Source organism: Lycium barbarum, chromosome 7 (assembly GCF_019175385.1).
Source record: "Lycium barbarum isolate Lr01 chromosome 7, ASM1917538v2, whole genome shotgun sequence".
Taxonomy (NCBI): Eukaryota; Viridiplantae; Streptophyta; class Magnoliopsida; order Solanales; family Solanaceae; genus Lycium; species Lycium barbarum.
The window spans coordinates 134,405,141-134,508,835 of record NC_083343.1 but is presented as its reverse complement, the minus strand read 5'-3'; the positions used below and the strand labels follow the sequence as shown (position 1 = coordinate 134,508,835).

At 36.5% G+C, this 103,695-nt stretch overlaps 7 protein-coding genes, 1 non-coding gene and 1 pseudogene across 10 annotated transcripts; 4 read left to right on the top strand and 5 right to left on the bottom strand.

The window, feature by feature from the left end:
* Positions 1-26,822: 26,822 nt before the first annotated feature.
* On the bottom strand, positions 26,823-28,325 carry LOC132604628 (serine/threonine-protein phosphatase PP2A catalytic subunit-like). Its single transcript, XM_060318221.1, has 4 exons — positions 27,778-28,325; positions 27,595-27,679; positions 27,402-27,509; positions 26,823-27,295 (listed from the first exon to the last, which is right to left on the bottom strand). Exons 2-4 carry the CDS (start codon positions 27,664-27,666, stop codon positions 27,230-27,232), a joined length of 246 nt encoding a protein of 81 aa, XP_060174204.1. The 5' UTR covers positions 27,667-27,679; positions 27,778-28,325; the 3' UTR covers positions 26,823-27,229.
* A 1,896-nt stretch (positions 28,326-30,221) lies between these two features.
* Positions 30,222-31,856, top strand: LOC132604627 (feruloyl CoA ortho-hydroxylase F6H1-3-like). Its single transcript, XM_060318220.1, has 2 exons — positions 30,222-30,816; positions 31,135-31,856. The coding sequence occupies exons 1-2, from the start codon at positions 30,314-30,316 to the stop codon at positions 31,712-31,714; spliced, it is 1,083 nt and encodes a 360-aa protein (XP_060174203.1). The 5' UTR covers positions 30,222-30,313; the 3' UTR covers positions 31,715-31,856.
* Positions 31,857-33,060: 1,204 nt separating this feature from the next.
* On the bottom strand, positions 33,061-33,132 carry TRNAG-UCC (transfer RNA glycine (anticodon UCC)). Its single transcript has one exon. It is a non-coding gene; the product is annotated as a tRNA-Gly (tRNA).
* Positions 33,133-34,679: 1,547 nt separating this feature from the next.
* LOC132602007 (serine/threonine-protein phosphatase PP2A catalytic subunit-like) lies at positions 34,680-40,891 on the bottom strand (annotated as a pseudogene).
* Positions 40,892-42,556: 1,665 nt separating this feature from the next.
* LOC132604626 (NADH dehydrogenase [ubiquinone] 1 alpha subcomplex subunit 6) lies at positions 42,557-47,499 on the top strand. The gene is made up of 2 exons (XM_060318219.1): positions 42,557-42,872; positions 47,045-47,499. Exons 1-2 carry the CDS (start codon positions 42,660-42,662, stop codon positions 47,228-47,230), a joined length of 399 nt encoding a protein of 132 aa, XP_060174202.1. The 5' UTR covers positions 42,557-42,659; the 3' UTR covers positions 47,231-47,499.
* Positions 47,500-52,624: 5,125 nt separating this feature from the next.
* On the top strand, positions 52,625-60,355 carry LOC132604625 (DEAD-box ATP-dependent RNA helicase 37-like). Of its 2 annotated transcripts, none has more exons than XM_060318218.1 (7): positions 52,625-52,702; positions 53,539-54,437; positions 54,549-54,632; positions 55,404-55,646; positions 56,280-56,447; positions 57,078-57,191; positions 59,370-60,355. In XM_060318218.1, the coding sequence occupies exons 2-7, from the start codon at positions 53,715-53,717 to the stop codon at positions 59,859-59,861; spliced, it is 1,824 nt and encodes a 607-aa protein (XP_060174201.1). In that variant the 5' UTR covers positions 52,625-52,702; positions 53,539-53,714; the 3' UTR covers positions 59,862-60,355. The 2 variants fall into 2 exon arrangements, with proteins under 2 accessions (XP_060174201.1, XP_060174200.1); XM_060318217.1 differs by having other exon boundaries at positions 52,661-52,819.
* A 777-nt stretch (positions 60,356-61,132) lies between these two features.
* LOC132604624 (uncharacterized) lies at positions 61,133-64,178 on the top strand. Of its 2 annotated transcripts, none has more exons than XM_060318216.1 (2): positions 61,133-61,684; positions 62,075-62,354. In XM_060318216.1, exon 1 carries the CDS (start codon positions 61,198-61,200, stop codon positions 61,678-61,680), a length of 483 nt encoding a protein of 160 aa, XP_060174199.1. In that variant the 5' UTR covers positions 61,133-61,197; the 3' UTR covers positions 61,681-61,684; positions 62,075-62,354. The 2 variants fall into 2 exon arrangements, with proteins under 2 accessions (XP_060174199.1, XP_060174198.1); XM_060318215.1 differs by lacking the exon at positions 62,075-62,354 and adding an exon at positions 63,896-64,178 and having other exon boundaries at positions 61,134-61,684.
* Positions 64,179-64,597: 419 nt separating this feature from the next.
* LOC132604623 (receptor-like protein 9DC3) lies at positions 64,598-68,822 on the bottom strand. The gene is made up of 2 exons (XM_060318213.1): positions 65,080-68,822; positions 64,598-64,832 (listed from the first exon to the last, which is right to left on the bottom strand). Exon 1 carries the CDS (start codon positions 68,776-68,778, stop codon positions 65,104-65,106), a length of 3,675 nt encoding a protein of 1,224 aa, XP_060174196.1. The 5' UTR covers positions 68,779-68,822; the 3' UTR covers positions 64,598-64,832; positions 65,080-65,103.
* Positions 68,823-82,862: 14,040 nt separating this feature from the next.
* LOC132604622 (DNA (cytosine-5)-methyltransferase CMT3-like) lies at positions 82,863-91,635 on the bottom strand. Its single transcript, XM_060318212.1, has 22 exons — positions 91,102-91,635; positions 90,285-90,466; positions 89,527-89,564; positions 89,324-89,423; positions 87,264-87,371; positions 87,060-87,179; positions 86,884-86,983; positions 86,612-86,781; positions 86,413-86,478; positions 86,077-86,337; positions 85,845-85,903; positions 85,697-85,763; positions 85,240-85,569; positions 85,071-85,139; positions 84,905-84,991; positions 84,710-84,797; positions 84,401-84,489; positions 84,208-84,312; positions 84,089-84,132; positions 83,925-83,994; positions 83,728-83,831; positions 82,863-83,304 (listed from the first exon to the last, which is right to left on the bottom strand). The coding sequence occupies exons 1-22, from the start codon at positions 91,526-91,528 to the stop codon at positions 83,142-83,144; spliced, it is 2,847 nt and encodes a 948-aa protein (XP_060174195.1). The 5' UTR covers positions 91,529-91,635; the 3' UTR covers positions 82,863-83,141.
* Between the last annotated feature and the right edge of the window lie 12,060 nt (positions 91,636-103,695).

Below are 103,695 nucleotides of genomic sequence, written 5' to 3'. Positions count from 1 at the left end.
GTGGTGTAATAAAACTCGCAAAGCGTAGCCGGAATCCAATTTTTTCAAAAATGGATTAAGATAGAGACTGGGGCTGGTTGGAGCGATATGTCCGGGTGCAGACCTCAGACATCATTCCGGACAACTACATGCCTTTTCCGAAAAGGTGAAACAACAAGCGTAAGTCTAAACTCTTTTAAGAATCGCTTTTGTATGCTTTGCCACACTTCGGTTCCACTTTCTCATTGGTCTTCTTATTTCCCTTAGCCGTGGGTTGGATTCCTCCGATCGTCCGGAATCTCAACGAATGGGTTACCGCTCTCCTCAGCCAACATGCTCACGACGATCGGACGTGGAGTCATATGTCCCGTGGCCGATGGATCGCCCAGAACCACGGTAATACTTTGCTTCTATCCGTATCCATTACATCTTATACCCTTCTGTAACATCTTTGATTTTCAGGTTTGCCTAAGGGATCGGTGAATCCAAGGCCAGACTCAGCCGCTGAACCTGCGACGTCGGCACCCGAGTTCGATTCAGCGGGTGCATCTCGTATCCTTGCTGCCGCTGCCAAAAGAAAAAGGCCCTCCGACAAAGGGCAGAAGTCGAAGAAGAGGGCGAGGAGCGTCACTCGGACCTTACGGGACGAAACAGAGCCCGATATTATTGTTCGGAGAGCCGGCGCCGTCGCTTCTGTGGCTTTGATCCCGGAGGAGGCTGTCACCATTCCACCGCTTCCATCGACCGGGAAAGTGCCTTCAGCTTCGGCGTTATACACAGGTTTGGAAGAAATTCATTGTCCGCTTCCTATAAGGCCGTTTGAATTCATCGATTTTTCAGGTGATGCCTCGCTCGAAGAAACCCCTTTGCAAAGAACAAGGAGATCCGAGAGGGCTCCTGCCGAGGCCGGTCAAAGGACTGAGCCGGTCCCTGAGACGGAAGTCCCCAGGGATGTTGGTCCGCCGCCGGACCATGAGACTGCCGCAACTTCGGAGATCCCTGCTTTTGCCGAAACTGCTGAGGTCCCTCCGAGTTCCCCAATTCAGCCCTCAAGATCGGATGAATTCGAAGACATGTTCTCGGACACTCCTCCCGCAACCGGCGAAGCTGTAGGTTTCGGACATCTCCCGATCCCTCGAGCCACCAGGGCGGCTAATCGGACCACCGAGTCCGGTGCTAGGGATAGCTTGGTCCACACCTTCCCGGCCCCAAGTGTGGAGCCGAGGAGGACAAGGTCGGCTGTGATCACCGTTCCCGAGGATTGCAGCTTTCTTTCTCACCCGGTTGGTGTGGCGAGCTACCTGAGGCCCCTCGTCTCGGACACGGACAAACGAAAGGTGAACGGAGTCCCTTGGCAGTGCCTCATCAATGAGGGTATGCACGCGGGCAATCGGGTAAGTTTACCAACCATCTTTGCATAATTTCATTAAGAATTTAATCTCATTTATTCAAGTTTTTGACTTTCTTTTGCAGAGTGTGGTGCTTGTCAACGAAGCCTTTGTTCGTGCTCAGCAAGAGGTGGATGATCTCAAGGGCCAATTGGATGCTCAAAGCCGTGAAACGGAGAAATATCTGCACCTCCTGCGGGTGAAGGAGGATGAGTTGAACCAAGCATTTGCTCTTTCCAACCTCCAGCCCGAGCTCGATGCAACAAAGGCCGAAAATCGTCAATTAAAAGGTAAACTGTCCGAGATGGTCGAATATAACTGGCGTCTGAAAGCGGACAAGATCGGCCTTAGCCGAGACAACGCTCAATTTTCCTCGAGGCTTGGTGAGCTCGAAACCACCCTCTCTCAACTCCGGGGGGAGCTGGATTCGGTGAAGTCTGATGCTACGAGCTTGGCCGAGAGGAATCGGCTGCTCGAATCTGAGAGTACCCGGTACAAAGAGCATATGAGGGTTTTCGAGGAGAAGGCGGAGAAGAGGGCCCAGATATGTGATGATCTGAAAACCGAGCTTAAGGAGACGGACGATGCTAATGACGCTCTCAAGGCCGATCTCGAGTCGACCATCCACATGCAAAATGTCCTCGGAGAGGCTCGGGATGTTTTGGCGGCAAATTTAGCCCAGGCCGAGGCCGATTTGGAGGAAGCTCTGAAGAGCGTGGAGGCCGCCGAGGCTCATGCCACTATTGCTGCTGAGTACGAAAAATGGAAGTCCCGGAGGATCACCCTTGAGCAAGCCGAGCATGGCTTTACGGATCTTCCGGCCCTTATTCTCGAGGCTAAAAGAATCTAGGAAGAGGCTAAGGGTGCCCTCGGGGCTATCTCCGACGACTCTGAGCGGACAGTGTCCGAACACTCCTGCTCCAGCCATTCCGGATAGATTAGGGCCTGTACTTAGCCTCTTTTTTTCCTTGATTCTTTTCTTCGAATGAATGTTCGTTATGACTTCCGCCCGAATTGTCGGTTCGTTTTAAGGAGTCACTATTTCCGACTGTGCCTATATATCGACTTTTCTCTTCATCCGGTACATGTCGTCCGGGAATTTTATAGAGTTTTTGCCCATGAGACCTATCTTATGCTTTGTGAATTCGGACGTCTCCGATCACGACGGGCGTTTTAGGGCCGGAATTTTTCAGCTATTTTTTAGGGCCAGTATATTTCGGACACCTGAGTCTCAGCCTTGGCTAAATTTTGATGTAAAAGTCCCCGTTTGTGGGGTTAACGATTTTGGCTCTGTTCGCTATGACCTTGTTTCCTTTGTCGAGTTTCGACCGTAGTGCTCGGTATAGGGTGTATAAATGAAGTAGTGCCGAAATACGACGGTTATCATTGGGGTAAAGTGTTTTAACAGGAAGACATCCGAGATATCGTTATTCAAACTTTCGATATTTTTGCATTGCAAGTATTTGTATACATAAGAATGAATTTTTTCCTTCTGCCTTTGCCGTAGCAAATACTAAATGGACACGATTCATTCTGATCGTTTGGTCCTTACATCGGAACCTAATGTAGAAGGTCCGGTTCTTGTTTTTTCCGTAGCAAATATTGCGTGGACACGATTCATTCTAATCATTTGGTCCTTTCATCGAAACCTAATATTAAAGGTCCGGTTTTGTTTTGTTGAGGGCGGCCTCCGGTTTCATTTAACCGGGGTAAACTTCGAAGTGGGTATGATAGTCCCCTAGCTCTTATCCGAGCTGCAAGATCGGGTGAGTGCTATTAAGTCCCCATTCGTAGGGTGTGACCCCGAGTTTCCGGGCGTTTGTCTTCGTCTTTATCGAGTAACACGTTGTACTTGTTGCCTCATTAAAAACCTTGTCGGAAAACCCATTTTGGGACAAAACCGTACTAAGGAAAAGAGTGCAACACGTTTTTTCAGGCCTAAACTCTAACTTTATCCGGTTCTCGATTTCCTGCAAAAGAGAAAGGTTAAATAGAAAAACACGGGGAGTCCATACCTTAGCAGTAGTATCTTTTCAGATGAGCCATATTCCAGTTATTATGCAATCGTTGCCCGTCCATGGACTCTAACTAGTACGATCCTTTGCCCGTTATCTCGGTTATCTTATACGGACCTTGCCAGTTCGGACCCAGTTTTCCTTCGTTGGGATTCTTGGTGTTCAAGGTAACTTTTCGAAGCACCAAGTCCCCATCTTGGAAATGCCAAAAATTGGCTCTTCGATTGTAGTACCTTTCCATTCTCTATTTCTGGGCTGCAATACGGACTAACGCGTTTTCGCGAAGTTCATCCGTGAGGTCGAGTTTTACGGCCATGGCCTCCTCGTTTGACTCCTCGGTGGTATAGCTGAACCGGAGAGTGGGTTCACCAACTTCCACGGGAATAAGGGCTTGAGCCCCGTAGACCAACGAGAAAGGAGTCTCCCGTACTTGATTTCGATGTGGTTCTGTAAGCCCACAACACTTCCGGTAATATTTCCCTCCAGTGATGCTTTGACGCTTCGAGTCTTTTTCTCAGATTTTGGATTATTGTCTTGTTCGTGGATTCCGCCTGTCCGTTTGCACACGGGTGATATGGAGTTGATACAATTTTCTTGATCTTCAACCCCTCGAGGAAATCGTTGACTTTTCCACCCACGAACTGGGATCCGTTATCACAAGTTATCTCAGCAGGGATGCCGAAGCGACAGATGATGTGGTCCCATATAAAGTCAATGACTTCCTTCTCTCTGATTTTTTCAAAGGCCTGCGCTTCAACCCACTTAGAGAAATAATCAATCATAAACAGAAAAAAAAACGGGCTTTACCTGGTGCCCATTGTAATGGACCGACAATGTCTATTCCCCACTTCATGAAAGGCCAAGGTGAAACCACTGAATGCAGCAACTCCCCGGGCTGGTGAATCATCGGAGCATGTTTCTGTCACCCGTCACATTTTTGGACAATTTTTTTTGAATCTTCGTCCATTCGGTTCCAGTAATAGTCGGCCCTAATGATCTTTCGCACCAGATCTTCAGCACCGGAGTGGTTGCAGCAGGTTCCTTCGTGCACATCTCTCATCACATACTCCATCTCTCCGGGGCCCAAACACTTAGCCAGGGGTCCGAAGAAAGACCGTCGATACAATTGGCCGTCCACCAAGCAGAAACGCGTAGCTTTGGTCCTTAATGACCGCGATTCTTTTGGGTCATTCGGGAGCTTTCCATCACGCAAGTAGTCGACGTACTTGTTGCGCCAATCCCAAGTTAAACCCATTGTGTTTATTTCGGCATGTCCGTTTTCTATCACCGTGTTCAACAAGTGCACAATAGTCCCGGGGTTGATTTCTTCCCCTTCGACCGAAGATCCCAAATTTGCCAATGCATCGGCTTCGCTGTTCTGCTCCCTCGGTATATGCTGCATGGTCCATTCTTTAAAACGGTGTAGTATCACCTTGATTTTTTCCAGACACTTCTGCATCCGTTCGTCCTTGACCTCGAAGACGCCGTTCACTTGGTTTACGACCAAGATCGAATCGCATTTTTCCTCGATTATTTCGGCCCCCATACTCCGGGCCAATTCCAAACCTGCAATCATAGCCTCACACTCGGTTTCATTGTTAGTCAATTTAACAGTTCTAATAGATTGTCGAATGGCATCCCCGACCGGGGTTCTAAGGACGATTCCTAGCCCGGAACCTTTGAGGTTCGAGGCTCCGTCCGTATGTAGCTGTTGACACCCAATTTTGTCCCGCCTTTCCTCCGAAATACCTATTTACGCTTCTAATATTTTTTGACAAATTAAAAAAAATATATTTATATTTTTTACTATAATTATTAGCCCCTTATCAACACCGGCGTTTCATTATTCTATTACAGTTACTAGCTATTATTATTATTATTATTATTTGTTATTATTATTATTATTATTATTATTCACAATTTTTTATCATTTCGGCATTTTTACCAGCTCACGCACACGCATCACATTTATCTTCGCGTAATTAAATAATAGCATTTACTTACTGTTGAATTTCAAATATATTATCGCCCGGCTATTACGGCGTCATTTTATTTTCATCTAAATATTAATAAACACATACTTCATATTAGAGGGGTATTTTAGCACACTCAGTATATGATTAATTTAAAATGAGTCTCTTATTTAAATTTAGAAGCCAAACTATTTCTTCCATACAACCTAATATTTTAAAACAACCAGCCCATACTTTAATACCCAACCCACAATTTAGCCAATTCAGCCCACTCCATTACCCGACCCGATCCGGCCCAATTCCCATTTAACAAGGGAAACCTAACCCTCATTATCCCCACCATCCGCCACCTCCCTCCATTTCTCTCCCTTCTCTCTCTCTCTCTACCCCACTCTCCCCGCTCCCTTCTCTTCTTCATCATCATCTCCCTCGTCCCCACCACGCTTCTCCCCTCCTCGCGCCTCTTCATCATCATTACCACCCCACCACCGCACTTCCCCCTGCTTCTCTCTCCTTTTTTCTTCAACTCAAAAGAGCCAAAACCCTATAAATGGTGGCGGTTTGAAATCGTTTAGGAGAGGTTTTGGAAAACCCCCCAAAAATTGCCTTGCAAAAATGAGAGCTTGAACCCAAAAATAATCCCTGAAAATTAGAGGCCTGGAAATCGAAGAATCCCCCTACAAATACGAGTTTCTTGAACTCTAAAAATCCACTCAAAAGAGAGTTTTTCAGCCCCATAAAACCCTCCCTGAAAAATAGTTCTTCAGCTTGGAATACCTCTGAAAAATACCAGTCTCCAATCGCACGAGTTTCCCTTTAAAATATTAGTTTTGATTTTCTAAATATCGTCTCAAGCACTGAATTCTTTTCTGTTTTGCCCTTGATATTTGTTTGAATCCGAGCGCGCGCAAGTTCGGATTTAGAGGTGTTCGAGGGTAAATCGAGACTCCGCACCTCAGTTAGCTGCACCCGAAAAAGGTAAAATTTCCTCCTTTTAGTTTAGTTTTAATAATTTTAATGATGTTCGTATGTTTGTATATGTGGGATTAGTTTGCTAGATTAATCACGAATTTAGCCTATCATTAGCCTTATAATAGAAGTTTGCTTCGATTTAGTCTACTATAGTGTCATTTAACTTCTTATGTGTTGACCAAAATATGCTGAGCGATTAGTTTAATTAGCATATATGGAGAACATATTTTACATCAACTGACTTCAACATACTTGTTAGGTGCAGTAACAATGTAATCGGACAAATACATATGTAAAAAGATTAACCTAGGTCAATTTGTTTAAAGCATGTTCTGTTCATGAATTGGTTAGTTCATATAAATTCAGATAGTAGAAAATGGCTAGGTTCAGTCCGTAGTTGGTTCTGAGTTTTACTTTAAATGTATGTTAGCTCAGCTTTGTCCGTTTGTGCGTAAATGTCCGAGTGCTATTTATCAGCTTAAGCATGTCAAAAATGTAATGTTTTACTCTTGAGTGGATAATTTGATCCCCATTGTGTCGTTTGAGTAAATACTAGCACATTACTAGCAGTTTTAAGGCTGTGTGTGGCCATTACTTTCTATGTTTCAAGCTGGTTTGTATTCTTAATGTGTTTGTAGTTTATTCACATGTGTGCAATGTACTCTATTAATTGTTGAAAGCATGTTTAGCAAGATCAAATATCAGTTTTAAGTTGGATAAAGGCAGATGTTAATGTGCATTTTGATTGAACATCTAATATTGGGATTAGACGAAGTATGTTTCCTTGTCTTGTATTTGCCTGCTGATTTTTAAAAAAATGAAGTTGCCCATGTGTGTGTTTGCCTAAGATATGATTGGGTAAATATGGCTGTGAGAACGCAGTTATAAATTAGGTGTTTAAGCTCAAAATATTCACTGTTTAAGTATAGCTGCGCAAGTAGTCATTTTTCAGTTTTCCTTGTTCTACACATAAGGGATTAATTTAAGGATTAATAATGGCTTACCTTAACTTAAAGTATTGTTGAGTTAGCTGTTTAATCTTGTTGTGATTGAATTCGAATTAACATTTATATAGAGAGTTTATGTGTTGGTTAGTACAATTCTTGGGTCATTGTTTGTTAGGATACATGAGGGATATATATAATTTCTACTTTTTTTTTATTAATATGAAAAATGTTAAAAAAAAGAAATATATAACTGTTTCAAGTACTAAAATCTGTTCTGGGAAAAGCAAGGGGAATGGCTATAAACCCAGTTTACTTTTCTTTAAAGAAGAAATAAGGGAAATGATTTTTAATTGTGGACTTAGTATGATCACAACCTTTCAACTTCGCGATTCTGTATAAGCTAAGCTTATCTTCTTCTCCCCTATTTGGTTTACTTAATGTCATAAAGGAAATATTCTATAGTTGTCATAGTAATTACAGTTCAAAAGTCTGCCACCATTTCATACGCTAAAAAATGTGAAAAGAAAAGTGTTACTCCTACTTTCTTGTTCCCCTCTCTGCCATCAGCTTATCCCTGTGTTGAATTACCAGGTTTGGTATGAAGTCTTTATTTGTCTAGCATATTATGTCAATGCTTGAACGAATTCCCTGTTGACCCTCGAGTTTAGAAATTTTTGCCTAATGAGAAATTTGAATGAATAATGTTTTATTAAGCGCCTGAAGTTTGAAATAAGAAAGGAGGATCTGAAAATGTAGTTGAATTTAAAATTTGTTTGTGTGTGCGAAATCTGCGAGGCCTTTATTTGAATCAATGGCGTGAAGATCATTCTTTAGAAACCTGTGTTATATATTTTGAATGCCTCTGTTTAGTGCTTTTAAAGCTGAAAATTGTTTCCATATCCTAACATATTATAAATAACTAAATACAGCATGTTGCTTGTTCTGTTTTGAGTGGGTTTTGCTAAGCCTTTGTTCCAACAGTGGATGTGACACTTTTACACTTGGTCTAAACATCTGCTTATTTGTTGCTTTTACAACCTGATTTCTGAATCTCTGAGTGTGGCATATTATATCTCCGGTTATTTCATAGAATTTGACCAAATGAATACAGTTTACATTTTATGTTTAAATCTTATTCATTTATCAGTTACTAATCCTTTTCTTTTTCATTTTATGCATGACCATACGAGTCCGAGGGACTCATCTTCCGCATCCGATGTTGGGCCAAGGCCCTACGGAACATCATTTTCCCCTTTTCTATCCAGTTGTGTCCGCAGCAAAGGAAACAAAATATTGGGTTGTTGGCCCAGGCAAACAGCAACAGATTGCAACAGCCCCCCCCCCCCCCCCCCCCCCTTAAAATGGGCTGAACTATCCCAGCAGTATTATGGCTATCAGTCCGAAAATGGGCTGAGCCCATTTAAATTATTTCTTCTTCTATTTATTTTGTGCATATTAATTTGTACTATTCAACTAATTCTTTGTTTGTTTTGTTTTATTAGTTTAGATAAATCCTAATTAATTGGTAGGTTTAGTTTTAGTAATGGGTAGTTAGTTTAAGGAAGACTAACAATTAATTTCATAAGCTTTATTCTCTTCTTTTCATGTTTTATTTGTAATAGTTGATTTGCAAAATAGCATGACTAGATATTTTGAGTTAATGGAATCATATTTAATTCTTACTATCTTAAAATTTCAAAACGCTACTAATACACAAATGTAAATTCAAGAACTTCTATAAATAATTTCTTCAAGATTTATCAAATTATACATATTTTAGCCGAATACAACCAAATAAAGTTAGAGGAAGAAAACTCGTTACCTTTTGCATTTTATTAAAAAGATAAGTCTAGATTTCTCTTAAAAAGCTTCTATCTATATACAAATCATCATATTTTGCAAGTCTTATTTTTTAAATAAAATTATCATTTAAAGCTTAACAACATTTATAAGTTTTATTTTTGAGTGGACTACCATGTATTTCTTCAAGTTAGTCTAAATAGCATTACTATGTTTTCCTTTAAAACCTCAATAACATTTGCAACCCATTTTCTTAAAATTTAAGTGTTATATTTAGCTTCAATTAATTAACCTAAGTTTTGTCGGATAACCGTAGTTAGCGGATTCTAAAGGATGCCTAACCCCTTCCCTTTAGGATAATATAGAGCCCTTACCTAGAATCACATTGGTTAAGCAGACTATTAACAGAGGTTTAGTTTTAACTTTACCTTAGTGAACATCTAGGTGTCCTAATTCACCGTTAAATTAATTAGGTGGCGACTCCTTAAAATAAAATAAATAGGAATCACCAATATGTTGTACTCCTATCTTAACCCGGTTAAAAGGGGGTACGACAGCTTGGCGACTCTGCTGGGGATCTTTAGGTTCTTAACCATAACAACTTAGGTTAATAATTAATTAATTGGACGTTTTGGTTTATTTATTTTATTTTTTATTTTGCCTTCATTGTTGCTTTTATTTCTTATGTATTTTTTAAGTGGTTGTTTTATTATGTGAAATTTTCTATGCAACAATATGTTACTGCTTTCCTTAAAATGGCATTCCGTTCATATTTCCTCCACTCCTGGAAAATTCACACAAATTCACACTTAAAGCGGTTTCGCGGTTCGCGGCCGTGCACTACTAAATTACCCCTTTAGTTGGATCGATCTTGTGGATTTAGTCGATCGGCGGTGCAGTCGACGGCAACGGACTTTCCACTCTCAAGTTTTCCGCTTGGGGGAGCCTTGTGTCATAGGAAAACCACTCTTAGTCTACCTAGGTAGAGCGAAAACCAAAACCTTGTAAGGACATGCATCATTTTAAACCTAGGAGGCTTAATACCCTTGGTGTATTAAGTTCATTAGTCAACCTTACCAAATGTCCAAATGAGTCTATGACTCTAAGTGACACTATTCACTATTTATGTGCATTATTTGAAGGACAAATATGTGGAATATGTGGACCTAGGACTCTATAGATAAATATTTCAGGAAAAACTGACATTTTGTTGCAGGTTGTCGTGGAGCATCCAATTAATGTTGGAGGTTTGAACACAACCAAAGGAAATTAGTGGAGATGAAGTGTTAGATATCTTAGAATTGTATTATTAACTGGCATGTAATAAATGTTTATTATTCTTGTAATTAGTTTTAGGAAGAGTTGTGGAATGATACATAAAAGACATGTTTGTCCTTCAAATGTTCGTTAGGCCTACCTCTGGCATAAAGAGGTCCCTTGCATTATAGAACGCGATGTATTATGTGCAATAATGTGTTTATGTGCAATAACATGTCCTTACCGTATACTGACTCGTTTTTCTTTTTCTTTCTTGTTTTATCTTTTTTTCTTTCAAACTTATTTTCAAAACAAAAACGGTTGACTTGTGCTAAAAGGGAACTGGCGGAGCATTCATATTTCACACGGTCTAGAGCCAACAAATCATACTCTGACTCACCACTAATCACCTGGTTAACTAAAAAGACTCGTTCTAAAATGGAGCAAAGTTTGATCAATGCAACCACTTCATCTGAACCATCTCTTAGTTTACCAATCACGAGTGATCCCACATCCTCTAATGAACCAGAAACACATTTGGAGATCATTGCTCGTCTGGAGTGAGGAGTTGCTGAATTAAGTCACATGGTACTTCAAAATCGGTCATTTTCTCAAACTCCGCCACATATGACTCCATCTCACGGGGTTCGTCAGACTTTGCCTATGCCACCTCCATTCCCAAATTTGGATGAACTTAACCAAGCAAACTATTTTACCACTTCTCAACCAACTCATTCCGAACCCCTTGCCCACCTAGTTACTCAAAATGCTCATCTTTTGTTTACAGCCGCTTCTTCAAAGGCTCAGTTTATACCGCCGACACATAATGTTACCAATGCGCATCAAGTTCCGCCGGTATATACTTATACCACAACTCCACCCATGACACAAACCCAAGGACAATGTCGCACAGATGTTGATCATTATGTCGAAGTCGAAAATGAGGCAAGGGCAGTTAATGATGAAATGATAAATAGAAAGCTCAAAAGTTTGAAAGATGCTATGAGGAGTTTTCGTGGACTCGGTAGTAACCAAAGCATGAGATATGAAGAGTTATGTGCATTTCCTGAGGTAGAATTGCCACCAGGTTACAAGATTCCAAAATTTGAGAAGTTTGATGGGTCGGGAAACCCTTTCTTCCATCTGAAGGTTTATTGTGAAAAGTTGATTGGCGTGGGGAAGAACAAAGGGATAAGAGTCAAACTATTTAATCAGAGTTTGAGTGGAAAAACTTTGGAATGGTATTCCAAGCAAGATACAACCAAATGGCGTACTTGGGATGACTTGGCAAATGCTTTTGTGGATCATTACAGGTTTCATGTTGAGATCGCTCCTGACAGAATCTCAATTACAAAATTAAAGAAGAAGTCAACCGAATCATTCCGAGAATATGCTATACGGTGGAGGGAGGAAGCATCTAGGGTACACCCGCCCATGGAGAAAACAGAAATGGTTACTTTCTTCATTCAGGCACTAGAACCGGAGTACTATGAACGTTTGGTGACAATGGGCGGAAAAACTTTTGCAGAAGTGATCAAAGCTGGGGACATGATCGAAGATGACATTAAGACAAGGGAGAATAACAAGTCTAGCAGCATTGCAGTCTACTAGTAAGTCCATACAAACTGGTGCTCTCGGAAATGGAAAGAGAAAAGAAAAGGAAACGGCAGCGGTAATGGCTCTGGGAAGCACCTCGTACCGCCATCAACCACCTCCGTGGTACCAGTCTAATGCTCTCCACTCACAATATTTTCAACATTCGTCATATCCATACAACCGAGCTTTGTCATCTTACCAACCTCAATCACCACAAATTTCCTACCCCGTCTACAACACACAACCAACATACCGAGCTCCACGACCACCAACACACCAAGCTCCACCATCACAATCTCATCATCTAAACAATGCATCCGCACCTCGCCCAAATAGACCTTTTCGCAATTTTACACCATTGGGAGAGCCATTGAGCGTTGTTTTTGAAAGACTGCAAGCTTCAGGCTTAATATATCCTGTGGAAGGAAGAATTCCAGATCCATTACCTAGAAGTTTTGATCCCACTAAAACGTGTGCATATCATTCGGGGGTAAAAGGTCATTCCACTGATCGTTGTTACGCATTGAAACACAAGGTTGAAGATCTTATTGAAGCAAAACAGATCATGGTTAAACAACCGGCACCAAACGTGGTTAACAATCCACTCCCGACCCATGATGGGGCCACGATAAATATGATTGGAATAGATGAAAATGATGACGATCCAGCCAAATTCATAGTGCCTGTGAATAGTGTGGAAGATCATGGTCTTATAGCCGTTGCTTCTCCGGCTATAGTGATAAGAGGTTTTGTGTCTGTCGAGATATTAGGAGCTTCATCAACACCTGTGGAGGTAGTTCAAGCGCCAAATCAGTTACCAGTACTCGATACCAAAGCGGTACCATGGAATTATCAACAAGCCGTGATGGAATATCGAGGAAAGGAAACGATCACTGACAAGACTAAGACGTCAGGAATGACCAGGTCCGGAAGGTGCTATACCCCGGAAGAGCTAGCTAGATTGAGACAAACTAAATAAAGAAATGTGCCTCCCAAAAGGGTTGTGACAGAAGCCGAGGCAGAAGACTTTTTAAGAAAAATTAAGGCCAGCGAATACTCAGTTGTGGATCAGTTGAAAAAAACCAATGCCCAGATTCCTATCCTCTCTTTGCTTTTGAGTTCGGATGTACACAGAAATGCACTCTTGAAAATTTTGAGTGAAGCATATGTTCCAAGCAAAACAACTAGTGAGACGCTAGCTGGGATAGTTGGGCGCGTGCTTGACAGTCATCGAATCAGCTTCGATAATGAAGAACTGCCACCAGAGGGATGTAGTTACAACAAAGCACTCCATATAACTGTCAAGTGTTGTAACATGTTTGTGTCTAAAGTGTTGATTGATGGGGGCTCTAGACTTAACATTTGTCCACTAACAAGTCTGAAGAAGATCGGATATAATATTAGCGAGCTCAAGATAAGTGATATGAATATTCGAGCATTTGATGGGCTCAAAGGCATCCTATTGGAGAAATAGAGTTGAACGTGCTGATTGGACATGTTGAGTTCATTATGGATTTTCAATTACTTGATATCTCCACGACATACAACATGTTGTTAGGAAGGTCGTGGATCCATATGGCTGGAGCTGTGCCATCTACGTTGCACCAGACTGTCGAATTTGAGTGGGATCAACAACAAATATGCATACACGGGGAATGTGACACGTCTATCTATCGAGAGAATTCTATCCCATTCATTGAGGCAACAAGAGGGTTTGATGGAACAACTTACCATGCTTGGGAGGAAGTGAATGTTACTAGAGTGGGTGAAGTGTGTCAAACTCAAGAATAAAAAAGGCCATGCGCCGCAATCATGGTTGCAAAGGAAATGCTAAAAAATGGGTACCAACCTGGACTTGGGTTAGGGAAGACATTAAATGGGCGGGTTGAGCCTGTAGTTCTCCCTGCACAACAGTTCACATTTGGTTTGCGATATGAACCAACTGAGGAAGAAGCAAATAAAGCACGAAAGAATAAAGGAAAGGATATTTTCTTGCCAAAACCCATTCCTACCATTGATCAAACTTTCTCAAAACCTGCTATCTCCAAAACTTCAGATCTGACTGTTGAAGTTGCCTATGATGATATTGTAGAAGGGATCAAGAACTTGTTCGTGGAAGATGAAGATGATCATGTTGTGGTAATCGAAGACATTATTGAAACACCGACCTTATGGGCTGCTGATCCGGGACCTGAGTTGAAGAATTGGATTTGCATCTCAGCCCCGGTTCGCCGGGAGTTTCAGTAATTTAAGTTTAAATTTCCTTTTGTAATAGTCCGGAGGCATAAGCTAGAACCTTTATTTTTTGTCATGTCGCCTCTATGTTTTGTTACGGCCTTTCTAAATTAAGACTTTGTCAGTTGTTGTAATGAAATACGTTTGGCCTGACTTCCTTTTGGATACGTAGGCAGCCCACATCGGGTTCGGCCACTCTTTTCAAAATATTTCGGTGTCTTTGTTTTGTGGGTAATGAACTACGTTTGGCCTGACTTCCTTTTGGATACGTAGGCAGCCCACATCGGGTTCGGCCACTCTTTTCAAAATATTTCGGTGTCTTTGTTTTGTGGGTAATGAACTACGTTCGGCCTGAATTCCTTTTGGATACGTAGGCAGCCCATATCGGGTTCGGCCGCTCTTTTCAAAATATTTCTATGTCTTTGTTTTGTGGGTTGGAACTACGTGTGGCCTGATTTTCTTTTGGATACGTAGGCAACCCACATCGGGTTCGGCCCTCCTTTAAATTAAAAAAAAAAACCTCAAAAGTTCTTATTTTTACTCACGAACTACGTCTGGCCTGATTCCTTTGGGATACGTAGGCAACCCAAGGCGGGTTCGGCCCTTCGATTTTAAAATTTTCAATATCTTCGGTTTGTCCAACCATTTTGGTCCCTATGAGATACATAAGGATTTTTATAAGATTTTGGTCTTCCCATTATTTAAATTCATATGTCCTAGTATCTTGGAACTGGGACAAATTTTGAATTCGGTCAAATCGCTTCCAAAAACTTTCATTATAAGTTCTCACTTTTCAATCGTTTAGAACCAAGAGCCTCCAGGACTGGAAACTGGGACAATTTTTTTAGAAGTAGCACAAAAGTGGTCTTAAACGAAGTTCGTTCATGTCTTTCTAAAATGTTGATAAGTTTGAATTCGAGTCTTCATAATCATTTTATCTATTAGAGCCACTAAGTATCCTCTTTCGAAGTCATCCAAATCTCATTACTCTTAATTTCAAAAGACGTTCTTTATTACTTATTACTGAAACTCTTTGGCAAGGCAAAATATCTGGTAGGGCCTCGAAGAACGTGGACGCAACTGAGACAAGAATCAATTTAAGGACCAAGTTCCCCAACAAGCACAAGTCAACCAATTTTCTTTTAAACTCATAATTTTTCTTTGATGAGACAGGTTTCAATTAACATGGATGTGGCGCATATTGGACTCTTCTACAGATTTTAATTACGGACGTGATTAAAGAGTTAGCTTTCTTCGAAAGGCAAACATTGTTCAATGTGGATATAAATTTAGCTTGCGCTAAACGGTGGACGTTGTTCCACTCTTCATGAAATTTTGGTTGCAACAGTGGACATGAATTTATCTTCTCAACCAAGGGTTGTAAGAGTAAATTCTTTCAAATCCAGCTATTTACATATTCTTACCACTAACAGTTGTTTTAGCTCGTGGCATTTCTCGATGGATCAAGGACACATAATCGTGGCTTTAACCTTCTTAGAAGTGGATACGAACATGGTCACCTGATTATCGGTTTAAATTCCTCAACTTTATCGTCACTTCATACATAATTATTTATTTCAAGTCGCTAACAAGTTCTTTTTTAGAATGTGGTATTTAATGAGATGACAGGATCGAAATCTTGCATCACATGTTAAATCGTTGGGACAATTGTAGATTTAACTTACGTCACAACAGGATGTGAATTTGGATGTGGAATTATATCTCTTCACGAATAGTTTTGTGGATGTGGACAGAAATGTGGGTATACATTTCTACATTACAAATTGTGAGAGCGGACATGGATTTATATCTCAATTATAAACATTGTGGATATTGTGGATGTGGAAGTGGATTTATCTTTTTACATTATAAACATTGTGGACGTGGACGTGGACGTGGATTTATCTTTCTTGCATTACAAAATTTGTGGAAGTGGATGTGGATTTATATTTTTGTACCGTGGAAGTGGATGTGGATTTATATTTTTGTATAGTGGAAGTGGATGTGGATTTATATTTTTTGTACCACGAAAGTGGACGTGGATTTATATTTTTGTACCACGAAAGTGGACGTGGATTTACATTTTGTACCGTGGAAGTGGACGTGGATTTATATTTTTGTACAGTGGAAGTGGATGTGGATTTATATTTTTGTACAGTGGAAGTGGATGTGGATTTATATTTTTGTACAGTGGAAGTGGATGTGGATTTATATTTTTTGTACCACGAAAGTGGACGTGAATTTATATTTTTGTACAGTGGAAGTGGATGTGGATTTATATTTTTTGTACCACGAAAGTGGACGTGGATTTATATTTTGTACAGTGGAAGTGGATGTGGATTTATGTTTTTGTACAGTGGAAGTGGATGTGGATTTATATTTTGTACAGTGGAAGTGGACGAGGATTTATATTTTTGTACCGTGGAAGTGGATGTGGATTTATATTTTTGTACAGTGGAAGTGGACGTGGATTTATATTTTTGTACAGTGGAAGTGGACGTGGATTTATATTTTTATACCGCGGAAGTGGATGTGGATTTATATTTTTTGTACAGTGGAAGTGGATGTGGATTTATATTTTAGATTTCCTTAAAATAAACGTGGATATGGATTTAGATTTCGTTAAAGTGGATATCAATGTCGACTTAATTCTTTTTCAAGCGGAAGCCATAAATTTAATCTCCAAAGTATGTTGCGGATTCAACTTTCAAACAGGGTTACAAGTGTAAACTTCTCCAACCCTGTCTTATTTACACATATATTTCTTTATTGCTAACAATTGTTTTTAGCTTGTGGCTTTTGACAATATTAAAGTTGGCGTCACACATCAACTCGTGGAACTATTTCTTCGGCAGCGAACTGGGGCAATTTGTGGGGAATGATAATCAGACTTCTCGACAAGGGTCAAGGATCTACCTCGAACACTCATCTCCAACCCCAAATATTCCTCTTGCATTCCAGCAATTCAGTTTTCAGAATTCCCAAGTTCCATCATAATACCCAGTGTCATCATAATTCGACACTGGGACAATTTTGCAAAGATTCGCGCCAATCGGGATTCGTTAGGTGTCGTAGTTATCCCAGAACTACAGTCGGCCTGATTCTCGTGCAGCCCGAGATATGTAGGCAACTCGGAGAACGGAGTTCGGCCATAATCCTCTCAAATTTCCTTTAGCCGGGACAAAATAGGCTACTAAGTCAACGTCTTTGCCCGGAAATTCTTTTCATCATTACCGGGCAAAGAGGGACAAGTTGTTGACACCCAATTTTGTCCCGCCTTTCCTCCGAAATACCTATTTATGCTTCTAATATTTTTTGACAAATTAAAAAAAAATTATATTTTTTACTATAATTATTAGCCCCTTATCAACACCGGCGTTTCATTATTCTATTACAGTTACTAGCTATTATTATTATTTGTTATTATTATTATTATTATTATAATTCACAATTTTTTATCATTTCGGCATTTTTACCAGCTCACGCACACGCATCACATTTATCTTCGCGTAATTTAATAATAACATTTACTTACTGTTGAATTTCAAATATATTATCGCCCGGCTATTACGACATCATTTTATTTTCATCTAAAAATTAATAAACACATACTTCATATTAGAGGGGTATTTTAGCACACTCAGTATATGATTAATTTAAAATGGGTCTCTTATTTAAATTTAGAAGCCAAACTATTTCTTCCATACAACCCAATATTTTAAAACAACCAGCCCATACTTTAATACCCAACCCACATTTTAGCCAATTCAGCCCACTCCATTACCCGACCCGATCCGGCCCAATTCCCATTTAACAAGGGAAACCTAACCCTCATTATCCCCACCATCCGCCGCCTCCCTCCATTTCTCTCCCTTCTCTCTCTCTCTCTCTCTACCCCACTCTCCCCGCTCCCTTCTCTTCTTCATCATCATCTCTCTCGTCCCCACCACGCCGCTCCCCTCCCCGCGCCTCTTCATCATCATTACCACCCCCACCACCGCACTTCCCCCTGCTCCTCTCTCCTTTTTTCTTCAATTCAAAAGAGCCAAAACCCTATAAATGGTGGCGGTTTGAAATCGTTTAGGAGAGGTTTTGGAAAACCCCCCAAATATTGCCTTGCAAAAATGAGAGCTTGAACCCAAAAAAAATCCCTGAAAATTAGAGGCCTGGAAATCGAAGAATCCCCCTACAAATACGAGTTTCTTGAACTCTAAAAATCCACTCAAAAGAGAGTTTTTCAGCCCCATAAAACCCTCCCTGAAAAATAGTTCTTCAGCTTGGAATACCTCTGAAAAATACCAGTCTCCAATCGCACGAGTTTCCCTTTAAAATATTAGTTTTGATTTTCTAAATATCGTCTCAAGCACTGAATTATTTTCTGTTTTGCCCTTGATATTTGTTTGAATCCGAGCGCGCGCAAGTTCGGATTTAGAGGTGTTCGAGGGTAAATCGAGACTTCGCACCTCAGTTCGCTGCACCCGAAGAAGGTAAAATTTCCTCCTTTTAGTTTAGTTTTAATAATTTTAATGATGTTCGTATGTTTGTATATGTGGGATTAGTTTGCTAGATTAATCACGAATTTAGCCTATCATTAGCCTTATAATAGAAGCCTGCTTCGATTTAGTCTACTATAGTGTCATTTAACTTCTTATGTGTTGACCAAAATATGCTGAGCGATTAGTTTAATTAGCATATATGGAGAACATATTTTACATCAACTGACTTCAACATACTTGTTAGGTGCAGTAACAATGTAATCGGACAAATACATATGTAAAAAGATTAACCTAGGTCGATTTGTTTAAAGCATGTTCTGTTCATGAATTGGTTAGTTCATATAAATTCAGATAGTAGAAAATGGTTGGGTTCAGTCCGTAGTTGGTTCTGAGTTTTACTTTAAATGTATGTTAGCTCAGCTTTGTTCATTTGTGCGTAAATGTACGAGTGCTATTTATCAGCTTAAGCATGTCAAAAATGTAATGTTTTACTCTTGAGTGGATAATTTGATCCCCATTGTGTCGTTTGAGTAAGTACTAGCACATTACTAGCAGTTTTAAGGCTGTGTGTGGCCATTACTTTCTATGTTTCAAGCTGGTTTGTATTCTTAATGTGTTTGTAGTTTATTCACATGTGTGCAATGTACTCTATTAATTGTTGAAAGCATGTTTAGCAAGATCAAATATCAGTTTTAAGTTGGATAAAGGCAGATGTTAATGTGCATTTTGATTGAACATCTAATATTGGGATTAGACGAAGTATGTTTCCTTGTCTTGTATTTGCCTGCTGATTTTTAAAAAAAATGAAGTTGCCCATGTGTGTGTTTGCCTAAGATATGATTGGGTAAATATGGCTGTGAGAACGCAGTTATAAATTAGGTGTTTAAGCTCAAAATATTCGCTGTTTAAGTATAGCTCCGCAAGTAGTCATTTTTCAGTTTTCCTTGTTCTACACATAAGGGATTAATTTAAGGATTAATAATGGCTTACCTTAACTTAAAGTATTGTTGAGTTAGCTGTTTAATCTTGTTGTGATTGAATTCGAATTAACATTTATATAGAGAGTTTATGTGTTGGTTAGTACAATTCTTGGGGTCATTGTTTGTTAGGATACATGAGGGATATATATAATTTCTACTATTTTTTTATTAATATGAAAAATGTTAAAAAAAAGAAATATATAACTGTTTCAAGTACTAAAATCTGTTCTGGGAAAAGCAAGGGGAATGGCTATAAACCCAGTTTACTTTTCTTTAAAGAAGAAATAAGGGAAATGATTTTTAATTGTGGACTTAGTATGATCACAACCTTTCAACTTCGCGATTCTGTATAAGCTATGCTTATCTTCTTCTCCCCTATTTGGTTTACTTAATGTCATAAAGGAAAGATTCTATAGTTGTCGTAGTAATTACAGTTCAAAAGTCTGCCACCATTTCATACGCTAAAAAATGTGAAAAGAAAAGTGTTACTCCTACTTTCTTGTTCCCCTCTCTGCCATCAGCTTATCCCTGTGTTGAATTACCAGGTTTGGTATGAAGTCTTTATTTGTCTAGCATATTATGTCAATGCTTGAACGAATTCCCTGTTGACCCTCGAGTTTAGAAATTTTTGCCTAATGAGAAATTTGAATAAATAATGTTTTATTAAGCGCCTGAAGTTTGAAATAAGAAAGGAGGATCTGAAAATGTAGTTGAATTTAAAATTTGTTTGTGTGTGCGAAATCTGCGAGGCCTTTATTTGAATCAATAGCGTGAAGATCATTCTTTAGAAACCTGTGTTAGATATTTTGAATGCCTCTGTTTAGTGCTTTTAAAGCTGAAAATTGTTTCCATATCCTAACATATTATAAACAACTAAATACAGCATGTTGCTTGTTCTGTTTTGAGTGGGTTTTGCTAAGCCTTTGTTCCAACAGTGGATGTGACACTTTTACACTTGGTCTAAACATCTGCTTATTTGTTGCTTTTACAACCTGATTTCTGAATCTCTGAGTGTGGCATATTATATCTCCGGTTATTTCATAGAATTTGACCAAATGAATACAATTTACATTTTATGTTTAAATCTTATTCATTTATCAGTTACTAATCCTTTTCCTTTTCATTTTATGCATGACCATACGAGTCCGAGGGACTCATCTTCCGCATCCGATGTTGGGCCAAGGCCCTACGGAACATCATTTCCCCCTTTTCTATCCAGTTGTGTCCGCAGCAAAGGAAACAAAATATTGGGCTGTTGGCCCATGCAAACAGCAACAGATTGCAACAGCCCCCCCCCCCCCCCCCCCTTAAAACGGGCTGAACTATCCCAGCAGTATTATGGCTATCAGTCCGAAAATGGGCTGAGCCCATTTAAATTATTTCCTCCTCTATTTATTTTGTGCATATTAATTTGTACTATTCAACTAATTCTTTGTTTGTTTTGTTTTATTAGTTTAGATAAATCCTAATTAATTGGTAGGTTTAGTTTTAGTAATGGGTAGTTAGTTTAAGGAAGACTAACAATTAATTCCATAAGCTTTATTCTCTTCTTTTCATGTTTTATTTGTAATAGTTGATTTGCAAAATAGCATGACTAGATATTTTGAGTTAATGGAATCATATTTAATTCTTACTATCTTAAAATTTCAAAACGCTACTAATACACAAATGTAAATTCAAGAACTTCTATAAATAATTTCTTCAAGATTTATCAAATTATACATATTTTAGTCGAATACAACCAAATAAAGTTAGAGGAAGAAAACTCGTTACCTTTTGCATTTTATTAAAAAGATAAGTCTAGATTTCTCTTAAAAAGCTTCTATCTATATACAAATCATCATATTTTGCAAGTCTTATTTTTTAAATAAAATTATCATTTAAAGCTTAACAACATTTATAAGTTTTATTTTTGAGTGGACTACCATGTATTTCTTCAAGTTAGTCTAAATAACATTACTATGTTTTCCTTTAAAACCTCAATAACATTTGCAACCCATTTTCTTAAAATTTAAGTGTTATATTTAGCTTCAATTAATTAACCTAAGTTTTGTCGGATAACCGTAGTTAGCGGATTCTAAAGGATGCCTAACCCCTTCCCTTTAGGATAATATAGAGCCCTTACCTAGAATCACATTGGTTAAGCAGACTATTAACAGAGGTTTAGTTTTAACTTTACCTTAGTGAACATCTAGGTGTCCTAATTCACCGTTAAATTAATTAGGTGGCGACTCCTTAAAATAAAATAAATAGGAATCACAATATGTTGTACTCCTATCTTAACCCGGTTAAAAGGGGGTACGACAGTAGCGACCAAATGCCCAAGGCTTTCCCCGAGGTTAGCATAAGTTCATTCTCAACCTCGGAGACCATAGCCGGGGCGAAATCTGCCACAAAATCGGCCAAGATCTGGGACTTGATGGCCGTTCGAGGTTTGTATTCGATATCATATCCGCTAATTTCTACAGCCCATTTGGTTAGCCTACCCGATAATTTCAGTTTATGCATGATGTCTTTGAGGGGGTAAGTAGTCACTACACATATCGGATGACATTAAAAGTAGGGCTTGAGTTTTCTAGAAGCACTTACCAATGCCAATGCCAATTTTTCCAAGTGGGGAAAACGAGTCTCCGCATCCCCAAAGTTCTACTTACATAGTAAATAGGGAATTGTGTACCAGATTCTTCCCGGACCAAAACGCCACTTACCGCTATCTCGGAGACAGCAAGGTAGAGAAAAAGCCGCTCTTCCGCTTTTGGTGTGTGCAGCAGTGGTGGGCTGGACAAGTATCTTTTTAATTCTTGTAAAGCTCTTTGACACTCCGGTGTCCAAACGAAGTCGTTCTTCTTCCTCAATAAGGAGAAGAAGCGGTGACTCTTGTCCGAGGACCTCGATATGAAACGACTTAGCGCCGTTATCCTTCCGGTGAGCCTCTGCACTCCTTTGACGTTATTCACTACCTCGATATCCTCGATGGCCTTGATCTTGTCCGGGTTGATTTCAATACCCCGGTTTGACACCATAAAACCTAAAAATTTACCGGACCGGACGCCGAAGGCGTATTTTTCCGGGTTGAACTTCATGTTAATTATACTTGCGGAGTACATCGAAGGTTTCCTGCAAATGCTTTAAATGGTCTTCTGTTTCCAGGGACTTAACAACCATGTCGTCAATATAAACTTCTATTGTTTTCCCTATTTGTTCTTCGAACATTCCATTAACTAGGCGTTGGTAAGTTGCACCGGCATTTTTTAGTCCAAAAGGCATGACATTATAACAGTAAGTCCCATATCGGGTAATAAAGGATGTTTTCTCTTGATCCTCCAGGTGCATCCGAATTTGGTTATACCCGGAGTAGGCATCGAGAAAACTTAACATCTCATGCCCGGCCGTCGTATCGATCATTCTATCGATGTGTGGCAACAGAAATGAATCCTTCGGGCATGCTTTGTTTAGATCCTTGTAATCAACACACATTCAAAACTTATTACCTTTCTTCGGCACCACTACCACGTTAGCTAGCCAGTCCGGGTACTTTACCTCCCGGATAGATCCTATGTTCAAAAGCTTTGTTACCTCGTCTTTTACGAAGGCGTGTTTCGCTTCTGCAATGGGCCTTCTCTTCTGCTTTACTGGGGGAAACCTCCCGTCCAAACTGAGCTTGTGAGTTGTTACTTCCGGTGGTATACCTGTCATATCTATGTGGGACCATGCAAAGCAATCGGCATTAGCTCGAAGAAATTCAATTAACTTGTTCCTGAGCTCTGGGGTTAGCCCGGTGCCCAGGTATACCTTTCTGTCCGGTAAATATTCGAACAAGATGATCTGCTCCAGCTCCTCTATTGTTGACTTGGTTGCATCCGAGTCATCTGGCATGACGAATGATCTGGGTACACCAAAATCATCCTCTCCATACCCCGGATCTAACCCCGACTGCTTTGATTGCTATTTAGTGTCCTTTTCCCCGGTTGAATCCTCTTCCTTTTGATCCAATTTTTTAGGCTGAGGTCTCGCTTCCTTGACCACGAACATCTCCCTTGCAGCGGGTTGTTAACCTCGGATGGTTTTTATCCCCTCCGGTGTCGGGAATTTCAGTAACTGATGCAACGTTGATGGCACGGCCCTCATGCTATGTATCCAGGGTCTACCCAGCAATGAGTTATACTCCATGTCCCCTTCGATTACATAGAACATCGTTTGCTGGATAGTGCCATCGATGTTCACTGGCAATGATATCTCCCCCTTTGTGGTTTCGCTCGCCATGTTGAACCCGCTGAGGACCCGGGCTACCGGTACGACTTGATCGAGTAGCCTTAACTGTTCGACCACTCTCCACCGGATGATGTTGGTTGAGCTACCTGGGTCAATCAAAATACGTTTAATTTGGGTTTTAAAGATAATAATAGAGATTACCAATGCATCATTGTGCGGTTGAATGATGCCTTTTGCGTCCTCGTTGCTGAAAGAGATGGAACCCTCGGATATGTAATCCCGGCCGCGCTTTTCACGCACAGCAGAGACCTTGGTTCGTTTCATCACCGGCCCTCGTGGGGTATCGATCCCCCCAATTATCATGTTGATTATATGCTGGGGTTCTACTGGCTCGGTCCTTTTATGGGTCTCCCTTTCCTTGTAGTGACTTTTGGCTCGTTCACTCAGCAATTCTTGGAGATGGCCATTCTTCGGTAACCGTGCTACCTCATCTCTTAGCTGGCGGCAATCCTCAGTTCTGTGTCCATGGGTTCCATGATATTCACACATCATGCTCGGGTCCCGTTGGCCCGGATCCGACCTCAGAGGCCTCGGCCATCTTACATCCGGGATACGGCCAATAGCCGAGACGAGGTCCGAGGTGTTGACGTTGAAGTTATACTCCGATATCTTCAGCGAGTCTTTGTTGCTGGCAGAGCTTCCGGCTTCGCTCCTGAATGAGAGACCTAGACTGTTCGGTGGGCGCTCGGCCCGTTTATCACCCCGACCGGAGAAATGGCTCGGGCCAACCCTGGACTTCTCCGACCTGAAGCTTGGTTTCTCCGAATTGGAATATGGCCGATACCTTTCCCTCGACGACCTGGCCTCCGGTTTGTAATTTTTCCTTGGTCTCCCAAAACTTTTGTTCATATTTATTGGCCCCGGGGGAAGCTCGATTTGGTCATCCTCCACCCGAATCTTCCACTCGTACCGGTTATGGACATCTGCCCATGTCACAGCCTCGTATTCTAGCAAGTTTTCCTTTAATTTGAACGAAGTCGCCGAGCTCCGAGGGTTGATCCTCTTTGTGAAAGCTTGTGCGGCCCATTTCTCGGGAACCAGAGGGAGCTCTATCCGGTCCCTTTGGAACCGGTTGATAAATTAACGCAGCAACTCATCATATCTTTGGGCTATACGGAAAATATCTGCCTTACGGGCCTGCACCTTTTTGGCACCGGCGTGAGCCTTTATAAAGGCATCGGTGAGCATTTCGAAAAAAGTGATTGAATACTCGGGTAGATGGTCGTACCACGTCAATGCTCCTTTCGACAGAGTTTCCCCAAACATTTTCAGCAACACCGATTCAATTTCATCTTCTTCCATATCATTGCCTTTTATAGCGCAGGTGTACGAGGTCACTTGTTCGTGTGGATCCGTTGTGCCGTCATATTTCTGGATATCCGGCATTTTGAACCTCTTCGGGATTAACTTCGAAGCTGCACTCGGGGGAAAAGGCCTTTGGATGTACCTCTTCGAATCCGGTCATTTCAGTAAAGGCGGAGCCCCCGGAATTTGGTCCACCCGAGAGTTGTATGTTTCCACCCTTTTTTCGGTTGAATCTACCCGCTTTGCCAAAGTTTCGAGTATTTTCAAAACCTCGGTGGAGGAACCAGCTCCGGACCCATTGCTCTCAACCATTCGTGCTTCGTCCCTTCTGGTTTCAGCAACACCCTTCGTCTTCTCCGAGGTCGTTTTATCCCTTCCACTTTGCAACTGGGTAATTGCAATTCCTTGTTCGGCAATCGCTGCCCTCTGTTCCTGCAACATTTCAAAAATTAAACGTAAGTCGATGTTATCATTCGGGGTATCCGGCTCTTTCCGGCCCTGTGTTTGGGACAAAGTAATTGAATTGTGAGTATTTAGAGGATCAGTGGCCGGTTGGGCGGCATTCTCCTGGTACACGGTGTTTTGCCGGTTGAGGCCCTCCCTCGAATTAGCGGGGTTCGGCTCAGCGGGGTATCCTCGTGGCCCGCTGCCTTCATTTTCGGCCATAATCTCGTTGTTGTTGACGTGACCAGATTGTCCACTGTTAGCCATTTGGACCGTTTTTTCAGAGACGAACAGAAGATATTTTTTATTTTGACGGGTAAAATAGAGATCAAGATCAAAGACCACTATTATCCTAGCCCCACGGTGGGCGCCAAACTGTTTACTCCGAATTTGGATAATCAATTAAAATTTTGAGTGAGGTATAGTATATGTAGTTGTGCCTTGGTCTATTTGATAGAGGAAAGAAATATATGAGTATGCTATGAAGAAGCAAACTAATAATCAGTGGTTTACTATAGATTTTGTATCTAGTAATGCATGAAGATTGTTTGATTGAACAGGATTTGAGTAATGAGCGCAATAATCCGGACCAAAATCTGGTACGGAGATAGAGAGAATTTGTATATATTTTGCTATTACCAGTGCTATGAAGTTCAAGAAGCCAACCCTTTAAAAGTAGGGCAATGACCCCTATTTATAGTATTGCTCCATGGGCTTCATACAACAAGTGTTTCCCCAAAAATAAAGATAAAACTCTGACGTGGAGTAGGTTGGATTAGGTTGATCGTACGGTCTGACACCGGTACGATTGGTAGTTGAATATGGCAGCACGTTACCGACGCGTGGCGATCGTGTAACGGATCATACGGACCACCGGCCACGACCAAAACGGACCAACGGCCACGATGGAACGGACCAATCGGCCAAGATTGAATCGGCCATGGGAAAACCGGACCAAACGATGTTCCTCCCTTTCCCCGGTTCGAGCACTCCTCCGATCCAGAAAGCAAGTCTTCGTGCATGTGCTCGTTTCCTTCTTCCCTCGGTCACCGGTCTCACCGGCTCAACAGATACCCGATTTTTACCGTATACAATTTTGATAAATTAACAGTGCCAAATCGAGGAAGGTCAAATAAAAAGACAATATGTCAAGCAAGCACCCATCAAAAGGTGGAAAAAGAAAAACTATAATCTTGCCTCTACAGAGCTTTTACGAGCATGAACTCCCGTCTACAGGGGACAAAAAATATCGAAGAAAGAAATGATTGTTCTTTCTACTACTGGACTAGCAACAAAAAATATGAGAAAACAGAACAGACGGGGCTGAATATTCGTTGCTGGAAATTATATGTGCAGCGCACCAATCCCCGGTTTCAGTCTCTTCACTGCATCTCCATAAAGGTCCTGGAGAACTGAGAGAAAGAAAGCATCACCCGGCTGATTTACAAGCTTCACGCATTGGAGTTGCACCACTATAGCACAAGTTACTACAAACTCCTACGAAGCCCACAGCATATGAATCAGATAGCGGGAACACCTGCACAAAAATCACAACGTTTGTGCAGCTGCATCATAGGAAATAATCTGGGGTTCTTCGTGTTACATCTGGCTCCCCTCTCCTTGGAGCTGGTTCAAACTGCAAAAGGTGAATTGTCAGACCATGAACGGTTGCAATGTATACAGAATGCCCATAACCAAGGCGGTACCTAGCTATTACGGAAATTTGATAGAGAGAGAGAGACCTGAATGAATGTATGCCCATTGCAATCATCAACTTCCAAAATGGATGCCATATTTCCACAGCGGTAACAATAGTTAGGTGCACTAAATATGGTAACCACCTTTTGATCCTGCAACAAGAACATGGTTAATGAATTTTCCCTCCTGGACTGAACTTGTTGATAGAAATTTAAAGGTTATAGTAACTCTAATTACATGGTTGAATCCCTCCATAACCAGCTGATGTGCTCTAGCAATTAGCTTCAAATTGTTTGTGTGGTTAAACATGCTCAGATATATCCTGTTGCAGTTCAAATAACCAAATGATAAAGCTTCAACTACTGGTCGAAATAAAAAGAACTACTAAACAATCAGTAAACTGAAGCGGTAAGCAGTTACTTGGCCTAGTAGGTTGCATCATTACAGGGGTAACACTCGTATCCAACCTCTTCGATACCCCACTCTGTCTCGAAGAGGTCAATGCACCTTTATCCCCCGTTGAAGTCGGAATCGAAGAAGGGATAAGTTGTTTCCCCTTATCCGAAGCATCAATTTGAACTCGAGCCCCAACTGAGCTCCCAAACGCAACAATGGGAATTTTCCGAGGTCGACCACGTCCCCGTCCCCCCTCTAGCCATGGCAACCACCAGCGGCGTACGTTATACTAACATGCGCCGAGAGCCAACGACAGAGAGAACTTTTTTACTTAACACTTCTTCAACCTTACCATGAGGACCACTTAACAAATTTTTTCTCTTAATTTGTTTTCATTATTAAATTAGATTATATGATTACAAAATATCATCGGTTTTATTCAACAGACTTCCTTTCATATCTTTTAAATCCCAAATTAAATGGGATAATAATATCGTTCTCTGTGTAACTGATTTTTTTTTTACATGAAAAATTTTCTTGGAAATGAGAAAGATCATAGCTGGCAGGCAAGAAAAACAAAATAAGGTTAGGTTGGATTGGAAATATATCAACCTTTGCGCTTTTATGTCCATCCGTGCAGGGCAGCCACAGCTGACTGGAATAGAGTTTCAAAGGACCAACTTTTTTCCACACGTTTTAATTATTCCTCGTACGTATGTATGTACCACTTGCTTGTTAATTCAAGCAGTAAATATATTCTCTTTCTTCTTTGTTTTAATTTCTTTTAGGAGAAGAGATGTTCTTTTTTTATTACTTCTGCTTTGGTCTCTTTGGGTCAACCAAATATTCATTCACTTCAGAGATACTATTAATTATGGGAAAAAGGTCAAAAATACCCCTCTATTTTGGAAAAAGGGCTAAAAATATCCTTCGAATTTATTTTTGATCAAAAATATCTTTTCATTCTTAAAGTTTTCAAATATACCCCTGTCTTGACGGAAAGTATCCCCCAAAATAACCCAAAAACATTTTTTAAACCCACTCCATCATTTAAACCCGAGTCAACTAAATAATAACTCATAAGATCCCCTTATTCCCCCAATACGTAGGTTTGAAGTTTGAGGGAATTGGGAGAATAAGGAGATCTTATTGGTTATTATTTAGTTGGGTCGGGTTTAAATGATGGAGCGAAGTTCAAAAAATGATTTCGGGTTATTTTGAGGGATAATTTCCTTTAAGACAGGGGTATATTTAAAAAATTTAAGGATGAGAGGGGTATCTTTGACCCAAAATAAGTTCGAAGGATATTTTTAACTCTTTTTCCAAAGTAGAGGGGTATTTTTGACCCTTTTCCCATTAATTATTTTGAACTAATTATTTATATTGAAATTGGATCCACAATTGCGTAGACAAATAAGGCTATATATATATATATATATATATATAAACATATGTTAATATCTGAGTTAGAAAAAATAAGGAAGAACTCTGGATATGATTCTTTATATTTGGATCATTGGAAGCAAAATGATTAATTGTGCTTCATTTTCTTTAAAGAGGATAGGATGTTTTATTTTATTTTATTTAATTAGTGAGGTGAGGTTGATACTTGTTTTACTACCGTTTTGGGCAATTGATTGAACACGCATGTTTTGGCAGCTCGTGGTAGAGATTAGAGTACTCTCTGATGAATTCGCTCTACTATTGCCTCCTATTCTTGATCGAGATTAGACCATTCCTCGTCTTGCGGCCATATTAAAAAGGAAAAATAAACCACATATAGATGCACAGTGAAAATTATTGCTTGTAATTTCTTCTCACAATTAATGACAAAATAGTTACTACAGTACTACTACATTATAGGCTTGATAGCTGTAAAAATATAGACACAAGACTTTTTGTACAATAATTTTCTTTTAGTCGTTCTAAACTAATACTCCATTCGTTTCAATTTATGTGAACTCATTTGACTGGACACGATATTTAAGAAAGAGTGAAGACTTTTGAAATTTATAGTTCAAAATAAGTCTTGAATATTTGTGTGGCTGTAAATTACTTCATAAAGTGAATTTGTTTCCAAATTAGGAAAGGAGTCATTCATTTTGGCATTGACTAAAAAGAAAATAGGTTTACATAAATTGAAACAGAGGGAAGTATTATATAATCTGAATTTGACCTTTAAAATTAAACTTAATTAAATAATTAAGTATTACATTTATTTAGGTTATTAGTCTCCGCATTTGCAAATGCAAAGGTTGAAATTTCAAAGATATTAAAAAAAAAAAAAAAAAAAAAGTGTCCCTCGTTTACTCAAAGGACAATTTTAACCCTACACACATTAACAAGAAAATATCCATGCATGCACCAATCATTTTCACTTATTTTCCACAGCTGACTAAAACATTAGAGCAGTAAATTGAGACTTTCATGCTTCCAGTTGCCTATAAATACTGCACTAACTCAGAAACAATAGATCATCAAACTTTAATTTTCTCATTCAATTCATTTTCCTTTTAATCCTATACTTTCTTTCCTTCTTACTTTTTTTAATTACTCAAAAATGCCTACTAGAGCCTCAGTTGATCTTTCTAATATCACTGATTATGTAGTAAACGAAGGCCATGGAGTAAAGGGTCTTTCAGAAATGGGCCTTAAAAAACTACCTAAACAATACATTCAGCCAATAGAAGAACGAATTACAAAAAGCACTGTAATTCTTGATGATCAAATTCCAGTAATTGACATGTCCAATTGGGACATTGACAACAAATTAGTAGGTGAAAAAATATGTAATGCAGCTGAAAAATGGGGCTTTTTTCAGATTATCAACCACGATATTTCTCTTGAAGTTCTTGAATCTGTTAAGGAGGCGACATATAGGTTTTTTAAACAACCAGCGGAGGAGAAAAATAAGCATTCGAAGGAAAATTCATCGACGAATAACGTGAGATATGGAACGAGTTTTACTCCTAAAGCAGAAAAGGCTTTGGAGTGGAAAGATTATTTAAGCCTTTTTTATGTTTCTGATGAAGATGCTGCTGCTCTCTGGCCATCTGCTCTCAGGTTTGCAATCGTCACCATTTCCTTTTTACTAAATTTAGGCAAATACTTAAGAAGAAAAAGAAGATTTGAATTACATGCACGCAGTTAAGCATTTATTTTCCTATTTAAGTTGTATATATATACACCGTTAGTGTAAAGAAAAATCGCACTGTCTTGCGGTATAGAAAGTATATGTTAGTTACCATTTTTTTTCCAGTTACTACTAATTAGCGTTTATCATAAAGATATAGTACTTGTTATAATTACCTTTAAACTAAAATACATGTATTCATGTTCTTTTTATCTATTTCTGAACCTAACCTCTCTCTCTTTTTATAGGGAGGAAGCGTTGGACTTCTTGAGAAATTCTGAAGTTGTCATCAAGAAACTATTGGAAGCACTTATGAAAGGACTAAACGTAAAAGAAATAGACCAAATTAAAGAATCACTTCTAATGGGTTCAAAGAGGATTAACGTTAACTACTACCCAAAATGCCCTAATCCTGAGTTAACCGTCGGAGTAGGTCGCCACTCTGATGTTTCAACACTAACGATTCTTCTTCAGGACAATATCGGAGGGCTTTACGTGAAAAAACTCGACAGTGACACTTGGGTTCATGTCCCACCAATCCAAGGAGCTTTAGTGATTAACATTGGCGATGCACTTCAAATAATGAGTAATGGACGATACAAGAGCATCGAACATCGTGTTATGGCTAACGGTAACAATAATAGGATTTCTGTGCCTATTTTTGTGAACCCTAAACCTAGTGATGTAATCGGGCCTTTGGCAGAAGTGTTGGAGAGTGGGGAGGAGCCAATTTACAAACAAGTTCTTTACTCGGATTATGTCAAGCATTTCTTTAGGAAAGCTCATGATGGGAAAGACACTGTTGATTTTGCTAAAATCGATAATTAATAGTAGGGTTTGTTCGAACAAAAAATAGTGCTAGCATATATTAAGCTGTATGGTATTTTTTCTATTTCATGTATCTTGCTCATGTACAACTTTTTTTCTTTGTAATGAAATAAAAAGTTTAATATGATCTCCTTGGGATTAATTTGTCATGGAAATTAAGGGCCTAATTATCTTTATTTTTGTTTAATTATTTCAGAGTCCATTAATTTCATAAATTTATAAGGAAGTATGACATATATCTTACCCACCTTTCTCTTCCTTCATATAGTAGTAGACTAGTAGGTGAATAATTACAATTAAAAGCTAAAACAGTCTCTCTTTTAAATTAAGAGAGATCCGTACTCTTATATTTTTCATCGTGGGCCAGTTTTTGTCTAGTGATATGAACTGATCAATAAATGTATGCATGTATACACTATACATACATAAACGAATTTTATTTCCAAAGCATGGAGAAAAAAAGAGAAGGACTTAAAGAAGATGTAGCTGGTAATGGTAAAAATGGAAATTGCCAAGACAATTCTTAAGTAGGTCCCTTTTACAGTAGTAACATGTTTCACTTTCCTTCCATTAATTCCATCATGAAGTCACGACGTTGATTATGACATCGTCCGACTAATTTACAGCGTACATAGTGGGGGTCAAAAAGAGAAGAAAACAAATAGGAGTACTACAAAAAAATAAAAAGAAGTGATAGGACTTAGGAGTATATCACTTTCAGCTTGCTTTAACGGAGAAATAAAGCTAATTAGAGCAAAATATAATCGCTCCGTTCATTTTTACTTGTTCAGTATTTTAAAAATACATTAACGTTTACTAGTTACTTTTAGAATATCAAGAAAAAATAATTTTTTTCCTATTTTACCCATAATATTAATTACACATTTTAAATCATTTTTCAAGTTAAAATGCCTCTGTAGCTGAAAAAAAAAAATAGCTAAATTTCTAGTTTCCAACATGAATAAATAAATAAATTGTATAAAGATTTTCTTTTTAAAAAAAAAAAAAAAAGTGATAGGACTTAGGAGTATATCACTTTCAGCTTGCTTTAACGGAGAAATAAAGCTAATTAGAGCAAAATATAATCGCTCCGTTCATTTTTACTTGTTCAGTATTTTAAAAATACATTAACGTTTACTTGTTACTTTTAGAATATCAAGAAAAAATAATTTTTTTCCTATTTTACCCATAATATTAATTACACATTTTAAATCATTTTTCAAGTTAAAATGCCTCTGTAGCTGAAAAAAAAATAGCTAAATTTTCTAGTTTCCAACATGAATAAATAAATAAATTGTATAAAGATTTTCTTTTTTTAAAAAAAAAAAAAAAAAAAAGGGGGTGTATGCGTCTGCCGGGAGTCGAACCCGGGTCTATTGCTTGGAAGGCAATTATCCTAACCGTTGGACTACAAACGCTTTGTTGTTATTGCTAGGAAATTTAGATTATTGTTAAACTCCTTCACGGGGCCTATCTTAGACTTGTTTAACTCTTGTTGCGATGAATTAAACTACAGTTCCATGACCTGCTATTTGTCCATCATATTGGAAAGCCATTGGGTCGGTGGACGGGTGGGATGTAGCATATTGTCGCCGGGTTCATTTGAACGTAGTACTATTGCTACAACAAGGATAGATTATATGTAAAAAGTCACAAAAATTGCAATAAATAGTAAATATGAATCCATAACTTTAAAGTAATAATGAGTTTAATGCTAAGATTCTTAAATATTGAACTCATAAAACTTAAATTATGGATTCGCCTCTGTCAGTGGAAACCTCTTTCGTGGCAAAGAATTAAACCATAAGCCCCAAGCCCCCAACGAATTGTACTACGTACCACTTATAGGAGTCTTCTTTGCTAGTAAAATGTCTCCACGGGAAGAAATAATAGTGAGATGCTCACGCTGTTGTTGGATGTGATTAATTGACGAAGCATGTAAAGAGGTAAGTCACTGAAGTCTGGCTTTATGTGCTCAGGGTATCCAAAGCAAGTGGGAGAGAGTAAGTATTTGAGATGGATACATATAAAGAGAAGTAATAAGAAATGCGTACACTCATGTCTGATGTCGTGAATATATAATTTGTTTTACGTAGCTTGCATGCATGGCATTATTATCTTATTAAACTCTTCTTAAACCCTACAAAATTATTCATCTTCATGAAAAGTGCAAGTACAGCTAGACCTTGGGCATGCAATATAGGCAACTTACTGATCATATTCTCATTATCTACCTCCCAAGATAGAGGTAAGGTCTGCGTACTCTCTACCCTCCCATCTACCTCCCAGGTAAGATCTGCGTACTCTCTGTCCTCTCCAAACCAGGGGCAGAGCCAAGCTCTACTTAGGGGGTTCAAACCCCTTCGGCGGAAAATTACACTATTTATACATGGTTAAAATTATTTTTTATGCATATATATAATGAATATCAAACCCCCTTAGGCTTCTTCGTGCATTTACTTTTTCATATTTTGAACCCTTACTGAAAATCCTAACTCTGCCACTGCCCCAAACCCCACTTTGTGGGATTGAACCGGGTATGTTGTTGTAGTTTGTACTGATCATATTCTCAGATGCGTGGAAGAAAGTAAGTACTACTCCACTAATTATTTTCTACATGCACGTGTATATATATACGAGTATCTTTTTACCAACTAGCTAGCTTCCCATTCCACCCATCCCCGAATGAAACACAACTATACAAGTATATATTCTCATGAAAGACTGAAAGTAATGCACTAGCGATCTTGGTTAGCGTGTTGTTGTATGCATACATGAACGTTGTGATTGCTGGTTTGGTCATCCTTATATTGATTTGTACATGAATATATTAATTGCATGCAGAAATGGAACTTGATAATGAAAACATGAGAGCTTTATGTATGCCGGGGTAGTCGACAAGTTGGTGTCATAAAATATGAACAACCAGCATTCAGAATTGAAAATACAAACCAACCACCCGACTAACCATTTCTCGATTTGGCTGATATTGACATTTGCAAACGTAACAAAGCATATTTTAGAGAGTTAATACAACCAGTAGCATCAGTTCAGAAAAACATCATGGAACTTGAACAAGAGACGATTTTGATAAATTAACAGTGCCAAATCGAGGAAGGTCAAAAAAAAGACAATATGCTAAGCAAGCACCCATCAAAAGGTGGAAAAAGAAAAACTATAATCTTGCCTCTACAGAGCTTTTACGAGCATGATCTCCCGTCTACAGGGGACAAAAAATATCGAAGAAAGAAATGATTGTTCTTTCTACTACTGTACTAGCAACAAAAAATATGAGAAAACAGAACAGACGGGGCTGAATATTCGTTGCTGGAAATTATATGTGCAGAGCACCAATCCCCGGTTTCAGTCTCTTCACTGCATCTCTATAAAGGTCCTGGAGAACTGAGAGAAAGAAAGCATCAGCCGGCATCACCCGGCTGATTTACAAGCTTCACGCATTGGAGTTGCACCACTATAGCACAAATTACTACAAACTCCTACGAAGCCCACAGCATATGAATCAGATAGCAGGAACACCTGCACAAAAATCACAACGTTTGTGCAGCTGCATCATAGGAAATAATCTGGGGTTCTTCGTGTTACATCTGGCTCCCCTCTCCTTGGAGCTGGTTCAAACTGCAAAAGGTGAATTGTCAGACCATGAACAGTTGCAATGTATACAGAATGCCCATAACCAAGGCGGTACCTAACTATTACGGAAATTTGAGAGAGAGAGAGGGGAGGGGGGGGGGGGGGGGGGGGGAGAGAGAGACCTGAATGAATGTATGCCTATTGCAATCATCAACTTCCAAAATGGATGCCATATTTCCACAGCGGTAACAATAGTTAGGTGCACTAAATATGGTAACCACCTTTTGATCCTGCAACAAGAACATGGTTAATGAATTTTCCCTCCTGGACTGAACTTGTTGATAGAAATTTAAAGGTTATAGTAAGTCTAATTACATGGGCCCAATTGAATCCCTCCATAACCAGCTGATGTGCTCTAGCAATTAGCTTCAAATTGTTTGTGTGGTTAAACATGCTCAGATATATCCTGTTGCAGTTCAAATAACCAAATGATAAAGCTTCAACTACTGGTCGAAATAAAAAGAACTACTAAACAATCAGTAAACTGAAGCGGTAAGCAGTTACTTGGCCAAAGGTATATCCAGCACCCCTGGGTGATATACCCCAACCTCAACGATCATCAGGATCAGACCATAAAAGATCACACATGGCTCCCTCGTGTGGAACTTCTTGTACACGGTCAAAACTACGTACATTATCAAGGGTTTCAATAGATGGTGACAAACCACCATGGAGGCAAAATATTTCTGACTCAACCTACACAAAATTTGAAAAAAAAAAGAGACATTAACACTAGAAGTTGCATACCAGGAAAAAAAAAGTACAGATGAAGCATGTCTCTCATTTTCAGAAATTATACACCAGATAACCTCAACTCCAAGTTGACTAACCAAAAAAAAAAAAGCAAACATTCTAATGGAAGCAACAGTACTGATGATTTGACATATTGGTGCCAGTGCTAGATAAAACAGTTTTACAATCTAAAGTCAAAAGTGTGAGCTCGAAATAAGCTACACTCTTTCCTTGCAACAGAGAGAAAAATAAAAAATAAAAATCGAGATTCCATTAAATGTGAAGTTATGAGTTACTCCAAATATATTACCGGCATACTCTTTTTAGTATCTAACTTGTACTGTTGAAAATTGTTAATTTCATAAACATATATTCAAAATACTAAAATTGTGGACAAAAGCTACCGTTAGCCACCTTCTGTCAGCACATAAAAAATCATGTGCAAGTAATTTAGGTTACAAATTACTTTTAAATCCTGTTTGAGTTCCAATCTTACAAACATGTGCCTAGATCGAGCTAAAATACAATCTAGATGTGTGTGCACAAAGACACAACACACCATAGCATAAGGAGCTCTCTATATAAACAGAACCCATTCTGTTCTGATTACATTTTCAAACATTAGGACATCAACAGATTTGGGGGGGAGGGGAAGAAAAGCAATATCACTTCATACCACAACAATTAAGGAATCATCAACAAATATACAAACCATATCAATGCAGTCAACCTAGCTTGTTTCTAAAACAAAATTTCCTCATCTGTCCAGCTTGATCGTTTGTTGTTTCCAGGGGGTAACATGCAAAGAAGCAGAAACACGGTTCATCATTATAGTGTAATTAGTAATACCGGTAAGGCCCCTGACCCAATCAAGATATTCACCAACCAAATATATATTATGCAACTTAAAACACAATGAACAAATGTTTAACTTCAATGCCATTCATTGTAACATAATGATCTGAAAGCTGTTTAAATATCTGCAGCCAGGGGGTTAAAGCACTAACACCAGCTAAATACTTACGAGTATTTTAAATATATACATATATATAGAAAAACACAAATCCATAATATACGCTAAAACGAAAAACGCATACTAACCAAAGCTGTGAGAGGAAAGTAATCGAACAGATCTGTGAAAATCTTCCACACGTTGGCATTACCCTATCTGTAAATCCGATAAACAGAGATTAACAGCAATAAACTTCAAACTCAAATGAATCTTGTATAATAAAAAACTTTCATTTCTCAATGTTTGTGCTTGACAAACTAGGATACCTTTTTTTATAAGGGAAAATATGCACATGTTTAGGAACAAACTATGATACCTTAACAGGGATAGAGAGAATACTGTTGAGTAAAAAGGATTAAATTCAGCAGTATCATACAGCATTCTGAGAGAAAGCCTTCTATTCTGTAAGCACATTATAGATTTCGTGCTTTTACTTGGTGATTACTGACTACCAAAGTGCGTCATCTGCATCAAATTAATTGGATACTCGTGACGTATACCTGGCGACTCTCGTGATTCGCCCTCAAGATTGTAATTCGTTGGGAATAGCGCACTTTGAGAGCCACCAAAAGCTGAAAAAGTGAACCACAGTCAAAATGAGACATCACCAGCCTGACTATTACCCATGAAAGCGACCATCACATAAAAAATTTAAAAAACCTAAAAAGAGAGAAAACCCAAAACCGATAACCATGATTATTTCCACCTTAAGTGCACTATTAAAGCAATGAAAATCTCTTCCTAAGTGTAACAAAGAAAAAAAGTTAGGGAGGCAACTTAGAGTCCTAGACTACGTGATTAAGCAAGTGTGACACGACTTTGTCACAAACAACTGAGACATCATTTAATTAGTGCACAACAAAATCTTTCTAATAGCAAAAAGAGTCTAGGCCAAATAACTCACCGTTACTGTTTCAACAGAATAGTATCCACGATCCACATAATCTCCCATGAAAAGATAATTAGTATCAGGGCACTGCCAATAACGGAACAAGGTAAGTAAGAAAAACAAATCTAATTCAATTACTTTCATTAAAAGCATAAGTATTTCAAATTGCATATAACCCAGAAAAAGAAAAGGCAACACTGAGTTGACAAGTGAATCCTCATGCTAATAATCAATAATACCAGAGTTTTGTTTCATTGGATGCTAGCATTTTGTGGCTTACTAGCCATAACAGTTAAAAATCCCTCGGAGCTCATTAATGAACTGACCAACCATCGCATGCATCATTCCAAGATCTCAATTTTCCTCACTTTCCCTTGCATATGGTTTTGGTTATCCGGGGGCAACTTCTCCTAGTGAGTTAAATTCTGAATGGATTACATCCAGAATGTTCTGTATGCAGCTTCAAAGTATTAAAAGTCCTCAAGATCGAGAACAATTTTTCCCTTCTTACCTGAGGAGAAAGGAGCCTCTCTAATAGAATTTACGTTTATAGAAAATGTTCATTATTACCAAGAAGACAGTGATAAATTAAAAGCTACCTTCTACTTTCCCAAATAAGAGGCCATCCTGACTTTCAAAAACACATTCCAGGAGACACATGACAGAAGAAGGAGAAAGAAATGGATAAAAAAAGGTGCATGTACCTTCCCACCAATCCGGAAGAGCTCAGCAAGATCATGGAACTGCCCATGAATATCACCACATATAGTCACAGGGCTTATCACAGGCTGCAACAAGGAAAAGGAATATGAAAAACCATCTCAAATACCCTACACTCAGCTATTCACAAACTTGGAAAGCCGTCAGCCAAGCAGTTCCGTGTCCCACGTTTTTTTTTTTGGGATGAAGTAATTTCTGCGTCCCACATGTAAAAAATGAAAAATCCAGGAAAGCTCTAAAAGATACGTTACATGCACTCAGGGATGGTACTTTGTTGGTACAGGTCTACAGAAGTATTTGGTATGGTATATGCAGGTTTTTGCTAATTCTTATTGTTTAAAGAATCTATACGAACTGCCCCATACTCATTTAGTACTTAATCGACATAGGATGCTGAGGCAATTGGCAAATGATCCATATAAAGTAGCTCCAAAGTCAATATGATGATATTTCAATTATTAATCAAGTTATAGTGCTGCAAGATAATAAGAATAGACAAGGGAGAGTCAAAATCCAGACTCTCAGACACTGGCACTGTATAAATCTTGTGTATCAGCTAGTTTCACATAAATCAGTTTGGCTATGAGCTTAAAAAAAACATAAATAAGTTTGGCTATGGCATAAGTACTTTAAAAATTAACTAAAAAAGAAAAAGGTAACATCATAAGATTTCAAGACTACGAGGCAACGTCGATATTAAAAAATAATTTAAAATCTAATTTGTCAGGTTTCAACATGCTGATGTGAAACACATTTTAGGAAAGGGGACAAAATTATCCCTCTTCGCTGGCAGCAATGAGAAGAAGAAAGAATGAAGACTCGCTATTAGACTTTGAAGCTCAATCAAAAAGTAATCAACACAGAAAAGGAGAAAACAAAGTTTTTGAGACCTCACTCTCCCCGTGAAAAAGAAAAAGGATATCAGTAGCTAAGCAGAAAAGGAAAAAAGAGAGAAAGAATGCAAAATTCAAAAGGTTATACCTGCACATTGCTCTCTTGCATTAGTATCTCCTTCGCTTTCTCACATAATCCTCTTACCTAGTTAAGTTGAAAAAAGGATATAGCTTGTCAATGCAGGTAACTCCTTTATCTATAAAAAAAGAAGGGGAAGAAAACACGGAACATCATAAAGGGTCACATACAACAAGCATTTGATAAGAGCGTTAATGGTAAATAAGCTTAAAAGCTAGAAGCTAAAAATGGAAAAGAAAAAAAGAACAAGTTGAATTCTCAAATATGTTCATCACACTGTCGAATATAACTTGGAGAAACAACTTTATTGGAAGAGCCAAAGTCTTGCTACAGATCATTACTTGGTGTACTTTCTTCTGACATGCATGCACAAGTTTTTTTTTTAATCATGTACTTTGTGCCAGAAAGTGAGTCAGAAAACGAAATGAACATAATCTAACAATTAGCTTACTGTCTCGCAATACGGTCAGCAATGAAATTGACAAGAAAAAAAAAAAAAAACATAAAACAAACCCCTCCGTTTTCCCTTCAATCAAAACCAAAGCAAATTGAGTAATATTTTAAATCTTGAAAATAGAGTAACACGTATATGTTTCCCTTTTGCTGCCCATAGCAATTCTTAACGACAAAAGGATCTAAATTACATACTTGTACATTTGGCCAAGTTGAAGAATTAGCCCAGATAATCTGATCAGTAATACATCAATCAAAAGAAAATCAACAAAGGAAGAAACGGGGAGAAAATCAACGAGAACGGCTACATATCAGTCAACTATGCCTTAATCCCAATTCCCAAATCAAGACGGGTTCAACTGTATTACATCTATTCCACATTTTAAATTAATATAGGAAAGATTTTTTCATTTGACTAGTCTATGAAAATCGTCATCATTTATCTGCAAACAAGAACACCCAAATATCAATCCACAACACCTCAATCTCAAACTAGTTGCACTCAGCTCTATAAATCCTCTATATCTATTCTGCCCATTCGTTCTTTAATAACACAAGGACTCATTGTAAGGTGGCTATGTTTAGTCAGCCTGTCCACGTACAGAAAGATTTCTTATACATCCTCTATATCCACTCCACTCCATTCAGGCTTTTATAAATACAAGGATTCATTAAAATTTGGCTTTTTTGACTCAGCCCGTCCACGTACAGAAAGCTTTCTTATTAATCCTCTATACCAACTCTGATCTCTTCAGGCTTTTAATAAATAACAAGAATTCATTATAATTTGGCTTTTTTTAACTCAGCCCGATCACGTACAACAAGCCTTTCTTATGAATACTCAATACCCATTCCACTTCTATTCCGGCATCATTAACTCCACGTGGCATTATTTTTTCTCAGAAAGTCGGTATAACTTCAAAAGAATCATTCTTTATGAATCAAGCACCATTCAAACAAAAAGTGCGCAAAAAAATCATCAAATTTTGACTATTTCACCTCTGCCCAAACCCTCGAACCGCCACATATCAATTAACATCCCCTCATTCTTTATTAATTATTAATCATTTTTAGTAACTAAGGATTCAACTATTTATCTATTCAATTTTGCAAATCATTAAAAGGTAAAAAGGTACGCACTTAAGAAACATTTAAATTAAATGAAATGCTTTACATATTTAATTCTACTTGTAATTTCAATCAATATATTTACTAGTACTAACTCATGTTGAATTCTCGATGAGTCATGTATATTTTCTTTCAAGATATTCGTTATATCAATCAAAACACACATATTATGTGATTTCATTTTAGAAAACAATTTGAAGATAAGATTGCATATTTATTAATCAAATGATAATTATGATGTAAAATATATTTCAATTGTTTTTCATGTTTGCTTAATGAAAGACCAAATTCATTGAGTTGGGCAAAACTTATTGTGAAGATGATTCTAGTTTTTTGTTTATAAGTCAAAAGTCAAAAATGAAAAAAAAAATCAAATGTTGAAAGCTAGAATCTAACTTATGATTTTCGGTTTATAAGTCACAAGTCATAAGCTCATCCAAACAGGATCTTAATGTTGTAATCTTTTTCATCACAATGTTAATAATGGAAGTGAAATTTAAACTAATCAACCAATTAAATATTTGTTCATTTCTGATAATATTTAGTTTAGTCTTGCTAATCAAAGTAAATTGTTCTATTTATTTTTTTTAACGCTAAAAGGAGGAGGAATTAAATTGGCATTTCATCCATATTCTCTTAATTGCAAACCATTTTAAAATGTAAAAATGTGACATATATCCACACAAAAACATTTAAATTAAATGGAATACTTTATATATTTAATTCACCTTGTATTTTCGATTAATTATATTCATTCTTTTTAACTCACTTTAACGTTTTCATTATATCAAAACACATATAGTAATTACTTTGTGACTTTATTTTTAAAAGTTGTTTGAAGAAAGATGACGAGTTTATTGATGTAAATGATACTTGTGACGTAAAATATTTTCCATTATTTTTCACTTTTGCTTATAACGAAAAATTAAACTAATAAAGTTGGATAAGACCTATTATTAAAAGAAACATTAAAAAAATATTCATAATGCTCACAAAATTACAAAAAGTTGGCATACTTTAGATATATATATTTGTTTTAGTAAATTTGATTACCATAACATTGATTACATCCAACAACAAAAATAACCTCGAGCGTTAAATGCTGTAATTCACTTTTATTATTTATTTTCATGATGATGCTAGCATGGAAGTGAAACTTTTAAATTAATGAAGATTAAAGATCTGCTTAAATCCAATTATATTTCTTTTATATTTGCTAATCGGTCCTTCAATAAAGAAAAAACACATTTACATTATGTACCCTCCTCATTTCTTGGAATTGACATTACATACCCTTACTCTCGAACCTTCTTCTTCCTTCCTGTTTGTTCTCATCTCTCAGCAATTCTCATTCAATTTCCCAATTCACTCAATTGCAGAAAGAAAAAATGGCGCAAATGGTGAGAAACATGAGGGTCCCACCAAATTCAGTTAGTTTATCAGAGGCTAAGAAGAGGACATTAGAATTCTTTAGGTTGTGTTGCAGATCCATCCCTGAAATTATGGATATTTACAACTTATACGATGTCGTTTCACCTTCTCAACTTCGTTCCGCTGTAGCTGCTGAAGTTCGTAAATATTCCAATGTTACTAATCCTAAGGTACTCTCTTTCATTAACTTAACACTTTGTTTGGATGGTTGTTTTGTATTGTTTCATAATGTATTGTATTGTGTTGTACTCTACTGTTTATGTTTGGATAGATTGTACTGTCGTTACATAATGTTAGACATTAACAATTTTGACGGATAAACTTACAAGAAAAGTAGGGTACCGTGTAGAGCTATCATTAAAAGGCATGATAAATGATAAAATATGATACTTAGATAATAAGTAAAGACAAAATAAATAAGGTAACGACGGGATAACACCATATCGGTCGTTACATAATTTGAGACTTTTCGTCGTTAGGTAACGAGGGACTTAACTATACGATACAATAAACAATACACAATACGTAACAACCATCCAAACCAGCTGTTAATTAATCAATTAAGTATGTTTCAATTCTGAATTAATTTGGTCTGGTTATATGAATCACGTGTATCCTCATTTATTCTGTTGAAATTGGAGAAATGTTTTCATTTCATGGTAATTGGGAGTGTAAAAATGGTGACTTTACTTCCTTATAAAAGAATATATACTGTGATAAACAATGGTGAATTTACTTGATTGATTTCAAAACAGTTGTAGGTACTCTTTCTTTTATTCATTAACTTAATTAGTCAATTAAGTATATCTTATTTCTGAATTAGTTGTGGTCCGCCCTATATGAATCCTATGTATCCTCGTTTATTCGGGTTATAGGCAGAATTAGGAAATACCAGGTTCAAATTAGAGAAAAATTCATTTCTTGGTAAGTAGCAGTGTAAAAATGCTGACTTTACTTCCTTATAAAAGAATATATACTGTGATAAACAATGGTGAATTTACTTGATTGATTTCAAAACAGTTGTAGGTACTCTTTCTTTTATTCATTAACTTAATTAGTCAATTAAGTATATCTTATTTCTGAATTAGTTGTGGTCCGCCCTATATGAATCCTATGTATCCTCGTTTATTCGGGTTATAGGCAGAATTAGGAAATACCAGGTTCAAATTAGAGAAAAATTCATTTCTTGGTAAGTAGCAGTGTAAAAATGCTGACTTTACTTCCTTATAAAAGAATATATACTGTGATAAACAATGGTGAATTTACTTGATTGATTTCAAAACAGTTGTAGGTACTCTTTCTTTTATTCATTAACTTAATTAGTCAATTAAGTATATCTTATTTCTGAATTAGTTGTGGTCCGCCCTATATGAATCCTATGTATCCTCGTTTATTCGGGTTATAGGCAGAATTAGGAAATACCAGGTTCAAATTAGAGAAAAATTCATTTCTTGGTAAGTAGCAGTGTAAAAATGCTGACTTTACTTCCTTATAAAAGAATATACTGTAATAAACAATGTGAATTTGCTTGATTGATTTCATAAGAGTAGTGGCTAATTACCTTGATAAAAAGATGTTGATGGCTGATAATGAGATAGAGATTGAATGTTCTTATTTTTGGATTATGCAACGGGCTAAAGGATTTATCAAAGTTGGTTGGCTAGAAAGATGTTGCAAGTGATCCTAAGGTACCTTTTCTTTTATTCATTAACTTAATTAATCAAGTAAGTGTGTTTCAATTATGAATTAGTTGTTGGTACGGTTATATGAATCATCTGTATCCTCATTTGTTTGGGTTATAGGCAGACTTAGGCAATACTTGGATCAAACTAGAGAAAAAAAATGCATTTCTTGGTTAGAGGCGGTGTAAAAATGCTGATTTTACTTCCTTATAAAATAAAACAAAAATAATAAACTATGGTGACTTTACTTGATTGATTTCATTAAAGTAGTTGCCAATTACTCTCTCTTTCATTCATTCACTGAATTACTTGATTTAGTATGTCTCAATTCTGAATTAGTTCTGGTGCGGTTATATGAATCATCTGTACCCTCATTTATGCGGGCTATAAATTAGGCAATACCCCGTTCAAATTAGAGAATTTTTATCAATTCTTGGTAAGTGCAGTGTAAAAATTGTAACTTTAATTGATTGATTTCATAAAAGTAGTTGCTAAATGACCTTGATAAGAAAATGTTGTTGATGATGACTGATAATGAGATAGAAATTGATATTTTTTTATTTCTTGTGGATTATGTATGGTTAAGAGATTTATCTAAATTTTTTGGTAGAAAAGATTATGCAAGTAAATGGGTTGTGGATGCTGTCAATGTATGAATTAACATCAATGGCAAGGGAAAGATATGAAGTCTGATGATAAAGTTCCTTAATTTATTTTTAGTTTGATTTAGAGTCTCTTGATCTTTACCATAGTTTAGAAAGCTTTGACCTTTTTTGAAAAATAAAGTGCCTCTTTTGAAGAATATTATTAACCTTCGTGTGCGTCCCTTTTTTCAAGGGTTGACGGTGGGTTTGAGGGATGATATAGTAGTATGTGCTGGAATCAAGTATTGGATTTTCACTCATTTCACATACAAGATAGAATTAGTTGCTAATTTGAACTGACAGTCAGGTGAATGAAGTGGATTCTAATAACTAGCTAACAAGTTTGAACTGGCGGGTCATTCATTTGGATCCAAATAGTGTTTGAGCCTTTTGGCTCTCCATAAGTTTCTTAGTTTGGGTTGCCAAATCAGCGAAACAAATCATTGTAGATTTCTTTTTCTGGGTTTGATGAGATCGATTAATTTAGGCTGCTGATGAATTCTAAAATTGGCTTCTTTTTCAAGGTAATTGCTTGTAGGATTCAGAGAGACTAATTACTGCTGTTCAGTGTCATGAGATTTCAAGATACTTAGAAAGGAACAGATGCAAATATGGGCTTGATTGATGTTGGTTCTTAAAATCATCAGTCAAATACTCTTGTTATGTTTGGAAACTGTAAAAGTAGCGGCCTTGACCACAATGACTGTGCATTTTTATCCAGAAAAAGAACATGTAGAGCAGAAAGAAGAATAGGTTTAGTGAAAGAAATTGTCGGCGGATAAAATGAGCTTCTGATTGCTATGTTGTTAGACTAAGGTTCCCTAATCTCTAACTTGGAGAATTTGAAGGTGCATCATCAAGATGCCAGTCTGACTTAGCGTTACTGTCTAATACACAACTGTTTGGTATTTTTCTACCTTTCGAAGCAAAGTTCATTTGCTTGGCCTTTTCTTTATGATTGTGAATTTGTGATGCATCTTTTGATTTTGCTATTATTTCTTCGGAGATTTAGCTGGCAAGGTATGCAGGTAGAGCTTCTTAACGATCATTGAAGACCGAGGATAAAAAATCTATTAGATTTGTTGAGCTTAAAGGGAAGAGATGGCTATATTTGCATAATATATTCTCCATGCAGAACAAGAACAGTCAAGTATTTATTTCCAACATTTGCAACTTCACAGCTTGTGATTTCCGTGTTTATCATATCTTTCTCATTGATAACTCTTTATATCTTCTTTATTAAAGAATTGTTTCACATTTTGTGATTTCTGTATTTTTTACATTTTTCCCTCGTAGACTCAAATGTTTTAGGCAAAAGTATAGCCTTAGCGAGAAATGGAAATGCTGAATAGGGTAAGAAAGCGCCTGGCTGCATGATCATAGGTCTGATGCAAGTAGTCTGACACATAAAATTGGCAATCTTCCAAAATTACTGGGGCTCGTGTAGGCAATGAAAATACTGCTACTACTCCGTCCTTTCTCTTACCAGATCGCTCTTCCTTTTCGATTTTTTCGGTGTAAATAACTCTATATCCCCAAAGTTCCTATTCTGAATTTCCTTTATACGGTTAAGGTCCTTGAAAATTATTATCTTGTGTACCAGCAAAAAAAATTATAAGATCAGTAGCAAAATTTATGTTCTTTTGTTTTTCTTTTGGCTGGAAAGGAGATACTTCTAGATGGGTCACCCTGGAAAAAGATAGACTTCCGTGGTAACAACTTTTATCCCTTCAAGGCACATCCTCCACCCTCTACCCAAAAACATAATAAATTGAGGAAGGAGAAAAAAAAAAAAAAAGAATGGGGAGAATAAGTTCCAGGAATGGCTTTACACTCGAGTTCATACATTGTTATCCTTTAGAAATTGAACTTGCCCCATGAGAATTCTCATCAAGATGCATATTGCTATTTATTATGGTTTGATAACACGCCCACTATCATCCTATGACATGTTTCAGTAAAATGTGGGTGTTCAATTATGCAGCATTGTACTTATGACTCATCTGTATCTTACAGGTAATTGACATGCTGCTGTTTAAGGGCATGGAAGAGCTGAAGAACTGTGTGGACCACTCAAAGCAGAGGCACCATCTTGTTGGCAAATACGTCGTAGGTAACCAAGGTCTTGTTCAGGACCTTGGACACAAAGATCAGGGTGCCTCTAATTTCCTGAAAAACTTTTACAGCAGCAACTACTTCTAGAGTTCTTTGTAGAACTTTGTTTTCTGGTGGGTGAAGTTCCCAAGTAATGATGTCATTTGCTTGCATCCTACTCTTGGATAAATATATCTGCTCTTTATTGGTAATGAGTACTCTTCTAGAACTGGTTGTTATGTTGTCTGCTTTGAGATGGAGACATGCTCTTTGTTGTTTATCATGTAAGAGTTACTCTATTACTGTCACATCTGAAGGAAAAAGTGTGAGCCTCTTAATTACTTGAATCTTAAATGATGGTTTGCCTTTGCTGTCAAGGCATCTATGAGCCTGTTTGGATGGGCTTAAAAAACGCAACTTATAAGTCAAAAAAAAAAATGGGGTAGGCCAACTTATTTTTTTAGGCTTATTTTAAGCACAAAACGGCTTATAAGTTGGTCAGTCAAACACTCAAAAATGCTGAAAACAGCTTATAAGCTGTTTTCAACGACTTATAAGCTAAGCCAAACGGGCTTATATATAGCGAACTACTCGTATAATCCGAACCTTTCAGCGTTAAGCCTGTAGATTTATTTTCAGCAGATATGTTGTCAAGCTTGGTGAAATGTTTGGTGACTGTTCCAAGACCATAAAAGCTGGCTCAAGAAGGTTTTGTGGTTACGATAGTGATGTTTTTCCTGTCTAGTAAAGGTCGCGCTAAACTTCTCATGCATTTTCTTTGCAACAACCATAGAAGGGTATTCATTATGCACACTGATAAATATATTCCAGTCTCAAGCTATCAGCTGTATGAATTCTTACTATGCATTACTCTTATGTATATGTGATTTAATCTAATTATATTACCTCCTCAATTGAATGAAACCAACACCATCAACCAAATAAAAATAGAAACCAAAGCTATGTGATATCCTCATGAAAGTTGGATCCACAAGCAAGCTTCTTTGAGGTTTCAATTGCAACGTTGTTTTGCTCATTTAATCGCATAAAGAGAGCTTATATAAAATATCCAAATTGCACCGACACCCCCTATTGTGATGAGACTGTAGTTTTTTTCAATGAATGCCTTCTAAAATTGCGTTCACGTATTTTGATTATTCAATCGAGAGTTTTTGCTGTTGCCTACCTTTAGTGTATTATATTTCTGAAAGCCATTTATGCTATGATTGCGGCCTTTGACTTCTGCAATTACAATCGCAACTATCCTTAGTGGATGCCTCCGGATTCTAGTTCAATTACGATTCTATATATTATAAATTAAGCGGTCACACTTCTTCATGCTTAGATATGCCCTTGTACATTAATCACAAAAACGATAACATTACCTTGATTCCTACAATTACAACCCTTCAAGTATGCGATTGCACCTCTTCTTTAGGTTGTTATGCTTCATCCTTGCTTTTCTCCAAATGTCGCATATGGCCTTGATAATGCTTTTTCTTGGGTATCTGTTATGTCGTTAGGGTTTGTGAAATGTGGGAATTGAATCGATTTGGGGATTTAGATGAATTAGGGATTTCGTTTGGAAGGGACACGTGCAGAATAAGGGAAAGGGCCAACTCATTTAATGAAGCAAGGATCCTACGGTGGAGATTAGAAGTAGCAAATAAAGGGTGGACGGTGGAGATGAGCTCAATACAGTTGGAAGCTGAGTCGGTGCCAGCTGGTGCCAACTGGCAAACCTAAATAAATATCCCAACTGAAAATAGGAAGAGCATTTAAATCATTTTCTGGAAAAAAAAACCTTCTCCCAGAGTCTTATCCTTCTCTCTCTTCGATTCTCTCCTTCCTCTCTCTAGATTCTTCTTATTCTCTCATCTCGGGTAACTCAATTACTGTGGAATCATTTGATGTGGAGATTATAGTTTAGATTCATTGACAATCTTGTGGTAACTGAAATTGTAGTTCATTTGACTATCAATTGGTGATTGTAATTGAGCAGTTTGGTGGAGTGAGTAATAAAATTACCAGATTTGGCCCTAATTTCTCTTGATTACTTCCGCAACGCCTTAGAATATTACAATTGGTATCAGAGCGCAGTCCTGGCCCAAAACATCATGACTATTACAGAAACTAGATAAAAAACTATGGAGGAAAGTGTAAAAAAAACTCGAAAATCAGTTGTAGAACCACATTGTTGAAGCAGGTCGTAAATCTGAAGTGACAGATGCAAAAATAGACGACTTGGGGAAGAAGTTTGATATGTTGATGGGGAGGTTTGCACCAATTCGTGATGGAATATTGGGCAGTCCTCCTACAATCAACGTGTAAGAGGCGGAAGAGCAGACGAGTGGATCTGGTAATCGAACCAAAGAAAATCAAATGGGAGCACCTGCAATAAGGAATCAGATTAATCATTTTAGTCACAAGGTTAAATTTCCTTATTTTGAAGATGGAGATCCACAATCGTGGTTGAGAAAATGTAACAGATATTTCCAATATCGCAATGTGAGGGATCCTAAAGAGAAACTAGAGATGGCAGTCCTTCATTTGAGTGGAAGGGCAGAGTCCTGGTATTTCTCATATCACTTGAGTAAGGGTTCAGTAGGATGGACTGAATTCACTGAGGAGTTGTGCAAAAGATTTGCTGAAGGCACCAACAGTGTACTCAAACTCTTGGGAGAATTCAAGAGGGTGGAGCAGAGGAGTATAGTTAATGAATACTTGGAAAGGTTCGAGGATCTAAAGGCATGGGTATTAATCAGAAATCCAACCATTCCGGATGACTTTTTCTAGGGTTCTTTGTGGAAGGGCTGAAAGAGGATATCAGACACACAGTAAAATTATTAGACCCTTTCTCATTAAGCCAGGCTGTAGAGAAAGTTAGGCATCAGGAGAAGGTGTTGGAGGTAGATAGTAGAAAGAACAAATTAACATGGAGCAAAGGTCCAGAACCCGCCAACAACACTTACAATACTAGTAATAGAACTTTCCCAACAGGTTCTACAGGAAACAAGTTGATGGAAACAAAAAGGAATTCAGAACTTTACTATAAATGTAGTGACAAGTATTTCTATGGTCACCAGTGCAAGAATAAGCAACTTAATGCCATAACTACTGCTGAAGATCAACCCAGTGTAGAAACTGAAGGGGGAACAGTGCCAGAAGAAGAGGATCCTGCACTTTTCAATGAACCAGAGATTGTGGAGGAAGCTATAAGTATGCATGCATTGTCATGAACTGAGGTTCCTAACACTATCAGTCTCATTGGAGAAGTCAAAAAAAGGATGGTAAGTGTACTTCTAGATTCAGGAAGTACTCATAGCTTCGTGGACATGAATACTGCTAAGGAAATGAGGAGTGTCATTAGACAGGTGAACCCAATGAAGGTGACAGTAGCAGATGGCAATCAAGTGATGAGGATGGCAATCAAGTGATGAGTTATCACATTTGCCCTAGGTTTAAATGGAGGATACATGATATTGAATTTGAGGATTGTGCCAGGCTGATTAACCTAGGGGCATCTGATATGATATTGGGGGGAGACTGGATGAAAAAGCACAACCCTGTGCTTTTGGATTTTGAAGCATATGAGGCACAAGTTACTCATAAGGGGAAAAGAGTTTGGCTTAGGGGTATGCATCATCAAGCTACCCTTAAAAGCATGACATCCACCAGTGTTAAGCAATTGTTGAAAAAGAGTAAACTGTTTGGGGCCATCTATTTACCATAACAATAGAAGAGGTTCAGGAGGTGGAAGAATTACCTGCGGGTATAACTGCAGCATTGGAACTGTTTGTTGATGTATTCAGTGAGCCAAAGACCCTTCCTCCCAAGAGAAACCATGACCATTTTATCCCCTTGAAGCCTGAGGTAGCACCAGTTAGTATAAGACCGTACATGTATAATTGTTTTTCAAAAAAATGAGATAGAAAAGCAAGTGAAGGATATGCTAAGTAATGGAGTAATACAACCTAGTCACTCTCCATTCTCTTCACCCGTGCTATTGGTAAAAAAAAAAAAAAGGATAGTACTTGGAGATTTTATGTAGATTACAGAAAATTGAACAAGATGACCATTAAGGATAAATTTCCAATTCCCTTGGTTGATGATCTGTTAGATGAACTGAATGAGGCCGCTATCTTTTCTAAGATAGACCTTAGGGCTGGGTATCATCAAATTAGGATGAATGTGGATGATATATACAAGACAGCTTTCAGGACACACTTGGGTCAATGAATTTAAGGTCATGCCCTTTGGCCTAACTAATGCACCAACCACTTTTCAGAGTTTGATGAATCATGTGTTCCAAGATCACATTAGACAGTTTGTACTTGTGTTCTTTGATGATATATTAGTCTATAGTTCTACACTACAGGAACATGAAGGGCATTTGAAGAAGGTGCTGCATTTCTGGAAAAAAACCTTCTTCCAGGTTCTTATCCTTCTCTCTCTTCAATTCTCTCCTTCCTCTCTCGAGATTCTTCTTATTCTCTCATCTCGGGTAACTCAATTACCGTGGAATCATTTGATGTGGAGATTATAGTTTAGATTCATTGACAATCTTGTGGTAACTGAAATTATAGTTTATTTGACTATCAATTGGTGATTGTAATTGAGCAATTTGGTGGAGTGAGTAATAAAATTACCAGATTTGGCCCTAATTTCCCTTGATTACTTCCGCAACCCATTAGAATATTACAGTATCATAGTAGAGTTGTCATGCTGTTGAACATTATTAAATAGGCAATACACAAAAATAACAATGGTAGATAATATTCACAAGTAGAAGACACTGACATAAAAATACTTTAAGATAAATTAGAGTATCTTGAAATGTAGATTTCTAACTCTGTTCTGATCAATTAGTTATTTTTTAATAATTAATGAATTTGCAATCTACAACTAACATATTAGCTTGCAAATTACAAATAATAATAAAAAAAAATTACAACCACCCCACAATATTATTTGGCATATTTTTGCAACTTCACTTTACATCATTGATCCTATATTCCGTAATCAACGTTGGAGAAATAGAGAAGAAAAGAGAGAATAAACCGAGTGGAGTGTTGAAGACAAAAGTAGAAGGCTAGAATTTAGGCCAGCCGTAATAGAGAGACTAAACACAACGTGTGGAGTAGTCTCACAAATGTCCCGTATAAAGTAAATAAGTGACACTTTAAAAAATAAAAGCATAAATTAATTAATTTTTATCAATTCTATCTTTAGATAATAAAATAATATTTAAATAATGATTAAAAAATCATATAGCAATTTGGTACTATTGGATTTTTAAAATTAAAAGATTTATTTCTTGTATATATTTTAATAAAAAAAGTAAAAGTAATTTATTTTTATTAAATTTATTATATAGAAATAATTTAATAAAATTTATTTTGTATTATAAATTTTTTAATATGCATATTTTTAATTGAGATGACACTTATTATTATTAGACAAATGTATTATTTCTTAGGGTGTCGTGTCTCCTCTGTGTTTATTTGTTTGTTTGTTACTTTAATTTCTTTGAAATCCTTTTTCCACTTTACGTTGAATCAGCGGAGACACAAAAAACAAGTGAGAGAAAGAGAAGAGAGCATATATAGAGACACCATTTCTCTGCTAATTTTTTTTTTAGCATTTTCTCAAACTTAGGGTTTCTTCTCCTTTGCTTCTTTCATTTTATCTATGTTTGTATGTTCCTTTCTCTTTATCTTTCTCATGCTTCTGATGGGTATTTCTTGTTAATCTGAATTCTATGTGTTTTGATGTGCATATTTTGTAAAGATTCTTGATTTATACTCTTGGAGTTTGTTTAAGAGCAGAAACTTGCTCATTTTCTTTGTCTTTTGATGTGTGTTCATTTTTTAATTATTTAAATCTAAGTTCTATGCTGTTTCATGTGCTTATTCTGCAATTATTTTGTTTTTGCTGATTTGTTTTTTTTTTTGGAAGTTAGAATCTTTGTTGCATTTTTCTTTGTTGTTGGGTTGGATTTCTTTTTTTCCTTTTTCCCGTTTTTAATCTGAAAATGTGCTTAATTTGCTATGATTTTTGTTTTTGCTATTTTGGGTCTCTTAAAAGTAGAATCTTGGTTATGTTTTTGTTGCTTTGTTCTTTGAAGGATGAGTTTTTTTTCATTTTATTTGAATTCCATGTGTTTTGATGTGTATATCAGGCAGTCATGTACTATTATTTTTGCTGCTTTGATTTTTTTCGAAAAGTTGAGTATTTGTAGCATTTTCTTTGTTTCTGTTGGGCTGGGTTTCATTTTCTGGATATATATAGTTGTGCATGTTTTACATGGTTGATCATTTGTAAGATTACCTTTTTTTGTGTTTGAATGTTGTTGTCCTGCATGTGTAATTTGAATATGTTTGCTGATTGTTTTATTCGTTTTGTAATTTTCTCAGGCTTGAGAGTTGATTTGATATTGACGAATATTGTTGGCTTTTCTGTGGAATCCTGGTGCTAAGAAGGAGAAGTAGCTTGAATTTGAGGGTTTAACCTATCCCTGTTGAAAAAAAGGTTTAGCTAAATTTTGGGTTAGCAGAAGGTAATCGGGTTTTGATTTCTGGGTGTTCTCACTATGCCAACATCGTGGGCTGATTCGGTTTCTGCAGCCGAGAATCTGGCTGCTGCTCGCCCCAAGTCATCGTATGTTCCACCACATCTTAGAAACAGGCCTGCGCCTGCTTCAGCTGATCCGCCTGCACAGGCTTCCTATGCTGGGGCTACTGCATCCGGTCCAAGTCAGGACCAAAGTGGTTATGGTGGCCCAAATGTAGGTGGAAATCGTTGGAGTGGTCCAAGGAATGATTTCCGATCTGGTTATGGTGGAGGTGGAGGAGGCCATGGCGGTGGCTGGAATAACAGAACAGGTGGTTGGGATCGTGGGAGGGAACGGGAAGCTAACCCCTTTGCAGAAGATGATGCTGAGCCCTTTGTTGAACCAGAGAATTCTGGGATCAACTTTGATGCGTATGAGGATATTCCTGTGGAGACAAGTGGGGATAATGTGCCCCCTCCTGTGAACACTTTTGTTGAGATTGATTTAGGTGAAGCTGTCAACCAAAATATCAGGAGATGCAAGTATGTTAAACCAACCCCTGTGCAACGGCATGCTATACCAATTGTACTCGGTGGTAGAGATTTGATGGCTTGTGCTCAGACTGGTTCTGGAAAAACGGCTGCTTTCTGCTTTCCCATCATAAGTGGAATCATTAGGGGCCAATTTCCAAGACCTCCACGTCCGCGTGTGGCATATCCACTGGCTCTTATTCTTTCTCCGACAAGGGAGCTCTCATGCCAAGTAAGTTAATGGGGTAGAAAAGATCAATTTGGTTTTTTGGAGTATGCTGTATGGTTTGCTTTTCAAAAAGGCTTATAAGCTAAGAGTTGAATGCTGTGTATTGGCTTGCAGATTCATGATGAAGCTAAGAAATTTGCATATCAGACTGGTGTCAGGGTGGTTGTTGCTTATGGTGGTGCTCCCATAAACCAACAGGTTCTATTTCTTCTCTTGTTTGCTTGGTACTTTTTTTTTTTGCCTATGCTATACAGCTGAGATTGCACTGTGGCTTGCATTAATCTTTTACTGCCCCTTGTTGCTCAGTTACCAACAGTTTTCTTCTTTATTCGGTATCAAAAGAAGATCACGAGGATATGTTGTGTGCTGCAACAAAGTTTACTTTTTCCTGGAAATACCACTTTTACAATGATTAAGCTGCTTGAACTTCTCATGCTGTCAGAGAGATATCTTTTTTTTTTTTTGCAAAAGAGGAACTTGCTAGCTTTAGTTGTAGCTCGATCTTGCCTGCATTTTTCATGTTTTAAACCTGCTTTATCTTTCCCGAAAATTTATGGCGTCACAGAAATTCTACATGTGTGAAATTGACCTTCAGTTCAGTGAATTCTCTTTCAGCAAGAGGTTTGGTCTAATTACATTGTTTATGCAATGAACCTATGTTGCTCGGATCCTTTAAACATGCGGACGTACTCGTGTGTGATCCTCCAAAAATGCATAGCTTTTGGAGGATACGGCACACCCCACAGGATTTTGGAGGATCGGAGCAACATAGTAATGGACGATGGTGATAATTATTGAATTACAAGATTAGTGAATATGCAGATTGCTTGTTGTATGGTTTTATGCATGCACTATGAGAGAGAGACTTCATATGCGCCAAATAAGGAGATTGAAATGTGTATTATCATAAAAGCAGTTCAGAATTGCTTATAGATGTTTTTGAGCCGTGATGGTGTTGTATCTTAACAGCTTCGAGAACTAGAGAGAGGAGTGCATATTCTTGTGGCAACTCCTGGACGGTTGGTTGATTTACTTGAGAGAGCTAGAGTCTCGTTACAGATGATAAGGTATTTGTCTCTAGATGAGGCAGATCGAATGCTTGATATGGGTTTTGAACCTCAAATAAGGAAAATTGTGCAACAAATGGACATGCCTCCACCAGGTGTAAGACAGACAATGCTATTCAGTGCCACTTTTCCCAAAGAGATTCAGGTCAGTTCTCTGTTTGGACGGATTCTCTGTTCTTTGACCTGCTTTTTCTCTTTCTATTCTATTTTACTTCATTCTCTATCATCCCGTTGGCTTAAACTTTTGAACTTAAAGCTGGAACACCCCCCCCCCCCCCCCCCCCCAAAAAAAAAAAAAAAACTCCATGTCATTTATCTAGCTGCTTCCATAGTTATTATTCCTTTGTTCAAAAATGAGTGACACTATTTCCTTATTGGTCCATTCCTAAATAAATGTCGCTTTTCTAAATTTGGAAAGATTGAACTTCCCATTGTACCCTTAATAACAAGCTTTTGTAGACATGCAAATGTTATAGTATGTTTAAGACCACAAATTTCAAGAGTCTTATAGCCACAAGTGTTATGGCATATTTAAGACTACAAGTTTCAAAAGTCTTCATTTCTTTCTTAAACTCCGTGCCTAGACAAACTACGCTTCATAAATTGAAAAGGGAAGGAGGGGGGAATGCTACAATGTTCTCAAGCTGACCTAAGTTTTCTTGTTCTTCGTCAGTTGTTTTTTTGCCTATGTTTTTGCTCAATTAAAGCATAGGGAGTGAATTGGAATGATCACTGTGAATATTCATTTTTGTGAGAAGTTTCAGCTTTGATCTTGCAGAGACTGGCGTTGGATTTTCTTTCAAACTATATCTTTTTGGCTGTGGGAAGGGTCGGCTCTAGTACTGATCTGATTGTCCAAAGAGTTGAATATGTTCAGGAGACTGACAAGAGAAGCCACTTGATGGATCTCCTTCATGCGCAAAGGGCAAATGGTGCTCATGGCAAGGTATTATCCATCTGTTATTCGATTTGACTTAATTATTGATGTCTATTATGTAGGCTGAGCAAAGAAATTGCTGTTCAGACCTGTAACTATACTTTCTGAGCCTTCTTTTTGATTGTTAGTTGGTGGAGAAGTATTCAAAGTGCCCATTAGGTACTTGCCTATATTCTTCTAGAGTGATGGCCTGTTCTTTATAGGGCTTCTCACGATAGGAGACTGTACCTTGTTGGATTGGCATATGTATCACATTAACTCCTATATCTGTATCTTTAATAGAGAACCTGAGAATTCAAAACTAAATGTGTTGTCTAGTGTGGTAATTTTGGGAGTTAATCATTTATTGACGGTGATGCTAACAACAGCGACTAAAGGTTGAGATATTGGAGGTAGAATAGTCTAAAGATTAACAAAGAAGTCAATCAGAAAGTTGTTGCTTAAAATTATCAATTTGCACAAGTTGCTGCATTCCTGGTTTTGCATGTTATGTTAAGGTTCAACCATATCAAAGAGAGTCTATCTTGACTATCAGTCTTATGAGAAACAATTGCATTTTTCCTTTTCCTAGTTATACTTCAGTTAATTACTGGAAATTATTTTTTTGAAATTCTAATGGCGTTTGTCTTTAATTATCAGCAAGCCCTTACCCTTGTTTTTGTCGAGACGAAAAAAGGAGCTGATTCTTTGGAGCATTGGCTTTGTATGAATGGTTTCCCTGCTACTGCTATTCATGGCGATAGAACTCAGCAGGTATTGATGATTTCTCTAGTGTGATTCTGGTTGGTTAATCGCATGAGACATTTAGCTCTGATATGGCTGTTTAATTCTCCATTGTAAATGATGTGCTTCTGACCTTTTTCTTGAGTCTCTTATGGTTTCTGTATTTTTTCATCGAGTTCAAGCTAAATTTCATGGTTTGTGTTTTACTCCAAATGTCTCCGGCTGCGGTGTTCTCTTTGTAATCTGAACCATGAAATACCGTGTAAAATGGAGGGTGTTTTTATGTCGATCCTCTGGGTTTAGCAGTGTAAGGCTAAGTTGCTTGGATTCTTCACTTTCGGTGCCACCCCCGTGTCGACACGACATGGGTGTGGGTGTGGGTGTGGGATCCGTACCCGATCTGGTCAACCGATTTTGGATACTTTGACCAAAATCGATGGAGAAATTCCGGACAGATCCAATGATTTCTATAATCAAAACAAAACCTAAGGTGGAATTGAAGAAAATGGAATACCTTGTTTATTGAAATTTCTATGTCACTCCTTTTTCTTTTATATCCTTCTGGAATTCTCCTCTTGATCAATATTTTCTCCTCAAGTTTTCCACATAATATCTCATAATTTAGGTTTATAATTCTATTTTTAGATATTTGAATTATTTTTAGCCGAATCCCCGCACCCGTATCCATACCTGGATTTGTATCCTCGAATCTTAAAATTTAGATCATGGAGGATCCGACCTCTAGATCCGCACCCGTATCGGACACCCGCACCCGAGTCCGAGTAAATTAGGTGTAAGGCATTCTAGAAATTGGGGATGTGGAACTTCTGTTCTACTTGCTTTTCCCTTATCTTTTCTCGTCTCTATAAAAAAGTTGATAGGAGCTGATTTCTTAAAAGAGTGAAGTATATGTTGAAAGTTGGGACTTGAGATGCTCAATTTCTAACACTGGAAAAACTTGGAAATAATTTCCTACTGTTCTTCATATTATTTGATCTCTAGCAGCTCTGCGGACAGAATACTTTTATTTGTTGGGTAGAGTAGTTGTTTCCTTTGAGAGTGCCTCTCTCTCTCTCTCTCTCACACACACACACACACATAAAAACACACACACTCTTACACTTTCTTCTTTTTTGGGGGGGAGTCAAAAACCTTGAAGTTCTCTTTGAAATGATTGTAGACAAATTCCTACAATAATTTCAGATTTTCTATCAACTGCAGTATGCATTTCAGTTGTAATACCTTTATACTTTTGTAAAATAGGTTAAAATGTGGCATTTCAGTTTTCATTGTTGCTACCAGCTCACCACATATCGTTTTGACTACAAACGATGTGAATTGATTATTGCTTTTATGACAATTAGTAGAGAGTTGTGTATTGGCAATGCTATTAATAGCCATCACTTAGTCTCTTGAAATGAAAGCGATGCAAAGCGAGAGGTCATCACGTAATTTTACACAGTATGCACATCAGATAAGTGTGCACTTTTAACATGACACACAAAGTGATCCCAACGAGAAATGGTCGATTCTTTGAATCTCAACTTTGAGGAGTTGGATCAATATCGTCATTATTGTATATTGGATGTTGAAATTAGTAATTTTAATTGATATTTATTATTTAAGTACTAAATTCATATATGTATGATATTTTTTAATTTTTCATAAATTGTGCACTTCACTTTAAAGAAGCGCGTACTTCACTTCTAGCCTTACGCTTCAAGCCCCATGACCTTGTCGTTTTTTGCGCCTTTCACATTTAAATATCACTGGTGTATTCTATTGGAGTGATCTTTTTTGAAGAAAAGATCTGATACTGCTATCTGATGACATTATTAGTAGCTTTTTTGTTGATATGCTGCATGAGGTGGGTGGTGGTGGCAATCTGTATACCATTCTGATATTTTGGGGCCTTGTGTTGTCCAACATCATCTCTGCTATAGCAGATTCCTTGTCTGGTTGGTAATAAATCTCAGATTCTTAAAGTTGAGCGGTTAAATTAGCTTCCCTTTTTAGCTAATAGTATATATCTCATCAATTGAATCAGGTTCGCAATTCCATCTTTGGTATATCTACCTTGGTATCTTAGCAATCATTAGTTTTAAGATATGTGACATCTTTTCTAGCTTTTTCCTTCAAATGGCTTGTTTTGGATGGGATTTCATTTCATTTCCCCCTTGATCAGTTATTGTTGCGCATTGTTGGCAGGAAAGGGAATACGCCCTGAGGTCCTTCAAAAGTGGTAATACACCAATCTTGGTTGCAACGGATGTGGCAGCGCGTGGTCTTGATATACCTCATGTTGCTCATGTTGTCAACTTTGACATCCCAAATGACATTGATGATTATGTCCACCGCATTGGAAGAACAGGGCGAGCTGGAAAATCAGGTTTAGCAACAGCCTTCTTTAACGAGAACAATTCTTCAGTGGCAAGGTCACTGGCTGAGCTGATGCAAGAAGCAAACCAAGAAGTACCTGCTTGGCTCTCTCGCTTTGCTGCTCGTTCTTCACATGGAGGTGGCAAGAATCGTCGTGGTGGAAATCGTTTTGGTGGGCGTGATTTCCGAAAAGATTCCTCTTTCAATCGAGGGGTGACAGACTACTATGGCGGGGCCAATATGAGCAGCAGTGGCTATGGTGCACCTGGCGGGTATGCTGCACCATATGGTGGTGCTGGTGTGACTAGTGCCTGGGACTAACCAGCCACATTTTGCCCCAGTTTGCAAATTCAGATATAGTTTCAATTTTGCACTAGCAGTTCTACTCACATTAGTGTCTACTCTTTATTTTGCCCATTTTTGTAAGTTTTGACGTTTCGTACTGAAGTCTTCACTGCAATGGTGGTTTGGGTTGTTGTGACGTAGTTAGGGGCTCGATGGGGATGTGTAAATCTTGGCAGGTGGTGGTGAATAATTACTACTAACAGATTAGGATTTACTTTGCCTTGCTTACTTCTCCCTTTGCTTTAACATTTGGTAGGTGGATGGATTTGTTAAAGAATAGGTCTCATGTATAGGGGGGAGTTTATGTTTCTGCCAGCAATTGATTTATATGTCTCTTAGGTGTATTCTTTTATCAACCAAATGTATTGGTTGTAGATTTCTAGTACAGAGCCCTTCAAGTGTTGTGTTCAACTCTAATCACTATTGTAAAAATATTACAAAGTCAGTGCTAAGTTTTGTACTTTTGTATTCGCCCCAGAGCAAGTTCTTATAATGTTTTGTTATTGTTTTTTGTTTTCATTCTCAAGGTGGTGATGGTTAGTCTATCTTATGCTTTATCGTTAAAAAGATTAATTTGTTTTAGTACAGTTATGTGGTTGCTTATCTGTGCTGCTATTGCTTTTCTATTTATTTAACAGACTTTTAAGAATATATAATGTCATATTTATATCGCTTTGCGAAATAGATAAAATTGATTTTATCAATTACCACTTAAATCAGTTTATAATAATTCAATTTTTCTAATTAATGTTTAGTTGTTTTCAATTTATTTAAAGTAGAATAAAGTGATTAATTCTAATTTGATGCGTCTGCTGGTATATTATATAATTACGTAACAAAATACACCAACTTAGTACGTCATGAAAACATATAAAAACATTAAAAAAAAATCAACTTCTACCTACCTAATAAATGCTATGGGGTCGTTTCGTACACGAGATAAGATGGGATATCTAAGATTAAATTTGGGATTGTTTGGTTGACCATAATAAATTTATATCGTCAACCTTGAGATTATTTTATCCCCCCACAAATGGGATAAATTAGTCCAAGAATTATAATCTCAGGATTATAATCTCGGGATAATAGAGTCCGCTAACCAAACGACCCCTAAGTTGTTAACATAATTTCGGTTTTTTTTTTTATTCAGTGTATTATTATCAACTTAAATTCATAGTTAAGTCAAGAAATATTATTATACTCTTTTTATAATGTTATAAGAAAATGACACTCAAACCTCTTATTTGGCCTAGTATATTTCTCTTCATCTGCCTCATCAATCATTCATTCATTCTCTCTCTCAGCCTTATCAATGGCCTGCTCTCCAAAGTCAAAGCTCTTGTTCTTCTCTCTTTGCATATTCTTCTCCCTTTGTCTATCCTTTAATCCTAGCCATCCAAATAAAGTTGATGTCCATGATCTCCTTCCTCTTTACAACCTTCCAAAAGGTCTTCTCCCAAACAATGTAAAATCCTACACTATTTCCCCTAAAGACAACTCTTTTACTGTCCAACTAACACGCCCTTGTTACGTACAGTTCAAAGATCAACTTGTTTACTATGAAAAGGATATCAAAGGGAAAATGAGTTATGGGAAAGTCTCTGATGTGTCTGGAATACAAGCTAAGAAGGTGTTTGTATGGGTATCTGTAACAGGGATTAGTGTTGATGAAGAGTCTCATATGATTGAGTTCCATGTTGGGTTTTTGTCTGAGAAGTTGCCAGCTAATGAATTTGAGGATATTCCCACTTGTAAGAATAAAGGGTGCCAAGATTCTACCCTTGCTTCAATATGATGAGGTCAAGTTCTAATCTTTATAAGTGGTAGTACTATTTATAATAATGTCCTCAATCCAATAATACTTGTAGTTTGGGTTCATTGATGTTGTTATAATATTGGTATGTATTTAGTTTCCTATGCAGTAGTTTTGAGTCAATGGTTTGTATATATTGCAAAATTCTTCATATATTGTTTATATGTTCTGAGCTGAAACAAGTGTGTGCTGCTGAAAAAGGAATTGTCTTTCTCCCAAAGATAAATCCTTTATCCTTGAAATCACATGTACACTCATGTTATTATATGCCGTTCAAAGATTATCTTGCTTACTGTGAAAGTGAAATCAGAAAGATACTGTGTTGTCTAGAGGTTCATGATGCCTTGGATTACAAGTATATAAGCTTTTCTTGTAGGTATCTATCTGTAAGAGATATTAATGTTGATGATGAGTCAGTATGACAGAGTTCCACGTTCGGTTATTGTCTGAGATGATGCCTAAGGAATTTGAGGCTATTCAAATGGTGCTAGAAATACCTCCTTGCTTCAGTATAAGCTGAAGTTCCAATCTTTATAAGCCTGTATAATGTTGTCAATTTGATACACCTCTTTTTATATATGTATAATGTTGTGTTGTATATCTAATACTCCTAGTAATTTGGGTCCATTGATGTTTTCAGATTGGTTATTTCTCTATTTCGTGGGTGCAATCTAGTATTTTAAGTTATGCATTGTGTGTGTAAATTCTTCAATTATATATAAATATATATTGTTCAGGTAGAAGAGCATAAGACAGCAGGTGCTACTGAAAAGGAGTTGTCTTTCCCAAAGACAACTCCTTTTCCATTGAACTCACACAGCCATGTTATATATAGTTCAAAGATTGGGCCCAAGGGTTTTTACCTAGTAGCAAGAGTGCAAAACATGATGTGTGGTTTAGACACACGTCACGAGCTCAAACTCCGCCGCAAACAAAGCCTTTAAGGGAAGAAGGGTAGAGGAACTGGCCCATCATTCGCCGTGTTTGAAACCATGCACCAGCCGGCCCATTGGGATTTCTCCGTTGTCAAATATCATCTTGTTTACTGCGAAAAGAAAATTGGGTTAATGAGAGGTTACAGATGTCTCTAGAATCCAAGCAAAGAAGTTATCCATGTCAGTACCTATAACAGGGATTAATGTTGATGAAAAGGAATCTGAGACAATTCTCACTCATAAGAATGAGGTAAGAATGAGGGTTGCCAAGTATCTCACCTTGCTTCAATATGAGGTGATGTACTAATCTTTAGGCATAATGTCGATTCTAATAGTACTAAGAGGCAGATCCATTGTTTTAAGGAAGGGTACATATTTGTGTGTGTATTATAATTGGTTAAGGTTTGGGAGAAAAACTTGAGGATCTTAGTTTTGGATTCCAGACACAATTATCAGTATAAATCCATTTGCCTTATCCTTGGTGAGCAAGTTCATCCAACACTAGTACTTGTAGTTGTAGGCTACATTAGCCAAATGGCACAAGCTGTCAGAAACACCATCGTAATACAAGCACAGCTCATAAAGAACTTCTAAGAAAACATCTCCAATAACCTAAGTCTCAGGCCAAATTGAAAATATTTGTAGATAATAACGAAAAGAGAAAAATGCTTGGAGACAAATGAATACAAGTCCAGAAAGAGCAAAGATCTACTTGCTAGTTCTTACTTAGAACTTTGAGTTACAAAACGTAGATCGCAGATCTGAAATATTGTGATTTATGTTAGTATTGTTAATTCACTAGATGGTCCAAGTTGGTCCTCACAAAATAAGTGTTATATGTCTTGTATCTATTAATCATTGCTTCTGCACCCCGTCATTGTTGGATTTGAGTGGTGTATAGAATCCCTGATACAGTAAAAATGGAAGCATTCATTTGCACTGGTAATGAAGTACAACTGTAAGCATGGTGCCCACTTCATCTTTTGAATTTGATATACTTAAGTGTCTAAGAGCTTTGGCTCTCTCACCAGAGTTATTTAGTAACATGTGCGGTTGGTCCTCAGGGTTGGCCCCATACAGATTTCTCGATCATAAAAAAATATTGTCATTGCTTTTTCTTGCCATCCTTTTCCCGTCTGAGTAAATAAAGCAGAAATGTTTGATGGTCTAGAGCACTTTCTCTGATTGCTTGTTCATTCAGAACAAAATGTATTCTTTGATTATGTAAAATGAGGTTGCTGATCCATTTGATCATTTTGCAGGACAAACGGAGCTCTAAGGTGCTGTTATACTTCTTATGAAGAATGAAATGTTGACTTGGCTTCAGGAAAGTAACTCTTCACGCATGTGGAGTCTATGTACTATTCTAAGTTTTCATGTTCATAGTAGTCGGAATGTATAATTCATGTTATCTACACCAGAGGAAATTCTTCCTTAAGGGACATCTATCTTTGGTGTCTATTCTTCTTGGCTGACTATTTCTTTCTTTCCTCTTTCCAATATAAAATCTGCAAATAGTAAATAAATAACAGATTCTTTCTTTGATATTCACTGTTAAATTAGTTTTTCTAGCATAATTTGTTTACTATTAACTTTTTTGCTTCTGCTATTTCTTTTTTCGGACTGCTTTTGTGTGCTTTAATTTGAGCCAAGGTCAATCGGAAACATCCCCTCTACCTTGAGAGTTATGCAAACTAAAAAATCACTAGTTTTCTACCGAAAAATGTTCAGTAGGAAAAGAAAAAATAATAGTAGTATCTTTACTCAAAAAAATAAGAAAGTTCCCCACCGTTTCAATGGGAACCTGTTTCTCATCATGCCTTTTTCCACTGGTTTTTCGGTGAGCTGGTTCGGTAGGAATGAAGTGGGAAAATCATATTTATAGCACAAATTTTTCACTAATTCGCGGTGGGAAAAACCTCTATTTTTAGTAGTGTTGTGGGATTACACTGGGTATATTGTTGTTGTAGTAGTTTGCTAACTATTACCAATATATTTTGCTAGCATATCTTCCAAACAAGGTTGTGTACATATGTATTAGAGGAGATCTTATAAATTATATTCCAAGAATGCGTAACAGTTACATTTTCAAGATTTTACATAACATTTTCAAGTTTGTGCTTCATCCAGTTTTACTACAGAGTCTTCCAATTCTCGGTATTTTAACTCTTTGTCCATTCCCTTCTCCCAAGTTATTGCCTGCAATTATCATTAAAAAAAAAAGAGAAGCTAGATACATAAAGAGTTGCCCGAATATTCTCACACATTACAAAGAAATGAAGTAAGGGAAACACAATTTTCTAAGCTAGATTGGTCATTTACTTTTCAAGAAATCATTCAGTTCTCTCAACATTTCCGTTAAGATACAATTTTGCACTTACGATAAACGGAAAAAGAATCAGTATAGAGCTTAATTTGAATATATACCCGAGAGTATTGAACTTACATCTTGTGCCTCTGGGAACTTTGTCTAGAAACCATTATTCCTCCGTCTGTAGTGTCTTTGGCTTCGCTGCTTCTTTCGCCTTCTCGTAATGATTCTGTATTCTAAATCTCCAGCAATCCCAGAAAGCCAATTTGGATTTTGGGAAGAAAGCATGAAATATGCTATGATGCACCCAATAAATAGTCCACAACCATATCCCGTAAGAACCACTTTCCAACTGAGCTCACTCAGAAATGACGAATCACTTTCTTCATCCGGCACAAAGGTTGTGTTGTTTGAATCTGGTATCCAGCTACTTCCACAATCTTCCGAAACTGGGAATCCACGTAATCCAGCATTACCTTCATATGAATTGTTCTCAAATGTAGCAAATTGAGGTCCTTTCGGGATGCACCCTGCAAGATGATTGCTGGACAGATTTAAAAACTCAAGATATGTAAGAGAAGCTAGTCGTTGCGGTATCTCTCCTGAAATCTTGTTGAATGAAAGGTCTAATGATTCCACTACAGATAACTCTCCTAGTGATGGCGGGATATGACCCTCCAATCCATTGTGAGACAGATTCAACACCCGAAGCGAAATGAGTTCTCCCAGAACACTAGGAATATGTCCTTCAAATTTGTTGTTTGAGAGATCCATAGTGCTGTACAAAGACAAAATTCTCACAACTTCAAGCTCCAGCCCCTTCGTTACAACAGTCACCGAGTCTTGGTAACCTGTTTGTGCTTGATCACGTGGTGAGTTCATTGTTTGATCAATTCTCCTCATGCCTTTCAGATTTTGAAAAAGTCTTGTTGGCAACTCTGCTGTAAATGCATTGCAACAGAGATCTAACATCCGAAGCTGAGAAAACAAGTTATTAATCCTCAAAGTTCTGATGGGTCCATGCAATTTATTAGATCTCAAGCTTAAAATTTGTAGCTTTGGAAGAGTCCCCAACCACATAGGGAATGTATCATTGAGGTGATTGTTCCCTAAATCAAGAACTTCCAACTGTTTGCAATTGGACAAGGATCTTGGGATTTTTCCCTCTACCTTATTGCCATGCAAGTTGAAACTTTTGAGTTGACTTCTGGAGTTAAAAGCTGTTCGGAGATACCCAGAAAGACTATTGTATTGCATATCCAAAACCTCCAGGTAGTCACTCATGTTACCCAAACATTGTGGAATTGTACCCTTCAAATTGTTTCTTGCTAAATCTAGAACTTTTAATGATTTCAAATTGCAAACAGAAGAAGGGATCTCTCCTGAAATATTGTTGAATGAAAGGGCTAATGATCCCACTACAGATAACTCTCCTAGTGATGGCGGGATATGACCCTCCAATCCATTGTGAGACAGATTCAACACCCGAAGCGAAATGAGTTCTCCCAGAACACTAGGAATATGTCCTTCAAATTTGTTGTTTGAGAGATCCATAGTGCTGTACAAAGATAAGATTCTCACAACTTCAAGCTCCAGCCCCTTCGTTACAACAGTCACCGAGTCTTGGTAACCTGTTTTTGCTTGATCACGTGGTGAGTTCACTGTTTGATCAATTCTCCTCATGCCTTTCAGATTTTGAAAAAGTCTTGTTGGCAACTCTGCTGTAAATGCATTGCAAGAGAGATCTAACATCCGAAGCTGAGGAAACAAGTTATTAATCCTCGAAGCTTTGATGGGTCCATGCAATTTATTAGATCTTAAGCTTAAAACTTGTAGCTTTGGAAGAGTCCCCAACCACATAGGGAATGTATCATTGAGGTGATTGTTCCCTAAATCAAGAACTTCCAACTGTTTGCAATTGGACAAGGATCTTGGGATTTTTCCCTCTATCTTATTGCCATGCAAGTTGAAGCTTTTGAGTTGACTTCTGGAGCTAAAAGTTGTTCGGAGATACCCAGAAAGACTATTGTATTGCATATCCAAAACCTCGAAGTAGTCACTCATGTTACCCAGACATCGTGGAATTGTTCCCTTCAACTTGTTTCTTGCCAAATCCAGAACTATTAATGATGTCAAATTGCAGAAAGAAGAAGGGATCTCCCCACTGAGACTATTATTTGATATGAAGAATAAGTTTACGGAGGGCGACAGAATAGGTAGCGACCCTTCAATAGAATTGGACCCTAAATCAATAGTATGTAGTTTAGAAAGTGATGAAATATGGTCAATACTTGTCAACATGTTGTGGGATAGATTAAGATATTCCATATGCATCCAATTAGACCATGCCCAATCAGGAATCCTTCCTTTAATTTTATTATTTGAAAGATCCAAGTTAGAAAGCTCCTCTGTTGATCTCAAAAAATCCAGTTCTTTTACTTCACAAGCGGACAAAAATAAGGACTCAAGATATTTGGGTAAGGTAGACTTGACTTTATTCTCATTGGTCAGAGAAATACTATTATATGAAAGATCCAGCTTTCTAAGTTGTTTGAGGTTTGAAAAGAAGCTAACATCTACATTGCCACTAAAATTGTTATATGAAAGACCAAGTGTTGTTAGATTCACAAGGTTCTGAAGTGACCTGGGAAGAGGACCTTGCAACTGGTTGTCCTCTAAGGAAATCGATTCTAATGTATTGGAGTTGAAATCCTCAAGCTGACTAGAAAAGTGGTTATTCCTCAAGCTTAATTCAGTAAGTGATGGGAGGGAGAATACCCAGGATGGTATTGCTCCATTTAGGGAGTTAGATAATAGCGAAAGTGACTTTAGATTACGCAGCCCAGTTGTAAACAGAGGAATTGGTCCCTCAAGTTGGTTATCTCCAAGGGACATATACTCTAGACGCGTGAGATTCCAAAGAGATCTCGGAATCGGCCCCGACAAATTGCAAGAATCAAGTATCAAGTACCGCAATACAGTTAAATAGCCAAGAGATTCAGGCAGGAAATTACCAGAAAAATTAACTCGGTTGAGATCTAAAACCTTGAGAGATGCACTGCTGTTCCATTTGGTCTTTGGAAAATCACCACTGAGCTGATGATTGCCCCATAAGGCAAGTGTTTCCAGGTTGGGCAGATGAAAAATACTCTCAGGTATTATCCCATACAATCCCGTACTTCCCAGCCACAGAGTTGTTAAATGGGAAGAAAAATTTGGAGGAATGGTGGAAGAGATGTTTACATTAGTAAGATCAAGCTCTCTTAACTGAGTCAAATTTTGAAGGAGCAATTTAAAATTGTGAGGTCCAAATAGCATATCATTGCCTCCTAAATAAAGAGACTGCAACTTGGAAAGATGAGAGAATTCAGAAGGAATTTGACCTGAGAAATTTGACCAGGAAAGATCAAGATGGGTCAAGCTCGAAAACTTACCAAATTCGGGTGAGATGTGAGAATTAGAGAAGCTATTCAGAGAAAGGGTGAGCATTCGGAGATGAGAGAGCTGGAATAGGCTGCTATTCGAATCAATCTTCCCTTGAAGCTGGCTGCAACCAAGGTCAAGTTCAATGACATGGCCAATAAAATCATCGCATACAACACCATCCCATGAGCAGCAATCTCTGCTCATGTTCCAAGACCTTGTTTTTGGAGAAGATTGCTGACAATAACAAAAGGGAAATTCTGTACCAAATTCGCATACAGTAAGCGTATTCTTGAATTTTAGAAGGGAAATGCTTTCATCTTTGGAGCACAGATGAGTTACGGATGAAGAAAAAGCAAGTTGACAGAGAAAGAAAGATGCTAGTACAAATAGGAGGTATTCATAGCCCATTTTTGCAAGAAAGATTAGTATAAAAAGTTGGTAATAGAGAAAGAACAAAGTGTTGTAAAATATATATATATATATATATATATATATATGAATGTCCATATAGCCTAGGTTTTTCACATCTCCTAAATAAGAATAGGTACATGTACATTTGGTGGCATGTATGAAATGAAGAAAATAAAGCAACACAAGTTTGATTTTAACTCTTGGTGTTGTCATTGATGACTTCATCAAGAAATTGTCATCTTTAATTTTCTGTCTGAAATATTTTACAAAATTTAAGCCAAAGAAAACTTGAATCATCTTATTATCAAAAGTACCAGTCAGTATAGTGTTAATATATATTCTCAATGATATGAATTCAATAAGTTATCTATAATTAAAAACACGTTATGAACAAAAGCAATACATGAATCTTGTTAACTGCGTCATAAGAGTAAAATTGTTAATCCAATGTTTGGCTCAAGTCAATGCACAAGTCTCCTTAGAAACTTCAAATGAAAGCTACAAATGGACAAACCCTTTCAAATCATTGTTGAACATAATGCTTTGATAGCCGTGGATATGGGGCAACTTAGAGAAGAAATAAAAAGACAAATCCATGTCAATGAGATATTTCTAAGTCAATACACAAGTGTTTCAGTGGAAATGTCAAATGAAAGTGATAACAAGGTAATACTTCTACTTTAATAGAAAAATTTCACTCGCATTCGTATCCAATGTTCACACCAAACTAATGAATTCTTGGCATGTCTTTTTTATACGATTTCTCACTTAAGTGTGGTTACTTAATATGTGTTACTATCACATTAATTTATAACTTAATCATGATGAATTTATATAATTTGATGTAAATATCGTGTATAAGTGAACACAATATTTTTTGTGTGACTATAGAAAATATTCTCTACTTTGATCGCCGTGGATTTGGGGCAACTTGTTACATCCTATTTCTACATCTAATGTAGCATTTTTAGTGGAATAAACGAAGAAATAAAGGGACGGTTCGAAATGAATGAGATGTTTCAGCTCTTCCAGTGGAAATATCAAATGAATGTGATAACAAGGTAATACTTTTACTTTGATAGGAAAAAAAACCACTCGCATCTGAATGTTTACATGATGAATTCATGTCAGATGTCTCTTCGTTACACTTTTCTCATTAAAGCACGGTTACTTAATATGTGTTAATATCACATTGATTTATCACTTAATCATGGTGAATTCATATAGCTTGATGTAAATACCGCATAAAAGTGTGACACTTTTTTTATTGCAGAAAATATTCTCTACTTTGATTGTCGTGCATTTGGGGCAACTTTTTACTTCCTCAGTCTACATCTATTGACAGAGAAAGAGAAGGATAGTTCAAAATAAATGAGATATTTTAAGCAAATACCTCAGTCTTTCCATGGAAATGTCAAATGAAAGCTACAACGTGGTAGGAATACTAGTCTTGAAGTGCATATATGCTTTGTCGGTCATGAAGGTACTCGTCTATATTTCACCAATTAGCATACGGGCAATATGACTTTATAGAAAATTGAGTGACTTTTTGGCTATACAGGACAAACATTTCCACTTTTATTTTAGTCATTATTCAACAAATCGTATTCCCTACTTTGATCGTCGAGAATTTTAGGCAACTTGTTGCTTCCTATTTCTACATCCAATGTAGCAATTTTAGTTGGGAAAAAAAAAGGGAAAGTTCCAAATGAATGAGACATTTTAAGTCAATATACAAGTCTTTTTGTGGAAAGAATGGAAGTATGATTCTTATGAAACTTGTAAAGCATGAGCGTTCAAAAATCAGTAAATTATCATTATATATAGTATTAATTTTGGTGAGAGATCGATAATCAGTAAAATAGTATAAACTTTCATTCATATGTTCGGTGGTGGAGCCAGAATTTTATGTAAGAGTATATAATGTCATATCTGATATTTGAAAATTTTATACATTCGGATTCAAGTTGACAGTTGCAATTTTCCTAAAGGGATGATAATGTAACAATGAAAAATACGGAATAGAAAAATTATTCGATGACTATATGATTCGTTCTTTTAGTAATATTACATTGAAAAACAAGATGTCCACGTTGCAATTTTAATAAAGCAATATGATCTATATATATTATGCTCGAACAAGCCAGGCCACACATTATTAATTTTCTTTAATATTGTTCAAGTATTACTTGGTAAATTTAAAGCATTAAATTTAGGTAAAACCCCTGATTTTAATTACCCATAAAGTCATTACGTATCTTACCAAATCTATACATGCACTTTCTTTTTTTAATTTGTCAGGATAAATGATATCTTTGAATATTTAGAATAATTTAATTTTAAACTTCTCATTTTAACTTAGACAAAATCTATATATATAATTGCAGGACATAGGCCCGCTGACGTAGCACTCTCTAAAGCTAGGAAGCCCATTTATCTTTTTTCTCCTTTTTCCTAATATTTTTCATTTTTTGTTTGTTTAACTTATTACATAAACACAAAGAAAAGTCTTTGCCAGAAAGGAAAGAAAAGTCTTTGCCAGAAAGGACATTATTTCGGGAAACACACCGCTTTGGTAAAAGGCAACGCATCATTATGAGAGAAAAGAATATTGCACCGTTTACTTAATTGCAGAAGCCCAAATGATTTAATCATGAAATTTCCTTTTATATGCTCTGTCTCTAAAACAAAGAAAGATTGGCAAGTTAATTTTTAATTCAAAGTTAATTTAGAGAAGCGTTCGTGACGTGTTAGTCCAGATGTGTGTTCTTTTTTATCTTTTCCTACCCTTTGTTTTAGACCTCTTTCGAATTGAGTTAGTATTCCATGCCACCCTCATAAAAAAGTCAACCGATTGCCATTTATTTCTTATTAAAAATTAATGTAGAAAGGCCTTTCTGAGGTGTTTGCTTAGTTTCTATTATCTAGATTTCACATTTTGTTATGTTTGGTATAATTATGAAAAATATAAATGCTGATTGAAAGATATGGGCATTTTCATTTGGAGAATATAAAGTTTGAGATAAAAATCACGGTTTGATGAAAATACACACTCGATAGTACATGCAAGGGTTAGAACAGTACACAAATTGTTATTACGACTTGTAGGCTTGGCCATAAAAGAAGTGATTTTTAAGTACAACTTTATTTTCCATCATTTTCCTATGCAGTGGAGTATCTTTTAGTATATGTTTAAATTTTTTTAGTTGTTTGTTTCTTCAAATTCTAATTTATTACTTCTTCACTTACTGCTTGATCTTTTTCTCTCCCTATAATTGCTTAATAACTAATTATCTTTATATTGAGAATATTATTAGGTGTAATTAGTTTGTTATATTCTCTGGTTCTACTCATATACATGCATGACGCTTAGTTTTTGTTATGTAATTAAATCGAATAATTAGATATAAAGTGTCATGGTCAAGGCCTTTGTTTCTTCATTTTCTTTAAATTTGTTTTTATGCCTATTAAATTGTTTGAAGTATATATTGATCCTCCTTTTACCTTGCTTACTGTAGGAGCAAGAAGGCAAGCAACTGATTTTAAGGAATTTAACAGGAGGTTGGAGTACTAAAGTCTACAAAATCAGAAGAGCATTTGCAATTTCAGATTACTTAGATTTGTCTTTACATAGTGAACTAAAGTGCAATGTAAAAAAGGTTATTGGTGGATCTAATATATTATATGTGTCAGGTTTATACCTTCCTCACAAGTGTACAAAGAGGAAAGATGTCAACATCAGATTTTATCTTGGAGTTGTGTTGCCCAAGATGTCTATAACTTACTATTGACTCATGTAACTTTCTTATGCGCGCGCGCACACGCTCTACTTTTACATAATATAAGTTCTTATCTCTGTATGTCAAATTAAATTTATAAAAAGATTTGTCTGACCGCGTGAAGCTCAGACAAACTAACTAGTGTTAAGGATAAAACAAGAGAAGAAAAAAAAAGGTTACCTTTCCTTGATATGCTAAAGTGAATAAGTAAAAGTGAAAACATTTACGCGCGCGCATAATTAAAAGATCCTGGGAGAAAAATATTTGTGCACAAACATAACTAAATCAAATACACAAAATGAACATGGACTTAAAAGTTTCTCAAAGTGATTTTTGAAAAAAAAAAATGGGAAAGTTATCGATAATGGAAGATGAACTGATGATTACCTTAATAGGTATTGAAGATATATTTTCGAACGGCAACTCGTCACAATTAGAGATGCGTCCAAGATTTAAACTTCATGAGTTCAAACATTAATTTTTTAGCACTAAACATATTGTATTATGAATTTGCGGGTCCAAATTTTAATACTTGTTGACACATTAATGATTTTTTCACCTATGTGTGTGTGTGTGTATATATATATATATATATATATATATATATATATATATATATATATATATATATATATATATATATATATATTCCATGTCTGAAAATTAGGAATTCAATCGGTGCTTTTGGGTTGCATCCACCTCTAATGATCGACTTGCATAGAAGGATAAAATTATAGCAACATATCCTTTGGGACCTAATGATAAAATCTCTTACACCAACATTTCAGATGAAAGCTATAACACATAAATCTCTTTCTCTTTGAACTTTCATTGTGGTGTTACTACTCATTAACTGAACGTATTAACTGTACACCAAAGGATGCGGTGAAGTGGATGAGGTTGCTCCTCCCTTATCCAGGGTATGGAAAAATGCTTGGTAGGGAGCGCTTTCCCCGAATGAGCCCTACGCGGTGCGAATCCGAATTTAGTCGGGCTTCAATGTGAATACTGAGCACCGGGTGGAAAACAAACAAACAAAAAAATGGAACGTATTCTTTACTCTAATTGTTTTGGAGTGTAGTTAGTTTTCCATTCAAGTCTTCTTCCATTGTTTTAAACTATAAAAATACCTCTCTTTTTTCTGATACTCTCCAAAGAAGAAAAAAAAAGGTAATTTTCTTTATTAATAGTTGATAATCTCAGTTTATTTTATTGGAACACAAATTATTCATAGACTACTGCATCTTCCGAGACCTGCGGGTCCTGAGAGAGTGTGGTTTAATGGTTAATAAGTTGTCTAAATCTCATCAGAGACAAAAATGTTATGTGATTTTTTCACTGTGTTATCCAAAATACATTTGCTGGTGAAAGATAACAAGTATTCATTGGAGTAATCAAATTTCGCACAAGGTAGCCCGAACACCACTGTACTGCTATTTAAAAGAGGGCGATCAATGTGGAGAAATTATTAAGGAAAGAATTATCTTCTTATAATGCTTCTTCAATTTTAGGAACATAGATTTTGAACTTTCTTCGTATCAATCAATTCCAAGTTTCTCAAGTCAATGCTCAAGTCTTCAATCTTCCCAGGGAAATGCCAATTGGTTTTGTTTCGTCTAAGAAAATATATTTTTTTCAATTTTGCTTCTGTTTTTCTTGTCCAAACACATCTATACATTTTCAAAAACAAAATAATCAAAACATGATTTCCTCAACTTGTTGCTAACTGGTGAAATACTAAAAATACTTTTAATTAACGAGACCATTTAAGAGCCAACCACATCAAAGAAGATACAACAATGTCCATTGGCGTCAGCATGGGGTGATATTCACAAATAGGATCTTCCGATACCAATGTCTAAAATTTAGCCTTATTAAAAAAAATATGGTGTGAAAATAATCATTTCACCAGAAACAGATGCAAAATTCTGACGGGTTCACGAGATTTCTTATTTAGTAGTATTAGGCAAGACTGCCTATACGACAAGTTATGGTGATCATAGGGATCTAGGTCACAAGACTTGCCATAACAAGAAGTTATGGTGATCGTTAGGATTTAGCCAAAAATCCACGATCATTATAACTTGTTTTCAGCAACACATTTTTGCTTCAAAATGACTCCAGCTTTGATATCTAGTCTTGTAATGCAAAACTCAACAATTTTCACTTGTTAGATTCAACTCAAACCTTCAAAAATCAATAGAAAGCTATCCAACAAGGTAGCATTTAATTCAGACAAGGACCTATCCAAGTGGCTATGTCTTGGTGTACATGCATACATTATTGCTTTGAAAGTCCTTGTACGAGTCTTGTTGTGGAAATTTCAGATGAAAGTTACGACACGTAAATTCCTTTCTCTTTGAATTTTCATTTGTGATGTTATAACTACCCATTAACTAGACGTATTCTTTACTCTAATTGTTTTCAAGTGTAGTTAGTTTTCCATTCAAGTCTTCTTCCACTGTTTTAAACTAGAAAAAAAAATAGCTCTCTTTTTTTGTGATTCTCCCCAAAGAAGAAATTAAAAAGGGTAAATTTTATTTTATTGGAACACAAATAAAATATGAAGAGTCTGTGCATATAGCCCATGTTTGAAGAAAGAGTTCAAAAGCTGGTACTGAAATTATGAAGAGTCCATGCAAAAATTATGCTATAAGTACTATTTTCGTCAGCTAATTGTGAAATTCATACTTGATTGGATTTGCATTACTGGATACAATTAAGTTGTCTACATTAACATATAATGTGCCCAACAGTTTAAAAAATGGTATAATACTTTAGTTTCTCACTTCGGATAATTCAAGCTATAGAGTTGTTGCAATTGCTACAGTAATTAAGAAAGTTATATTTAATCACAAAAGAAATATTGAGATCAAAATATTAACACAAACTTCAAATGCACAAGTCAATGCACAAGTTTCCTTGGAAACTTCAAATGAAAGCTACAAAGGAACATACCCTTTCAAGTCATTGTTGAACAGAATGCTCTGATAGCTGTGGATATGGGGCAACTTAGAGAAGAAATAAATGGACAGTTCCATATCAATGAGATATTTCTAAGTCAATACATAAGTCTTTCCGCAAAAATGTCAAATGAAAGTGATAACAAGGTAATACTTCTACTTTGATAGAAAAAGTTCACTCGCATTCGCATCCAATGTTTACACCAAGCCAATGAATTCTTGGCATATGTCTTTTTTATATGCTCGTGGTTACTTAATATGTGGTACTACTTCATTAATTTAAAACTTAATCATGATGAATTAGTATAATTTGATGTAAATATCGCGTATAAGTGAACACATTTGTTTGTGTGCTTGTCGAAAGTATTCTCTACTTTGATTGATGTAGATTTGGCGCAACTTGTTACGTCTTATTTCTCCATCTAATGTAGCATCTTTAGTGGAATAAATGAAGAAATAAAGGGACGGTTCGAAATGAACGGGATATTTCAGGTCTTCCAGTGGAAATATCAAATGAATGTGATAACAAGGTAATACTTTTACTTTGATAGGAACAAAACCCAATCGCATCCGAATGTTTACACAATGAATCCATGTCAGATTTCTCTTCGTTACACTTTTCTCATTAAAGCACGGTTACTTAGTATGTGTTAATATCACATTGATTTATCACTTAATCATGGTGAATTCACATAGCTTGATGTAAACACCGCATAAAAGCTAGTGTGACACACTTTTTTTATTGCAGAAAATATTCTCTACTTTGATTGCCGTGGATTTGGGGCAACTTGTCACTTCCTCAGTCTACATCTATAAGCAGAGAAAGAGAAGGACAATTCAAAATAAATGAGATATTTTAAGCAAATACCTCAGTCTTTCCATGAAAATGTCAAATGAAAGCTATAACAAGGTAGGAATACTAGTCTTGAAGTGCATATATGCTTTGTCGGTCATGAAGGTACTCGTTTGTATTTCTCCAATTAGCATACGGGCAATGTCTTTATAGAAAATTGAGTGAATTTTTCGGCTATAGAGCACAAACATTTCCACTTTTATTTTAGTCATTATTCAACAAATTGTATTCCCTAATTCGATCGCCGTGACTTTTAGGCAACTGGTTGCTTCCTATTTCTATATCCAATGTAGCAATTTTAGTGGAGAAAAAGAAGAAATAAAGGAAGGTTCCAAATGAATGAGACATTTTAAGTCAATACACAAGTCTTTTTGTGGAAAGGATGGAAGTATGATTCTTATGAAACTGGTAAAAGCATAAGCGTTCAAAAATCAGTAAATTATAATAATGTTCATTATATATACTACTAATTTTGGTGAGAGATCGAAAATCAGTAAAATAGATGAACTTCCGTTCATATGTTTGGTGGCGGAGCCAAAATCATCATCATACTATTCTAAAAGTGGGAAGCCCCCCAAGTTGAAAGTTGGATTACCGAAATGCCCATAAAATATTAAACAACTTTTTTAGCCTTCAACCAATCATTACTCCTATAATAATTTTGTACAATAGTGTAAATATACATTTTTTCTTTTTAGCATTGTACAATGAATCAGCCACCATAAAGTCTCTTGAATATATCACATATAATGTCTAATGCAGTTAGTATTCTTTGTATTAATCATAATTACTAGCTAGAGTAAATTCATGAATCTTCATATTATTCCTTTACAATCCAATAAATATTTGAACCTCCTGTTAATGAATTTGAATTTGAATAGTCATTCTCAACTGTTATTTATGAATCAGATTAAGAATTAAAATATGAATCTGAACAGTTGCTTCCTACTGCTATTTAACAACCATCTTATAAAGATGGATACTAACATCGGAAATGAAAAACAAAAGCTACAAATACAAATGAGGGGACAACAAAGAAGGCAGCAACTAAAGGGAAAAAATGGTGAAAGAATAAGGAGAAAATGAGTAAATTGAGCACAGGTGGAGATCCATACATAGGAAAAAAGTCTTGTGATGACATGCTGGCTTCATCCATTTGCAGTTTGATCCATCCAAGTGATATGATGAACTTTTAGCCATTATTGTTGGGCACTGAAACAAATATATCTTCTTCTTCTTTCACCTTTAATTTTGATGTAATCTGTCTTTTTATTTTTTTATTTTATGAACTTTCTTTTAGTGTATCTTTTTGTATTATCTGCTTTTTAATTGTAGAAATTAAAATACATGATATAGATGTTGCAACCTCTAATTGTCAGCGAACTACTTTGACGGATGAGTAATATTCATCTGTAAAACTGTTGAAGACAATTATATGAATTATATCAAGTGAAATTGAATAAATAGAAGTTGTGTGACCGTATATAGAGCTTACTTGTGTTAGTTCAAGCTTCTTCTCTGTTTCTTAAATTCGTGCACGTGAAGCTAAGTAACTTTTAAAGTGGTTTTTTTTTTTCATATTTGCAGATTGCACTTACAAGTTCACTTTGTGGGTGAGAGATATACAAGTCTACAGATTTATCATCGAAGTTGAAATGTAGCTTTTTCTTTCACTTTGGGAGTCTATATACCTAGGTTAAATATATTGCACCTTAGGCCCTTTAGCTATTGTTCTTGAGAAATGACCCGGTCTAGCCCTTTCCTCGGAAGAAGTTTTTACGGGATCCCTAGCTATCTACCAAACTTTTAACTTCTGGTTCTGGCGAACGAATAATCATTGAGTCCTCCTCTTTCCGGACAACACATACAAAGAGACTCGCCAACAGCCCCAAAAATAATATAAAACTCAATTGCTTTAACCTTGAATACATATATTTTGAAAATTTAGTTTAATTGATATTTCAATATATAGTCTCTTATGTATGTATTTTCTCTTATGTATGTATGTATGTGTATATATTCAGCCTTGATCTTTAGCACTTTCGTCCCTCCACTATTTGTTAACATATATTAGATCACTCGGCATACACATGCAACGCACGTGCCAAGAAACTAGTTTTATATAAGAGTATATAATGTCATATTTGATATTTAAAAAAAATTCTACATTGGGATTCAAGTTTTTTTTTTTAATTAATCAGATGTCTCCGAAGGGCCCATTGGGATTCAAGTTGACAGTTGCAATTTTAATAAAGCGATGATAATGTAACAAAGAAAAATTACGGAATAGAAAAGTTATTCGATGACTATATGATTCGTTTTTTTAGTAACATTGGATTGAGAATTCTGGCTTTAAATAAATAATAAATATTTGCATGATTATAAGTAATTTTGTCTAGCTTAAAATGAGAAGTTTAAAATTAAATTATTCTAAATATTCAAAGTTATCATTTTTCCGGAAAAATTAAAAAAAGAAAGTGCATGTATAAATTAAAATATTTGTACTACTATTAGCTTTTCAACTAATAAGCTCTTCTACCCATTCTTTTTAAAGGTTAAAAAAAATTATATTTTGCGTTTGATGTGTTTTGTCTTCTCCTATTGTATAAATTTTGTGACTTGTACGAGTTAGTATTTGCTTCCCAATTGATAAGCCTTGATGTTGCACCTAAGGATGTAGCCCGGTGATTGGAGGCAAAAGATACTTGATTTCTTCCCATCCACCAAGCTTTGTTGGGGAAAATAATCGAGGGGTGCACAAGTTGGCCCGGACACCACCATCCAGGGGCGGATTTAGAGGGTGGGGAGGGTGTTCACCCTAGGCAAAACTTACATTGTATATATAGGGTAGATTTTCTGTGTCTATGTACATATATTAACTTTTGAATATCCTGAACAAATGCATAAGGTTAGATCAAATGATCCAAGGTATTCAAAATTGTCTTTAGTGTCTTAGGTTCGATTCCTAGGGACAACATTATTTATTATATTTAGCTTTAGATGTTTTTTCCGAATCCCCTGAGTTAAAATCCTGAATCCGCCACTGCTACCATTGTATAAAAAGATATTATGGGGGTTTGATGTTGTAGAAGTTAGAATTTTCTTCCCTTGCGATAAACTCTTTTTCCAATTATTTGGTAAAATTCAAATAATATAATTGGGGTTGTGATGTTTTTGTCATCTCCTACAACATAAAGCTTGTGACTTTTCTTATTATGAATTGCTTCCTAGATAATAACCTCTTTTCCCTTTGTTTTTCAGTGGTAAAAGTACAAGTTTTTGTGTATTGGGTTGTGATGTTTTGCAAGTTATACTTAGTAGTATTTGTTTCCAACTGACAATAAGTTAGGAGGAGATAGGATGTTGTCCTGCGAGTATCACAAACCAATGATCTAAACATGTCTGTCCAAAGAAAGGGGGGAAAAAATCAGACCTCAAATGACAATTCTTTTTTCTGTTTTGTTAAGTTACAATTTGCAAAAGATGAAAATTTTATCATTGTAGTGTGGCTCTTCACTTAATATTAGATTGATCGCTTATACTCCTACAATCTTTCTGTCCACTAAGGTTATCGTTAACAAATGACTGTGGACAGGGAAATGAATGCTAATCATGAGGATTCCAAGCCTAAATCAGAATGAGAAGACGAAGAAGTTGTGAAATTGACTGAACCTTCAAAAAACGCCGCATACGACAAGGAAGTTTACTTGATAAGCTCAGAGAAATTAGTTGGCCCGATAATTTGGATTGGATTTACAAACTTGTTGTAAACGGGAAGGAGCAAGAAAAGGTGGATGAGAATGATGATCTGGCGAGGGGACGCTCTTTTTGCATGCAAGCATTTATGTAGATCACGTATTTACTTTTCTTAATACCATGAAATACATTGATGCATTTACTGAGAAATCTCTGAATTGTGATCAAATACAAGGGAAGCAATAGCATTTAAGGTGGAACTAGGTTGTGAAATATATCTAACTAGTTTATTTTTTTATATCGGTCACAAGCGTTATAGGGCTCTTTTGCACTTTTCCAATACAAGTTGCTGCAACATGAATTGGCTTGTGATCTAAAATAAATTCCAAAATCAAATGTAAATATTGCTGATGCCTTTGTAGCTAGCGACTTGAATCCATCAATTGTCAGCTTCTTAGAACAATATTGTTTATTCAACTTGGAACACGAAGATAATACATGACATTCACCAATACTGCAAATAAATTGTGCAGGTGAAGAACCCCTTTTGCTTTTTGACAGATCGAGAACTAGTCGCCATCTAATGTTTTAACATGGGAGTTCAGATTCGCTAAGGTCTATTGTGTAGTATAACTTTGTTGGCAAAATTCTTCAAGTCCAAATATAATCATTTTTATAGCAATGATATTGACGTCTGCTCTAGTTGTAAGAAGTGTCTTGAAATCATCAAGCAGAGACATTAGATCTTCCCAAGAGCAGTTCCTAATTCAAAAGTATATGCTCCCATCGGAGATATTGTCACGTTTGATTGATCCATGCATCATAAAGCAAGTTCTTTTGTGTCTCATCTTTTTTAACTAAGAAATTCTTTAGGCAAAACTCGATGAATATGGGTCCACTCCTTTACCATTTTCACTTAATACCATATACAAAATTTGTATAGGGTAGAGTTCAATACCATGACGTGCGCCTAAGCCATACATCCTGTGTTGCGCTCTCACCACTGGTTCAAAGTCATGTACGCTTTTTTTGTATCTCGTGATATATTTTGGTTTTAGGCTACCAGTTCTATTGCGACCACTGCCCGACAAACATGTTGTTCAACCAGGTTCATTCACACTCGGTAACTGAATAAAACATTCATTGTCTTTAATGTTCTTTTCATTGTTGTCTTCTCGTAATTGGGACTCTATAAAATTTTATTGAGAATGTCAGGGGTGGACGAGTGGCTCAAGGGGGAGATTAGTAACGCCTTGATTTAGGCCCTCGAAATTTTTTGTTTATTCAACAGGAAATGACTGTTACCAAACACTAGATAATAAGTTAAAAATTCACTTGTTTTCAAAGAAAACATTTTCCTTCATACCAACACACCCTTAATGTTATTAACTGACTGAGAGTGATCACTTATATCTCCTACAATCTTCCTGTCCGCTAAGGTTATCGTTATCATAAGGTGAAAAAGGAAATGACTGTTATTCATGAGGACTCCGAGCTTGAATTAGAATCAGAAGAAGAAGATCAAGAAGTTATAAAATCGACTGAACCTTCAAAAAATGCCGTATACAAAAAGGAAGATTTGCTTGATAAGCTCAAAGATATCAGTTGGCCAATTTGCATTGGATTCACAAGCTTATTTTCAGCATGGAGGAGCAAGAAGAGGTGGATGTGAGTGATTTGGCGAGGGAGCTCTTTTTTTACAAGCAAACATTGGACAGTGTCAGGCAAGCGTATCTAAACTTTCTGTCTATGGAAAAACAAGAAAATGGCCAAAGAAGTACAGGCACAGAAGATGGAAGAAAGGGCTCAGCACAAAAAAAAAACACATTGAATCCGTGTTGAAATGGAGGAAGCAGTAAGCATATTTATCTGTGATCTTTTAGACTACGAATGATTTCCTTTATGATGCGGATGAATTGGTAACTAGTTCAGCTTTCTCTAAGCTTCCCATCAAAAATAATGAGTAAAGTTATTCCTTCTTTGTAGATTCCACATTGATTTGGACCTTTTCAATCTAATCTTGCTCTTAATTGAGCTATTGCTTATCGTATCGCTTTCTGCAAGTTAATGGCCTTTTTGCAAAAATTCTAAGTGCAAACGCCATATTAGCTTGTAGTCCTAGTTCTTTGACCACATTGGGTTATAGCATAACTTCTCCTGTAGTCCTAGTTATTAGCTTGTAGTCCTAGCTTATAGCATAACTTCTCCTGTGAAGAGTCTATTTCCCCATGCCCCTCCTTAATTAGTTCTTTCTAGACTGCATTTGATACGATGAAAGTCACTTTCTTGAAAAATGTGTTGCAGTGTTTGGTTGATGAGTGAAATGTTTTCTAAAACAACTTTATATTAAAGATTTATAACAATATTAGCAAATAACAAAGTGTTTAACTGAAATTTTTGAGTAATATAAGTTACTATTAATGTCTTAGTGTTAGCTGGATCAAAATATACTCCACGAAGTAAGAATTTAATAGTTTTCCAATAAAAACACTTACGCAGTTACGCTGATAAGTCAAAGCAACTCATTTTTACCTTCTGAAAGGAAAAAGTTTTCCTTGTACACTTTGTATTTGCTTTTCTTGATACCGTGAAATACACTGATTTTTACTCCGCAATCTCTGAAATGTTACCAAATACAAAAGAAGCAATAGCATCTGAGGTGGAACTAAATGATATAGACGCCCCTATTCCAACTTGTAAAGGCAAACATCAGCAATTATTTCTTAAACTGACAAATAGATTATGAATTGGAGGGATTAAATTCCCTGATGAAGTTACACAAACACAATGTGTCTCAAGTTTTTGATTCCCACAATAAATAACTTGAAATGTTACATGGAATTGAATGCTAGAAAAACATTTTCTAGCAATTAGAATAGAACTAAATGGCACATGTTTGATTAGCTATTACATAAACTCATGCCTTCACCAACTTCAACATTGGCATGATTTGCATTGTGAAACAATGCCTGAAGGCAGATTAATAAATGAAACTAACATCCTATAAATAATCAGCCACCATACAAAGGGGGAAAGATCATATGGTAGTCCCAAATAATTATTCTACAATTATTGGGACACTTCATTACAAATCTGTTCTTCATGAGAGGGGAAGTTTTTTGGCAATGAGAACAATGGCGTTTCTCCAGATAATCCCTTCATCGACATGGCCAAAGAATAGCCTAGAGCTCGGGCAACTGGGACAGCAACTGCATTACCTACTTGCATGTACCTGAGAACAATAGAACAACCAATATATGTTACAGCAAGCAAGAAAAATGATATATCAAGTACTAAATAAGCTCGGATAAAAACAAAGGCAAGTAACTCTTTCCATTCATAGGAAGCATCAATTACCGAAGTAAAGGCTGGTTTAGCCAAAGAGTAGATATACGGATATCCATAATAGCCATGATAAGGATCTCCCAAATACCAGAAGATACTGAATACTGAGCTAATTTGTGCCTCTGGCACGTTTCCAGATTCACTTTTTGGTTTAAGCTCAAGCTACATGATATTTTAAGTGGGAACAATAAAACATGTTTCCTCCATCGCCAGCCTTATAGGTGACATAGAGCAAAGCATGGATTTAGCAAAAGAATTATTGAAATCTCAGATCTTCAACCATCAGTTTAGAATTTAGTCAAAGCAATACCTTTCTTTTATTGGCCCAATCAATTTGTAGTAGTCAGGAAAACCTTGAAGCCTTGCATTTTCACGAATTGTAAGCACTCTATCTTGGAGTGGATGGATTATTGTCTGGAAGGAACACGAGAATAAAACACAATGCATTAGATGAGACAAGACGCATAACTCTCTAAGTTGAGATAAGATGCCAAAGGTTGAAGCTACCTGATTATGGGGTTCAGCTCTTGTCACAACTGTCGGTACAGTTTCGTCCCACCACAAACGACCAAATGGTCTGCATAATTTAACACAGATAAAAACAGTATTAAGTACTATGGTGAAAATATAAAGTTGATATCAAATCAGCAAAATCAGAGATGTATCATTACTTTGAGGAACTACCACCAACGAAGCTCATAGCATAGTCAGGGACCTGTTCATTTTAAGCATCATAAGATCCAGAAAACAAATAACACAATAACTATGTCAGTCAGAAAAAAAATTATACCAAAGGCTTCCCCGAGGGTAGTTTTACTCTCTCCACATCTGGGTCCCATTCAACTTTATTATCTGGCCGAACACGAACTCCAGGCAAGTCCCTGAAGTTTGCACCCTATAATCACGAAAGGTCATGAATTAAGCACCGTGAGAAACTCATCACTTAAGTAACATAAATGGCATGACAGAAACAATGTGTATACCTTCCGCTTGGGAATTTGACATACACGCTGATAGTCATCATCATTCAGCTTAAGAGGACGATGATCGTATAGAACACTTCCCAGCACCCCTACAAAATGACCAGACTGCATTAGCAAAAGATTCATTGATGCACCTTTCAAGCTCAGTCCTAGTTGCAAAATGAAAAATCTAAAAATAAGAATTAAGTATTGTTTCTGCTGACGCTTCTCAGGCAACCAAGGTGTTAAATCATGAGGTGCAACACATGCAAAAACATGGAACTAACAGACAAAATTAAATTACTCTACAAGCAAAATATGCGGACTCACCATCCCTCCCCAATCTTATAAAATGCTGGAAATCAGATTTGGGCTCATCAGTGTAAAGAATTTCATCACTTGGCTCATTATTCCCCACCTAACAAGAAAATCATATACATAAAAGAGAGGGAAAATGATGCAACGTTAGTTAAAGTTTAAGCAATTGGAAGTGCCTTCAAAACAACTTTAATATCTCTTACATACCGAAGGAAGATCAGAAAGGGCATCACCAAGAAAGAGTTCTTTCTTTAACTCAAGTTCCCCGCCTTGATCATATGCAACTGTGTTTGACTGCATTAGTACATAGATGTACATTTAGTCAAAAGCAAATGCAACAGCATTCATGAGATTACAAAAATCAAAAACCTACCTCAAACTCAGTAGGAATAACACCCCTCACAATAACTTTATGCGTGGGCAATGGATATTGTGGCAACTTCTGCAACATGACAAGATTTAAGCAGAATCAGGATATGGTAGATCGATGCATTGAATTCAATATTGAAAAACTATTAAATAAAATAAAAAATCAGTATTACCTCTGACGAAACAGCACCAAACATGAACACGCGCATACGAAATTGCGGAAGACCATAAGCACCAGCTGCCATCATCCCCATCCGTGCTTGGTAGTTCATCCCTACAAGTCTGCTCAATGCATACCGCCCAAGGAAACCATCGGCAAATTTGATAAGGTCCACCACGTTCTCCATTAATACAAACTTCGGTTTCAGGAAATCCACTATGTCCATGTAGACGTCAAGTTGTTTATTTTTTGGATCGTCCATCGGATTTTCTTTATTCCTAAAACGGTTGAATCCACTGATTCCTTGGCAAGGTGGTCCACCGCATACAACATCAACATCCCCCTAGGAAACGACCAACAGAAAACTCAATCAATATGGGTCTGCATAACAAATCATTAAGAAGTTGATAACCTAAAAGTAGTCCAGATATTTTATGCCAAAACAAGATAGAAACAGGGATAAAACTTACCGGCAATGGCAAAAGATTTGCTTTGAAGCCTTTGGCCACAAACTCTTTTATTTTCTTCGGGCATTCACTATACACATATGTCAACTAGTTGGAAAGAATTTTAAAAAGAACATATATGTTATCAGAATAATATCCTTCAAGTGTATACCTTAAGCCATCTATTGGCTCCCAGGTGTCTTCCTCTGGGCCATAACCTCTCCATCGTACCTAGAAACAAGGTAATTAAAGTGATTTTAGAAAAGGTCAAATGAACAAAGTTGACAAAATAAGACTTCAGCTTTTCCACAAAAGAAACCTGTTTTATATTCTACCAAAGAAACTACAGTTAAACAACATGACACACCAAGAATTAAAGAATTCCAAGCTCAATGGTGTAGTACCTTGAAGTAAAGTCCGGGCTTGTTAATGTTATTTGGATCTCCATAACAAACTTCTAAAAGTTCTTCGACCTCAAAAATTTCACCCTCTTTAACATCACCAGAATCATCATCTTCATCATCATTTTCTTCTTCTTCAACTTCGTCTGTTACTTTCAAAAGAGGGTGTGGGGGAACACTGCTTTTTACCAAGGAACATGAGACACAAAGCTGCACCCACTCCTTCAGAAGTGATAAGAAGTCACTGGCATACTCGTTCCTCACCTGAGTAATGCGTGCATTTTCTTCATTAACACAACAAGAAAATAGTTGCATTTTATACCGACAATCAATATATACCTGAGTCTCTGGGTGGTTCAATCTCAAGCTGTCGCATGCATATGGGTTGAGGTCGACAGCCCATTTCTGCAACCAAGAACTTACATTAACAGAGCATACAACAGGCTAAAGGCCTTTTGAAGAAACAAGAAGGCAAGCCACATTCTGCTGGTAAGAATTGATAAAACATAGAATAAGAGAGTTGAAGGAAAGAGCATACAGTAACAAGTTTAACGCCTTTGCTATTAGCACCCAGGCATAGCCCCGTGGACATTGCTCCACATCCAGAATATAGATCCAAGAGCTTCTTTTCCAGATTGTGCTCTTTGATCTCACCAGCATCAACGTCACTTGATATTGTAGAAGATGAACTAACTGGACTTGTACTGTCTGCAAAGAATCAACCACTCCATTATGCAAGTTTAAGCTTGAATACTAATCAAACGCACCACAGCTGCATACAGTTATTAAAAAGAGTCGATAAAGAAATACCAGGCGGCAAGCTAATGAAAGAAGAGTATGGAAGCAGGTACTTCATGTCATAGTAAAAATCGCAATTTGATTTTACATTTTCCTTGAACTGTAAAGTTGCCTGCAACAACAGTCTGCATTCATTAATTCGACCACTCCGATGCAAACTACTGAACAGTAAGGTAACACGGACATACATTTGAAGGCACAGGAACAATCTTGAGTTTTGTCACAAGACAGTCGATAGGGTTATCATCCTTGATTTCAGAAAGGAATACACGCTTCTTGTCAATGAACTGATCATGCCTTTTAATAACCTAATGGGGAAAAGAGATGTCAGACAACTATAGCATCACAAAGGACAAGAACACCTTTCATATGATAGAGTTGGCATTTCTTACAGTATCCTTAGCTCTGTAAAACCATTGAGCTGTAAAGTACTGCACGCCATCAACTGCTTCAAAGAATTCAACAATCTTACAGATGTAATCATCCTCACCGTCATCAGCCTAGTTAAATGATAGACAATGAAAATAAGTCAAGACATGGATCCATTGTATGGCAATAAGTATGATAATAAACTCAGCCAGGAGGGGGAGCAGGTCCTTGGAAACAGATCTGGAAAAGTTGGGCCCCAGTTAAGGTTAAATGTTTTTCCTAGTTAGTGACCAGGAAGGCATGTCTCAATCAGGGAAGGTTGAAAAGAAGGGGGTTCCAAAAAATCTCTGGGTGCTTTTTTTAATGAGGCAGAAAAGTCTAATAACAACTTATTTCTGCATTCTAGATTGACCTCACAGATCTGGTCACTATACCTAAGCCTCATAGAAACAAATTGGTCAATGCCAGAACATACTGCTGATCTTTTGAGCTGCTGGATTAGGAGAGGTGGTAGCAAAAGCCATAAGAAATGGTGGAAAGTAATTCCAGCATGCTGGAGGCCAGTGTGGAGAGAGAGGAATGGGGATGTTTTGAGGATAGCTTTAGTTCCATTCAGAAAGTTAAATGGGATTGTATCATATCCTTGCTTTTTTGGTGTAAAAAGGAATGTATAGATGATGCTAAACAAATAATAGATCTTCTAGGCTCTTTGTAATCTTTGTGACCTTTTTCGTTGTAGTTCTCTTTCGGGCTGCCGGCATGTCCTTAATACTATGTAGTATAACATTACCATTTAAAAAAAAGGTATGATAATAAACTATAACTAACAATAATCAGGCTATAATAAATGGAGAAATCTTTCGAACCTATTGTTAGATATAAATGTTAGCCTACCTCAATACCAAAAGGCAGCTCATGAGGGGAGGCTTGCTCAAGTCTATGTAAGGAGACTACCAATCCATTCTCCAACCAATGTGGAACTCAAACCAACTCTAAAATCCCCACACGCCCAAACCACCAACTGGAGCATGGACAACATAACATGGGGGCCCAAACAAGGACAGATTTTGCTCTGGTACCATGTAACATATGGACCTTAGACCCAACACAAACTAGAATTTTAGCTCATGAGGTAGGGATTGCTCAGGTCTCCGTTCCCCCAACTATTGAGGGACTCTAAACCACTCTAACAATTATAATTTCATTGCTTAAACAATCAGGTTCCATGAAAGAGTTGAGAGGCCAACTGCAACACAGACACAGTGTCAAGTATAGGATGTAATCATTTTTTTCTTGTTTTCTTTTTTCACTTTTGGATGACCATGGTGTTTAGGAAAACTTTTGTGTATCTTCTAATTCCACAAGTACTACCAAAAAGTTAACCAACAAAACCCAATTTTGATTTATTTATCATTAAGGAAGATTGCTTAGAAACTATCATCTCAATCACTCTTATTTGTCACCTAAACATTACCCGAGGTAGCGGTGATGCATAATCACTTTACACAAGTTAAAGTGAGTCATCTAATCTCACTAAATTACACTTTGTTTATCCTCAAGGAATAACAATTATTTGCATATTTAGTTTTATGTTCCTTCACTACATCCACAATACACTCATAGCAATTTAAGAATCTATTAAGAAATAAAAAGGGCAGCCCGGTGCACTAAGCTCTCTCTATGTGTGGAGTCTAGGGAATAATCAGACTACAAGGGTCTATTGTAGGCAGCCTTACCATGCATTTCTGCAAGAGGCTATTTCCACGACTCGAATCTGATCACCTACAGCTAAGAAAATATTTTACATTTTTGAATGCTAGCTAAGCAGAAGGATATCCTAGTAAAAAACTATACTATGTCCAGGTATCAACTCCACCCATTATCAAAAAGTTCCACTTGCCTCAAATTAGGCACATGTGTGAGAGGTTATGCTAAAAATATGATAAGTAAATAAAAGTATGATCGCTCAAACAATACTACATAAAAAGCACACACATTCTTATCAAGCCTACTATAAAAGGAAAATCAACACAATGAAGGATCCGTATAACGTATGCTTATGGTTACTTTATTTAAACTCTACCTTTACATGTGCATCATCCTCGAGATAATAAATCAGACCATCCACCTCTGCTTGACTATAATGGCGCTTAGCTTGAATTAACTGGTCCGAATCATCCTGACTGTAACATGAAAGTACCAATAACAACACACAAATCACTAAAAATCAAAAATATTATTATGAGCCAAATATGATGCTGCAATGGATAGTTGTGCAAGACTTACCCATTTATGCTCTTAGTACAATTTGCGTTCCCCTTATTCTGTTTTGAAAAAAAAAAAAAACATTTACGTATGTAAATATAAAATAAACACTAAATGATGTCAAATAAAAATAGACAGGCTATCAACAACAGTCACTTAAAATTGACTGATTTCTTAATTTACCCTTATAATTTATTTCCCAATGCATTTTCCAAAATGTCCAATTTATTATATTCAAAGGGTGATTTAATAAAAAAAAATTGTTTTATTTATTGCTCCTTACGAGGTGTGCCAGGTCAATATTGGACAATTAGAAATGGACAGAGGGAATAATATGTTCAACAACAATTTGGTTCATATAAGATCAGCATTTCTAATAGAGTAGACAAAAAAATGAACAAGATGTATTTATTCAGAATCTTCAAATGTAGCATCAAATTTAGCAGCACTATTACACATGCCAGTTATAAAACTAATAAAAAGGCATAATTTTCATGCAATTTCATAAATTTAACATTTTAGCAACAAAGCTAGCATTTGAACATAGATTTTGAAAATTTATCTTCACATATATTTTCAACAGAAAAACTTCACTTCCCACAAAACTTCATGTTTTCAAATTTTTTTGCAAGTAAAATGCATGTCCAAAACACAACTTCAAGTTCCAAAAATTACAACATAAAAACTCAAATTTTCAAGATTTAAGTCTCAACTACAAAATCTATGGCCAAAAGGGAGCAATTAAATGCAAATATTTTCAAAGTAACAAGCTTTCTTACATAGCGATGAGGCCACTTTTGTCGAGCTTCTGCATCCGGTATAGGTTCACCTACAAATACACACTCTTCATCTTTCACATTCTCAACTCTCTTAGGTTTCCTTTTCGAAGGCGAAATAGACAAGTTCTTTTTCAAACTCCCTTGCTCTGTTTCATCTTCATCTTCCACAAAATCACTCTCAGCTACAAAAACAATTAGAATACTTAGTACTTCATACTTGTACATAAACAAAGTATTAGATAAAAGGGAAAATTACGCTCCATGTCCACTTTTTAAAACAATTTACGCCACATAGCCCATACATTAAGTTGTGTTGCCCAATTTAGCTCATATCTGTGTATAAACACCTTTTTATACACAACTATACGTTGTTAAACAAGGTTGATACATTATGCATGATGTTTTCCCCCACATATAATGTTGTATAATGAACTACATGGCGTAATAATTTTCAAAAGCTGTATATTTTTGAAAAAAATCTATTCACTTTTCCTGCAAAAGCTGTATATTTTTTAAGTTTTTCCTATTAAAAATTCTATTTGCTCTTCCTACAAAAGAAGTATATTGTTGAAAATTCCTAGTAAAAGCTCTATTTATTCTTCCTACAGAAGCTGTATATTATTGAAAATACCTATTAAAAATGCTACATAATCTTCTTACAATCCTGTATATTTAGAAAATTTTCCTATAAATAATTCTATATACTCTTCCTTCAAAAGCTGTATATTTGTGAAAAATTTGCTAATAAAAGTTCTATATACTTATATGATTGAAATTTTTCACATTAAAAATCGTATTTACTCTTCCTATTTCTAACCATCGTGAAGATCCACCACGGATTCCGCCTTTATTGCCGCTTGTTTCGTCGAATCAAACTCCGATACAAAATCGCTATCAGCTACAACAGATACTTCAGCCTTTTCTACAGCTGGACTCTTCGTCTTCATATCACTACTTCCAGATTGACAAGCAACAACTGGATCTTCATCTATTTTTGTTCGCCTTTTCGATTTTCTATCACTGTTCTCAGATTGACAAGCTGCAACAACTGAACTACTTTCAGCTTTTTTTCTTCGTCTAGTAGATGATTTCTTAACAGGTTGTTCAGATTCAAAATCGCTATCATCTAACACTACAGCTGCTACTGGATCTGGTTTTTCAACTACCACACGTCTCTTCGATTTCCTACTCGCCGGAGATAACTCCGGTTTAGTCGCCGGAGATGCTTTACGTTTGCTCGGCATTGCGGCGGTAGGTTACGGCGGCGGCGGCCGTACAGTGTGTGTGTGTGTGTGAAGAGTTAGCTGAGGCTTTTAAGCTTTTTGATGTAGAGCGAGAAAATAGTAGAGTTGTGTATTTGATTTTATAAGCTTTTTTTTTTTTTGGAGGGTTTGTGAAAAATTTGAAAATAGTTAAAAGAGGGAAAAATGGCGGGAATGGGCGGAATTATTGGGGGCTTTCGAAAGTGAATTGGAAAGTTGGGCTCAGTTCCGGAAGTGAATTCACAAAAACAAAAAAAAAAATATATATATATATATATATTGTTTTGAACTTTTGAAATAAGCGGTCGTTTGTAGCTGGTTAGATTTATGAGAAAATTAAAGTACTTCCTCCGTTTTAATTTATGTTGCGTTTTTTTTTTGCTTTTTTAAAGTCAATTAACTAAGGATCCGTTTAGCCGTGATAATTATTCACTTTTTTTCGAAAAAAAAAAAAAAACACTTTTTTTCGGAATTAGTGTTTGGCCATGAAAATTCAATTTGAAAAACACCAAATCACTTTTAATACATTCAAACAGTCAAATATATTTTGTAAAAACTATAACCAAATACAACTCTAACTCCAAAATACCAAATAAAGTGAAAAATATTTGGTTTTCATGACCAAACGCTACTAAATTTTGAAGGTAAAGTGAATTACATTAACTCAATAGACTAAAATATATATTTTTGAAAACTAGTACATTAAAAGTATTATAAGTTGGTCATACTGCATGCAATTTGAATCTCAAAAATCGAAAAGTGTTACATTAATTGGGACAAATGGAGTATTATTTTATGCAGAGTTTAGTTATTCATGTATTATTTACTACATGTTTTATCATGTATAAAACAATACATAGATTCTCTCGAATTTGTACATTATTAGTTATGAGGGTTTCTAACTTATAAATCAAAATTGTATTAGATGTGCTGAAATTTATACATAGCAAATGAATGCTACTAAACATGATTTTACTTATCAAGAATTTAATACATGAATAACTTAGTTCCCACACAAGCTACCAAACGGCCCCAGGTGTTTGTTTATCAAAATTGGCTCATTATTTTCACTTCAAAGTTAAGATATGTTTTAAAATAGATTTTAGAAAATTTTCATTTGTGTTTCATACTCAAAACATAACGAAGCTTTCAAATAATCCTTTTAAACTTCAATTACAACTATTCAAAAGTTGAAGTTACGTTGGAACAAAAATTTGTCAAAGTCAATAAAATCAAGCATTTGATTTTTTAAGTTGTTGACTTAAGTCATTCTTTGTATTCATAATTCATGATTTATTTTTATTGTATATTGAAATAAAAATCTTTGAGCCAAAATTTATGGCCAAACGTGCCATTAAAAGAGGAACTCCTTATTATAGAGAATGCTAAATTATGTGGGAGTATAAGATGGTGAATAATTATTCTGTGCATCTAACTAGATAAATCATTGATAGTATTCTTATAGTCAAATATTAAGTGTTATTATGTGAAACGTTTCTAGTCAAGCTTAGTAAATCTAGATATATTACGAATAATTAATAGAGAATGCTAAGTTATGTGAGAGTATAAGATGGTGGATAATTATACTCTACATCTAACTAGATAAATCATAAATAGTGTTCCTAATTATACTCAAATATTAAATGATATTATGTGAAACGTTTCTAGTCAAACTTAATAAAATTAGATATTACGCATCTGAAGTTCCCAACTTACATTCATGTAACTATATTAATTTCTCATTATTATCAATTGTCAGGTCACACGTAAGAACGTGCATTTAATTAATTTAATTATATGGTGTGTTTAATGTGTGACTAACAATAAATTGCTACAGAATTTTATTTCAATGTGTTTATTTCTCGTGGTTTATTAACTAGAAATTATTGAAAACGCATAAGGTCATATAAATATTGTTGGGAAAAAAAAGGTGTCGACTGTGGAAATATAAACTTAAAATTAAATATGTACTACGTAAACGTGAAATATATTCTTGGCTTTTTATTTCTAAAATTCGGACAATTTCCACAAATGTTCCTTTTTAGGTCATAATTTGCCTATTATTAAAACTCATGCAAATATCTCCCTTAAAAATTTACCTTTCAAGATAACATTAGACTCGGGTCTTATTTGTTCATATGTTTTTCAATCTTACAAATAAAATATTGGACTATCGTCTAACGTTTGAATAACTTACAAAATATTAGACCACAGTCTAACATTTTCTCATAAGATTTTCAATTTGCTCAAAATTAATCTCTAAGCGTGATCTAAAATGTCTATAAGTTGTAAGGAAAATAAAGGGAAAATACATAAATACCCTTCAACGTATACTCGGATTAATTATGATGCACCCAACCTTTGTGGGCGACCTATTACCCCCCTGACCTTATTTTTTCAGTATTTTTGTGGCTTTTTAGGCTAACATGGCACCAAAAAATTTAATGCCCAGTTGCACAGTAGAGAGTATTGCACGCTCTGTGCCACGTCGGCGCCACGTCACTGCCACATTTGTGTTACTTTTCCTTTCTTTTTTTTCATTTGATTTTTCTTTTATTAATTATATTTACACTAATTAACCATTAAACTTCTATTAATTTTATCTTCTTCGTCACTACACCCTTCTTTCTCTTCTTCTTCTTCTTCATTTCAAGAAATCAATCAACCCATATTCTTCTTCTATAACACACACACACATTCAACCCATTTTTTTCCTCCGTCAACACACACACATTCAATTTCTTTCATCAATCATAAATATTTTTTCAAGAAATTAATTAACCAATTTTCTTCCTCCATTAACACACACATTCAACTCATTTTCTTCCTCCATTAATGCACACACATTCAACCCATTTTCTTCCTCCATTAACACACACACATTCAACCCATTTTCTTCCTCCGTTAACACACACATTCAATTTAATCATCAATCATAAAGAGCTTATTTTCAAGAAACATATTCAACCCATTTTCTTCCTCCATTAACACACACATTCAACTTCATCATAAACCCCTCTTCTTCTTCTTCATTTCAGGCCGCCCCTTGCCCTCCCCCCTCCCCCCCCCCCCCCCCCCAAAAAAAAAAAACTTGAGATTGTACGGATATAGCAAAGAAACAAGATCAAATACTCAATTGTCTTCTCTTGATCAACAAGAACCCCAACACACACACTTCCAAGACCCAGCAACACCAACAAACATAAATCCTAGTTTCTTCCCCCAATTTGCCTTATTTTTCGATTTCCCGTGAGATTTATCATGCTTTTTATCGTTGTTTTTACCGTGGTTCGAGTGTTTACTCTCCAAGGTTGTCGTCTTCGGAGCAAAATGCACAAATTTTGGAGGTGATGGTGGATGGCGGTGGTGCTAACGTGACGGTGGTGATAAAGGACTCATATTTTGCTAAGATAAAGGACTCACATTTAGCATTTGGGTTGGTCTCCAACTAAGCTAAATCTTCTCCAAAATCAATAAAGAGTGAAGCTTTAACAATTGGGCATAAAGAATTAGGGTTTGAAAAATTGCAATTAGTAGCTTTAACAATTGAAATGTGGAAGAAAGGGAGCGTGGGGGTGGGTGATAGGATAAAATATAAAATAAATTTTTAAAAACTAATTTTTATTAAGATATAAAAACTATTGTTACTGCTTTCACTCGCTATTTTTAAATTATAATTTTTTTTGGTGCCATGTCAGCCTAAAAAGCCACAAAAATACTGAAAAAATAAGGTCAGGGGTGCAATAGGTCGCCCGCAAAGGTTGGGTGCGTCATAATTGTTGACACCCAATTTTGTCCCGCCTCTCCTCCGAAATACTTATTTACGCTTCTACTATTTTTGGCAAATTAAAAAAAAATTATACTTTTACTATAATTATTAGCTCTTATCAATACCGGCGTTTCATTATTCTATTACAGTCACTAGCTACTATTATTATTAGTCCAAATACGAGCCCAATTCACCCCCAATATTTTCAGATTAACCCAAAACAATTTTCATAGGCCACTACCCATTTTAATTCACCCCAACCCAATTTTCAGACCAGTCCACATTTTATTCCCAGCCCACATTTTAATTCACCCCAGCCCAAAAAATTGATTAACTCAACCCAATACCCGTGACCCGACCCGGACGGCCCAATTCTCATTTAACAAGGGAAAGGTTTCCATCATTTTCCCTCATCTCCTTCACCAGTCGCCCCATCCCTTTGCTCTCTTCTCTCCTCTCTTTCATCGTCACCTCTGTCTCTCCCATTTCCCCTGTTCCCCACGCTACTGCCACTTCCACCTTCCCCTGTTCCCCACGCTCACTGCCACCCCCATTCCCTCTTGTCCCTCCGATCCTCTCTCTCTTCGTCACAAACGAAACCCTAGCTGTTTCTATCCCCTATAAATATTTGCTTCAAATCCATTTTAAGGGGAGGATTTTTGATTGGTGAAACCCCCCTAAGAACCGGGAGGATTTTTTTATTGGTGAACCCCCCCCCCCCCCCCCCCAAGAACCTGGAGGATTTTTCGATTCATGAAATTCCCCAAGAACTGGGTCTTCTTTTCAATAGCAGAAATCCCCTAAAAATTTTAAGTTCTTTTGATTGCTTCAAATTCCCGTGGAAAATTACTAAGTCTTCATCAGTTTTGATCTTGTTTCGATATTCATTCGAAAGAGAAAAATTATTCTGGTTCCCTTTTGGTTCCTGCAATTGATTCGAATCCGAGCATCGCAAGCTCGAAGTTGGTAGTGTTCGAATAGATATCGAAACCTTTGCCCCACTTCGCTGCACTCAAAAAAGGTAATCTTCCTCCCTTTTATTTATTTTAGCATTTATTAGCTATTTTCTACTTATATGTGCTAGATTAGTTGTTGTTTGCATATGCTAATCACTATTCTTGCCTAGCATGTTTATTAGTCGCTAGTTTTAAGCCCACTTGAATCCAGTTTAGTTATATTTGATCATGTTTAAATATTGTTAGTTATGTTTATGAGTGTTAGCTTCCTGTTTTAGTCCCTCTAAGTTAGTTTTAGTTTGTGTTTGTTGGCTGAGTCTTTATTATGTGGAACTGGACCCTGCTTGTGTTAACTCAGTTTTAAAATTATGTCTAGCTGCAATTTGTCCTGTTTAAATTTAGCCTGTGCTAAAGATAAGTTTGTGTAATCCGAATTGCATGTGTGTGTTTAGTATAGGAATAAGCCTGTCTGCTGGTGTTTTTACCTAAACATGATTAGTCGAATCAAATGTTCAGTTAAATGAGTGAGAATTATCTGAGATTAGTATAAAGCCTATTTGATTATTTGTTGACTTAGATTGATAGAGTGTAATATGATTAAGAGAAATCCTGGTCTAATTTAGACTTAGACTGATAGAGTGTAAATGTTTAAACTAGTCATTTGATAATCTGATAAGCATGTTTTGGACTTGGATCTTGAGACTGTTAATAGAAAAATTCCAATAAATATGCCTGAGCTGGTATCAAACATGTTAGAACAAAGGGATTAGTGATGATTGTTTGGTAATAGTCTTGGGCTGTTAGTGTGACATAAGTGGGAAATGGACTGTTTGGTTTACTTGATGGTCTGTTAAAGAGGAAATGGGCTGATCATTCAAGTTTGTCTTGTCTCTAATGTCGTATTTTGTATTGTTTGTGTTGTTCATGACATGTTCTGGGAGTATAGGTTGTTGAAAATGGTCGTATATTCTTAAAAAGGATTACTTTGGGTCTTATGTTAAACTGTTCTTTGTCTGGGGTGTGAGTTTTACCTATTGACTGTTAGTGAGAGGTTTATTTTGACTGAAAGCAACTTTTTAAAATTATAAGGGGTGGCAGTCTCATTTGATTTTCTGCTTTAAGATTCATGTGACACATCCCATTTGAGCTTGACCCTTGCATCTGCATATTAGCCTCTTGTCTCCACTTGCTTGTTTGACGTTATCCTTATCTGGTGTTTTATGGTTATTTGTTTTGGGTTTCTTTTTGTGGGAACATTGACCTTTGGTGAGGAAAAGTGAGGTTGTTTTAATGTTAATCCTGCAAGCATGAATTTTTGTGACACTCTATGACCATGTGAATTAGTCTATTAGCTGCTATATGCCATATACTCAGATGATGGTGCTCAGCTTGTAATCTATAAGTTCTGTTCTGTGTCTTTGCTTGGATTACTTCCATGTTCCCAGACATGTGTATCACCTGAACCTAGTATTGAGCCTGTTTGTTCTCTCCCATTGTACCTGTATTTGAGTTAGCATTGTCTGGGCATAGTAAATCTTACATTTCATTTAATTAGCCTACATGATTCTGTGGCTTGAAACTCCACAATCCTACTTTTCTTTGGCCTGCTATGTCACTAGTTAAAACACCATTGCTCAATGGCAAATTAACCACGCTATGCGTGCTTTTATCAGAATCCCATACTGTTATACTTGTTTTATCCATTCTTGTCAAAATCCTGCATTGTTTTTTTTTATTTAAAATATGTGTCCCCTTTCACCATGATTATCTTGTTTTGAGAGCTTCAAATGCTGCAAGTTGACTTATTCCTGACTATATGTTTTCAAGGTTCATTTGAGTATTTAAGATGTCTTCTTTCATTTGTGTTAAGGCCTTAGGCCACATCTTTGCCTTAGCTTGCCTTGTCAGTCATGTTCCTTATTTGATTTAGGGTAGCCTGCCTCTCTTGCAATGGTAAACCTTGTGTACCTTTCCACCCCTTCCCTTCTTTTCCTACTTGACTGTTGACAGATAAATTCATGCTTGCCATTCTGTATCTCACTAGGTACATTATACAACCGCTCTGAATGTTACTCTAAGCTGTAGCAGTCCATTTATAATCATATGCATTAACCACGACTCTTTTGTTGTCTTCTGCTTTAGTGTACTAGTGTACACGATACCTACCCCATCTGATAATCCGGTAGTTCTGGGCAGTGTATTGCATTGAATATAAGTTTGTAGAATGAGATTTTCTGTCAAAGCTACTCTCTATCTGTTCGACCATCTAAGTATACAAATAAAATGAGTTAATTAAATGTGCAGTTAGTGGGATTGACAATGGAATAACAATACTGATGAAAGTTTGCTATGTTTGTTTTTGTCTGAGAGGATTATATTTTGTAAAAAATTGTCTTGATTTGGTTCATGTTGCTTCCATATTGATAACACGAAATGCTTTGTATCCTGTTCGTTTGCCTTTGCAAGTGATTAAACTGAAGTATTGATTTGAGTATTATCATAGACTATGAAAACTGGTAGTTAGTTCAATACCTTGAGGCAGTTATTGATTAAAACATGGGATATTCTTAAAATATACCCAGAATATACACAACTTACTGATTTCTTTTGAATTTATATTTTACATGTTTGACCTTATTCATCGATTATATATGTTACACCTCGGAAAAATTTTCCGTTGGTACGCAAGAGAAGGAACTAGTGATGAATATGAGTGCACGACGTCTATGAGCAAGAAATGACGTTTGACGACCTTAGGCGATATTTCGGAAGTATTCGATGGGAGACGAGGAAGTTGGCTAAGTTAAGATGAGATAAAAGGTGGGCAATGCATGTGCATGGACGAGGGTGATTAAAATGAGAAGTCTAAGAAATATGGGAAGTTGCAGAAAATCATTCAGCTCAGTGGTCGTATAGCACAATACGACCCGTAAAGTGATTCACGGACCGTATAGTGCGATCGTCCTCCAGCCTGTCAAAAATCTCAACTTTCTGTAAATTGTGAAGATGGTTAAAAACGACTTGGAGGACGGCCCGTAAACTGGTTTACGGACCGTAAACCTCGGTCGTAAAGTGCCATGTACCTTATCCAAACTTTCTGTTTTTGAAAAGTTTAAAAACGATTGCGGAGGACGGACCGTAAACTATAATACGGTTCGTAAACTGCGATATACGACCACTGTTCATCCCGACAATTTTTCATTAAAGACCAGATTTTGAGTCATTAAATGGGACCAAAGCCTCATTTTATTTCATTATGCATCCACACAACTCAAGAACACCCTAGAACATTCTTCACACACTTCACCCATAGATATTCCAAAGGATCAAGAGAACATCAAGACCAACAACACAAAATCTATGAAATCAAGTGTGAGGACACATCAAAAGGTCATCTAAGTCAAGAAATTCCCAAGGAGGTGAAACTAGGGTTTTGTCCAAGTGAAGTAGTGCAACTCAAGACTTGTTTAATCATCATCCAAGGTATGTTTCATGACTTTTATATGTGTGTAGGGTGTTGGAAAGCTAAGATACTTGGATTGTACAAACATGGAAAATGAGTTCTTCAAAGGATGAATAGTGTCACTAGTGAGTGGTAGATGAATGAAACCACGAATGTTGAGATGTTATGATCATGAATACATTATAAATGACATTTAGACTACAGAATAAGTATCACGCATGAGGGAAATATGACGATAAGCTAAGACCTCTAAAAGTGGGGATATTGGAGGAAATTGATGGATTTTGCTAAATGTGTAAGAATTATGAATGTTAAGTTCTATATTGTGATAATTGTTGTGAATGTTGGGAGTTGAAATAGAGTATGGGAAACGTGGTAGAAACAAAGGAGATGCTGCCCAACTTTCCCTAGAAATAGAAGTCCGTTCTTATAAATGCTTAACTAACGATGGCATGAACTCTCTTGAAGGTATACACGAGTGCATTACGAGAGAAACACGCAAGAGACGAGAATGGTAAACGTCTAAGGTATATGAGGTTATCCTCTTTTCTCTCAAGGCATGATCCTTAGGTTAAGATTTCGTAAATGCTCCCATATTTTCCTTGCTATCGAAAGTTGGAGATCTACAATCCCAAGCGTGATTCCTTTCTTGGTAACTCATAAAGGCTTTCCAAAACATTCATAATCTCTACCCAAAAAGTTGTGATCTAGTGACCTATGAGTATAATAACGATGAAATGTTTTTCTATGATGGGAATGATTTCACGCTAAAGGATTCAATACATGATTTCAATGATGATATAAGAGTGTCGAGCTGTTTCTTAATTCCTCAATTTTATTCACAGATGGATGACTATTTTAAGACCCCAAAGTAAATGAGCTGACACCTTGCGAGATTTATGATTTAACTCTATGTTCTCCTAATGTCACTCTTCATTGATAGTCCCGCCTTATAATAGTTGTTCCTTCAAGGCGAGGCAAAGCTATGACGAATAGTCCATAAGTTATAATCGGAGGTTACCGACCTTACGTCACTCCGATGGAGATACAGTTTTTCCTTGGGCTCTCCTGCATGCTATGTATATGATATAAGCATATGATGTGTATATGTACGATATGAAAATGTTTTCAGGGGAAGTGGGGAAAGGTGAGGCGCTATAGACGCATAGCTACCTGTACAGCTGGCATATCATGATTTCATCCCGGACGCGGGATCTATGGGTTATGGATCGGGCCGTACGTTCCTCGGCACTAACACATTATGATTATGGATCGGGCCGTACGTTCCTCGGCACTAACATTGTAATGATATGAGGATCAGGCTGCACGTTCCGCAGCAAAGTATTATTAAGCATGCATGGCTCCGCCTTAAGAGGCAAGCAGATATCAATTATTTTCTTGTTCTACTTTACTTTATTATTCTTACCATATCTATTAATGCATGCCTTACATACTCAGTACAATGTTCGTACTGACATCCTTTTCTTTGGATGCTGTGCTCATGCCCACAGGTAGACAGGGAGACGTCGCAGATTCGTAGGAGCCGTCCGCAGAATACAGGAGCACTCCATTTTTCCGGAGGTGCTGATTGGTTGATCTTTTTGTGTACATTGTATATGTCATTTACTAGAGGCTCGTAGATGCTAGGTGTGGGTTAAGTGGTTCCACGATATGGGTAGTATGTATATGTATAAGTATATTGAAACTTGTTCTTGTATTAAGGCAGTATATTTTTGTAACGAAATTTCGATACTTCTTAAAATTTACAGGAGATCAATGAATGATGGTTAAATAGGTTAAGGAAATGGTAGTACGAGCGGTGCTCGGCGGTTAGCCCCGGGTACCCGTCCCGATCCCTAGTCGGGTCGTGACAATATACTAATCCTTTTCTTCCGTTTTTATGCATGACTATCGCGTACGAGTCTGAGAGACTCGTCTTCTTCTGCATTCGGAGTTGGGCTAAAAGCCCAATGTGACTTCTCTCCTGTCCAGTTCTGTTCTCAACAAAAAATATAGAAAACAAAGCTTTTGGGCCAAAGCCCAATAGACAACAACAGCAGATCAGCAGTCCTAAAATGGGCTGAGCCCATTTAATATCACTTGCTCCTTTATTCATTTTTATGCATTTGATTTGTATTTGTGCAACTAATACTTTACTTTGTTATTTCCTTAACTTAGATGAACCTTAGCAAAATTAGTGGGGTTAGTTTTAGTAATGGGTAGTTAATCCAAGGAAACTAACAATTAATTTCATAAGTTTTATTCTCTTCTTTTCATGTTAAAACTATTTATAATGTCTAATATTTATTTTATTTGGAACAATTGATTTGCAAAACAGCTTGACTATATATTTTAAGTAAAGGGAATCATATTTTATTCTTACTATCATAGACATTTCTAAAGCGTCGCTAATGCGCAAATATAACTCAAGTATATTTTATAAACATTGTTTTCAAGATTCATCCGATTATACATATTTTTAGTTGAGCATAGTTAAATAAAGTTAAAAAGAGAAACAAAACTCATTATATTTTGCAAGTCTCATTTTTTTAAAATAACATTATTATTTAAAGCTTAGCAATATTTATAGTTTATTTTAAATAACATTCGAAGTCTCTTTTTGTGCAAATTATCCTACAAGTCTTGTTTTAAATGACATTTTTTAAAACCTTAGCATATTTTTAAATCTTATTTTAAACAACGTTATTATATTTTTTCTTTAAAACCTTAATAAATATTATAAGTCATTTTCTTAAAATTTAAACACTATTTAACCTTAATTAATTAACCTAAATTTTGACCGGATAACCGTAGTTAACGGATTCTAAAGGATGCCTAACCCCTTCCCTTTAGGATAATATAGAACCCTTACCTAGAATCACACTGGTTAAGCAGACTATTAACAGAGGTTTAGTTAGCTTTACCTTAGTTAATAAATTAGGTGTCCTAATTCACCGTCAAATTAATTAGGTGACGACTCCTTAAAATAAACAAAAAATAGGAATCACCAATATGTTGTACTCTTACTTTAACCCGGTTAAAATGGGGTATAACAATAATTAATTCGAGTATACGTTGGGGGGGGGTATTTATGTATTTTCCCAAAAATAAAATGGAGTTGCTTATCCTGTCTGGCCATGGTTTCAAATCGTTATTTCGAATCATTGATTTGAAGTTGATATTTTTTTTTGGACATGTAATTTGGATCTCAAAAGTTCTACATTTTCTCATAAATATAAAAACCGCACAATTTGTGAAAAGTATCAAAACTTTCCAAATTCTTACAATCTTACCAAATAGGCGAACCATAGTTCATAAACAATGTATCAGAATATTGCAAAGTGAGGCATTAACAAATTGCATATATTCGTATTCCTTTTATTAAATCAAATATTTGCGATTACATGTTATTACAAACTTTCAAATACATATAATTTTATAAAGATCCGTCGGTCCAATAAATCAACAATAGTAGTGACTAGCTATTCTTTAATAAAATCCTATCACATGGCTACACACAATCTATTCACACCGAGCAATGGTCTTTGTTTGCAAAATTTAAAATTATCGATTTTTTTTTTTGGTAAAAAATAAACTTATGGGTTAAGTTTTAAAAATATTGAAATCACAAACTTGAAATTGAAATCCTACCTTTTAGTAGGATTTGCAATTTGAAATTTTGATTTCAAATTCAAGTTGAAGTTCTCTTCGAATGTCATAAACAAACACTGATTTCAATTCAACATCAATTATAAGCTCCAAATTGCATGACCAAAGAAACAACAACAAATCCAATGAATTGCTTGACCAACCGTCTACAAAGCAAGCGTTTGGCCTTAAAAATAAAATATATTTCACAATGAATTGCTTGACCAACCGTCTACAAAGCAAGCGTTTGGCCTTAAAAATAAAATATATTTCACTTTATTTGGACTTATTGAAGTCGAAATTGAAGATATAG

Coding starts and splice junctions, on each gene's coding strand:
- LOC132604624 (XM_060318215.1), top strand. CDS start 61,198: ATGGCCTGCTCTCCAAAGTCAAAGCTCTTGTTCTTCTCTCTTTGCATA.
- LOC132604628 (XM_060318221.1), bottom strand. CDS start 27,666: ATGTTTAACCACACAAACAATTTGAAGCTAATTGCTAGAGCACATCAG. Junction 27,510..27,594: donor TTATGGAGGGATTCAACCAT/GTAATTAGAGTT, acceptor TTCTTGTTGCAG/GATCAAAAGGTGGTTACCAT. Junction 27,296..27,401: donor ATGGGCATACATTCATTCAG/GTCTCTCTCTCT, acceptor CACCTTTTGCAG/TTTGAACCAGCTCCAAGGAG.
- LOC132604623 (XM_060318213.1), bottom strand. CDS start 68,778: ATGGGCTATGAATACCTCCTATTTGTACTAGCATCTTTCTTTCTCTGT.
- LOC132604627 (XM_060318220.1), top strand. CDS start 30,314: ATGCCTACTAGAGCCTCAGTTGATCTTTCTAATATCACTGATTATGTA. Junction 30,817..31,134: donor CTCTGGCCATCTGCTCTCAG/GTTTGCAATCGT, acceptor CTCTTTTTATAG/GGAGGAAGCGTTGGACTTCT.
- LOC132604622 (XM_060318212.1), bottom strand. CDS start 91,528: ATGCCGAGCAAACGTAAAGCATCTCCGGCGACTAAACCGGAGTTATCT. Junction 86,479..86,611: donor AAGGCGTTAAACTTGTTACT/GTATGCTCTTTC, acceptor TCTTGGTTGCAG/AAATGGGCTGTCGACCTCAA. Junction 84,133..84,207: donor TACCCTCGGGGAAGCCTTTG/GTATAATTTTTT, acceptor TAAAATGAACAG/GTCCCTGACTATGCTATGAG.
- LOC132604625 (XM_060318218.1), top strand. CDS start 53,715: ATGCCAACATCGTGGGCTGATTCGGTTTCTGCAGCCGAGAATCTGGCT. Junction 55,647..56,279: donor CTTTTCCCAAAGAGATTCAG/GTCAGTTCTCTG, acceptor TTGATCTTGCAG/AGACTGGCGTTGGATTTTCT. Junction 56,448..57,077: donor CAAATGGTGCTCATGGCAAG/GTATTATCCATC, acceptor TTTAATTATCAG/CAAGCCCTTACCCTTGTTTT.
- LOC132604626 (XM_060318219.1), top strand. CDS start 42,660: ATGGCGCAAATGGTGAGAAACATGAGGGTCCCACCAAATTCAGTTAGT. Junction 42,873..47,044: donor CCAATGTTACTAATCCTAAG/GTACTCTCTTTC, acceptor TGTATCTTACAG/GTAATTGACATGCTGCTGTT.